The following is a 144,179-nucleotide window of genomic DNA, read 5'->3' as shown; positions in this document are numbered from 1 at the left end:
AATTTAATGATATTATTAAAAAAATAATAAAAAATAATAATGAAAAATTAAAAAAAAACTTTAAAAAAAATATAAAATTATACTTACCTTAAACATTTCCCCCCCCCCCCCCCTTTTTTTATTTTTTATGTTTGTGTTTGTGTACATGGTATACTTACCCTGGGTGAGATAGACAGCCTGAGGCTAAAATGACCTTGTCCACTGACCTTGTCCACTGGACACTCAGCCCTCTGTCTCTCTCCTGATTGGATGCCGCTTTAGGAGGGAGGCCAGCTGCACCTGTTAGTAGCTGCAGTGTTCCCACAGAGCTCACTCTGCCTCAGACCTCTGACAGAGCAATACCTCCAACTGTAGACCTGCAAAACATTAAAAAACACTGTTTATTATCTTTTTTTGTTTTAAATGTGTATCTTTAGCCTGATGAAGACCTGAAAAAGGGTTGAAACGTTGCAACTGAGATACACACTTGTTTAAATAGGATTTTTTTATTGTTTTTCTTGTTGTTCTTGTCTGTTTGTCTTCTTGTTTTTGTCTTTTTGTCTTTTTCTTTTGGGTTGTTGTATTGTCTGTTAGTTTGTCTAAAAAAATCAAAAAAAACCAAAAAAAATTTATAAAAAATTAAAAAAAACAAAAAAAAACATTTATTATTATATAACAAAGGCGACCTGAAAAAAATATTATTATTAGATAACAAAGGCGACCCGAAATTAAAAAAATACTTACCGTGATGGGTGAGTGGACTGTGGTCCATTACGGCAGGAGAGCCAGACCTCTCCACCAACGCAGCTGGGACAGGGGACCCGGGGGTCGAGCGTACGACCGGGGGATGGACCGTGCACCGCCCAATCCTCACAGAGGAGGGGCACACTTCCCCCATCCTAACCAGCCAGTGCCTCCCCACGGCTCAGAGCGAGCCCCCCGACCTCATAAACGCTCCTATGCAGCGGTGGTGCGTGATGGTAGGTACATACCTGCACGTAAAAGACAGAGATCAGTGACCTTTGACCTCAGACAGGGTGGAGGTAATAACCGAGATCCGACTGACCCGGTATTTGGAAAACTGGTACGCAAAATGTATCCGGTGATCAAACTGGTTCACCATCTCCAAAATGTGGCTCCTAAACCAGGAAAACCAGAACCACGCATGATCACAAAGATGGTTGAAAATTTAGGCTCCATGATAAAACCAGCATTTCCTACAGATACTACCATGAATCTGATTTATGGAAATGCTCAAAACTGGGGTTACAACACGCTGTTAATCCTAGAAAACCACTACAAAGACAGTCTGGAGACCATGTTGAAGGAGTTGGAGGTGGACTTACCTGCAAACTGGGGGCCGGCCTTTGAAGTTGCCACACGCTGGGCGTACAGAAACCTGCCACGCCTCAGCCAGGAGGTGGTGGAACATGCGGAGGCCCTGATAGCCGCCAGGGGGGTACCACAGCCTCCTCCAACACAAAGGGACCCTGTACAACAAACCCAGGGAACACAAGTGTCCACAAACACACAACAACACACACCAGTAACACAAAATGTGACACACAATGAACCCAGAAGGGAAACACACACAGTTTCTATGGGAACCATGACGGAGGAGATCCTCCAGACACATGTGGTCCAGCACTTACCTGTTGAACAGCCCAAAGAACAGAGGGAGCCTCGCATGGTAGGGGCCAACGATGGCTGTGTCATCTCTGCGGGTAGGGCTATTTTGCAGATAGAGGAAGAACACAGTCTGCAACAACCTGTGGAGACCTCCAGAGGCCCTAATGACTGGGAGGTTAACACAGAAAGACTTATTGAAACACTTCCTGACATTGACATCACGAGGCCAGCAGAGGGTGCTATTGCACATGTTCAAATTCACATTACAGACCAAAGCCTGAATAACTGCTTACTGGATGATGAGATGGGAGATGAGACAGTAAACCTTCCTATCATGACTCCAACTTACCACAGCAGTCCCGTTTCCATGGTGAGAGCATCTTCTCCACCACCACCAGTGAGGAGGCCCACACGACACCAGAGATCAGACAGGAAGATGATAGAGTGGGACCTGCCTGTAAACAAAAAATGGGTCATTATAGGGGATTCAAACGTAAGCAAAATTCCAGGATTCACCAACGACCACTTACAAATTGACAGTTATCCAGGGGCGAACTTCAGGCATGCCCAAGCTCTGATGGAGAAATCCCACAGCGACCTCACGGTGCTAAAATTGGTTTTATCCTTCGGGATTAACCATAAATCCCAGAATGCCAAAGTGACGTCCATCAAACAATTACAAGGAGCTATAAGAACAGCAAAAAAAATGTTCAAATACTCAGAAATCTGGATCCCAATCATTAACTTTTCTAAAAAGCTGCCATTGGAAGAACAAGCAAATCTGGAAATCCTAAATGATTATATTGAAAAAAACTTACCGTTCATCCCAGCACTGGATTACTCCAAATTCAGGACAACAGCTGATGATGTCCACTGGTCCAGTGAGACTGCAGAGGCCATGCTACAGCACTGGTCATCTTATTTAAACTTATAGTCCCCATAAGCCTCCCAGAGGAGGGGAATAATGAAATAACTTCCCTTATTTCAAAAAATGTTATTGTGTTAGCGGATAATTTTAAACTTTCAGCAGCACAGAGCAGCCTCCTCAATAAAGGACTTACCTTTGTCCCCACGATTGGGTTAAACAAAGATTTAAAAATCCAACTCCAATTAGACCTGCAAAACTACCATAGAAAAATTAAATTAGCAACCTATTTTGGAAAAGAAAAACAAAAAGAAACACCTAAATTCACACTTACCTCAGATTGGACTCCACCAGATGATAAATTACCCCCCGAGATCAATAATCTGATCAGGAAAGATAAAGGGGATCTAGAGCGACACTTCCTGTCCCAAAAGGAGAGAGAAAACCTCTCAAAGGAGGAAATGTTGGCCCTAAAAGAATTAATAAAAAATAAAAGCATAGTGATTAAAAAAGCTGATAAAGGCAGTGCGGTAGTGATTTTAAGTAGAGATCAATATGTGTATGAAGCAAACCGTCAATTGGAAGATACCACCTATTATAAAAAATTAAAAGAACCAATTTATTTAGAGACAATACCAAAAGTTAGCCAGATTGTTGATAGACTGTACAAAAAAAAGATAATTAATGGAAAACAAAAACTATATTTAAAGGGAAATGGAGAACCAAGAATGAGGAGATTTTATATCCTACCAAAAATTCATAAAGACCCTCTCAAATGGACCATTCCATCCAAAATTCCTCCAGGGAGACCAATCGTCTCAGATTGTAGTAGTGACACCTATGGGACGGCAGAATTTGTGGAACATTACTTAAATCCTCTCTCCATTAAACACCCCTCTTACACTAAAGATACTTACCACTTCATTAATATGGTGAGGAAACTAAATCCCCCCAAAAATTCCTTCTTCTTCACCATCGACATAGACAGCCTCTACACAAACATAGACACGGAATCAGGACTAAAAGCTGTGAAGAAGATATTCCAAAAATACCCACAAGAGGGCAGACCAGACCAGGAAATCTTAGAATTGCTGAAGATTAATTTAACAAGGAATGATTTTGAATTTGACCAAAAATATTACTTACAAGTGAAAGGTACAGCGATGGGGAAAAGGTTTGCTCCATCCTATGCAAATATTTTTATGGCTGATTGGGAAGAGATGGCCCTGGAAAAATGTAAATATAAACCACTACATTACTCAAGATATCTGGATGACATATTCGGAATTTGGACTCACACAAAAGAAGATTTTTTAAAATTTATACAAACCTTAAACACCCACGACCCATCAATTAAATTAAAATATGAAATCAACGACAAATCTATTGACTTTCTGGATACTACGGTATATAAGGGGGAGGATCTTGGACTTACCTGTACCTTAAATATTAAGGTGTTCTTTAAAGAAACAGACACGCATGCACTGCTTTATAAGTCAAGTTTCCATCCTAAACACACATATAAAGGGTTAATTAAATCACAGCTGATCAGATTTAGTAGAATTTGCACAAAACAAGAGGACTTTTGGGTGGCAGTTAAAATTTTATTTAAAACATTACAAACAAGAGGATATTCAAGAACATTTTTAAGACACTGCCTGAAAACATTTCAAAATAAAAAACCAGACTGTACAGAGAAACAAAAAATACCTTTAATCACCACATATTCTTCAATTGGAAAAATGATCAATCACAAAATTAAAAAGAACTATAGAAACATTATATCAGAACAAGGTCTCTTACAGAATCACGAAGTCATCTCGGCCTACAGGAGAAACAAAAGTCTGAATGATTATTTAGTTAAAGCAAAACTCCCAGACTTACAGAAACACATGAAGAAAAATATGTTCTCAGATCATTTTGTGAAACTTACCTTTGTCCAGAATAAGACAAATAAACAAATTTTTAAAATTCCTCAAAGTTTCAACGTACACACAGAGAACTGTGTATATTTAATATTTTGTTCAAACTGTGGAAAACAATATGTTGGAGAAACAGGGAAGTCAATTACAAACAGACTACACCAACACAGATATAATATAAAAAATAAAAAAAATACTCACCTTCCACTTGTCAAACACTTCCTTATCCATGGATGGCATTCCGTCAGGGTCTCTGGGATCCAGAAGAATCTCCTCTGGACGGATCCTGAAAGGAAAAAAACAGAAAGACAATGGATACATCGATTAGACACAAAGGGCGAGCAGGGTTTAAATATCACTCGCTACTAGGGATGTACAATAAAAACCTAAACTGAACTAACTGGATTCTAATCCTAAAACCTAATTATATCCTAAATTTAACTAATTTGATTCTAATCCTAAACCTAACCATGCCCTAAACCTAACTAATTTGATTCTAATCCTAAACCTAACCATGCCCTAAACCTAACTAATTTGATTCTAATCCTAAACCTAACCATGCCCTAAACCTAACTAATTTGATTCTAATCCTAAACCTAACCATACCCTAAACCTAACTAATTTGATTCTAATCCTAAACCTAACCATGCCCTAAACCTAACTAATTTGATTCTAATCCTAAACCTAACCATGCCCTAAACCTAACTAATTTGATTCTAATCCTAAACCTAACCATGCCCTAAACCTAACTAATTTGATTCTAATCCTAAACCTAACCATGCCCTAAACCTAACTAATTTGATTCTAATCCTAAACCTAACCATACCCTAAACCTAACTAATTTGATTCTAATCCTAAACCTAACCATGCCCTAAACCTAACTAATTTGATTCTAATCCTAAACCTAACCATGCCCTAAACCTAACTAATTTGATTCTAATCCTAAACCTAACCATGCCCTAAACCTAACTAATTTGATTCTAATCCTAAACCTAACCATGCCCTAAACCTAACTAATTTGATTCTAATCCTAAAATTAATTTAATGATATTATTAAAAAAATAATAAAAAATAATAATGAAAAATTAAAAAAGATTTTTTAAAAAAATAATTAAAAAAATATATATAATTATACTTACCTTAAACATTTCCCCCCCCCCCCCCTTTTTTTATTTTTTATGTTTGTGTTTGTGTACATGGTATACTTACCCTGGGTGAGATAGACAGCCTGAGGCTAAAATGACCTTGTCCACTGACCTTGTCCACTGGACACTCAGCCCTCTGTCTCTCTCCTGATTGGATGCCGCTTTAGGAGGGAGGCCAGCTGCACCTGTTAGTAGCTGCAGTGTTCCCACAGAGCTCACTCTGCCTCAGACCTCTGACAGAGCAATACCTCCAACTGTAGACCTGCAAAACATAGAAAAATTACTGTTTATTATCTTTTTTTGTTTTAAATGTGTATCTTTAGCCTGATGAAGACCTGAAAAAGGGTTGAAACGTTGCAACTGAGATACACACTTGTTTAAATAGGATTTTTTGTTGTTTTTCTTGTTGTTCTTGTCTGTTTGTCTTCTTGTTTTTGTCTTTTTGTCTTTTTCTTTTGGGTTGTTGTATTGTCTGTTAGTTTGTCTAAAAAAATCAAAAAAAACCAAAAAAAATTTATAAAAAATTAAAAAAAACAAAAAAAACATTTATTATTATATAACAAAGGCGACCTGAAAAAAATATTATTATTAGATAACAAAGGCGACCCGAAATTAAAAAAATACTTACCGTGATGGGTGAGTGGACTGTGGTCCATTACGGCAGGAGAGCCAGACCTCTCCACCAACGCAGCTGGGACAGGGGACCCGGGGGTCGAGCGTACGACCGGGGGATGGACCGTGCACCGCCCAATCCTCACAGAGGAGGGGCACACTTCCCCCATCCTAACCCTAACCCTAACCCTAACCCTAACCCTAACCCCTAACCCCTAACCCTAACCCTAACCCTAACCCTAACCCTAACCCTAACCCTCCCCGCCGACGTGGTTGGGATGAGGGGTCCGGGGGTCGTGCTTACAACCGGGGGATGGACCGTGCACCGCCCATTCCTCGCAGAGGAAGGGCACGCTTTCCCTCTCCTAACCCTAACCCTAACCCTAACCCTAACCCCCTAACCCTAACCCTAACCCTAACCCTAACCCTAACCCTAACCCTATCTCTCCTGTACCTAACCTTGACCATGGCCCTAATCCTAACCCTAACAATTTAGGGTAGGATTTTTTTTTGATTAAAGGAAAACCCCACCTAAAGCCAACATCAAAATAACAAAAGGGGATTTTTTTAATTGGGGGCCGAAAGGATGTCCTGAGCCCGTGCTATTTTTAATAACCCTAACCTAACCCTAACCCTAACCCTAACCCTAACCCTATCTCTCCTGTACCTAACCTTGACCATGGCCCTAATCCTAACCCTAACAATTTAAATCTGGCCCTAAACCTAAATCCTAACCCTAACAATCTACATCTGGCCCTAAACCTAAATCAGTGAACTCTGCCTGACCCTTAATCACTCACACCTGGCCCTAAACCTAATTGGACTTCTCCTGATCTAAAAAAGTTAAAAAAATGTAAAAAATTATAATGTTTAAAGCCTAATTGAGCACCTATGATTGAAACCTAAATTAAATAAATTCTGATCTAAATCTAAACTCTATAGCTACAGTTTTTTTTGATCCTGCTAAGTTTACCGAACCTAAACTGATGCTCATTTGTTTGTGTTTTCACTGTTGCACATATGAGACCCCCCTGTACCCCAAATAAACCCCAAGAGAGGATGGGACAGGACGCTGGTGGTATAGAGAGGAATGAAAAGTCCAAATAAAACTAATAAAATATGAGACCCCCCTGTACCCCAAATAAACCCCAAGAGAGGGAGGGACAGGACGCTGGAGGTACACGAAGTAAAAGAAATAAAAAATTAAAGAAAACATAAAACAGATGAAGCTAAAGGGAAGTAAAGGAAAAATTTAGTTAAGGAGAAGGATTGACCTCAAAGCAAAGGAGGATAGATAAAGGGAGGAATTTTGGAGGAGAAAAAAGGAATAAAATGAAGCAAGTGGAAAAAGACAAAAAGAAAAAAAGACAGAAAAAAGAATAAGAGAAAAAGAGAAAAGAGTGAAAAAGTTATAGAAAAAGAAACAGATTGGAAAGTGAAAACAAAGGGGAGGAGCTGAAGTTAAAAGAAAAATGTAACATCGAACGAACACGACAGAAATGAAAAGCTATAAATAGGAGCCACACAACACCAAGCCACAGACAAGGGGTAACATCTAAGGGAAGAACACATAGGAGGTTAACATCAGTGGGAGTGCTTATGGGACACAGTGTGATTGGAGGGCAAAATGTGCCACACACACTCATGGTCTCTGACGCCTGAGGAAGGCCAAGAAAGGCCGAAACGTTGCGCAAAATAGACCATCACAAGGCGAAATAGCCTAATTTTTTGAACCCCCATCACCTTTGGGTGGTGGGACTTTGAATGTGGGGGTTCCGGCCCTGGGCTCTTGATGGACCGTGCACTGCAGACCTCCACTGTTAGTGGGGGTTTGCACACTTACCTTTTCCTAACCAGCCAGTGCCTCGGAGCTCGGGGTCTGGGACCCCCTATTCTAAACCTAGAGCCCTATCTCTCCTGTACCTAACCTTGACCATGGCCCTAATCCTAACCCTAACAATTTAAATCTGGCCCTAAACCTAAATCCTAACCCTAACAATTTACATCTGGCCCTAAACCTAAATCAGTGACCTCTGCCTGACCCTTAATTACTCACACCTGGCCCTAAACCTAATTGGACTTCTCCTGATCTAAAAAAGTTAAAAAAATGTAAAAAATTATAATGTTTAAAGCCTAATTGAGCACCTATGATTGAAACCTAAATTAAATAAATTCTGATCTAAATCTAAACTCTATAGCTACAGTTTTTTTTGATCCTGCTAAGTTTACCTAACCTAAACTGATGCTCATTTGTTTGTGTTTTCACTGTTGCACATATGAGACCCCCCTGTACCCCAAATAAACCCCAAGAGAGGATGGGACAGGACGCTGGTGGTATAGAGAGGAATGAAAAGTCCAAATAAAACTAATAAAATATGAGACCCCCCTGTACCCCAAATAAACCCCAAGAGAGGGAGGGACAGGACGCTGGAGGTACACGAAGTAAAAGAAATAAAAAATTAAAGAAAACATAAAACAGATGAAGCTAAAGGGAAGTAAAGGAAAAATTTAGTTAAGGAGAAGGATTGACCTCAAAGCAAAAGAGGATAGATAAAGGGAGGAATTTTGGAGGAGAAAAAAGGAATAAAATGAAGCAAGTGGAAAAAGACAAAAAGAAAAAAAGACAGAAAAAAGAATAAGAGAAAAAGAGAAAAGAGTGAAAAAGTTATAGAAAAAGAAACAGATTGGAAAGTGAAAACAAAGGGGAGGAGCTGAAGTTAAAAGAAAAATGTAACATCGAACGAACACGACAGAAATGAAAAGCTATAAATAGGAGCCACACAACACCAAGCCACAGACAAGGGGTAACATCTAAGGGAAGAACACATAGGAGGTTAACATCAGTGGGAGTGCTTATGGGACATAGTGTGATTGGAGGGCAAAATGTGCCACACACACTCATGGTCTCTGACGCCTGAGGAAGGCCAAAAAAGGCCGAAACGTTGCGCAAAATAGACCATCACAAGGCGAAATAGCCTAATTTTTTGAACCCCCATCACCTTTGGGTGGTGGGACTTTGAATGTGGGGGTTCCGGCCCTGGGCTCTTGATGGACCGTGCACTGCAGACCTCCACTGTTAGTGGGGGTTTGCACACTTACCTTTTCCTAACCAGCCAGTGCCTCGGAGCTCGGGGTCTGGGACCCCCTATTCTAAACCTAGAGCCCTATCTCTCCTGTACCTAACCTTGACCATGGCCCTAATCCTAACCCTAACAATTTAAATCTGGCCCTAAACCTAAATCCTAACCCTAACAATTTACATCTGGCCCTAAACCTAAATCAGTGACCTCTGCCTGACCCTTAATTACTCACACCTGGCCCTAAACCTAATTGGACTTCTCCTGATCTAAAAAAGTTAAAAAAATGTAAAAAATTATAATGTTTAAAGCCTAATTGAGCACCTATGATTGAAACCTAAATTAAATAAATTCTGATCTAAATCTAAACTCTATAGCTCATTTGTTTGTGTTTTCACTGTTGCACATATGAGACCCCCCTGTACCCCAAATAAACCCCAAGAGAGGATGGGACAGGACGCTGGTGGTATAGAGAGGAATGAAAAGTCCAAATAAAACTAATAAAATATGAGACCCCCCTGTACCCCAAATAAACCCCAAGAGAGGGAGGGACAGGACGCTGGAGGTACACGAAGTAAAAGAAATTAAAAATTAAAGAAAACATAAAACAGATGAAGCTAAAGGGAAGTAAAGGAAAAATTTAGTTAAGGAGAAGGATTGACCTCAAAGCAAAAGAGGATAGATAAAGGGAGGAATTTTGGAGGAGAAAAAAGGAATAAAATGAAGCAAGTGGAAAAAGACAAAAAGAAAAAAAGACAGAAAAAAGAATAAGAGAAAAAGAGAAAAGAGTGAAAAAGTTATAGAAAAAGAAACAGATTGGAAAGTGAAAACAAAGGGGAGGAGCTGAAGTTAAAAGAAAAATGTAACATTGAACGAACACGACAGAAATGAAAAGCTATAAATAGGAGCCACACAACACCAAGCCACAGACAAGGGGTAACATCTAAGGGAAGAACACATAGGAGGTTAACATCAGTGGGAGTGCTTATGGGACATAGTGTGATTGGAGGGCAAAATGTGCCACACACACTCATGGTCTCTGACGCCTGAGGAAGGCCAAAAAAGGCCGAAACGTTGCGCAAAATAGACCATCACAAGGCGAAATAGCCTAATTTTTTGAACCCCCATCACCTTTGGGTGGTGGGACTTTGAATGTGGGGGTTCCGGCCCTGGGCTCTTGATGGACCGTGCACTGCAGACCTCCACTGTTAGTGGGGGTTTGCACACTTACCTTTTCCTAACCCTAACCCTAACCCTACTCTAACCCTAACCCTAACCCTAACCCTAACCCTGTACCGTAAAAAGTGGTTTTCTTGCCCTTAACCTAACCCTAACCCTAACCCTAACCCTAACCCTAACCCTAACCCTAACTCACGTAGATCGGCTCAAATTGACTTATGGGGGGCTGTTTCCAAGCTTTTGGCGCTACGACCTTCCCATCAAGAGTTATTGGCCAAAAACCACCAAAAATGTACCGTAAAAAGTGGTTTTCTTGCCCTTAACCTAACCCTAACCCTAACCCTAACCCTAACCCTAACCCTCTAACCCTAACCCTAACCCTAACCCTTGCTCGTTAGGGGGCGGAGCTATGAACCCAAAATTTTCTTGAAACGGGGCCTGGATCAAAGTTGCTCCAAATCGCCTGAAACGCGCTCTCCCAAAATATGGCAAAATTCCCATACAAAAAAACACTTAGTCAATTTTCGTCTGAACCCAGTCGAATGGAAAAACAAAATTGCCTATAACTTTTGATAGGAAGGTGCTAGAGGGATGGAACCAACGTTCGTCTGCCATAATTTGGGTACGGGCTTTCCAACGGTACCACCCACGAGTCTCTACGGGCTTCCCTTCAAAAGTTAGCATTTAGCTAAAATTTGAAAAACCGCGATATCACGGGAACCAAAAGGGCTAGAAACATCGGGGTAAAACCGCTAGAAAGGTACATGAGTTACCTATATGTGTACCAAGTTTCAAGTTTCTGCTTCATTTTTGTAGAAAGTTACAGCACTTTGAAGATTTAAAAACGCAAAAACGAGAAAATCTTGCTATGTCATATCTCGCCACTAGGAGGTCCCAGACACCCCATTTTTTTTTTACAGATAGCCCTTACCCGATTTAGTGGGGGTACATGTTGTCAAATTTGAATGCCACCCTTCACAGAATTTTTAAAAATTTAACCCCGAGCAAAAAATGTGCATTCATTTTGAGGTTTTTTTAGGCTAGCGGCTACATGCTAAGTGCTATCAGGTTGGTTCGTATATCAAACTGTCGGGTCAATCCGTGCACTTCTTTGGTACCTAATGCACATATATGATTTTTGTTCACAAAAAGAGTTATTCACAAAAAACCTCGATTTTTGCCGATTTCGGGGTGGTTTTTCCCCCTAGAACCTAACCTAACCCTAACCCTAACCCTAACCCTCAGCACACTTACCTTTTCCTAACCAGCCAGTGCCTCGGAGCTCGGGGTCTGGGACCCCCCCACTCTAAACCAGAGCCCAAAAACCTGTCCTAACCCTAACATACTTACCTGGCCCTAAACCTAAGATGGTGACTTTTGACCTAACCCTAAAATACTTACCTGGCCCTAAACCTAAAATTATGTACTTACCTGTTGCGCAATCACGCACACCTGGCCTAATCCTAACTTAATTGGCAGTTAACTTCTCCCTGTGAAAAAAAGTCAAAAAGAAAAAAATCTAAATAATTGTAGAGCTAAAAAATAAAGCCTATATAAACTTCAATAAAATAAAAATTATTCTGACCCTAAAATATTGTTCCTAAGTCTAAAGTGACATTTTGTTAATTTTTGTTCCTTTCAACTCACCTGAATTTTAAACCAAAACCTATCATCTATAGCCACAGCTCATTTCCGATCTTACTAAATGTATTTTAAACCAAAATAAAGCACATTGTTTATGTGGGTGACGGTCCGTGATTGTGAGACTCCCCTGTACCCCAAAAGTAACCCAAAAAGAGGTCGGGACAGGACGCTGGAAGTAAAGAATACGAGACAAAATACAAAACATAAAACAATGGAAGCTAAAGCAAAGAAGGGAAAACATTTAGTTAAAGAGAAGAAAGGATTTGTAAGCAAAAAGAGGATGGATAAGGAAAGAATTTTGGATAGGAAAAGGGAGGAAAGAGAAACAAAGTGGAAAAAGACAGAAGGGGAGGAGTTAAAGTAAAGAGGAACACTGACCGTACACGAAACACAATCAGAGGCTATAAAAGGAGCAACACAGAGTCAAAGCACAGACGAGGGGAAACATCAGAGGGGAACAGATGGATATAAAGGCAGATAGAGGGACACAGTGTGGAGAGATGGCTAAAGGAGCCACACACACACACATGGTCCAGTATGCCTGATGAAGGTTAAACAAGACCGAAACGTTGCAATAGTGACCATGACTGGCGATACAGCCGAATTTTTTGAACCCCCATCACCTTCGGGTGGTGGGATTTTGAATGTGGGGGTCCCGGCCCTGGGCTCTTGATGGACCGTGCACCGCGGGCCTCCACTCCAAGTGGGGGTCAGCACACTTACCTTTTCCTAACCCTAACCCTAACCCTAACCCCTAACCCTAACCCTAACCCTAACCCCTAACCCTAACCCTAACCCCAACCCTAAACACAATTAAACCCTTAATTAACCCTAAACCCCTTTAAATATTGTTCTACAACTGGACATGATCCCTTACACTAAACCTAACCTTAACCCTCCACTCCTTAGCCAAATTCAAGGGTCTATATCTAACCCTGACCCTAAACCTAAAAACCCTAATAATACCAAAATGGCTTCCGAAAACAAAATGGCCCCCGAAAGTAAAATGGCTAAACTAACCCGGGGGGTCTCATCAAGAAAACACATTACCCTACCTAACCTTACACTCTAACCCTACACTCTAACCATTAACTCTCTCATTCACTCCTATGGGCCATTTAGAGACTCCAATCAACCTTACAGTCATGTTTTTGGATTGTGGGAGGAAGCCGGAGTACCCGGAGGAAACCCACGCAGCACGGGGAGAACATGCAAACTCCACACAGAAAGGACCCAAGTCCATCCCAGGGCTTGAACCCAGGACCTTCTTGCTGTGAGGCGGACGTGCTAACCACTAATCCACCGAGCTCCCAGGTTAAATAACATTCAATATAATTTCTAGTCCATTTTATCTTGTATGCTAACATTGATGATAAACATGTCCTATTCTCTGATCAAGGTCTATTTTGTCTCATCTACTACAAATGGAGTCCCAGGTGTAACAGGAAATAGAATGATGTGAAAACACTCACGTGTTACACATCAAATCTTCTAATGGTGACACACACAGAGACTGATAAGTTTTTGTGTTTTTTGTTTTTAAGTCTATATTTTAGAGTCCAATGAGGAGCAAGTGTTTATTGGACATTGGACAGCAGCAGAACTCAGACTATGTGTAAAATGTAGAAGGAATCAACACGTGTTTGAGCTAGTAATCAGATTACTGCTCTAAACAACAATTCTGATATGACACACACAGCTACACATATGTGAAACACATGTGACACACACAGCTAGAAGATTGGTGAATAAATGATTGGAAAGAAAAAAATATTGCATGGATCATTTTTAAAACTTGATGAGAAGCCAATCGTTGGAAGATGAATTTAACTCCAGCCTCAATGTGGAAGACACACTGTGAAACTCCTAAAGCAGAAAAGTCTGCTTTGAAAACAATATTTTAGTCAGAAATGTGTTTTCACACATTGGATTGTAGGTTTGGATCATTGCCATATTCTGTGGATGCTACATTTCTCTGGGGTCTGTGACTTTGCAAGAGTTTCATACTTTGCCTGCACTGGGGCTATTTTCCCACAACCTTTCATCAGAGGTTAAATTATTTGACTGACAGTTTATCTAACCTGTTGGAGAGAACATCCTACATTTGACACTACACAGAGACGTCACTGACCAGTCAGCATTCCCATTCTTAAATTCTGCAAGGAAGAAGACTCCAGACATTTGGGCTGATTCTTTGTGACTTGAAGCTGGTGCTAAGAATACAGCCTGTATGTGTGGTGGAAACATAATCAGGTACTTTGAGCTGGACAGTAGAATGGAAGCTTGTTCAAGTAAGTCTAAACTTCCAGAAGAGAAACTCTTTAAATGCGTTAAAAATGTTTGTCTTCCTCTAGCAGAAGTCTGGGAGTTTCAGGGTTTTTCAGTATCTGAGCTGTTCCTAACACTGCACTTGTATTCACTGAGGCTTCAGATGTTGTTCCTGGAATCTGTTAAAGCACCAGTTCTCCTAGTTTAGGGCTCTTTTTCCCAAGTGCTCCTACTGTTATAACATTTAGATTCTAGAGGTTTAGTGTATCTAGCTAATGTGCTAACTTCTTTATGGTTGCTGTAAAAGACATGTAAGTTACAAGTCTAAAAAACACAATATTTTACAGTTCTGTTTTAAAACGCATATAGTTTTATACTACATAGAACCTTTTAAATGTGGTCATATTTTTCATTACAATGTTCAAGTTTAATAGAAAAAAATACAATGTTATAAAAGTATTCCCTAGTAAACTTCAGAAGTTATGAAATCATTGATAAATGATCTTCATTTCTTGCTATTTCACAGAAAATGTGCTACACCTAGCATTGTTAATGCTGCCAATGCTATTAATGGTGCAAATGACGGAGAGCTGTCCTGAAGAATGCAAATGCTCCAAGAAGTCTGGGCCAGAAAAATCTGAAGTCAACTGTCACAAGAGAGGTCTTCATATGTTTCCGTCCCAGCTGCCGTCTGATGCATGGATACTCAAACTAGGTTAGGCTTTTATTCTTAAGTGATTTTTAAAATGACATTGGATGTGTAATATATAACATTTAATATGGGTTAACTGTAGTAAAAGTTTTTTTTTTTACCTGTTGCCAAAAGGTGAGAATGGTATTACTGACTTAAAGGCCAACATTCTCAGATCAGTTCCAAAACTTGAAAGTATCAACCTAGAGAGAAATGCCATCAAGTCCATCCACCCTCAGGCGTTTGCTGGTGCGCAACAGCTCATGCTTCTCAATCTTTATGGAAACCACATCTCTAGTGTTCCACCAAGAGCATTCCAGGTAAATATTTAGTTAATTATTATGGTTACATATCCATACATTGACAGAGCAACATCATTCCGGTTACCTGTGTCTACAGGACCTCCTGAACCTTCGCTTTCTCATGCTGGGCCAGAACCAGATTGGCACACTCAAACCTGTGATGTTCAGTGGGATGAGAAACTTGTCAGATCTGGATCTTCCTCTTAATGCTTTAACTGTTCTCCCTGCAAATGCCTTCAAACCTTTGGTTGCTCTCAAAGTTCTGGACGTCTCTTTGAACCGCATCCACAAGATCACAGCCAAGGCTTTTGCTGGACTGGGGCAGCTCCTGTTCCTGAACTTAGACAATAACAGGTCAGAAAAGTTCATTTAGATTTAAAGATTCAACGTTCTACTTTAGCCTTATTAAGTTAGAAATGTGTATGTTTCTGCACATTTAAATACAGTATAAGGACAGTTCCTTCGGGAACATTTCGACCCCTTCGATCTCTGGAGATGCTGGTCCTTGACAACAACCTTCTATTCACATTAAGCATGTCTGTACTTGATGGCCTCAACAACTTACAGGTAACACAAAGTCCAAATAGGTGCAGTAAGGAGGGATGAAACAAATGAATATTTGATATGTTGTATGTATGTGTTATTATAATGCAGTCAGGTAGTTTGGTTGACTGTTGAAACAGGAGTTATACCTGAGGAATAATGAGCTGGAGAACCTTCCACCGGATGTTTTCAACAACTTGCCGAAGCTTTCTCAGCTGGCACTGAGTGGGAACCGCCTGAAGACTCTTGATGGAAACATGTTCACCCATATATCTGGTAAGACCACCAATCAGATAGTTTTAACTATGTAAAACAAGCAGAAAATCAAGTTTTTTCAGCAGTGCTGGTCATGCTGTAGGGTGGTTGTAATCATAAATGTTCTCTCTCCTTTCCCTCCTAGAGCTAAAGAAACTGTCCCTCCATGACAACCAATGGCAATGTGACTGCAACATCATCTCCCTCGTGCGCTGGATGGAACAAACCAAAGCTACTCTGTCACCCAGGGATTCCCTCAAGTGTGTGAGCCCAACGCAGCTCAGAAATAAGAGCCTTGTCAGCCTGAAAGAGGACACACTGCTCTGTAGTGCCTAACATGTAGCTGCCAACACAGAAATCCACAATCTCTTCATTAGATTTGATGTCTGTGAATGGATTTTACTGTGCAAGGTAATGGGAAGTAAACAACCTGAAAAATAGCATCAAAACAGGTTCTGAACCTTTTCTTTTATCGTCCGTATGGTAGAAATATAATGTTTAACTGACTCCTAATAATGAAAGTATCTAAGACCATGTTTCCTATAGTTATGTATTTTCTTTAGGTCCTTTCTGGTGCTTAATCCTTTATTAATTAATTAATGGTCTTTTGTTTTTATTCTAAATCTGATGATAGTTTTAATACATACTGCAATCAGCACCAGATCCAAGATATTCAGAAGTTCTCTAAATGTATGTTTCTTTCAACAATGATGTTACTTAGTTTGCTCTTTAAAACAATGTATTGTTATACATAACTGATTCAAATATATTTCTTTGTTTTTTTAAACCAATGACTGGAGTTGTTTGAATTCAAACTTAAGACCAGCACAAAGCATCTCTCTATCACTTTTGAAACATTATCTTATAACTCTTCCTATAATGATGTGCTTTGACTTTTCTTCTTGGTGTCATGCTTTGTTTTTTCTAAAGTAAACATCTATATAAATCTCTCCTTAACCAGCTTAACCCTAACAACTAACCGGGACACTCAGTGGGCCTTTAGAATCAGAATCAGAAATGTTTTATTTGCCAAGTACAGTTTTAAAAAAGCACGAGGAATTTCACTGGGTAGTTGGTGCATGGAACAAAACACAAATTAACAAGCCAGCAACATTAATAACAATAATAATAAGTATAAAGGATGAGGGATAAATAAAGGATAGATAGAGGATAAATGATAAATACTGTATATAAGATATTTAGTGTGACAAAGCAGCCTTTTCATGACTCAGAAAAGAAAAAAAAACTTTTGTCAGATAATGGCTTTATCATTAGGTTTCATACTTTATCATTGTGAGGCCAATCCAAAGCTTTGTTTATGAACGTAATAGGCTTGTTTCAATAACAAGAAAGTCCACCAAGGTCAGTTTTAGCAAAAGTAAGGATGCAGAAGTTGCGCTTGGCTGTAATTAAACTGATCAATGCATGGGTTCTTTTACCTGCTGCTTCTTACAGTATTAATAAAGGTTCAATGATTCTTGTGAACAATCTCTGCCTATTTTTGGTCTATTTCCAACACCAACCATAGCTGATCCAAATCAGATCATCATGGGCATTTCCTTCTGTCTGTCCTAATATTTGTACCAATAATAGAAAAAACAGGGATTGCAGGTACAAGCAAATGTATAAGATGTGCTGTTCTCTAACGTATCGAGACTATCACACAGTTACATATTCCATATGTATGGGAACTGATCCCACTGGGACAGTTGACGTGGATATTTCTCAGAATATGCAAATACGTGGCCCATGCGCGGGCTTAAAAGCCCCAGGTGTGCATGCAATCACCGAGTCATTGATTTCCACTCTGGCAGTAGGAGACGTGAGAGCATGACGTGTTAAGGGAGAATAGCGTAGATCCACTTACCGTTTGTGTGAGTAGAGAGTCGGTCTTCGGGCCCCTCTATGCACTGCCGTCTGCCTTTTATTCTTTGCAAGAAAAAAAAGAAAAAGAAAAGAAAATGGGGTTACTGTAAGACGTATTGCACGATCCGCTCTGGTAACGCGCCCAGGTATAGTCCACCACCGAAGCTGACCTGGTCAGCGGGCGTGGTGTGGCATCCCCCTCCGACCGGTAACGGCGGAGTAGCACGGGGTGTATTGCTAGGTGTCCGGCTTCCACACCTGCGTGTCCTTCTGGGCGTGTGTGTGCAGCAAGCACTGAATCACGTTTTTCTCTGTAGAAGTCGACCAAGTTGGTGGGAATAGAGGCTCGCTGCTGTGTCCACAAACAACCGCAGCAACAGTTAGCTGCGGCTGCTACAAACACAAACACAGGGTGGGAAGAACAGTTCCTGGTTTGGCCGTTGCGTCAGTATGGAAAGCGGGGAGGGACCTCCCTGCAGGGGCTGCAATACAAAAATGCCTGCAGAAGATGGCCATGATTCTGTATCTGCTTAGGCAGCGATCATGCACTCATGACAAGGGATGAGTGCATGATCACAACTCTTGCATAGTTGTTTTTGTTTGTCAGCGAGACTAAGGGAGGCCCACTGCCATGTGTTTAGGACACAGCCACCCATACTAGCTCATGTGCTCCAATTGGCTAAGTGCCCTAGGACTGTGGCTCAAACAGCACAGAGTCCAGCTGGCATATGCGGCCCCTCAATCTCCACTAGGGGGACTAAGGCAGTCGGGCATGAGGGATCTCATGGGCTACAAGCCTCAATTAGTGTACCTCCCGGTCCTAGATCCTCCACCATGTTATCAGTGGGGGCTGATAGGGGCTGGCAATCTGACTCGGAGTCAGATGCAGAGGTTGATATTATGGGCCTGGAACTCTCAGACAGTTATGTCTTCCCCCTTGGAAGGGGAGGCAGTCATAGCAGAACGGAAGGAGTCACCCCTTCTCTTTCATGATGAGGCAGGGGGCCGGTCCACACGCTTCCTGGTGCCTCTCCTCTTGGAATTTGAGGAGGTGCTCCGAAAACAGTTCCAGTCACCATCAGGTCACTGGTCTGGGCTCTGTAGACGCCTAGTGGCAGTTCACAACAGGGAGAAGATAGGCTATGGGCCTTTACCTCTGGTGGACCAGGTCTTAGCAGCTTTGGTGTCTCCATCTAAGTCAGTGCTTGGGAAAAGCGGCTGCCCCAGTAAAAACTGCATTTTGGTGAGCAGAGCGTCCATTATTCTGCATAGTGCTAGGTGATCCAGACCCAGTTGGCCAATATAGGGGCCATATTATCCCTGTACTAACGTCATCTGGCCCAACAGCTGGGGGAAGGGTGCAGTGACGACCTGCTGATGGAGCTGCAGCAGGTATCCTCACTTCTCTCTAAGCTAATGAAGGAGCAGGCTGAGGCAGCGGGAAAAGCCACGTCGGGCCTCTGGACTGTCAGACGCCACCTATGGTTGTTGCAGTGCATGCTACAGCCGGAGGAAAGATCTTGTCTACTCAAGCTGCCCGTAGAGCCATCAGCAATGTTCGGGTCAGATGCGGCTACCATGCTTCAGCAAACACAGGAAGCTCGTCATTGTGCTCGGGAGGTAGCAGGTTCCTTAAAGCGGAGCCAGGATGGGCGACGTCCCCAGCCACTGCAAAAGCCTCCTCAGCATGACTGGAGTCAAGGGGATCTGAGGGGCCGGCTAGGAGCGACCAGGCGAGGTAAGTATAAGAGGGGGATACGTGGCTGTGGTGGCCAGAGGCCACCCGAACCTTTACCTCAGTCCTGACGCTATGTTATCCCAAACTGGACCCTATCCTCAGGGGGTTCATGCAGCATGAGAAACTCTGAGGAGGATGGGCCGTGGTCCACAAAGGCAAGGGTGCCAGCGGGAGCTGGACTGGTGCCTGGATGGGCTAACATATCAATGTCCTGGATCTGAGAACCATTTACTTGGCACTTCAGCATTTTGCATTGAGCCTGCAGGGCCATCACGTACTCGTGAGAACAGACAACACTGCGGGGGGGCTTGGGCTCCCCAGGCCTTTGCAGCACACAGCTTGTGGACATGGGCAGGCACATGATTCCTGTCGCTCAGAGCTATGCATGTGCCCGGGCAGGTGAACCTGGGGGCGGATATGCTCTCCAGGGGTGGCCCGACCCCAGGGGAATGGCGACTGCACCCAGAAGTGGCCGAGGAAATCTGGCGCCAGTTCGGCAGGGCAGCCGCTGACCTGTTCGCATCTAGGAACAACACGCACTGCCCGCTATTCTTTTCCATGGGGAGGGATGCCCCCCCGCTGGATCATGGCACACCAATGCAGATGGTGGGGGGGGATGGGTCAGGGCCTTGAAGGTATACATAAAGCGGACAAGTGCTGTTAGAAAGACCGACCAGCTCTTTGTTTGCTCCCAGCCCCGGCACCTGGGTCAGCCGGTGTCAAAATCCAGGCTGTCTCAATGAATCGTGGAAATGATCCAACCGGCATACACAGACTCCAGTCCTCTGGCTCCCGGAGGAGTACGGGCGCACTCCACGAGAGGCGTAGCAACCTCCTGGGCATTTTGGCGGTGAGCCACCCTCTCTGAGGTATGTGTGGCTGCTATGTGGGCGAGTCCGTCCACCCTTGTAAGGTTCTATAACCTGAATGTGGCTGCCGGCACTTCCTTTGGGGAACTGGTCCTGGGTGCCAGTTCATGCTGACCTGACTTTTTAATATATGCCCCTGTGCTAGTGAGCCAGGGAGAAGTCCTGTTCCTTGTCAGTGAGCCTAGCGGAAAGGCAGGCCATCTGAGGGACCTCCATACATGAACACCTGATCCTTGTGTCTGGCGGGGTTGGCCATGCCTGTGGCTGCATCTGGCGCCTCGGCTGGACATGCAGCGTCTGGCGGTGTCCAGGGCCTGTGTATGTGTATTGTGTATATAGCATTTTCTGGGTGTTGGTTATTCACATGCACTGTTAGAGCACTCAGGTGGTGGTGATGTCTCATTCGATTACTAGGGTCAGAGACCAAGGGGTGAACATGAGGGGGTGTACTGCTCTGTCTCCTCAGTCTCGTTTTCGTGTAGAGTCCAAAATGGGCGTGCTGGAGGTCTTGGAAGGTCGGTGTTTTCCTCTACCAGGGGTAACCTCATTCGTTGGAATTACGAGCCGCCTTGAACACGGAGCATTTTATTTAGAACATAATCCGGATATTTTATTCTGTGTCTAGGCACTACTTTGTGTCCCGCACAGTTCCAGCATCCAGCAAAAATAGAAGGTCAGCGTATTTGCAGAAGAGGGCTCCAGCATGACTCAGCGGTTGCACAGCTATGATGGTCTAGATTCGGATGCGTTTAATGGAAATCTATCAGCTGTGGTGCGGTTTTGCAGCAGTTACAAAGCAGTCACGGATCCAGTGGAAATCCAGGGTTACTGTCCTCACAGCAGCGAGTGATACATGCTTTCATGTCTCTAAAACATGAGAAAACTATCCAATAGCACAAGATAAAGTTCCTACATTTGTTACTAGTCTTTATGTAGAAAACAGTCTCAAAGAATTCCACAGTGTGCGTGTGCACAGCAAGAGTTTTGTTCAGGAGGGGAGGGGGAGCGTGGAGTGTCTTGCAATTCTACAAACTGCAGCTTTACGGCCATAGTAAACAGATTTTTTTTTTTTAAATCACTAATCTATGATATTGACCAAACAACTAGGAAGATAATCAGAGTAATCAGAAACAATATTAAAAAATACTAATAATAAATGGCGACCTGAATAATTCCTGAGTAAAGCAATTTGGATAAAATTACAAAAAATCTACAGACTGTTCAAGAACATTTTCTCAACTCTAAAATGTCAATATTTTTACATTAATCAGTAAATGTACAGTAAAATTATGATCATTTGAAGTCCACAATGGTTGAGAAAAAGGGTAGAGTAGGGTGCGATGCTGCAGTGATTAGTCAGTGGTAAACTGATGACTGAGGCAGAGCATGTGTTCACTAATCAGCTGGATAAACCTAACCCTAAGACAACACCAATAACATTCAGATCTTATGAATCATGCCCTCATACACATATTAGTTATGCATTAGTGGCTCACACATGTTTCTCAAACTAAAATGTTACCAAACATACAAAACATTAGCCTTACTTATATTATCTCATTATATTAATGAGATCTAAGGCTTGTTGTGTAGTTTGGGTCTAAGTGATGTGAGTGATGAACCTAATGAACATTTACAGATAAATGAACATCTTTAAACAAAACACCAAGACAGTTCCTTTTTAGTGAGGAGAAAGAAAACTAATAGTATACTAAACAAACGGATGGTACTACTGTTCACATAATACACAGTGACTAAACAAAACTCACTGTGCTGAAAAACCCATAAACAAATTCACAGGAAAAGGAAAAGAGTCCTACAAGTACTTAGGCACTATAATCTACAACAAACATAGTAGGAATGTAGTAAATAAACATGTTTTATTGTTCTCATGTGATGAATAACTAGACATGTTTCTTAATTGATAGGGTTAGGGTTGGACAGTAGTGCGCTTGGTGTGGATGTCATAGATTTCCAGAATCTTATTTACTTCAATCAGAAAAAAACACATTCACACATTTAGTGGAAAAGCATCGCTGCAGATGGATTCCCACAGAATGCAACGCAAACATCATCACATAAAACGCTGGTGACTTCATCCAACACTAAAAAGAGTCTCAGCACCACTGAGTGGGTTGGTTTTCACATCAATGTATGAAACACTTACATCAACTGTGAGAAAGATTCTGAAGTCTCTCACATTCCCCGAGGTACTGAGTGTTCAACAGAAGACTATTCACAAGTTTTTCACCAGCTACTTAAGGAATGCTGATATACAACCTCAGTGTTGGTTCATGAGATTCTGCACAGGGTTCCTGGAGAACAAAACTAATTTTTTACTTTACCCAGAGGGAAGGTTTTCCTGTGGCCCATACATGCTGTGATAGAGTGGGACACTCTGAAGGGAATGATGCTGGGCTCCGGTCAGAGAGAAGGGCACGGAGAAGTTGTTACCAGCGTATTTATTGTTGTAGTTGGTAAACTGGCAGGGATGATGGTGAAGGTACAAATCTTTGTAGGTATGTGTGTGGTTCTCTAAAGGAAACAAGTAATAACAAACAATAACATAATTAATATCACCAATCATATACAAATGATAATATTAACACCATTAATATGTACAGATGTATAAAAATATGTTGTTTGAGAATAAACATTAAATCAAATCACCAAAATAGAATAAGTTGGTCAAACAACCCAAATAAACAGCAAAACAGCCAATGTGCAGACATGCAAAGGGTTCTAGATGGATTCAGTGGTCTTTGTCGCCCTCTAGTGGAGGTATGCGCAACTGCACCACATGGATCAATCACCTGGTGTATCTAATTAACTCTGACGTAACACAGAAGCTAAATGAAACCGAGCAGTACAAATAAACGATGTGTAAACCTCAATATAACACAGGAATACAATTTAAAGCTGGAATAAAGTTAGGTACACATTAACCCTAACCCTTTCACCACAGCTTCTAACACAGTCACGTGACATATCAAGGACTAAAATACACCCGGAAAGTGTTCCAATATGCACACAAGATGCAGGAAAGCAGAGCAAGTGGGAGTAAACAATGCTAAACAAGTCAGATAACGATATTGAAGACAATAAACTTACTTTAACTTAGTCACACACACAGAGGTCCCTCCCCCTTTAGAACACAGTGTTACTACTGAAGAAGGACGCGCTCAAAAGGGAAGTGACGTCACTACCAAGCAGCTTCAGAATAAAAGAACTGTAAACATAAAGACTCTCTGACACGTGCTGTAGCTGCTTTTTATATATTATTACAACAGCCTGCCTGACTTAAGTGTGTGTTGGAGTCCAATGTGTGTGTAATGGACATAATTTAATCTGGAGAATACAGTATGTGTGCTTAAAATAGAAAAGTCAATGTGGGTGTAAATATTGTTATCTCCTTGTAGGGTTAGGGTTAGAAAGGAGTGTAATGTCCAATGCTAAGATAAATGTTAGCATTACTTTTTGTTATGTTGTTTCTTGCCACTTTAAGTTTAAAGGACAGTTGATGTGTTTTCAAATGTTAGGGTTAGTCAATGTAACATGTAATTATCTTATCTAGACAAATCAGAGCTTATTTATCAGAAATATCCAGTTACAAAACCTTACCTTCATACACATTCCATGTACCAAATATTGTCATTTGTTGACACATCAAGGGACAAATGAGAATAATTGTGTGTGAGAAATATTAAACATACCAAATTCTTTCATGCTGTCACTATTCCTCCTGACGGACTGACTGGGTTTAAGTGTCGTTGCTTGTTTTGTTTGTGAGAAAGTGATATTTTACAATGTTGTATCTATTGTCATTACAACTGTTACCATATTTTATGCAGTCATATTTCTTTATTGAGAAAGTTTTGAAAAATGTATCAAAAAATGTACTGTTAAACTGTGGTGCACCAAGTAAAAAAAACAATAAATTTCAGGACTGTTCAAATGTGCTATTGAGTGGTGACTCAGGTGCTTTCAAATAGCAAATTATTATTCTATTATTATTTACATTTATACAGAACTGTAGCAGTGTGATTAATCAATGAATATACAGGTAAACAGGAAGTAATGATCAGCCATCATGTGCTATTTGCACCATTTTCTGAGTAATTCAGGAATGATTGATTTATTACATCACAATTCACAGACAGCTACGAGCTGATCATTAGATACTAGTTCATATTAGATGTAGTAAAATGTAATTAGATTAACTTTGACACACAAGTAAATTAATAGCATCATTTTATTTATGTTCACATTGCAAATGTTCATAGTAATTGCAGATTTTTATTATCATTTTTGTGGAAATTGGATATGTTTCATGATCATTGCCAATATGATTTACATTCAACCCTAAAGTGATGTATAAGAACAGAAGCAGTGACATCACCAATAGACCCTGAAAGGTACGAATGCATCAGCTTTGAAACCAGTAAGAATTGGGTTAAATTCCAGACCAGCAGTAAAGTAAAAGTAAAAAAAAATCATCCAATACATGACATTATGTATTTTTCACTAACTTGCATCATGTAGTGTGATTTGCTCCATTAACTTGAAAACAATTCCTGAGCATAAAGAGGCTCATTAGAATAGTTCATTAGCCTCTTGCTGTGCTGTTGTACAGCTCAGTTTCACTGTCATTTGATCTTGGCTTGAAAGTCTTACACTATGTTTGTGTTGTACAGTGTAAAAATAAGAAGAAATATCCATGTATTCCTGCTTGTTTTCCACTTCATGCCAGTCACATATGAAATTAAACATCTGGCAGCTTGTGGAAGATGTTACAGCAATTTAGCATTATTTCTCATTTTTGTGGCTCTGCTTTGTTTATGATTCCTTTCTTCTGTGTATATATATATACTGTATATATATTTCTCATCAATATCATTTTCTGACCTCAAATACACGTTTGGAAGAATTGTCCAAAAATGATCCATGAACACAGTCTTAAACCTTATGGAAGCTTTGGTAGAAACGCTGAAATGATAAATGATGTCACTCAGGGTTAGGGTTAGCATGCTGGTTGTGCAAAGGTATGTGTGTTCACACTTAATATCACTCTGTCACACTGTGTGTGACTATGTATGATTGTGCATGAGCACAATTATCTGTGCTTGAGCTGTAGGGCTTTGGGTGGAAGGTTATATTCACAATGTTTTAAAGCTGCAGTATGTTTTTTAAAATCCATCCTAACCTTTGATTATGTTGTAATACAAAGTGTTCTGAGAGGACCTTGACTTCTTCTATTCTCTGGATTCAAGCTTTAGAAAACAAGGATTGTGATCATTACTGCTTTATTCAATTCAATTTAATTCAACTTTATTTGTATTGTGCAATTTACAACAAAGTAATCTCAATAGTCTTATCAAAATATAAAATTAATGATAAGAAATAAAAACCCAACAAGATTCACATGAACAAGCATTTAGTGACAAGAAACGACTCCCTTTTAACAGGAATAAATCTCCGTTGGAACCAGGTTCAGAGGTGGCAGCCATCTGCGTCGACTGGTTGGGGTTCGTTGATAGAAGGACCAACAGAACAGGATAGGGAGATAGAACATCAGAGTGTCCCAGACTAGTTGAGCCGTGAACCACAAATCAGGAAGTGACATCATCAGCTTCACGACACCTGAAACAGAGCAGAGAGAGAAGAACGAGGAGAAGACACTGACTGCAGAAAAACATGATACATTATTATCAAGTCAGCCTGCCTTGGGTAGCAGCCTCCTGTACTAAGACTGGAAGCTGGTTCCAAAGGGGAGGAGCCTGATAGCTGAACGCTCTGCTTCTAGATACTTCAGGAACTTCCAGAAGACCATCAGACTGAGAGCAGAGTGATCTATCTGGACGGTAGGGCACTAACAGGTCTCTATAGATATACAGGAGCTAGATCATGTAGAGCTTTGTATGCTAACAGGAGGATTTTAAACTCTATTCTAGATTTTACAGGAAGTCAATGAAGAGAAGCCAATACTGTAGAAATATGTTCTCTCCTGTTAGTACCTGTTAGTATTCTAGCTGCAGCATTCTGAATTAACTGGAGACTCTTTAGTGACTTACTAGAACATCCTGACAGTATAGAGTTATAATAATCTAATCTAGATGTGTGTGGTGCTGGGTGACAGAGTAATGTCATCTAGAGACACTATTTACTCTGATAATTTATCTCTGAGGTGTTTTGGACCAAATACGGTGCATACGGAAAGTATTCACAGCGCTTCGCTTTTCCCACATTTCATCTTGTTACAGCCTTATTACAAAAGGGATTGAATTCACTTTTTTCCCTCAACATTCTACACATAATTCCCCAAATTATTACCCCAGAATCAGAATGATTCTGATTCTGATTCTGATTCTGATAATGACAACTTAAAAAAGTTTGTTTGAGATTTTTGGCAAATTTATTAAAAATAAAAAACAAAGAAATCACTTGTACATAAGTATCACAGCCTTTGAGATCAAGCTCAAAATGTATCTGAGGTTCATTCTGTTTCCACTGATCATCCTTGAGATGTTTCTACAGCCTAACTGGATGGAGTCCACCTGTGGTAAAATCAGTTGATTGGACATAATTTGGAAAGGCACACACCTATCTATCTATAGAAGGTCCCACAGTTAACAGTGTATGTCAGACCACAAAACAAGCATGAAGTCGAAGGAATTGTCTGTAGACCTCTGAGACAGGATTGTCTGAAGGCACAGGTCTGGAGAAGGGTACAGAAACATTTCTGCTACTTTAAAGGTCCCAATGAGCACAGTGACCTCCATCATCCATAAATGGAAGAAGTTTGGAACCACCAGGACTCTTCCTAGAGCTGGACGTACCTCTAAACTGAGTGATCGGGGAAGAAGGGCTTTAGTGAGGGAGGTGACTAACAACCCGATGGTCACTCTGACAGAGCTCCAGGGTTCCTCTGTGGAGAGAGGAGAACCTTCCAGCAGGACGACCATCACTGCAGCACTCCACCAATCAGGCCTGTATGGTAGAGTGGCCAGACGGAAGCCACTCCTTAGTAAAAGGCACATGGCAGCCCACCTGGAGTTTGCCAAACAACACCTGAAAGACTCTCAGACCATGAGAAACAAAGTTCTCTGGTCTGATGAGACAATGATTGAACTCTTTGGCGTGAATGCCAAGTGTTATGTTTGGAGGACACCAGGCACCGCTCATCACCTGGACAATACCATCCCTACAGTGAGAAAGATTGAGGGAAAAATGAATGCAGTAATGTATAGAAACATCCTGGAAGAAAACCTGGTCCAGAACGTTCTTGACCTCAGACTGGGGCGACGATTTATCTTTCAACAGAACAATGACCCTAAGCACACAGCCAACATATGGAAGGAGTGGCTTCAGGACAACTCTGTGAATGTTCTAGAGTGGCCCAGAGCCCAGAGCCCAGACGTGAATCCCATTGAACATCTCTGGAGGATCTGAAAATGTCTGTGCACCAACGCTCTCCATCCAACCTGATGGAGCTCTAGAGGTTCCGTAAAGAGGAATGGACCAAAGTGTCCACAGATAGATGTACCAAGCTTGTGGCTTCATATTCCTAAGACTTGAGGCCGTAATTGCTGCCAAAGGTACCACAACAAAGTACTGAGCAAAGGCTGTGAATACTTATGTACATGTTATATTTTCATTCCTTATTTCTAATAAATTTGCAAACATTTAAAAAAAATGTTTTTCATGTTGTCATCATGGAGTTTTATGTGTAGAACTTTGAGGGAAAAAAATGAATTGAATCCCTTTTGAAATAAAAGTGTAACATGATGAAATGTAGGAAAAGCGAAGCACTGTGAATACTTTCTGTATGAACTGTAAAATTCCTTTGGTTTTATCCTGGTTAAGAAGGAGAAAGTTACGACTCATCCAGGATGTGATGTCATTAAGACAAGCCTGGAGTTTTAATAACTGATGAGTTTCATCTGATTTCATTGAGAGATAAAGCTGTGTATCATCTGCATAGCAATAGAAATGTATATCATGTTCTCTGATAATGTTACCTAGTGGAAGCATATATAATATATTGGTCCTAAAACTGAACCTTGTGGAACTCCATGATTAACTCTGGCTGAGGACAGATTATTAACATGAACAAAGTGGTTCTGTCTGATAGGTAGGATTTAAACCCAAAAACACTTTCCAGTCTCTGCAGCAGTAGATGATGATCCACTGTATCAAAGGCTGCACTGAGATCTAAGATCACCAGAACTGAGACCAACCCTCTGTCTGAGGCTAAGAGGAGATCATTGGTTACTGTTACTAAGACAGTCTCTGTGCTGTGATTGGCTCTAAAGCCAGACTGAAAGCTCTCTATAAATTGTTCCTATGAAGGTGATCACATAGTTGACCTGTGATGACTTTTTCAATAATTTTGTAAACAAAAGGGAGATTAGATATTGGTCTATAATTGGACAAGTCACTTGGATCAATGATTGTTTTTAAGGAGAGGTTTGATTACAGTGGTTTTAAAGGCCTGTGATTCATAACCTGTTACTATAGATGTGTTAATATAGTTCATCATATTAGTGCTGATTAGTGGAAGAACATCTTTAAATAGTGGAGTTGGGATTGGATCTAAAAGACAGGTTGTTGGTTTAGAAGCACTAACTATTGAGGTCAGTTCAGACAGACCAATTGGAGTGAAACTATGTAAATAAAAGCTGCATGTTGAGGATATTTCAGGAGCTGCTTTGTTTAATAAAGTATTGATCACTCCTGCAGGGGGGACATTAGCTTTGTTTCTAATTGTTAGAATTTTATCAGTAAAGAAGTTGATGAAGTCATCACTGCTCAGGTTGACAGGAATAGAGGGTTCAACAGAGCTGTGGCTTTTGGTGGGCGTGGCTACAGTGTTGAATAGAAACTGAGGATTGTTTTTGTTTTCCTCTATTAAAGTTGAATAATAAAAAGTTCTAGCTTTGTGAAGAGCTTTTTATAAGTTAACAAACTTTCTCTCCAGGCAGTATGAACTTCTACCATGTTTGAGGAGAGACACTTCCTTTCTAATTTCCGCGTTGCCTGTTTAAAAAGACGCAGTTCAGATTTATGGCAGGGGGCAACCTTTTTTTATTAAATATCGTCTTCTTTTTAAGCGGAGCAACAGCATCTAGAGCTGTGTGCAGTGACAACATTGTACTGTTAATAAGATCATCTATTTTCTATGTTGTTAGACATTGATTTTGAGGATATATTGACAGGTGATCAATATCTAAACCATATGTTAGAACAAGGTCCAGGGCATGATTAAGATAATGAGTTGGTTTGTTTACATTTTGTGTAAAGCCGATTGAATCTAATAGTGAGGTAAATAATTTATTTAGGCTGTTGTTTTCATCATCAACATGAATGTTAAAGTCACCTACTATGATAGCTTTATCAGTGCTCAGCACCAGATCAGTGAGAAAATCAGAAAATTCAGAGAGAAACTCTGAATATGGACCAGGAGGATGGTAAACTATAACCAGTAAAGTGAGTTTTTCTATTTTGTTTTAGGGATTACAAATTTCAAAGGAGAGGCTTTCGAATTAATTTTGGTTGAGTTTGATTTTTGGGGTAACTGATAAGCTTGAGGGAAAAACTGCTGCCACTCCTCCTCCCTGACCACCCCTACAGGGAATATGGTGATTACCATAATTGGGAGGGTTGGCTTCATTAAGAGCAATAAAATCTTCATTTTTGAGCCAAGTCTCAGTGAGACATAATAAACCTAGCTGATGGTCAGTTATAAGATCACTCACTAAAAGAGATTTAGATGAAAGCGATTTGATTTTTAATAGTCCACATTTAATGTTTTTTCATTGTTTTGTGATCTGTTTGTAGTTTTAATTTTAATAAGATTTTTATGGTTAACTCCTCTATTGTGAGCTTTAGTTTGTATTGCATGTTGTTCTGTACTGCTCAGAACAGTGTTTATGGGGTATAACTGCTCTATTTTTTGAGTAAAGGACTTATCTATGAAAGTGTTTGTTGTAACTGCTGGTTTATTCTCATCTAGTCATGTGCATGTGGTGTTGTGAATCACAGACTGTAGATTTAATTTTAGCATTTGTGCTCCATGTAAATTTGGGTTGAAGCCGTATTTTTTTAATAGATCAGCACGTTTCCAAAAGAGGTCAAAGTTATCAATATATGTGAAATTATGGCGTTTGCAGCAGGATTGTAAGAAGTTGTGCTGCTGTAGTAGGCGACTAAATTGTTCTATATCCCTATTTAATGTAGGAAGAGGACCAGAAATGAATGTTGATTTCCCACATGTCTTTAGAACATTAAAGAGAAGGTTAAACTCGTTCATGGTCTGTATCAATTCACGTCGGGTGGTATCGTTCGTCCCTACGTGTAACACTATATTAGTGACAGTTGCTGGCAGCGTGGGTAACATTTGATTAAGATTATTTAAGATAGTTTGAACTGTAGCATCTGGAATACAGTGTGTGATGGCATTAAATAATCTATTATTCCTTGTTATTGAATCACCAATAATGAGTGTAGTTTGTGGTAAGAGAGTGTTAGGAGTGGGTGTGCGCCTGTTATACTGACCCGGAACATCCAGCGGGTGGATCACAGCCGTCTTTCTCTGACGGCAGGTGAGGAGCAGCATCTTCACCGTCTGTAGATGCGTTTGTAGATGCGGCCATCTTGCGGTACTCACGGAACGAAAGTGTTGTACAGAGGTTATAAAATTTACACAAGTAAAAAAATAAATGAGATAAAATAAATAAAAATGCAGAACCAAAAATGTCAGTTCTCAGTCCAGTTTAAAAGCCACAGCGTACTGTATAAAAGGGTAGCAGCTAGATGTTTACTAGAAGAGGTGGAGGAGGCATACATGTTTCATGTCCAATGTTCATCAGTGGAATTAGACAAGAGGTGATATAATAACCCAGGAACTAAATGGTCACTGTGAATGTACATATACATACAGTACATGGCCAGTAAAGATTATTGTGATTCTGATCAGAGCACTGAGTTGGTCCCTGACACCACCATAGGTCTTCCTTTGGATCTTTAAGTGGGTGGAGGGAGAAGAGCCTGAAAACCTGGAAGCACAAAAAGATGTGAGCTAACACCTATTGAAACTTGAAGTAGGAAGTTAAATTAAAACAGTGCTCAGTCAACTATGGGACGCTCACTACATGTTGGCGGGTGTGTGCCTTTACTATTTATTTTTAGTAAATGAAATCTAACACAGGCTGACACACTCAAGCTGTAGAAACATCTCAATGATGGTCACCATGGACTTGTCACCAGTAGGAAATGCTTTAGCGCATCCATTGAAAGACTACACTTGGACCTTCAGCAAAATGTGCAAATAAAAGATATTGAGAGAAGGTGAAACATCTTCAAGGTTTTTTAATCATCACCTGAAGAACCATCTCTTGAAAGGAATAGGAAATAGCCTGTTAAAAAAAAATATTTAATGCAGTTTCCCTGTCAAGAATCTTTGTTTCATTATGCAGTTAATTTGAATCTATTTCATGTCAAAAGTCAGTGACAGCTAAAAATTGAAATGTCTTATAGAACCTTAATTCAGAGGCAACTTTGCTTCAGGGCAAACAGGAAGATTGTGGATAGTTGGAGGTTGTGGATTGAAAGTTGCATGGACAGCATAGACAGATTCATCACATCATCCAAATGATAATGACATAGTGCAAGCTCAGCTGGTACATGTCGTGAGTCATAGCGTAGCGCAGTAACATCCGAGTTAAAGAAGGAGTGACGAATAGATGGCAATCAAAGGTGAAAATGAAACCCTAACCTGAAACAGAATTAATTATATTTTGTTTTAAACATATAAGGCTTATGGTGTATAATTAATACTTTAAAAAATATATTAGCTATACTTAAAAGTCTTCCAAAAGCAGTAAAAGGGAAGTTTGATGGGGATATTTCTCACATTTTCTGTGATTTACACCTCTTTGTTAATTTGTCAATTAGTGATATGAATTCAGAAATACTTAAATCTACCCCCCAGAAAATATGAGCAAAAGTGACTTTATGTATATACTGGTTCACATCATAGCTCACACACACAGAAGGTTTGCTTTGATTACAAAGCTAAACGTTAGCTATATTTGCAGTCAAAGCTACTGAATAATAGTTAGGAATTTTACAGACAACCTTACAAACATTGGGATTATAAAAACATTTATAACACTTGAAGTCAACTGACACTACTCCAGAGGGAAACGGATACACAATTTTAAAGGCAAGATGTATCCATAGTCACCCTACGACCAATCAAATGAAAAAGAAATGACCTGAACTATTGACAGTACAAGGGAACTTGATATTACATCCGCTGCTTTCAAGCTTGGATTCATTTTCCACATCTTCAACAATTCTTTATTATCACACACAAACTACATACATAACATCATGATGATTGGCTCTATATGGTAAACATACACTTTTGGATTTACCTTAGTAAGAGTATTTACACTTAATATCGTGTCTAGTTTCTCATTCAAAAATTCTAAAATACAAGTTGAGTTCTCCATCCATCCATTTCCTTTTTTTTCCTCTTGTCTGCACATGATGTCAGAGGTCAACACTACAAGAAGTGCAATCTTTTATAGACAGCAATGTATGTTTTGTTATTGAATTAAATAAATGAATTTATTTTATTGCATGATTGTGACCATCACCAGCCCTCCATAAGGAAGGGTAAGAAACACTTTATTAAAGGGAGGATATAAAAAGGGAGAGCAGTGTTACACCTGGGTGGGGGGTGGGGGGGAGAGGGGGAAGGGAACAGGGAGGAGAGACTTAAGGTTAAAAATGTAAAGGGTGGGGAAGAGTTGATTATTTTAAAGTGAGAGTGAGATGTGTAGTTGTAGTTGTGTATATTGTGTTGATTATGTTGTGTAATAAATCCAGTCTGGTGACCAGTGTGTAGCTTAGGTATAATGGTGGTGTCTGTGGACAGAAGGAAGGAGTGAGTGGTAATATCTAAAACAGGTATTTAGGATCAACCAGTTTCACCAGTTTTATCCACAGTCTAAGACATGCCAGTGCATCGTAGATCAATGTATGTATGTGCAAGAACCTCAACTGCAAACCCAAGCACTGCCCCGGAACCGAAGATGCAGCCAGGCCAGCAGAAAGAGCGGAGGCTGAGAGGCAGGCACCACCCCCCACATACACACCCGAGAAAGCCCGAATGAGCCGAGGACCCAGCGCAGTTTATCGATAGGCTGATATACAAACAAGATTAAGTTGTTTATTTCAGACTTTATCTGATTGTCCCTCTGTTCCTTTATGTGTTGATGGGGTGAAATTGACTAGCGTTGCTGCTTCCTGTTTCTGTCCTAAACTTGGCCTGGAGCCATTTAAACACAGTAGAATTTACCTGACTCATGTGTAACGTTTAGTCTGAAAAATAGATGGAGTTGTATTTTCATGTGAGTATGAATCATGTGAGTATTGCCTCTCTACAGTAGTAGAGTATGATTGTATAGAGTGTATCTATTGTATTGGTTCTGCTTCCATCAGATGCTACAAAGCTGTGGTAAGGTTCATTTTAACTTTCTAATGAGGTAAGTAGATGATCTCTAAAATATTTTCAGATGTGTGGGGCTGGATTTCTTTTTCACTTCCTCTCAAAAATATTTTTCTTTCTGCATCTGTTCCATCCTCACAACCCATTTACTTTCCATTGCCCCCCATCCCTCTCACCTCTCTATACATCATTTAATGTAAGGTCAGCTATAATTGCAGCTCACACACAATGGCAGATCAATTTTTCTCTCCTCGGTATGAATGGAGCCTCTGAACTGAGGTAATTCATCACTTCCAAACAACTCGACCCAAAGCTATAACATCAGTGACCAGTTCTCTGTGGTCTTCCACTTCACTTTTGTTTTTTCTGACACTGCTGATATATTAAAATACACAGACATTGTTGTTATTATAGGGTTCCTCTTTAATATTCAGAGCTTTTGTAAATGGACCCAGGAATTATATCTCACGAGCCCCATTAATTGTATGGTTAATCCATTGTTTGGGAAAATGGGAAGGCCAATATAAGGGGCGGATAGTACTGAATAAATAACAGATGTGAGTACATGAATAGTGCAGTGACACTTGCATTGATAGAAGTTTATAAAAACTAATGCAGTGCCTGTAGGAAGTATACATATATTTATCACTGTAATATAGGCTAGCATACATCTGCAGCTTACTGAGTGAGAGAGAGAGAGAACTACAAATTAACTTTCTTCTGTTGATTTTTATTTTGCCATTGAAAGAGGCCATTAAGTCTCAAAATAACTTCACTAATCAATCAATAACTTCACTAATCAATCTATCTTTATTTACAATTCCAGAGAACTGTATTAAATGGTTTGTTGTCAGTGTGTTTACTGTGTCAGCACTTCTGAAAAAACGACATTGCTCTGGAACTGTAAATAAAGATTGATTTGTATGATTGGCTTTCATCATGTTAACATCCACAGATAGATGAACATAAAAAATACAAGATTCAGTTTAACATTAGCAAATTAAAATGATGTTTTGTTGAGAGTTGATGAATTTGTCTGCTGTCACTGATGTCTACGCTATGTGTAACTTTGCTTTTAAGAGGTAGGACTATTAGAACATAGGGACGACATCATCACTGCAGAGCTAGGACTGATGACATCATTACTGAATCTGTCGACTCAGGAGATGGGGTACGGGGGTGGGGCGTCCAAACAAATTCGACGTTACACACTCTTGAACCAAACAAATACAAATACACACAGATGATTATGAGTAGTTACACATCCAGTGGAAATCTGGCATCAGAGTGAAGGACAACAGCTAAAGTTGAACAGAAGTAATACAATAGTGAAAAGGCAGAGGCTGACACAGACAGAAATATATCAATTTGCCCCTGATTATTGATCAGAAACAGGTGATCAGGTAATCAGTGCTGGGGCTGTTTTAGGAAGAAAGAAAAGAACAGCTGGAAGAAAACAGTCACTGAATCTACATCATGTAGAGATGATATTTAGCTCTGACTCCATCATTATCAATGTGACAACATCAAATTCAAACAGGAGGATCTTAGTCTGAAACCAGTCAGTGATGGAAATTAGATGAACACAAAGTGTTTCTCTGTTTGCTCTCAAAGCTCAGCTCAACATGTTGGAGCCACACTGAGATGGTTTAACCCTGACCTAAAGATCTATGAAACACAGGAAATACACACTGGGATCCTGCTGACACACACACACACACACACACACGCACACACACACACACACACGCACACACACACACACACACACACACACACACACACACACACACACACACACACACACAGATAATCCCAGGGGAAGTTTCATAGTGTTACAGAAACATGAAGAGCTCTATGTCTCTATGTCTATGTCATATTGACATGAAATGCTTTGAAAACAACTGATCGATTGAAAAACTGAAGACAAACATTTATAGGACAACACATTGTGACACTTTGGCTGAAGGTTTTATGATTTTACTTTTGAGACCCGTCACGTTTGTGACGGTGAGGATTTGTGATCTGTGTGATGTGTTACAATTAATCAATAAAACATTTATAAAGGACCTTTCATACAAATTAAATTGTAGCTCAAAGGATTTTACTTGTGCTTGACAAAAAGTAAAATGATAAATAGGTTTAGAAACTAATGCCCAGGACGTGGGGCGGACCCTGAGCATAGTCACAGACATCCTCTTTGAGTCCACGGACCTCCATGGTTCCGTTCCTCCTCAGTATGTTTGTCCTTTATTCCATTTCCTGTGTAACGTTGTGTCTACCGCTGTGATGGAGACTTCTCCATGTATACATGAGTAAATGACTCCAGATAAACAGATATTCATCTCACAGGCTTCGGTGAAGAACATATATCTACGACAAAGAGAATTCAGACCCAGAACTGGAAACTCAAGGATGGAAATGATTCTCATCAAAGAAAGAAACACACACACAAAAAAGAAAAAGTAGTTTCAACACAACCAAGTGTGTGTGTGTGTGTGTGTGTGTGATCCAGTCTCTCATTGGCTGTGAAGGCTGATCACCATCTTGGATCTTATTTTGTTGAATCTGCTTTAACTCAACCAACGTTGCCCAGTTTCTCTTTCTTGATGGTTTTCAAAGTTATGTTGAGGTCTTATTTAATAAGCTAGCCAATAACTCATCTTTAGCTCACTAAGTAGGCTATAAAGTCCATATTCACACTGTCTCCATCATTTTATTCCAGTCTTTTCTTCTTAGTTTGGGTTCTTTCCACCAATGAAACAGTATCAACCACCATAATTCTCTCCTCTTGAACATTAACTTCCTTCCTTTGCATTGTGTGTTGGAGTTGCTGCCCAGCAAAAGCTTCATGCTCTTTGTTTTTGTAAGATCACCTGAGATTCAAGGCTCAGATGTTAGACAGAATGGTGTGTGTGGTGTGAGATTATCGGAGGACACCGCAGTGTCTGTGACGGACAAAAACCTCCTCAGATTTAGAAAATCCTCAAATTTAAATAACTGAAAAATGTCTGTTCACTTATTGATGACCTTATCATGCATGATTTCTTTATTATTTATTTTATTTTTAATTTTCTGTATTTAAAGCGATTTTGAGACCCCAAAAAAGCGCTATATAAAATGGATGTATTATTGTTTTGTACAGATTAAACTGAAAATGCAGCAGCAAGGGTTCGGGTTATCCTAGCACATCAGGCCTGTGAAGGGTTAGGGGTTAGGGTTAGGCCTGTGTGGCCCTCCCCCTCGCTACACACAGCCCAGACAGAGAATGGGGCTTCCCCCAGGAAACACTGCCTCGTCTAACCCTCCAAGAACTTTCCTGAGAGTATGGAGACTCCCCAACACAGCAGCCTTGTGCATTACCCAGATTGTGAGAAGAGCTGCATTCCCTGTAGAGAACCTAGGCACTCTCCTGACCGAAGACAGAAGGTCAGGAGGTACCAAACTGAGAAGAATAATGGGGAGTTGGACAACTTCGTACTTTGGAGGCAAGCAAGACATTTCGTAGACGAGGTTCGCTTACTTGGTATGTTTTTCCTGAGTCTTGTCAATCACGTTACTGTCAAAAGGGACAGAAAATTCAAGAATGTAAATAACTTCATTGGATTTATCAAAGAGGACAAGATCAGGTTTGTTTGCTTTGATTACCCTCAGGTTGTATATGGGCGTGTTCCAGAGCAGTTTAAAATGATCATTTTTCATGACGCCCTGAACATATTGTGGATCGTACCATATATGGACCTCATCGTCAAAGCCACATGCATGCCGGAGTCGATAGCAGAAGGTTCAGGCTACTCCGTCATGCCGTTTCAAATAAGCAGTCTGTGCCAAAGCAGGACATCCACTCACTAGATGCTGGATGTTTCACCACAATGGTTGCAGAGCCTACACCTATCGGAAACACCCTTCTTCAAAAAACAAGCCGAACGGTTTCAGGTTAGAAGTGACTGATCTTGAGCCGCAAAGAGGAAACCCTCCGTCTCACTCTCCAGACCAGCTGATTTCATCCAGACAAAGGAGTCATAAGAATTGCTCTTCTGTTCCACACACCGCACATAAACACTGTGCAGTAGCTTCCCAGAAAGCTGATCCTTGAAATATTGACCCTGGCTTGACTTGATGTGCCTCTTTGCCTGGTTCACTCCCATCTCTACACCGTCGACGAGTACAGAGGGGCCCTCAAAATGAACATTTTCCCCCAGTATGTGTCCAACACCCTCTGCACGCTTGAAGTACCTATGGAATGTTCTGCTTTGGTCGTGAGTCTTGACATATTTGACCAGCGGATCATCTGACAGATAAATGTGTACAAAAGTACAAAATAAAATTCTGTCATGCAGAGCTTCCAAATTAATCAGACCTCGTCCTCCAGAATTGATTGGCATATAGAGTCTATTGACGGAGGAACATGGATGGTGGCATCTGTTGTCAGACATGATCCAATGATCAAGACCCTCGAGCTTTTGTTTGGTCCATTCGACAACTCCAAAAGAATAGGAGGCGACTAGGACTGCATAGGTGTTTGTAGAATTCACCTTGTTTTGAGCATTGAGCTCTTCTTGAGTCTCGATTTATATTCTGACCAGGCCTTATCTTTGATGCAGGTATTCTGGAGCTTGTCTCTCACTTGCATTCCCAAGTATGTGAATGACCCGCCTTCAATGAGATGCTCTATTACTCCTCCCCCTTCCGGGTGAACAGACTCACCATCTTGAACTTTGCCACTCTTAAAATGAAGTGTACTATTATTATTATTATTATTATTATTATTATTATTATTGTTATTATTATTATTATTATTATTATTATTATTATTATTATTATTATTATTATTATTATTGTTATTGTTGTTATTGTTAGCGCACTCATGCCTTCAGCTCAGCTGCTGTTACATCACAAAGCAACATCTGATGCATTTTTAATCATGTTCCTCAGGCTTTTTCTGTGAATTTTGTTATTTATTTTGTCTATTTTAGTCACAGCCTCTAGTAAACACCATTAAATCCAAAGCAGATCTTGTGAATATCTAGATGGTGATATGAGGGTCCCTACAAAAATCTTAGAGCCTCAGATGATGAATTCAAATCACTGATGATAGTGTGATAATACCTTTAGGACGATGGGCCACTTTTTGCAGCTGAGGTAACCTGGGATGGGACTGGAGTTTTGTTTTCATTTATTCACCTTTATTTAACCAGGAAGTTCTGGTGAGATAGTAACAGTCTCTTTTTCAAGGGAGACCAGAAAGGCAGCAACAAACATACAATTAGTTACAACAGAACACGTGGACTAAACAACAATAAATAAATTCAAATTTAAGCAGTTTTAAGAAAATAAGACTTCCTCAAGTCCTCTTTGGAATTAAGAGTTTAATAAAAGTTTCCTGTCAATTTCTAGTCATTTTGGAGAAAATTCTACGAGTTCAGTCCAGTTCAGTGTGAACAAATTGAAATGTGAACAAGAAGTAAATATGAATACTTCTGTCAAGAAGAAGGATATGATGAATGCAGGCAGTAGTCCCAGTACTGTACACAATGTGGTGAATGTTTGTGCAAGTAGGAGTAAGATTATATCCTGTATGTTACACAGTGAACCTGCAGAGCCATGTATATGAAATAAAACAAAGTCCTTTCTTTACATCTGGGTTCAAAGATTCATTGATCATTAATTGTTCTACTGAGTAAAATACACAAACATTTCAACAACGAGAACAACAAATATGTCACATACATTGTATTGCATTTTAGTATTTGGTATTTAGTTTCTTGGTTTCAACTGCTCTGGATGTTTAATTTCACCCTCAGATTCTCTAAAATAAAGGATTGTTTTGATCTAATGTTTTATTAACATTAGGTATTCACAGCAAACACAGAGAGGTTCAGGAATACTTCTAAAAATACCACCATAAATAACAGGATGTATAAAGTGCAGCCAATCAGGACTTCACTGGATGTAATGTGCACTGAGCACATTCTGTCATAAGATTCAACACCAAGGAGAAGCACTTTGTACTTGGCTAATATACATTTCTAACCATCACTGTTACATGAGTGAATAAGTCTATAAATAAAAAGGATTCTTCTGATGAAGAGATGAAGTTTCCTGAAGGTTCCAAAGAGATGAATAGGGAAGGATGGGTTGATAAGTGACCATGAAAGAGAGATCTGTAATTAAGTAGCCCAAAAGTCAAAGGATTTAATTATCCCTCTTTTGATCACATTTCCTGATTTCCACATGATGCTACGAGCCCTCTCACATTTGGTAGGCTGTGATTTCCAAGGAGAGAATGTGAATAAAAGTTCTTTGAGTCTTAATACTAAGACAATCCTGCTCCTTGAATAATTTAGTGGTAATAATGGTCGTATAAATGACAACGGAACATTCGTCTATAACCAGTCCAAGGTATTTGTGGATGGAGACTGGCCTCATTCTTCTCCTCGGGTCCATAATTAGCTCCTTTCTGTTTGAATAGTAAAATCCACAGCAAATTCTTGTGGGGTGTCATTTACAGTAGCTCAGATGAAGAGAAAGGCAGGTGTGGGCCGTTCACAGTGGAATTAATCCTATTATTCCCATATTTTGCAGTGGGCCATCAGAACCAACGCTGGGGTTAATTCAACCCTGTCTCCATCCAGGGGCTCAGTGTGGACATTGTGGATGATACAAATACCTGGGACTTTGGGACTAGTCTGTTGCTTCTTCACGACGCTCTTCCATTTCTCCTCTTGCTTTGTGTGTAACCGTTGTGACTAAATGAGAGTAGTGCTGATTGATTTCCCTACATCCTGCAAGATGGCCGCCCTGTAGACAGTGCCGTGTGCTGCTGCCCTCCTCCGCGATTTTCAGAGAAACAACCTTTACCACAGGCAATGTGATAGTTAGCTGTTGTTATAGTTAGCTACTGTTATAGTAAATAAATTCCCACCGGCCAAAACCCTCCTCTGTTGCCCGTTAAAACCTCCTCAAAGCTGCAGTCCAGAGACATGCTACTGCAGCACCGCTTTAATGCCAGCTGATGACGGAGGATCAGCCACAGACATCAGCAACCCCCGCGCCGTTAAAAGCAAAGCCGCTTTACTCCACACGTGCATGACTAGCTGAGAATAAACAGGCAGGCACAATAAAAACTTCCATAGATAAGCACTTTACACAAAATATAGAGCGATTATACCCCATAAACATTGTGCTGACCTGTACTAACCCTAACAAGTGCAATACAAACTAAAGCCCACAATAGAGGAGTTATATATATATCTGTGCCTTCTCCTCGCCCTTCGCTTTCTTTTCTGTTTCATGTGTCTTGATGCTGGAGCTGGCAGTTCCTGATCAATGGCTCACGGCTCAACTAGTCTGGGATGAACTCTGTGAATCAGAGGGTTGGACGGTGGTGTGGACCAGACCAACAAACTAAATCTGTTCTTCAACAGATTTGATACTGTAGCTACTGGACCCCCTACTGTCACCCCTAGTCACACCTCTGCTGGCTGCACTGAAACACAATCATCCTCCTCCTCTTAACCTTTCACACCTCTGTGTGAACCATCATCTCATCTCCTCCTCTGGCTCCCTGAACACCCACACACCTTTAGACTGTACTGACCCCCCCACACACACACTGCCTGCTCCCCCCACAATAAACATCACAGCTGACCAGGTGAAAAGACAACTGGTGAAACTTCACGCTGGAAAAGCTGCAGGACCTGATGGAGTCTGTCCCAGAGTACTGAGTCTGCAGAGGGTCCCTGTGCTGTGGAAGACCTCCTGCCTGGTTCCTGTTCTAAAGACATCACGTCCCAGCAGCTCCAAGGATTACAGACCTGTTGTGTTGACCTCCCACATCATGAAGACCCTGGAGAGACTTATCCTGGTGCAGCTCTGACCATCTATCAGACCACACCTGGACCTACTACAGTTTGTCAACCAGCCCAAGGTTGGCGTCGAGGGCACCATCACCTTCATATTCAACCGTGTCTCCTCTCACCTGGACGTGGTGGTGAGCACTGTGAGAGTCATGTTCTTTAACACCATACGTCTGGTTCTACTGGGTGAGAAGCTGACAGAGATGCAGGTGGACTCCTCCATTGTGTCCTGGATTGTGGACTACTTAACTGGCAGACCACAGTATGTACGTCTGAGACACTGTGTGTCTGATATAATGGTCAACAACACCGGGGCGTGGCCCCTCAAGGGACTGTCCTATCTCCTTCCTCTTCACCACCTACACCATGGACTTCATCTACTGCACTGACACCTGTCATCTCCAGAAGTTCTCTGATGACTCTGCAGTGGTTGGATGTATCAGGGAGGAGGATGAGGTGGAGAACAGGGCTGCTGTGGACAGCTTTGTCACATGGAGTGAGCTGAACCATCTACAGCTCAATGTGACAAAGACCAAGGAGCTGATTGTGGACCTGAGGAGAACCAGGAGGTCAGTCAGTCCTGTCTCCATCCAGGAGGTCAGTGTGGACATTGTGGAGGAGAACAAATACCTGGGAGTGGTGATTGATAATAAACAGGACTGGAGGAGGAACACTGACTCCCTCTGACACCTCTATTTTCTGAGACAACTGAGGATGTTCAATGAGTCAGTGGTGGTGAGTGTGATCATCTACGCTGTTGTTTCCTGGAGGAACAGACTGAGGGTCACAGACACCTACAGACTCTACAGACTCATCCACAAGGTCAGTGACGTTGTGGATTAAACTGGACTCTCAGAGAGGAGGAGCCTGTCTAAGGTGAAGACCATCTTGGTCAATGAGTCCCACACACTCCATGATGTGCTGGTCAGTCACAGAAGAACCTTTAGAACCTTCAGCACCTTTAGAACCTTCAGCACCTTTAGAACCTTCAGCACCAGGCTGATCTAACCACGGTGCTCCACAGAACACCTCAGTAAATCATTCCTGCCTGTGAAGATCAAACTGTATAATTCATCACTGTAACTTCACAGCTTGATTGTTGTAAATATCTGTATCATATTTGTACATTTGTATTAATATTATTGTTATTATTATTATTATTATTATTATTATTATTATTATTATTATTATTAGTAATATTATTATTATTATTATTATTATTATTATTAGTAATATTATTATTATTATTATTATTATTAGTAATATTATTATTATTATTATTATTATTATTATTAGTAGTAGTAGTAATATTATTATTATTATTAGTAATATTATTATTATTATTATTATTATTATTAGTAATATTATTATTATTATTATTATTATTATTAGTAATATTATTATTATTATTATTATTAGTAATATTATTATTATTATTAGTAGTAATATTATTATCTATCCTACTTTATTTTCTACTACTGTAATGTGTGTGTATCTGATCCTCATTTTTAACAGATTTTTACTTTATTATACACTTATTTAATGTTTATTCTTTCTTTTGTCTTTGTTAATGTTTTTATTCTTTTATTTATGTTTTGTGGCTGTAACATAAGAAATTTCCCCCTGGGAATAATGAAGGAATTCTGATTCTGTTTAAATTAAAACCCCTTTCCTCTCACAATGGTCTGAACCCATTATTAAGGAAAGTTAAAAGTGATTAGAAAAAATAAAAACCAGGATTAGAACAGAATGATGAACCAGGGCATCATTAGTTAGTCTTGGTAACATTGGAGACTGAGCCCAGAATGGCTTTAGAAAACACACTGTTATTCTATCTTAGATGATAAAGGTTCATTACAGTGACAGACAAAGTAATGGGATTAACAAAGCTTCATATGGAGGTTGATCCTAATAGTACGTAATGAAATATACATATAATATACAGTTATTTTAATCACAATTCATTAAAATTGCTAGTTGGATTGGATTCTATAATTATCACCCCATGAACAAACATTAATATATGTACACTTTACACACACACACACACACACACACAGAGATGCCATTGTTAATTAATCATGGTAAATCTAATATTAGACGTGTATGAGCCAGAAGCAGTTGTTACTCTGTAATGTTCATATTTTTTTGCTTTGCTCTGATTAATTGAAACCAATTTTTGCATAAAATGCTGCCGGTGATAATACGTTAATCTCTAAGTCATCGTGATTTCAGATTTGTTGCTTGGCAACATTGCATGAAATAAAACTGAATAATGTTTTTCTGTGATTAGAACTCAATGAAAACAGTGAACCTTAGCGTTCTCTACCTCAACTAGACACTTTACTGTCTGTACTAATGAGAACATGTTAGATCATACAGGAAGGAACCAGACGTTACGTTATACATTTCAAAACAACAGATGTTGACCAAAGCGTTCAATTCAATTCAATTGTATTTATATAGCGTAAAATACAACAAAATCATCTCAAAGCACTGAACCAAAAATATAAAGTCCATAGTGAAAAAGAAAGAACTCAACAAGATCCACATGAACAAACATTTAGCGACAGTGGGAAGAAAAAACTCCCTCTTTTATAGGAATAAATCTCCATTAGAACCAGGTCCAGAGGTGGAGAACATCTGGTTCCACTGGTTATTGTTAGTGAACAGAAGGACAAACAGAATAGAATAGAAGGATAGACCATCAGAATGTTCTAGACTAGTTGAACCATTGATCAGTCCATCCGAGTGTCAGAATCAGAATTCTTTTATTAATCTCAGGGGGAAAATGCTTTTGTTACAGCCACTTATGAAAAATAAAAGAATAAAATATTTAACAAAGATGAAAAAATGAATAAACAATAAATAAGTGAATGATTCATTAAAAGACTGTTAAAAAAATAAGGATCAGATACACACACATTAGAAAATAAAGTAAAATAGATAATACTAGTACTACTACTACTAATAATAATAATACAAATATACAAATTATTTACAAATATGATACAGATATTTACAACAATCAAGCTGTGAAGTTACAGTGATGAATTATACAGTTTGATCTTCACAGGCAGGAATGATTTCCTGAGGTGTTCTGTGGAGCACCGTGGTTAGATCAGCCTGGTGCTGAAGGTTCTAAAGGTTCTAAAGGTGCTGAAGGTTCTAAAGGTTTTAAAGGTGCTGAAGGTTCTTCTGTGACTGACCAGCACATCATGGAGTGGGTGGGACTCATTGACCAAGATAGTCTTCACCTTGAACAGGCTCCTCCTCTCTGAGAGTCCAGTTTAATCCACGTCACTGACCTTGTGGATGAGTCTGTAGAGTCTGTAGGTGTCTGTGACCCTCAGTCTGTTCCTCCAGGAAATGGTCATTTAACACACAGCTGGATGATGTGATATAAAACACCTTTCTTGGAGAAGAGTCTGATTTCTGATCCCTAAAGGCAGTGCACGTTGCCCTTTGACCTCTCCATAGACGTAATAAACTCTTTCTCATTTACTCCCCCTGGCAACCAATCCTAAAATAAGCAACAGAATTGATGGACAACCATTCAAAGCAATGGGTATTGGTTCTTGGTATCAGCAAACATCAACAGTAGGGGTGGCAGGTATCGGTATCTGAGCTCTTTCTACCTCTGAGTGTTTACAATGATTCTGTTCTATTTGAGATTCTCTGTATGAACCCTTCATTGGGAACATCTTGGGTTCCATTGCCTCCTCAAAGACATTTTACCTGGACAAACATAGCCTGGTGTTGATCCACCTTTACATTATAAAACATACTAAAGCTTTTTACATTGAAAGACATGTTCACAGATTTAGCAGCAGAGTAGTGAAACGCTTCAATTCAATTCAACTTTATTTGTATAGCGCAATTTACAACAAAGGCATCGCAATGCACTTATTAAAATATAAAATTCATAATAAGAAAGAAAAAACCCAACAAGATCCACATGAACAAGTATTTAGTGACAGTGAGAAGAAACAACTCCCTTTTAACAGGAATAAATCTCTGTCAGAACCAGGTTCAGAGGTGGCAGCCATCTGCGTGGACTGGTTGTGGTTAGTAGACAGAAGGACCAACAGAACAGGATAGAGAGATAGAACATCAGAGTGTTCCAGACTAGAACCACAGATCAGGAAGTGACATCATCACCTTCACCTGAAACAGAGCAGAGAGAGAAGAACGAGGAGAAGACACTGACTGCAGAAAAACATGATACATTATTATCAGGTCATCATGTGTTGGCCTTAGACCTCACTCCTAGTGCCTAGTCAGCACTTATAAAACCGTTTAGAGACGAGCCCATGTCCGTTCTCGTGGTTAAGTTATGATTCAGTGGTTCAACCCTGTGTTTGATCTGATCCATGGTTTATAGTCGGTGCAAAAGTCAACAAGAGGCCAATGGACCAGGAATATATTCATCTTATATAGTTTTTATTACATTATTGTTAATATAGTTGCTTTATGTTTGTTTTAAAGGTCATTTATGAATATTCAGATAGCTCTGGATGGGTTGAGGCCAGCTTTCAAAAACAGTGTCAGGTTCTGTTAAGTTTAGTTGTCTGTAGTTGTCCTGTTTTTGTTCTGTTTGGTTTCTTCTCTACTTTCTAGTTCTAGTTTCATGCGTTAACTCTTCCTGCTTGTGGCTCGTTGCTAATCAAGTCTCTGGACACAGAATGATTACTGGTTCATTGTGAATGTCCACCTCCTTGTGTCCTGCTGGTTTTACACTTTGCTTCCTGGTTTTCCTTCCTTCCTTTTCTTTTGGATTTTTTCATTAAAATGGACATTTTTGAACATTACACCCTGCCTGCTGCCTAATTCTGTCTCTACGCTTGAGTCCTCCTCATCCACAACTCTGACATATGACAGTAAGTGCCTAAAAACCATTAGCAGTAAAAAGTCAATCAAAGTAAAAGTACAAGTAGTTTTTAATTGTATTACCTTTTTAACAGTTTGTTTCCTGTGTAGTAATATTAGTTAATTAAGGTGAAATGGGCATTTTCCTTTTGTCGTCTGTCATGTGACTCCATAAATTCCATCTGAATGGCCATGAGCTGTGTTTACTGCTAAAATATTAAAGTCAGAAATATTTTTCATTTTACATTTTTCAACATCAATTGCTCGTGGTGTAACAATACATCGATTCATCAATTAATTAATTAACGATACAATTACATTGATGCACAATGAAAACATTGATCAACATCGTCATCTTTAAGATACGCCATTTCCTGCTCGGGGATGGTAGCATAACGTAGCAAATGCTACACAACAACAAAACCTTGCAACCCCTGCCGGCCCCCCAATTTGTACAGGCACTATGCAGCCACCAACCAGTACGCGCTGCTGCTTCCTGAATATGGAGTCAACCGCTATAAAACACCAACAAAGAAGACATAAGGGTTAGGGTTAGACAAAACCCTAACCCTTAATAAAACTACTAGATACTTTTTAATCACTCACAATTCAAATTCTAACACTTTGTTAAATGTTACAGAATAGTGTTTATACTGTTTATTTAATGCCTGATACCAGAAAGAACTTAGAAATAAAATGGTCAAATCATATTTCAGTTGTTTTTTGGGAGTTGATTTACATGTAAATGATTGTGTGAGATGGGAATATGATATCACATCATATCGATTGCAGGCTTGTCAATCGAATCGAAATCGTTAATACTGTAAAAAGTTATTCAAAGTAGGGGTACAAGTAGTTTATTGTATTTCCTTTTTAACAGTGAGTTGCCTGTAGTAATATTAGTTAACAAAAAAAAAAAAAAGTATGACTTCAAACATTAAAGACATGTTGGTGGTTCTAACACTAGGTGGAGCTGCTATGACAGAGGTAGGTTATCAACAAATAAAACCATTAAACCAATGATGTTCTGATTGGGACTCGGTGGCCAGGGAACCAAATCCAAACAGAACAGAAGGTTGGACCTTATCTGAGACTAATTATTTATATATTATAATGTATTATTATAACTACAGATATACAGCCTAGTGGACCAGCCATTTAAATGAAAAAAAGTTTGAACTCCCCAGATCTAGATGTTGTCTACATGTGTGTAACATGTTTATTGTTGTTGAACATTCACCAAACCACACTAAACAAAGTGTGTTTCTGCCTCAACAACAGGGGGCATCTAGGGGGCTGCTCGATGTGGGGAGGTGACCTGGGGCTCCTTGGCCCCCACTCTTTCTGCTGGCCTGGCTGCATCTGTGGGCCCGGGGCGGCTCCTGGGTTTGCAGTAGCGGTTTTTGCACATACACATCTCACTCTCCCTGTAAAATAATCTATTCTTCCCCATCCTTTCTATTTCTTGCCTTGAGTCTCTCCTCCCTGCTCCCTTCCCCCTCCCCCTCTCCCTAGGTGTAACACTGCTCTCCCTTTTTGCATCCTCTTTATAATAAAATGTTTCTTACCCCTCCTTAGGGAGGGCGGGTGATGGTAACAATTAAGCAATAAAATAAATTATTTCATCGCAATAACAAAACATAATGATTGCACTTCTTGTGCAGCACATGTAGACAAGTGGAAAAAAATATACATATAACTGCATTGAATGTTTGTCTTTCATTGACATTTTCTTATGTATGAAATATTTGAAAGTATAAATGATCAATAAATGAGGCTTTTGTGCAGTATAGATAAGCAGAATCAAGGTGCTAGTATAGAAAACATCTGTTTAGTGTGTTGTGGGAATCTTTTGTCAACTCATCCAAGTGGTTCATTAGTGAGTTTTCTAATTTATCTTACATTTTACTCATTAGCAATAGCAGTTTCAAAAAAAAAAGAAATACAGACTGACTGAATGTAGAAGCAAAGGTAAACGGTTCGTCTGTGATTGTTTTTTTTAGATGTAATAAAGAAGCTCATCTGTGAAACAAGTGGGTTAAAAAATGAGGATTTTACATTTTAAAATACTTTATTTCATAAACAATATCTAAATCATTTTTCATTCTTTGATTAAATACGTACACGGAATAGAAAATGTTCAAGTTGGAGCAAGAGAAAGTAAGAAAAATGGGGCATTTCTATCGGCTCCTGGAGTGTAACAATGACTGGTGTTCAAACAGTGGTTCATAAATATGTGCTACACAGATGCAGCTTCATGCTCCACTAATGCTGAAACATCAACTTCATCAAACATCTGATCAAACTTTTCTTTTGCTACAGTTGGATTTCACTGGATGTTGGGAGAGAAAATGGCAATAACATATTTGATAAAGTTACACAATGAGATATTAAACACAAACAAAATCCTCCATTTAAATACACAGGTAAATAAATAAAAATGTGACAACATTTTGGTCCATGGTTTAAAAATAGCTAGAAAAGAAAAGATTCACATTGTTTCCCCATTTGACAAATGAGGTCGGGCAGTTCTTTACACGCTTGGAAGACCTTCCCCTATATGTAGTACGACTATCATTGGGTATCTTAGTTTTAGCCAAATATTGCAATTTCTGTGCAACATCAAAGACTCGACTTGTGCAAAGAACGTGTGCTTCGTCTACTTAAAGAGCTTCAATGGAGAAACGTTTCCCACAAGAGAACATCACTAAGACGACACGAAGGACGACTATAGAATACTTGTTGGAACCCAAGAAAAAAGCCTTTTGTTCAAAGAATTCACGCAAATGCACACGTTACAAAAGCATTTACGTAAAGTTAGAAATAAAATCCCACAGAACGTCAGTGTGTGCGTCATTGTTTTAGGGCTAGAGGGTCACGGGATGAAGAACACCTCCTCTTCCTCCTTTATGTACAGTGTTATCCATCCATTCATCCATCCATCCATCCATCCATCCATTCATACATCCATCCATTCATCCATCCATCATCCATCCATCCATCCATCCATCCATCCATTCATCCATCATCCATCCATCCATTCATCCATCCATCCATCCATCCATCCATTCATCCATCCATTCATACATCCATCCATCCATCCATCCATCCATCCATCCATCCATCCATCCATTCATCCATCCATTCATACATCCATCCATTCATCCATCCATCCATCCATCCATCCATCCATCCATCCATCCATTCATCCATCCATCCATCCATTCATCCATCCATCCATCCATCCATTCATACATCCATCCATCCATCCATCCATCCATCCATCCATCCATCCATCCATTCATCCATCCATTCATACATCCATCCATCCATCCATCCATCCATCCATCCATCCATCCATCCATCCATACTCACCAGTGAAGCTACGGTTTGGTGAGGTATCGAGGAGGGGGGGCTGAGGGGGGCTGGACAGTGGTTCACCTGGTTTAGCCTGAGACGAACTGTGTAAACGCTACCGTGATCCTGGTCCTCTTCACTGTGGCCCCTGGTATACTGGTATATCAGTGTACCAGTGTACCAGTATACCAGTATACTGATATACTGGTATACTGATATACTGGTATACTAGTATATCAGTATACTAGTATACTGATATACTGGTACACTGGTATACCAGTATACCAGTACTGGTATACCGGTGTACCAGTATATCAGTATATCAGTGTACCAGTATATCAGTATACTGGTATATCAGTATACTGGTATACTGATATACTGGTACACTGGTATACCAGTACTGGTATACCAGTGTACCAGTATATCAGTATACTGATATACTGGTACACTGGTATACTGGTGCACTGGTACACTGGTGTGGCACTGCTAGTGCGGTCACTTGCTCCCCAGAGGACAGTGTGAGTGTTGTTGTCGTGTGTGTGCGTACATGTTTGTGCGTAAACACGTCAGCCAGGCAGTGAATAACTGGGGTCTTACAATGATCAGTAAAACTGTAAACAGTAGATTCCGTTTATATTTACATTTAAAGTTAAAACAAGTCCTTTCTTCTTTCCGTGGGAAGAAACACAAAAAGCTTTGAGCCCAGTTTAGGTCCTTGTTTGGCTTCAAAGAAAAGAAGAAGAAGAAGAAGAAGAAGAAGAGTTTTCCTTTTCAATTCACTGTCTTTCATTCCAAACGTCAACAAATCTACCAGGAGACGTCGTTTGTTGTGGTTTGCTGATAAATCAGTTGTTATGAGGTAACCAAGGAGTAGATCATACTGAAACAAATGAAAGAGAAACAGAACATTTGTAGTGAGTCACTGAGATGAAAGGTGTGTAACTCAGATAAATCATGAATAAACTCCTCAAACTTTTTGATTTTTATTGTCTTGGTGATTCGTCTCTAATATGAACAACTCAAAGACTGTGTTGTAAATGTTCCACTAATGTACTAAACACTAAATACTGTCTACTATAGACTATAGTATATACTATAGTATATACTGTCTACTATAGACTATAGTATATACTGTCTACTATAGACTATAGTATATACTGTCTACTATAGACTATAGTATATACTATAGACTATAGTATATACTGTCTACTATAGACTATAGTATATACTGTCTACTATAGACTATAGTATATAATGTCTACTATAGACTATAGTATATATACTGTCTACTATAGACTATAGTATATATACTGTCTACTATAGACTATAGTATATACTGTCTACTATAGACTATAGTATATAATGTCTACTATAGACTATAGTATATACTGTCTACTATAGACTATAGTATATAATGTCTACTATAGACTATAGTATATACTATAGACTATAGTATATACTATAGACTATAGTATATACTGTCTACTATAGACTATAGTATATACTGTCTACTATAGACTATAGTATATAATGTCTACTATAGACTATAGTATATATACTGTCTACTATAGACTATAGTATATATACTGTCTACTATAGACTATAGTATATACTGTCTACTATAGACTATAGTATATACTGTCTACTATAGACTATAGTATATAATGTCTACTATAGACTATAGTATATACTGTCTACTATAGACTATAGTATATAATGTCTACTATAGACTATAGTATATATACTGTCTACTATAGACTATAGTATATATACTGTCTACTATAGACTATAGTATATACTGTCTACTATAGACTATGGTATATACTGTCTACTATAGACTATGGTATATACTGTCTACTATAGACTATAGTATATAATGTCTACTATAGACTATAGTATATATACTGTCTACTATAGACTATAGTATATATACTGTCTACTATAGACTATAGTATATACTGTCTACTATAGACTATGGTATATACTGTCTACTATAGACTATAGTATATACTGTCTACTATAGACTATAGTATATACTGTCTACTATAGTATATACTGTCTACTATAGACTATAGTATATACTGTCTACTATAGACTATAGTATATACTGTCTACTATAGACTATAGTATATACTGTCTACTATAGACTATAGTATATACTGTCTACTATAGACTATAGTATATACTGTCTACTATAGACTATAGTATATAATGTCTACTATATACTATAGTATATACTGTCTACTATAGACTATAGTATATAATGTCTACTATATACTATAGTATATACTGTCTACTATATACTATAGTATATAATGTCTACTATATACTATAGTATATACTGTCTACTATAGACTATAGTATATACTGTCTACTATAGACTATAGTATATAATGTCTACTATATACTATAGTATATACTGTCTACTATAGACTATAGTATATAATGTCTACTATATACTATAGTATATACTGTCTACTATATACTATAGTATATAATGTCTACTATATACTATAGTATATAATGTCTACTATATACTATAGTATATACTGTCTACTATAGACTATAGTATATACTGTCTACTATAGACTATAGTATATACTGTCTACTATAGACTATAGTATATAATGTCTACTATAGACTATAGTATATAATGTCTACTATAGACTATAGTATATACTGTCTACTATATACTATAGTATATACTGTCTACTATAGACTATAGTATATACTGTCTACTATAGACTATAGTATATACTGTCTACTATAGACTATAGTATATACTGTCTACTATAGACTATAGTATATACTGTCTACTATAGACTATAGTATATAATGTCTACTATATACTATAGTATACACTGTCTACTATAGACTATAGTATACACTGTCTACTATAGACTATAGTATACACTGTCTACTATAGACTATAGTATATACTGTCTACTATATACTATAGTATATACTGTCTACTATAGACTATAGTATATACTGTCTACTATAGACTATAGTATATACTGTCTACTATATACTATAGTATATACTGTCTACTATAGACTATAGTATATACTGTCTACTATAGACTATAGTATAATGTCTACTATATACTATAGTATACACTGTCTACTATAGACTATAGTATACACTGTCTACTATAGACTATAGTATACACTGTCTACTATAGACTATAGTATACACTGTCTACTATAGACTATAGTATACACTGTCTACTATAGACTATAGTATATAATGTCTACTATAGACTATAGTATACACTGTCTACTATAGACTATAGTATACACTGTCTACTATAGACTATAGTATACACTGTCTACTATAGACTATAGTATACACTGTCTACTATAGACTATAGTATACACTGTCTACTATAGACTATAGTATACACTGTCTACTATATACTATAGTATATACTGTCTACTATAGACTATAGTATATAATGTCTACTATAGACTATAGTATGATAAGGATGATGAGCGTTCCCACATCTGGAACCTCCAGTGTTAAAAACTTTGTTCACACTGAGACTAAATATCTCTGTTGATTCTCTACCTTTATTTTGAAAGTTCTGAAAAAGTGAGAAAGTGACCAAGTAGAAAATCGACATTTGATCCATAAAACTCACGTAGACACATTTTCAGAGATCCTCCTTTGGTCTACTGACTCCACTTCCTGTTCACTTCAAAACAAGAGCCCCATTTACAAAACAGTTAAAAAACTAATAAACAAGAAGAGATGCTTTTATTTTGAAAAAGGGATGACATTTACAACACAGCCAATGATATAATATGTGTATCTGCTTTAACATTATGAACAGTCTCTTAACTTCTTATTGTCTGACATATTTCAGTGTTGGAAAGCAGATGAATTAAAGAGTTCTATAACTTACTTTAACCTATTTAACTTATTGTAAACACCCTTTGAAAAGTGATTTATGTTTGAAACATAGCAAATAATAGGACTATTTACTGATCAATGTGTTTTTAATGATTACTGATACATTGACTGAATCCCTAATGGAGTAAATGTTACCAACATACAATACATTAGAAATAGGGAAATAAGCATATTTATTTACCAACTATATTTAAACCTCTAAGTGTTTCATTGTTATTGAGTAAACTTTTCATGAGCTTCATTCATTTTCACATTTTTAGGAATTTTCCCGTGTCCTTCCTGGAAGGTTTTGTCTTTAATTTATTTTAGGGCCGGAGAAAAAAATGCAACCGTTCACAACATAAAAAAGCCAAAGCTGATGATCGTCATGTCAAACATGTAAAACATGTCAAACATGTAAAACATATAAAACATGTAAAACATGTAAAACATGTAAAACATGTAAAACATATAAAACATGTAAAACATGTCAAACATGTAAAACATGTAAAACATGTCAAACATGTAAAACATGTAAAACATGTCAAACATGTAAAATAAAACAGGTTTGTAACAAACAACGTCACCATTGAAACCTTGTTTTCTTTGAATTGTTGAAGAAATAAACGTAGAGAAACTAAAGCAGCCGTGACAACACAGACAGATTGGAACGTTGACACGTCTCAGTGTGAAGAACACATCGACACGTCAGTAACACAAAGTGTGTGTGTGTGTGTGTGTGTGTGTGTGTGTGTTCTCTGTAACTCACTCTGTCATGAGGAAGAATATCTTTCACTTTCATTTCATGCCTTTAACAGATGATTTTATTACTAAACTTGAGGCTTTTTCACATCCTAAATGTTTAAATAAGTGAGAGGGAGAAAAAAGAGGAAACTCTGCTAAAAACTCAGGTTTATTTTATCCTTAGTCTTAAATCAAGGACAGGAAATATGTGTTTTATTTTTATACATAATATTAACAGAAGTAGACATATTTAAACCACTAATAACTGATAGGGTTTCTTTGTTGAATGAGATCAATTACTGTAAAAACATATTTGTCCTTTTTAGAAACCATTTACGGACTTAAAAGTACCAGAAACAATGAGAGATGAAAATGTTTTGATACCCAAACACAAACCAATAAGTGTTCAATAAATCATTTAATCATTTAATCCTGTCCCACTGTTAATGAAATCATTCATCACAGACAGTTTGTTATTTAAAGACACGTTTGAGATGTTGTACGGAATGAAAACAGAAAATGGGCCTGAATACAATGGAGATCCAGACTCTTCATGGCTGAAGGCTTCTTCTCCTCCAGGGATCACTTCTGTACGCTTGTTAAAGATGGTGCTACGTAGGAAGAACAGGCTGCTTTGTTATGTAAACATAAGCTCACTACGTGTCCTGGTCACATGTCGTACTCTAACCATAGACACGCACACACATCCTCCTCATTGATCCCATGACTCACATCCACTCACCTTTCCCCACTGCAGGATGAATAAAGAATCTATCTATCTATCTATCTATCTATCTATCTATCTATCTATCTATATCTATATCTATCAATGTCTTTGCTGTAATTCATCCATTTTTTTTTAGCTTCCTCTACTAAAGCCTTTAATTCTGCTGCTTCAAATTATTTCTTTCACTTCCACACACTCAGCTCTACATTACAAGTGTTGAGAAAACGCCATGTTCCGTGATTTCTAGACAGCCCAAAAAATGACATCACCGCCTCCTTTCCTTAAGCCCGCCTTCATTCACAGACCACGCCCTTTTTGGCTCCTTACACGTGGTGGGCGTGTCAGCAACCTGGACCGGATAATACGCGTAGAAGACGGGAGAATAGAGTCCTTAGTGAAACTGTGTCACCAAAGGATTTAGGGAAACAACTGGTTTATCAGCCTTTATTTCAGATATTAAGAGAAATCTTCATCCTCATCATCTGATTATTACAGTTTATTTAGCAGGAAAAACTACATACAGTAGCTGAGCTAATGCTAGTGAGATCTGGAAAACAAATGTTTAATTTGATTAACCAAGAGTTAAGAAGTTTCTCTGCCTAAAAACATCTGTTGATTTTATAGTAAATAAGATCAGGACTGTGTTAAAAATATTAACTACTAAAATAAAGAGATTAGAGTTTTTATCTATCTATCTCATTACATGTTATGTAATGATAATAAAAGGCTATTTTATTCTATTTTTAGGATCAATATTTAGAGTTTGTGTTTTCTTTGTTATTCCAGAGCCTTAAATATTTTCCTTCTTTTCACTTTAATAAACAATGTTTGATACGTTGAACTTGTTCCTCAATTTCTCTTTTTTCTCTGACACTTCCTCATGTATGGATCATTAAGTGTTATTTAACTTTTACTTGTGTGTGTGTGTGTGTGTGTGTGTGTGTGTGTGTGTGTGTGTGTGTGTGCGTGTGTGTGCGTGTGTGTGTGTGTGTGTGTGTGTGTGTGTGTGTGTGTGTGTGTGTGTGTGTGTGTGTGTGTGTGTGTGTGTGTGTGTGTGTGCGTGTGTGTGCGTGTGTGTGTGTGTGTGTGTGTGTGTGTGTGTGTGTGTGTGTGTATAGAACAGGGTCAAAGGGAAAAACATCAGGTTTTAAGACTGGAACTCATTCTATGGTCAGAGGGAAAAGACTTAATGCGTTTCTGTGAGTGGTAAAGTAGGGGTGTGTGTGTGTGGGGGGGGGGGGGGGGGGTCAGCTCAATGCAACAGAGTCAGGTGAGTCCTCATGTGGGGGTGGGGGTGTTGGGGGGGTGTGAGTGGACACATGGAGGAGAGTCGAGGACAAAATAAGTGTTGATCAAAAAACCTGAAAGAAAAACTCACTTTTAATTCAACCACATTTAAAGCTGATGCAGAAAGATTTGCTGGTGTTATTTCTACACATTATTTCAGTAAAAGATCAGACTTTGAATCAAATGTAAAACTGTAAAAAGTTTTTTTCAGGTGGTGGAATTGAAAGTGAGTTGAACATCCTGATGTTCAGAATACCTGGTTCTGCCTGTAGACCTAGAAAGAACAGAGTAGGAACATGATGTTAAATTACCATAAAACAAACGCACAATGTTCAAGTTTTAAAGATATTCTCCTTGTGACAGAAACACAGACCAGAGGTTGGAACTAAAGGTGAATTCACTCAAGGTTTATTGGTATTAAAATATGTTCAAACGTCACTAATAAGGTCTACAAACCCCAGGAAATCAGGATCGTGTTCACTAACGATGCGGTGCTAATAGATGACGTGTAGACGTGGTTGAGACCACGCCCCTATTTAAGGGTTCTATTCTCCCGTCTGGACTTAAGCACTTTTTTGCGCGCCTGCAGTTACGCACTTCTCTCCATCGCGTATTCTCTGGTCCAGGCTGTTGACACGCCCACTGCGTGTAAGGAGCCAAGAAGCGCGTATGTGTGAAAGAAGGCGGGGCTGAAGGAAAGGAGGCGGTGATGTCATTTTTTGGGCTGTCTAGAAATCATGGAATATGGAGTTTTACCAACGCTTGTAAATGTTATTGAAATCTGTGAAAATGATAAAGTTCACTTTTAATTTGAAACTCTTTCATTGATAAACAAAGTAACAGGTTGATTTGATCAGATTATTGATCAGATCATTGATCAGATTATTGCAGTGTGACTGAGGATCGGCCGCATTCTGTCCGAGTCACAGTTAAAATCTCTTTCCTTGATCATCATCATCATCATCATCATCACTGTAAAGCGTGACAGAGTTATATGATGTAGATATGATGAAATAGATCATCCTGCTTTAATACAGAGGGATGTTTACAGTGAAACACAACTATTAACTTCTATAATACACAGTTTTAAATATAAATAGTTTAAAGTGACCTGAGCTGAGCCTCATTAAAATATGTGTGGGAACAGTTTGTGTTCCATCCTCATCTGCATATGACAGCATGTTTCACTTTACGTTGGACATAGTATGAAAATAGTTGAATCACTGTGACCAACGTGGACAGAAGTCTGTGTCTGTCACAGTTTTAATTAATCACACAGCAGCAGCTGAGTGATCACAGCTGCTGCTGCACGACGCACGAGTCTGTGTGGCTTCAAATGTAACTACGTCCATATTTCTAGTGTAGTATAATGTTTCACCTTATGGGGGCGCTGCACTTATTCCAGGGTTAGAAGAACGTAAGAGGAAAAGGACTTACGCACACCGGAGACTGCGCGTAAAGTCAGATTTGAATGGGAACGCCCACATTTCAGGGAGGCTCCACCCACAGTGCGTAACTGTGATGAAGGCGCACAATGACTGACTTAAGTACAGGAGGAGAATAGCATACAGACAGAAACAGCACCACTGAGCGGCTTTTTGGACTTATGTACAGTACATGGGAGAATAGAGTCCTTAGTGAACATTTTACTGGTTCTACGTGGAGAGGTGAGTGTACAGAAGCACTAAATGACATTTGAAGAAAATTGGAGGCAGGTAGACTTCTCTGTATGCTGCACAAACATGTAATAATGTAGAAAACTAAATAAACATAAAAACTTTAAATCCTAATGTACATTTTTTCCGCTTCTGCTCCGTTAGGACACAAACTATGGAGAGCTGCCATTTAAAGCAGGAAATGACACGCTTTAAATAACTGGTGCATTGTTCGAGGTAGCATCAGCATCACAATTAGCCTAACGCACAGAGCTGTGGTTAGTAGCGGAAACGAGCCATGGCTGAGTAGTTAGGTGTTGGAAGTGCACAAATATGGTTAGAAACATTAGCTTAGCCCACAGATCCCTCTCATACCACCCAATGTGGTGTGAATGTAAACGTTTGTATCCCGTATCAATATTATGGAGCCAACGTCTGGATAACTCTGACTTAGTGTCATTATTTGGCTCAGAGACACTAAACAAATGTTTCTGTTGTCATAGCAACCATTAGCTTTACACTCAAAATAGTTTATGTCCCAAGGTATAAAATCGTTCTAATAAGTCATTAAATGTGTGTGTTTTTTTTCAATATATAAAAAAGTGCACATATTTTGTTTATTTATACATGTACATTAAAAGTATCCTTTAAAAAGTGTTTCTCTATTGTAAACACACATTTTAACTAATTGTTACTGGTTAAGCATTAAAACTCAAGACTTAAAGAAACCTGAATTAATTTAGCCTCTAATGGAGCAAATGTAACTTAAACATTATACTTCATGCTATTGAATGAAGTCTAAGCTCTACAAGTTTTTAATGCACATAACATGTATAAATGAAGAATGAAAGCACTGCTGTGAAAATGAATGACATACATGAGGAAAAGCTTTGCCTAGTTTTTAAAACTCCCATCTTAAGCATCCCAGGAGAAAGCATTGCATCATCTCATCATGACTTTTCTTCTCAGAACATTTTTCTGTTCAATTTACAGCTGGACTGGCTCAATGCTAATATGCTAAAGCTAATTGAAGAACAGCCCAGCTGAAAATGTGCTGAATATATAAGGTTATGTGTTGATTAAACTCTTCATCCTGTAGCACATTGTTGTGATGTACTTTATACGCTAAAACGTTTCAAAGGTGTAGGAAGTTCCACGTACACATTAAAGAATAATTTCATTCTAAAGCTGAACTTCTGCTGATGGAATCTTCATTTGTTTGATCAAAGAACAACATGAATGTTTGACGTTAGAATGATGTGGACAGTATGAGGATTGTACCTTTAAGTGTTTCCATTGATAAGCTCTATTAGAGGGATATATCCAGGTTCCACACACTGCAGCACCACATGACACATGGAACAAGAATCCAGTGATTAAAAACTGCTCTGACACACAAAAACATGCAAATCGAATCATTCGTTAATAAAACAGCAAATATTATCACATTTGTAATCATGTAATCTTATGAACTCAGAAAGAATCAGATTCTGCCAACGTCACATGCATTAGCATCCTATGCTAACAACCTGCAGCACGTGAAGGTTTTGCATGTGACTGAACTGGTGACTTTATTCATTTAAACTAACGGAGCATCACCTGCATATTAGAATCAGATAATCTGATGTCAATGAGTTGAACAGTAGTTAAAACTAAGCTAACACAACAACTTTGATTTGAGGTTTCATTAGTGGCGACTTAAAGAAAAATGAAAGCCATGGTTTCTCACCAGTAGAGATAGTAGAAAAAGGAGAGGACGAAGAAGGACAGCTTGCACCACGCCTCCTTCATGCAGAACTTGAGCGTGTCTCCATTCATCACCGACGCCGGGTCGTAGAGCAGCTCCTTGGTGTCGGTCGGAGAGTGAAAGTACCTGCCACAGACGCAAAGACCACACCACGGGTAGTTGACCCATTCCACAGCACAGAGCCAGGACCAGATGGAGAAGGAAATGATATAAGAGATGATCTATGAGTGATAGACCTTCATGTCCAGGAGACGTGACGCTATGACTGATGTAGACAAAGGTTTAACATGGTTTATGGTGATAATTATCTCACAACCTGGAAAGGTTAGCAAGTTATCTATCATAATCTTATTAGAAAAGACTTTAAAGCACAATGCTAACGCTAACGTGAGATGGTTTTTAATTAGCAGCCATGGATGAATATTAAATAAATTACAAGTTTCTTACATGTTGTGCTTTTAAAAACATTTTTACCCTTTTTTATTTTGACTTTTATTTCGCGTTTTTTTTTTTTTTTTTTCCAACTCATCTGTATTTATCTTTGTGAGTTTGAATCGCATCATATTTTAGACAAAGTTAATTGGTGACTCGTGCTGTTAGAACAGGTCACATGGTCCATGAGGGCTCCCTGCTGCCTGCACACAATGTGTTGATGACCCCTGATCTAAAACATTTTGAATCAGGTAATGGACACATCATGGTGAAATAATTATGACGTATCTTTTTTTCCAAGAAACTGAATTTATAAACAGGAAAAACAAGACATGGTTCAATATTTGAATAAATATTTCAATATATTCTGTCTTTGAGATGTTTGATGTATCAGAACTGGAGATAAAACGTTCTCCCCTAAATATTAAAGACTATCAACAAGTTATTATACCTTTGGTCAAAACATTTTTAATAAGAGATAAAACAAAGTGAAATGTAAAATAAGGATGAAATGTGGAAGAAAAAAATGAAGAGAAGTTTATTCACCAACACACACTTAATTGGCTGTTTTATTGTAATTAGATTACCTCTAATCCCGCCCACAGCTGATAAACTACTGTATCACTGGGATTAGTGCATTAAATGAAATATAGAAGCTGTATTATGTATATAACAATAAATGTTATCAGGGGGTTTATGGGTAATGTAGTCCATTAGTAACAGATGTTAAGGTACAGCATGTTTCTACTGCATGTAAATGTAAATTTACATGCACATTGATTATTCACAGCATTTAAATACAGTAAATGTATAAATAATTTATGATGAACATTCACTGCATCACATCTTCTTTGGTTCACTCATGCATGTTTATATAAATATATATAAAACAATCTGCTTTGAAATTAAAATGCACGTTCTGTGGTTTCTTCATGAGTAGAAACAGATAAAAAGATTAACAAGCGACCGTGGCTCAATGGTAAAGTGGGTCGCCCCGTAAACAAAGGTTAGGGGTTCGAATTCCACTTTATTGTCGTTGTGTCCTTGGGCAAGGCACTTTACTAACATTGCCTTGTATGAATGGGTATGAATTGTGCATACATGGCAGCCACGCCTCTGTCAATCTGCCCCAGGGCAGCTGTGGCTACATTGTAGCTTACCGCCGGTATGAGGGACTGGTGTGAATGAATAATGGTTTCTGTTACGCGCTTTGAGTCTCCTCGAAAAAAGCGCTATATACAGTAAATCCAAGCCATTGTTATTAGTGTAAAACAACATAGTTTAATTACACACACACACACACACACACACACACACACACACACACACACACACACACACACACACACACACACACACACACACACACACACACACACACACACACACACACACACACACACACACACACACACACACACACACACACACACGTACGCACACACACGTTTATGGGTAACCCTTATTCCCACTCATCTAATGTGCTGTTTGTGCTCCATTCATCTCTGTGTTCTTCATCATCATCATCTTCATCATCTCTGAGCTGCTGCAGCGTCTGTAGCCAGTGGGCGTTTGGCACCGTTTCAACTTAATGAGACACCAACATGTTTACCTCCTCTACTGTATGTGAGCACATGATGGTATCTCAACCCAATCAGGCTAATATATCAATACTACTGTATATATCTAATATACATACTATTTATCTAATATAAATATTATATATATATACTTTATAATCAGTGCCAGTTACTGAAAAAAAGTAACTAGTTACCATTACTAGTTACTTCATTAACAAAGTAACTCAGTTACTATTTTGATTACTTAACCAAAAAGTAATGCGTTACTGTAAAAAGTAACTTTTGAGTTACTTAGAAGTAAAGAATGTATTATTTATTTTGGGTCATTTGTGTCCATACAGCTTCATATCAGTGCTGTAATAATATAATAATCCACTGTTGATCAACTGCTATAAAACAACCATAAATGATGTTCATATAAAGCACAAAACAGCTGCTCCAAAATTAAAACAGTAATTTTTCAGCCTTAGCACAGTAATGTAAAGTAAGCTGTGCATATTCCAGGTGTACATTCTGCTGTTGAAAATGCTTATAAAAATAAATGTGGAAAAAGAAATTGCCGCACGTGATGTAAACAGAAACACGCTGACAATGCTTCTTCTTCTACTGTTTTACTGTGTTTGGCACGGCATCCCTCAAAAAAATGTAGCGCCACTGTAAACAGGAAGTACACTGCAGCTAGCAAAGTAACGGACAAACGCACCGTATTGTAACGGTAACGGCGTTATTTCTATAGAAAAATATTGCGTTACAGTACTAGTTACTGTCAAAAGTGACCTTGGCGTTCCAGTACTTTTAGAGGGGACTCTATATACTATATATCTAATATATGTAATATATATACAATATGTCTAATGTATCTAATATGTATACTATGTATCTACTGTATATATATATGTATATACATTGTCAGGTTTTGTTTAGTTTTAATGATAGTTCTAGTTTCATGTGTTAAATCTTGTCTTTGTGTTCCAGGTATTCCTGCTCGTGGCTCCTCCTCCCAGTAATGTCAGTGTGTTTGGGTTGTGAATGATTAGCTGCCTCATGTTTCCACCCAGGTGTGGCCCATTCCCAATCAGGCCCCTCCCTCACTATTTATCTGAGTGTTTGGACACAGAAGAAGTGCTGGACCTCCTCGTGTCCTGCTCCCTGTTTTATAAATACAGTTTATACATGCACATCAAACATATACTGTATACATATGTACACATGGATGTACATAAAATCAGTAATTTAACATTTATTACACAAATTTCAATACATTTTTAAATACAAATTACGTGTTTAAATTAATAACATTCTCAATCACAATATATACATTGTATTATGTTTATTATGCACATTACAGCTGAATGACGGGACATTGTAGTGAACTTATCTAAATAAACACTTGAAATAACAAATATACAGTAGCTGCCTAAATGAACTAATTCTTTAAATATATTTATTAACTCACAGTGTGATATTTACCTCCAGGTGTTGTAGAAGAGCAGGGGAACGTTGAGGCCAACCGTCAGCCACTCCTGAGCACACAGGAACATGATACAGAACAGTCCATGGATGGAGTATTCTGGTAGCACCAACTACAACAAATAAAGATGTGTTTAAATACGTGACCTAAATCATGTTCTATTAACAGACACCAGAGGATCAAACCCAGCTTAAGTTAAGTCCAGGTTTAACCTGAGAGTCTGGCTCCGTTAAACCTGGTTCTAACTGGAACAGGTTTCATTAACGAGAAAACACCTTGGTTACCATAGTAACATAGTCCATGGCTCAAACCTGCTCCTGACCAGGTTTAATCTGCTGAGTCACTCATGAAACCACGTCATCTTTATTAAAGAAGTCATTTCGTGATGTTTTAAAATACTCCATAAAAATCTACAAAAGAGTCAAAAAGACTCTGTTATACAATATTTTAAAAGTAAATTAAACAGAATATGATGTAAATGTTTTAATATGATTTTAAATCCATACAAATGATGATATAATCATTATTCCATGTTTAATGTGTAGCGTATTATTAATATTGATATCACAGTGTGTTTAAACCATCAGTAATAATATATAATATATACGTGTGTATCATCACCTCTGTTTATCACACGTATAAATGTGTTTATTTATTGATCAGAGATTAATAATGAGAAAGCTGTGGGAGGGGCTTCAGGGACAGGGCGGAGCACTAAGGCTCCCAATGACAAAGATACACTATCACTTTAAGAGATGTGCGCGTAGTGTCTGCAATGTTGAACGTGACATCTAACGTCACACACCGTTGAGCTGCTCCTTCTGTTCATTTGAATTTAATGTTTAATGCTGAGGTCATCATTTCTTTTATTAAACGCTGACAATGTTCAAACCACAGAAACTCTTTAAGTGTCCGTCCTTTATTTTCACTGACAATGATGTCACTTCCTGTTGGTCTCAGCAATGGTTTCTATTGGCTGTTTATTTATGCTAAAAGCTGCAGCGCATGCGCCCTCACATCTCTAATTGTTAAATCTATGATTGATCTTGTGGGTCTGATGAAGATCTATATTTAATCTTAACACTGTCAGCTGATTGGCTGAGCTGGAGAGCTCCAAGCTGAGAAGAGGTTAATGGAAAAGCCTTGGTTTCACCACCGCCTCCTTTGCTTCAGCCCGCCTTCATTCACAGACTACACGGTTTTGCTCTACTTATGCACAGTGGGCGTGTCAGCAGCCTGGACCGGATAATACGCTTAGGAGAGAAGTGCGTAACTGCAGGCGCGTAAAAAAAGGGCTTAAGTCCAGACGGAAAAATAGAACCCTAAGATTGCAGCAATGGTTAGCATGCGTGCAGAAGTGGTGCAGACCACCCTATTTAAATGAGCGTTTTGCTCATTCAATGTGGAGACGTGAGTTAGCAGAAGCACACAATGACATTTGAGGAAGTTAAATTGGAGGCAGATGGACTTCTCTATCTGCTGCACAAACATTTAATAATGTAGAAAACTCTATAAACAAATACATTTATTTACACACACACACACACACTTTACTCTGTATTTTCTTTTTCAGTGGCTATTAATATTGACTATTGTTTTATTGAAATTATTTTCTTATACTTTAAAGGTTAACATTTATTTTTTCATTTTCGCTGTTTATTCAGTGCAGATATGATCTGTGTGTGAGTTTCCATCTGCTTGTCAGTCGTACTATTTTCCGCGCATAAAACAATCACCGCAAACAGTTTCTAGTTTGATGAATTGCTTTCTGCTCACTGCATTCATTTATTTGCATTCCCTCCTCCCATTTTTTGCACGCCTTGTGAGCTCCACCTACTTTACATATTCATTAGAAAGAAACACGCTAAATGGGTTAAGGACGCATTGCGATGTGCAGCAGCCACGCACTCCTGATTGCCAAGGTTTGTACGGCTTGGCGCGTTGAGTTTAACGTTATTTACTCTGTAGCGTGAGCAAACTGTGGCTTTATGTTGTACACAGTGTTAAAATAGTTTAATCAGTCTGACTTCTGTCAGAGTTTGTAATGAGTAGCAACACACACACACACACACACACACACACACACACACACACACACACACACACACACACACACACACACACACACACACACACACACACACACACACACACACACACGGGTAAAATGTAACATTTTGTCCCGTCTAGAACTGGTAAATGTGAATATATTAGAAACGCTGAGGGTTAATCCTTTGACGTGCTTGTGTGACTCCTCCCACCCCCGTGACAGCTTGTCAGTGTTGCTTTCGATCGATTCTTTCTGGGAATCTCTTCTGTAATATTATGAGTCTGTGTGGCTTCAAATGTAACTACGTCCATATTTCTAGTGCAATATAATGTTTCACCTCATGGGGGCGCTGCACTTATTCCAGGGTTAGAAGAACGTAAGAGGAAAAGGACTTACGCACACCGGAGACTGCGCGTAAAGTCAGATTTGAATGGGAACGCCCACTTTTCAGGGCTGCTCCACCCACAGTGTGTAACTGTGATGAAGGCGCACAATGACTGACTTAAGTACAGGAGGAGAATAGCATACAGACAGAAACAGCACCACTGAGCGGCTTTTTGGACTTATGTACAGTACATGGGAGAATAGAGTCCTTAGTGAATCATCATCATCATCATCATCATCATCAAACCTGGTGGTATTGAACAATGTGAGAATGTTATAGAACCTTTATCTCAGCACAATGCAGTGAGCCGAGCTGAAAACTGCTGAATTCACACTTGTCCATGGTTTTCCAGACTGAAGGACGTGTTCATTACTCACAGAGGTTTTATCTCCACAAACGAGCTTTAATTAAAAATAATTGGCTGACCTTCTGTCCTGCAGGACCCTGTTCAGCATTTTGAAGACATCTCCCTGATCTAACACCTAAAACTAATAGCTCTGCACAAACCGCAGTGATGAGAACCTTTTTACAACCAGGGGAGGTGCACTGCAAAAATATATAATAACATAAATATATAAAATGCCTTAAATCTAGTGAAATTATCTGTCCACACAGCTGTGAACCATGTAGACTATGTAGACCATGTGAACCATGTAGACCATGTAGACCATGTGAACCATGTGAACCATGTAGACCATGTGAACCATGTAGACCATGTAGACCATGTGAACCATGTAGACCATGTAGACCATGTAGACCATGTGAACCATGTAGACCATGTGGACCATGTGGACCATGTAGACCATGTGGACCATGTAGACCATGTGAACCATGTAGACCATGTGAACCATGTAGACCATGTGAACCATGTAGACCATGTAGACCATGTAGACCATGTGAACCATGTAGACCATGTAGACCATGTGGACCATGTAGACCATGTGAACCATGTAGACCATGTAGACCATGTGGACCATGTGAACCATGTAGACCATGTGAACCATGTGAACCATGTGAACCATGTGAACCATGTAGACCATGTAGACCATGTGAACCATGTAGACCATGTAGACCATGTAGACCATGTGAACCATGTAGACCATGTGAACCATGTAGACCATGTGAACCATGTAGACCATGTGAACCATGTAGACCATGTGAACCATGTGAACCATGTAGACCATGTAGACCATGTAGACCATGTGAACCATGTGAACCATGTAGACCATGTAGACCATGTGAACCATGTGAACCATGTAGACCATGTGAACCATGTGAACCATGTAGACCATGTGAACCATGTGAACCATGTAGACCATGTAGACCATGTGAACCATGTGAACCATGTAGACCATGTAGACCATGTGAACCATGTGAACCATGTAGACCATGTGAACCATGTAGATCATGTACACCATGTAGACCATGTAGACCATGTAGACCATGTGAACCATGTAGACCATGTGAACCATGTAGATCATGTGAACCATGTACACCATGTAGACCATGTGAACCATGTGAACCATGTACACCATGTGGACCATGTGAACCATGTGGACCATGTAGACCATGTAGACCATGTGAACCATGTAGACCATGTGAACCATGTGAACCATGTACACCATGTAGACGATGTAGACCATGTGGACCATGTGGACCACGTGGAACAGGTTGGTCCCTCTAAGACTGGGACCAACCTTTAGAAGCACATTCAGTAGGGATGTAACGATTCACTCAACTCCCGATACGATTCGATTCACGATACTGGGTTCACGATACGATTTTCTCACAATTTATTTTACAAAATGGGAATGTTGACAAATGACTGAAAAATATTCCTTTAGTTTTTTGGGGAAAATACTGTATTATTTACCTTTTATTTTTCATTGTCAAAAGAATCCCTTGATAAACTATTCAAAATGATGCAATTTAACTAAAAATAAATCTTGAATGAAATAAATAAAGGAATAATACAAATGAAGAAGAAGCCTATTAATTTAAATTCTGTTTCTATAATAAACAATTCAAAACTACATAATAGTTCTTTTTCTTTTTAAAAGTGCAACTGAAAATGTATTTTGTGCCTTAACAATTGGACTTATAAAAAAAAAAAAAAGTCATTTTACTGTATTTACGTCATATTTGTTTAGACCAGCAGAGGGCGCTGGTAACCCAGTGGTCGGTTGGCATGCAGTTATTCCACCAGTGAAGAAGAGAAGCTATGCTAGCAGACAGAGCTAATAGAAAAACGTGACTTTTACAGATATTCACATAATATTACAGATATTCTTTCAGTGCTAAAGGAGTAAAGAATCATTTATGAACATGTTTAACAGTAAATGGTGGCCAGAAAGAAAATAGTAGCAGATTCCGCCCAGCACGTCCGCTTCTGGAATGATTAATATATAGCGCCCTCTGCTGTTTAAAAAAGTACTGCGATTCAATTTTCAGAGCATCGAGTGAACCGTGGTACCTATGAATCGATTTTTAACTGCCTTACGATTAATCGTTACATCCCTAACATTCAGTATTGATGAGTAGGTTTGTTTTACATTCACACGTGTCGATTATGCTTGTTCATGTGGATTTGTTGGGTTTTTTCCTTTTTAGTAAGAAATTACTTTTGTTGTAATTGGCGCCATATAAATAAAGCTGAATTGAATGTTCTAATAATCACTTTAGATCACATTATACACGTGAATAATAATAACAATGTTACAGCATCAAATGACTGAGGTTTCCATTATTCTGTGAACACCTGAATGCTCTGATTCTACTACGTTAACTTTGAGTTGTTGTTCTTAATGCATTCCACAGAGAAGCGACTTCACTGCTCATCTATATTTAATGTTACGGAGCCGCTCTGAACGGCCTGGCTCTAACATTAGTGCACACGCTGCCATAAAAAGCTGTTCACCATGTATAATTCACAAAGTTACACTCATTCAACACCAGAAACCAGAAAACTGCAGTTGAGACAAAACCTAAATATATCCCTTTGTTTTCGCATATAGCGTTAAAGTGGCACGTTCTAAAGCAGCGAGAACGAGAACACAGAGACTTTTACTCTTAATTCATGTTTGTTTAGTTACAGAAAATAAAATAAATAAATAAATGTGTTTTTAGCTGCAGTTACACTCATCATGGTCCTTAACGTGTTTCCAGTGAACCTGTCGACTACTCTACAGTAAATGTTTGATGGTTCTGTGAACATCTGGAAGGCCAAAACTCTTACAGTTAGTAAATCCTATTTCTGTTCCTTTGTGTTATATTTGGAAAACATCCTATTGTCAAACCGTGAGGGGTTTCTCTGCTTAGGCCACGCCCTCCCTGATTACACAAATGCAAATAACCTGGTATGTCTAGATCCAGGGCCGGAAGTCCAGCAACACGATAACAGCAATACGCCAACCAGTGCAATATGCTGCACTTTAGAGATTCAAATCATGCTAATTGTAGTAATGCACAGCCACCAAAAACACTTTAACGTATTCCGTTAAAGTGTTGAACGTTTTTTTGGTCAAGACCACTGAGGATTAATCAAAATTTAGGCGGACAACTGTGGAGTACACTGCAGCTAACTCTGCTATCAGCTGTTTTGCGGCTAACAACTGTTGCCGGGTAACTGCCGACGGGCGGACAACATCTGTGGGGATTGAGAAGGAGGCTTCTAACCCATCGCTGCAGGTGAATAGACAGTGGAAATGCCACACAGGAGGACCAATCAGAAGCCGGAGGAGGAGTATGCCAGCAACGGGCATCTTTCAAGTCTTTTTGTAAAGTTGATTTTCCAAACAAGGATGGATGGGCTTACAAAGGACTTGCTGAGCATTAAATTAAGCTTGACATACATGCAAAAAGAAGTTGACGATATCAAGGCTAACATAGCTAAGCACACAAAAAATGACGCTCTGCAGTCCGATGTATACAAAGTGTGCGAGAGCCTGCTGACTGTCACTGATAAGATGGAGTATCTAGAACAGTCAAGAAGAAATAACATTGTCAGTGATGGAAGAAAGTAATCGCCAACGGAAACTTGGTCCGAGACAGAAGAGAAGGTGACAAAAATGCTGGTGGAAAAGTTGGAATTGCAGCAAATCAAGCTGGAACGGGCGTATCGCACGGAGAAACCTGGAGGTGACAGGCGAGGACTACACTGATACTGTGGGAAAGAAAAGGAAGGAGTTGATGCCTGAACTCAAAGCCACGAGACAGAGAGGAAACATCACCTAGTCAGCTGATCACCTATCCACGGTCGGGTACACCAAAGGCACCCAGAGACAAGGAATAGATGCTAATGTATTCACAGGAAAATTAAAGTAATTCTTAAAAAAGTACATCGAGCTTTTCAATGACAATGCTAAACATAGCTCATAAACATTTGTAATACAAGAAATAAGCTGTGTGAAGTTGAAAACATTGTTAAAACTACACAATTTGCAAGTACTAGCAGTTTCTGAAACTCACTTTGACTCATCTTTTGAAGACAGTGCAGTAACAATAGAAGGTTACAACATATTTTGCAAAGATAGAAATGAATATTGAGGTGGAGTTGCAATCTATGCTTAGATTCATCTACCGGTGAAAATAAAGCAGGATCTCATGCTGCATTCTATTGAATTTATCTGTATTTAAGTGTATTTAAAATAATGAAAGCAGATACTGATTGGGTGCTGTTATAGGCCACCAAAAGCTTGCAATGATTACCTTGAAAATGTCTGTAAAATGATGGATTTAGTCAGAAATACACATTTTGAAGTATATTTATTGGGTGACATGAACATTGATTGGAGCTCAAACTGTGCAGTGAAATCTAAACTGCTGACTGTGTCCTTTGTATATGGTTTATCTCAAATGATAAATGAACCAATCAGAACTAGTGTCAGAGTAGACGGAACAAAAGCAGATATTGATCATGTGTTTACTAACATGTCTCATCTCTGTTATGAATCTTCATCTATTCCAGTAGGTTTCAGTGATCACAATGTTATTGCTATAAAAAGACAAACAAAGGTTCCTCGAATTGGACACAAATTTATTATAAAAACTGAATATGTGCATGAAGTGAAAAGTGGTGATTGGTCAAAAGTCCTGGAAGAAAAAGATGCTGAGGAAGTTTTTAAAAATGTTAATATCTTACTGACTAAAACTGTAAATAGATGTAAAAATATTACGGTACACAACTCTTACACTCCGTGGTTAGACTGAGATATAAGAAAGCAAATGCAGGAAAGAGATCAGCAATAGTATCAGGTCTTCAGTCAGACTAGATGTTATATCACAAACTTAGGAACTCAGTTGTAAAAAAACAAAACAAGAAGAAGAAGGAAACATATTATCAGGAGAAACTTGAAAAATCAAAAGAGCAAAGATTTGTGGAAGATCTTATATTCACATTTGAAAGGAAACTTACCAACTTCATCTTTCTTAGAGACAAAAGATGTATTTTTAACAAAACCACCAGACATCACCAATCATTAGAACAATTATTTTGTTAAAAAACTGAGACTCTACAAAATAAATTAAACATAAAAACAGAGTTTATCCTATGATTCAATTAATTAAATTATAGGAAGGAAAACCATAACCCTAGTCCAGGTGATGGGCTGATGCTAATGAGCTGGGGGGTGGGTGTGAAAACCTGCAGTAGAAACTATTCAGGTCTTCAGCCAGTCTATTGTTACCTGCAGGGTGGGGGGAGGGTTTCCTGTAGTTGGTGACCTCACGCAGGCCTTTCCACACTTCTGAAGGGACTTTGTTTGAGAAGCTTTGTTTTAGCTTCTCAGTGTAGCACCTCTTGTCTACTCTGATCTCCTTGGTTAGTGTGTACTTAGTCTGCTTAAACAGGACCCAGTCCCCACTCCTGTAGGCTTCCTCCTTAGCCTGACTCAGCATCCTGAGTTGAGGTGTGAACCAGGGTTTGTTGTTGTTGTATGTGCAGAAGGTCCTGGTCTGCACACACATGTCCTCACAGAAGCTGATGTAAGATGTCACAGTATCAGTCAGTTCATCTAGGTCTGATGCAGCTTCAAAAACCCTCCAATCAGAGCAGTCAAAGCAGTCCTGTAACTCCTCCCCCTCTGTCCACCTCTTTACAGTCCTTACTACAGGTTTAGCAGATTTAAACTTCTGCCTGTAGGTCAGGATGAGGTGAATCAGACAGTGATCAGAGAGCCCCAAAGCTGCACGGGGAACAGAGTGATATGAATCCTTTATTGCAGTGTAGCAGTGGTCCAGTGTGTTAGCCCCCCTGGTGGGACACTTTATATGTTGTCTGTATTTAGGGAGTTCATGGGTTAGATTTGCTCTGTTAAAATCCTCTAGAATGATTAGCAAAGAGTCTGGATGTTGTTTCTCCACGTCTGTTATCTGGTCGACCAGGTGCTGTAACGCCTCTGTTACACAAGCCTGAGGTGGGATGTAAACACCGACCATAACAAACGAGGAGAATAAAACGGTTTACAGTTTATGAAAAAACTCTCCAGATTAGGGCTACACGCCTGCTTCAACACTGTGACATCTGTACACCAACCTTGGTTAATGTAAAAGCATATTCCACCTCCCCTCGTCTTCCCACAGCTCTTTTACGTGGTCCGCTCTGAGGAGCTGAAAGTCCGGTAGATGTAAAGAGCTGTCCAGGATGAGTTCACTGAGCCAGGTTTCAGTAAAACACAGGGTGGCGGATCTGCAAAAGTCTGTGTTTCTGGTGTTTAGGAGCAGCAGTTCATCCATTTTATTTACCAGAGAGCCTGACATTCACCAGGTGAATGGATGGAAGCGCAGTGCGTAATCACCACCGCCTCAGATTGACGAGCGCGCCTGCTCGTTTACCCCGTCTGCGTCTGCGGCGTCTCCTGCAAATTCCATAGAGAGCTGCTGCTCCTCTGGTGAGAATCTCCGCATAACTTTCTGGTTCAATGAGAACCGGTGAAAAAAGATCAGCAGAGGACTGTCCAACATTTATTAGTTCTTCTCTGGTGAAAGAGACCAGAGAAGGGGAGCAATAAACTACAAAAAAGAAGAAAAACGCAACAACTAAGAGAGAGCGCAGTACCGAGGCAACCATCCGTGGCGCCATTATCATAAAGTTATGTTCAAACTCTGAGTATGTTCAGGCTCAAATGATGAAACTCTGAGTAACTCATTCCTAAATGTGAGGTATGTTCTTGTCTGAGTATGTTACCATGGCAACATTGTCCGTGAACTAAATCTGGTCACTGGCAGGTTTAATCAAAGAAGGAGAGCTGGGATTATAGTGTTGAAAGCAGAGCTGAAGTCCACTAACAGGATCCTGGCGTAGGAGCCTGGGGAGTCCAGGTGCTGGAGGATGAAGTGGAGAGCCAGGTTTACAGCATCGTCTACGGACCTGTTGGATCTATAGGCAAACTGCAGGGGGTCCAGGTGGGGGTCGGTGATGTCCTTGATGTGGGAGAGCATGAGGCGTTCAAAGGACTTCATGACCACAGATGTCAGAGCGATGGGTCTGTAGTCATTAAGTCCTGTGATCCTCAGCTTTTTAGGGACAGGAACGATGGTGGAGGCCTTAAAACAGGCTGGTACGGTGCATGTCTCCAGTGAGGTGTTAAAAATGTCTGTGAACACTGGAGACAGCTGATCAGCACAGTGCTTTAAGGTGGAGGGAGAGACAGAGTCAGGTCCACAAACCTTAGGTGTGTACCCTAACCCGGTACACACACAGAGTTGAGTGCATTCCAAGTTATCACAGAGTACCCCCCCCCCCCCCCCCCCCCCAAGTCTGTCTCTTCTAAACACCCTGTAATTTGGGAAGTTGGCACCAGAATCTGGGGATGATTTTGATTGCTACGTTAGGGTTAGGGTTCCATTGCTGAGTCCGGGATGGTGTGTCCCTGACCCACCGTCTGCTCCAGCGATGAGATCTGGGCCAATATTGCATCTTGCTAAACCAGGAGCCACTGAGACAAAGCTCCAAGTGTGCACATCGATCCCAGGCATGAAAGGTTTATGGGCCACGTTCACCTCCGGAGCGTGGCAATTCATGCCAGGGCTCCCTCTGTAATCAGGAACGGGTACCGAGTATTCCAAAACAACAAACACCAAAGCCGGTGAACTTGAAGATCGCTGAGGTGAGTGAGCCAAGTTGCATGGGCTGTCATATTGGGTAGCTTTCAGAGAAAAGTCTCCCAGGTGAGTTGAAGTAGGAACCAGAGAGCGTGGACCAGGATTTAGCTTTATATCACCCGCAAGCAGCGTACAAAAACAAGTTGCAGTAATCTTGCGTTCGGCTTGTTTGTCAGCGGTTCTCCATGGGTACTGTTAGCAATCTTAGCACTCCCATTGAGAAGTAGTTGGGAGTAGATGATAGAGTAATGCCGACCAATTTTATTGAGTTTGTTTGTTGCGTGGTGAGCACGCAGCCGCACAGGCCACCGCCATCTTGGATATCCAGATCATTGATGTGTAGTTTAGTGCAGCTCTCAGTCAACGTCTGAGACACCTCCAAAAACCTTTTCAGCCCACGACCCCTAAAATAAAGGTCCCAGAGAGCGGGGACCCCTACTGTAACTGAAGGTGGTTGAACACAGGCATGGACATTGAAGAACAGTCATGTGGAGACAGGACCATCTATAAGACTTTTGGGAGTCAATACTGAATCAACGCTTGAGAACCTGAAGCCAGATACCTAATTTCCACACCGGGCCCACTTGTTGGGGCCTCGCCGGTAAGTACAGCTGCTGTTCACTCTGTCCTGTGCTCACCTTGAGAGGCAACTTTATCTCAACGCTCCGGTTAGGAAGCCCACAGCGTTGGACTTCCTAACGTTGTGTGCTTAGGAAGCCTGCTCTGCTAGCAGTCATTATTTGTCACGGCATGCCCGCCATTTCACCACACACGCTCATCATCCTAACCATACCATAGTATATAGTAGACAGTATATACTCATTAAGTTTGTCGTGGATAGTTCGTTAGTGGGACATTTATAACGGTGTATAAAGCACAGAGATGCAACTGTGAATTTATTCAGACCTAATCCTTCATTTCCAGTGTTTCTCTATCTTTGTCTTTTTTGTTTAATTATCATTCTTTCAAGTTGAAAGTTCAGCAGTTATTTCTCTCTCCAGAGAAAAGGTCATCTAATTATATACAATGATGACTATGATTATTCTGACACAATGAATGAACACGTTCCACCTCCACACACAGACTCCTGGTCCGATTAATGAGACCACCTGCTGTTAAGTGTTAAAACCTTCAAGGAACACGAGGTAAAGAACATGGGGTCACAGTGACACCTTTAGATAATGAAGGCAAATTAATGCAAGACACAGAAGACAACATATGATACTGAGATATGTTTTACTGACTCGTGTCTTTTTAGTAGCAGCAGGTTTGAACTTACATTACAATACACAGGGTTTTAGAATAATGTTACAGTGGAGGTCCTCATCTATTTGGTTCTCTAATAGAGTAGAGGTTCAGATGACTCAGCCATTGTTGGCTGTGTGTCTGAGGGGGAGGGGCTGGAGTACAGGTCAGAGTCTGAACAGCAGTAAGAAGAAGGAGATGGTGATCGACTTCCACAGAAGGTCTTTACCACACACACCGGTGAACATCCAGAGCTTTAAGTACCTGGTGTTCACCTCAACAATAAACTGGACTGGTCTCACGACACTGCCGCCATGTACAGGAAGGGTTAGGGTCTCCTCCACCTCCTGAGGAGACTGAGGTTGTTTGGGGTCAGCAGACCGCTCCTTTGGACTTTCTATGACTCTGTGGAAGTCTCTACCATCCACTACGCTATGGTCTGCTGGGACCGGGACAGGAAGAGACTGAACAAGCTGGTCAGTGATGTCCTGGGCTTCTCCCTGAACCCACTGGAGGAGGTGGGTGAGAGGAGGATGGTAGCAAAGCTCCCTACATCAGACTGTGGAGGGTCTGAGCAGCTCCTTCAGTGGTAGACTCAAACACCCACAGTGTAGGACTGAGTAGGTCATTTATTCCCACCGCTGTACAACTGGACAATAAAACAGTCTGAGGCCTTGTACTGTCTGTAAATATGTATATATATATTTCCTTGCCAGCGCCTGTTAATATGTATATATCTGTATTCTTTCTATTCCTGTTTATGTATAGCTTTTATTATTGTATTTTTAATTTCATTTTCTTTTCATTGCACTATTTTTCGGGTGTTTCTGTGTGTTGTCTTTTTATTGAGCTGTCATGGCAGTAAATGTTCCCACTGTGTCCAAAAACCCCATCTTTGTTTTTCTTCATCTCAGCTGTGAGGATGATGATTTTAATTTCTGAAACATTTATTTCCTTTCCAGTGTTTATTTGAACTCAGTGGGCGGGGCCTCTGAACCATGAGATATTTCATCAAACTTAGCTCAGGGTTAAGTCCAGGTTTAACCTGAGAGTCTGATATCTTAGCTAGCAGCTAAAAGGTTTAAAGTAGCCTGGCTCTTCCTTTCATACTGGCACCAAATGGTTTGAGAACCTGCAACTTGCTGCATACACATAACGGTTGCATTATGGAACCTGAGACATCATCAGTTATATTCAGTGAAAACTGACTCCACAAAAGTAACTTCAAAGTGTGATTGCCTTGATGATAGCAGCCATGTTTTCAGTAGCTAACAGGAATATTGACATTCTGAAGATGTGAGAAAGTGTGATGAAAGACTTTCATTGATCAGCTGCTGCTGAGACTAACTTTCCCTGGAGCCTGAACATCAAAGGAAAGGGAGCCTGAACATCAAAGGAAAGGGAGCTCCATCCAGCTTACATAACCAAGCTCACTCCACTATACTACACTATCTGTGCTCATGCCCTTTTACCCCCAGGGCGCCATGATAGCCGTGAAATTGGAAGTCATCTTTTTGCAATTGAGTTGATGAAACTCAAAGTGGGTGAAAGCAGTCGCTCCAGGACACAATAAGTCCCACAGCTCTGGTACGCAGAGTATGGAGACATAGGGGGAGGGATTACCTTCAGCTGGGCTGGACTGAGGCACATGTAAAAAAAAGATCAGATGTATTTTATCATCAAAGCACTTTATTTGAATACCTTGAAAAAAGAGTTTAAACAATATTTTACATATGATCATAACATTCGTAACAACCCAAAGAATCTACAGGTTAACAATTACAAAATAACTTCAAAGTTACAAATTAGCAACTAATGCCTTTAGACTCAGAACGCTTTAATGTGTCCTTACAGTAAGTCTACCTTTTTAGATCAAATCACTTTCATCAGAACAAAAACACGTAGAGCAAATAAAATAAAAAAAACAAATCCTCCTGTATTTCTAGATGAACAATGATGTCACAGTGGCCACGTTTACATGGGAGGGAACGTTTTCTATTTACACCAGACACACCCTCACCAGGAAGTTATTGTGTTGAAAGCTACACAATTCTTTGCAGCGCGTGTGTGCGTGTGTGTGTGTGTGTGTGTGTGTGTGTGTGTGTGTGAGAACCAACAGAGGTGATTAGAGTCTCAGGTAGAGAGTCTCACACACACACACACACACGCACACACGCACGCACACACACACGTTGATCAGCTGTGCTTCACTATTGATCACCGTCTACGTGACATGTGTGCAGGTATGTGAGTGTATAACAGACCACCTTATTAAACACGGTAAACAGAACAGTCTGTGTGTGTTTAATAAGTCAGTGTGTGTTTAATAAGTCAGTGTGTGTTTAATAAGTCTGTGTGTGTTTAATAAGTCTACATATTTATGTCTCTGTCCATTCACTCTTTTCATTATATTCATGTATTTTAGGGCTTTATTACATAATATCAGCTGTAGTCCAGGCCGCCGCCATCTTGGATTATGTCGTCACCAGTGTGTCATCACCACAGAGTTACACTATCACAGAATGAGTCAAATAACTGTAAAGAGGTTTAATATTAGTCTAATTTATTTATAAAGTGGTGTTTTTTTGTGTCTTTAGACTCTAATTACATTTATGTCTATAATATGTTCTCTACAATATAAACAGGTTCATAATATAATTATTTTTATAGTTTCTGTTTCCACTGTATCCAGAATAATAATAATAATTCTCAACAATAACTATTGATTGATTTGTCACATGACTGTTCCAGGGTTTGTTTTATTTAGTTTCACATCTACCTGTAGATCTATGTTTTTTACACTGATGACAACTTTTACAGTTACAGTTGGAAACCTTTGTTAATTGAATATCCTAATTATATTACAGTAACCAAATTAAACTGTATCAACTAAGTGAATTAATAAAAATAACCTGTTAAAGGCTTTTTAAACTAAAAAAATATCTTGTGAAATCTGTGACGTGTTAAACCTGAACAACTCAAAGAATCAGGACCAGAATAATTATTTTTTGGCAGAAATAATAACACTTGCTGTACATTCAGCTGACATAAAAATATTGTTTTCAAATATGTAGAATAATTGTGAATTTATCAGTAGTAGTTTTAATATTTTAGTTAATTTTTTGCAGGCACCTTTTTTGTCCGTCAAATGTATTTAAAATAAACTAAAATTAAAGAGAGATGTTATTTAACTGTTGAACCTTGTCATAATTTTATTTATTTATATATTTTTTAAATTGAAAAAAAAAAATGTTTATGGTCTTGGTCTCGGTTTGTCTCGGTCTTGGTCTTGACTCGGTCTCGGCTCCCGAAAGTCTTGGTCTTGTCTTGGTCTCGGGCAAGTCTTGGTCTCGGATAGTGTGGTGTTGAACACAACACTATAAACTACAATTGAAATAAATATGAAAACAGTTCTAATGTGGCGTTCTGTGTTATAGCTGACAATAATAAAAGGTTTGTTGTGTTTTTTCTGATAGACGTGATGCGTCACGTTCTCCCCCGTCCAATCAGAGCCTTCCCAGAGTGTTAATCTGCTGAGTCACTTTCTCCTCCTCTGCTTCTAACTAAAGGAATTTTCCATTTAAGGTGATAATCATTTGTTTTCTCCAACCGCTGCGTCGCATGGTGTCACAAATATGTCAGATCAGCGATACGAGGCGATTGAACAGGTTCACCAATGTATCAAACCACAGAGCGGAGTACACCTCCACATAAACAAATAGTGCTAACGCTATAGTGTACGTTCACTGTGGAGGCGTGGCACCAGAAGCAGGAAAGTTCTGTATTTAGTTTAAACGGTAGCCATCACTCCTTCACTAGCGAGAAAAACAATGACGGACTTTCGCAAAAGTTTTAATCAGGTTGGGGGTGGAGTCGATGGGTGGAGTTACCAGTGGAGGGGAGGGTATTTTCTTTCTCGATTTCATTTGTGATGTCACAAATGTGTAAAATTTGAAACGGAACAATTTCCTCTGTTAGTAGATTTACAAGGACAACAAACAAAGCACTGGATGGACTTATTTCATATTTTATGTGTCAGTGGACACTCAAGTTACCTCATATGTAATGTGTAATATGCAAAAGTGGATTTTTCATAATACGTTCACTTTAATCTTTTTTAAAGTTGAGCTAAACTTTGAACCTTTGAAAAGTCATTTTGAATTTTGTCGTTAGGCTTTACTAATTTACTTATTTGGGTAAAACATTAACAGTAAATTGAATTAGGGAACCATGATTTAGTCTCAATAATATTGTCTTCAACAGTTCCTCTACCTGCAGAGAGCTTAAAAACAGCCTCAAACATCCATCCATCCATCCATCCATTCATCCATCCATTTATCCATCCATCCATCCATCCATCCATCCATCCATTCATCCATCCATCCATCCATCCATTTATCCATCCATTCATCCATCCATCCATCCATCAGAACCACGTTATAAATCAATGTGTGTGAAAAATTCAGATTTATTTATTTAACCAACACACACTTTCCCCTTTATAAGTCACAGCCCAACTTGAAGGTTGAGCATGTGACCTCACTTCCTGTCCCGCCCTAGACACGCCCACATTCATCTTAAAGAGCTGCTGACCAATGATATTTAGGCTCCATCATGGCAGGAAAGACAAGGAACTAAACTCAACCACACTTGTGTGTAATCCATTAATCAGGTTAAATACATAATAAATAATAACATGTAAACTTAGATCCTATCACTGAATGACTGATGGTCAGTGGCCTGAGGCTAATAATACAGACCATAACATTAAAGCTAACAATGAGCTTATATAGAGTCAGAAATAACTACATGAATAATATGAATGAGTCAAACCTGAAAATATGAAGCAGTTGAACAAGGACTGAAAAAATATTTTAAAACAAATACAGAAAAGTACATTATTTATTAATTAAGACCTACATAAGTATTTTCTTTATGCTAAATATTAATAATTTTAGAGTCACAACCTCTGAAAAGTGGTAGTTGGTTATGATTGACTGGATACACACACACACACACACACACACACACACACAAACACTAGTTAGAGGTTTAATATTATTAGTTTAATTAGGTTTATTATTATTTATTATCAGATGTTTAATATTCTAATGATTTGTGCAGCTCCTGCTTTTAACACGTTTTTTTGTTGCACTGACATCATTAAAAATATCCCTATGGATGGATATTATTGAGGCTCCACAATTAGCCAATCACCAGCTGAGAGTGATTGCCATGGTGATTGCTACCCCTCCGAAGAGGAAGAGGAAGAGGAAGAGGAAGAGGAAGAGGAAGAGGAGATGACTGAGGCTGAAAAATCAATAGGACTGAAATCAATGTGTTTAAATGTGTGAATCTATAACAATCACATATTATAATTATTATTAGCACTTAATCACATATTGTGAATGTATTTAGGACTCATTGAATGTTTAAGTTATTGAACAGAAATTGTTTATTATGAAACGTGTTTATTTATCTGTGAACATTTTAACTAAAAATATAATTCACATGGACTCAGAAACAGGTGATTAGATTTAGGAAATGATCCAGTTTAATATATTGATTCTGGATCAGTTTTAAAGATGATGAATGTTCAGCTTCTCTATAATGTGTACATTACATTATTCCACTACAAAGTATTTCATGTGTGAATGATGACAAAAACATGATCAGGTTTCTGTTTATACCAAAAATAATAATTAAAAAAATAACCTTTATTGAGAAGAATCTAAGGTAGATTTAGCAAACAACTCATTTATGAACATAAATAGCAATAATTTAGTTACTGAGTAACACGTTAATGTAATATGATCACGTTATATAATTATAAGATGTGTAGATTATATAAATATATTATACATGTACAGTATATTATATGAATATATTCCATTCATTTTCACCCGCTTATCCGTTGCCTGTTGCGAGGGCAGAATCCTCAGCAGGGAGACCCAAACTTCTCGTTACCCAGCCACTTCTTCCAGCTCCTTCGGGGGATCCCGAGACATTCCTAAAGAGGTACACGAATGTGTACGATCAATGGCAGGGACTACAGAAGTGTGGTCGGATGGTGACTAAGAGAGAGAAGGTGGTCCACACAGAAGAAGGAACAATAGCAGACACTCAGAATCCCACAAGCAAATGGCAACCTCAACGAGATGACCAGGAAAGCAGCTACGGCCAAATACCTAATACCACCGATGTTAAGACACCCTGAGACTGTAGAGGAACATCTGTGCAGAGTATGGGCTGGAAACCCCAAGGTCAAAGTGGGAAACACCTCCAAAGGTGGTAGAGAATGACCGAGATAAGATCCTGTGGGACTTCCAGATACAGACGGACAGAATGGTAATGGAGAACCAACCAGACATTGTGGTGGTGGACAAAGAGCAGAGGAAAGCCGTTGTGGTTGTCATAGCAACACCTAGTGACTGCAACATCAGGAAAAAGGAACATGAGAAACTAGAGAAATACCAGGGGCTCAGAGAAGAGTTGGAGAAGGTCTGGAGGGTGAAGACATCAGTGGTGCCCGTGGTCATTGGGGCAGTGACCCCCAAACTGGAGGAGGGGCTACAGCAGATCCCAGGAAATACATCAGACATCTCAGTCCAGAAAAGTACAGTGTTAGGAACAGTAAAGAGACCACCCACAGTGGGTGAGGAAGAGTTTATATATATATAATAATATAATAAACCACTGAGTGAAATAATAGGAGGAAACAGTTTGAAACTTTTGTGACTTTTTGCTTCAAGCAAAGACAAAAAGAAACAAAAGTTACTTCAAGCTGTTCTTTATGTTGATACTGAATCAACCAAATATGAACTATTCTAAACATTAATTCTGCTTCTGTGTCTAACCTTTCATTCTTTACATCAGGGGTTCTCAACCTTGGTTACTGAGCTAAAAACAACATTCATTCATTCATCATGTGACCCACTTGTTTCTGTTCAGGGTCAGTGAATGAGGGCCAGATGTTTCACAGCAGATGTGTGTGTGTGTGTGTGTGTGTGTGTGTGTGTGTGTGCGTGTGTGTGTGTGTGAAGACTCAACAATTAGTCACTGAGCCAAGAAGAATTATAATTATATTATAATTAACAACCACTGACACAGCATAGCAGTGCTGTGATAAAAGTTATCATCCAACAAATCATATTATTATTAATCATTTTATTTTTCCAATACAAATCACCAAAAAGGTCATTAAAGGGACAGTGTCTTCCTTACACACCGATAGAACAGCCTGAGGGTTCAACATCAGCTGTTTAATGGACACACACACACACACACACACACACACACACACGCACACAGTGAAGCGTTCCCTCATCCCTGCGTGAGCCCTGCAGGCAGGAGGAGCAGCAGCTTCAGCTTCTCAGATTTCTTTAGAACATGATTATGATCAACTACAGCTGAGCATCACAGTGAACTTAGAGCCTGGTTTCACCACGATTGTTGTGCACGTTGATACATGACATACACTCTGTGTGTGTGTGTGACTTTGATAGTTAGTAGATCACTACACACATTGTTACACACACAAACCTTCACTTACTTTTCTAAGCAAGTTGCAAATTCTCTCAATGTTCCTCAGCCTCTCCCTCTGCAAGACAAAAACATTAGAAAACGTTACATGTTTTTAATTTTGTACTGTGAAGAATTAAGATGAATATAAAGCATATTTAGTCAAATCAATACCTTGGAGTTGTGCTCTCTGTTTGGGTTTATGAAGATATGAGAAGTGACATTAAGATTATTCATTTATGTATTTATTCAGTGCACAGTAAAGCAAAGAACAACATTAAAGGTGCACGGACAGAACAAGAATACACTTTAAATAAAAATACTGGATGAAAAACTAAAGCCCAGTTCAGCAAAGACCACTTTAGTCAAAATAAATGATTTATTAACAATGATAATGCATTAGTTTTTTATATAACACCTGCAAGCACTTTACAATGATGTGCATGTAATCTCGTATTTGGCCTTGCCCTTTTTTAATTATTTATGTTAACATGTATCAGCTAGCACCTAAATGCTAACATGTATCAGCTAGCACCTCAATGCTAACATGTATCAGCTAGCACCTAAATGCTAACATGTATCAGCTAGCACCTCAATGCTAACATGTATCAGCTAGCACCTAAATGCTAACATGTATCAGCTAGCACCTCAATGCTAACATGTATCAGCTAGCACCTAAATGCTAACATGTATCAGCTAGCACCTCAATGCTAACATGTAACAGCTAGCACCTCAGTGCTAACATGTATCAGCTAGCACCTCAATGCTAACATGTAACAGCTAGTACCTCAGTGCTAACATGTAACAGCTAGCATCTCAATGCTAACATGTAACAGCTAGCGCCTCAATGCGAACATGTAACAGCTAGCGCCTCAATGCTAACATGTAACAGCTAGCACCTCAATGCTAACATGTAACAGCTAGCACCTCAATGCTAACAGGTAACAGCTAGCACCTCAATACTAAACATGTAACAGCTAGCACCTCAATGCTAAACGTGTAGCAGCTTTTACCTCAATGCTAACATGTAGTAACTAGCACCTCAATGCTAAACATGTATCAGCTAGCACCTCAATGCTAAACATGTAACAGCTAGCACCTCATTGCTAACATGTAGTAACAAGCACCTCAATGCTAAACATGTATCAGCTAGCACCTCAATGCATGTAGCAGCTACTACCTCATTGCTAAACATGTAACAGCTAGTATCTCAATGCTAACATGTAACAGCTAGCACCTCATTGCTAACATGTATCAACTAGCACCTAAATGCTAACATGTATCAGCTAGCACCTCAATGCTAAAATGTAACAGCTAGCACCTCAGTGCTAACATGTAGCAGCTAGCACCTCAATACTAAACATGTAGCAGCTATTACCTCAATGCTAACATGTAGTAACAAGCACCTCAATGCTAAACATGTATCAGCTAGCACCTCAATGCATGTAGCAGCTACTACCTCATTGCTAAACATGTAACAGCTAGTGTCTCAATGCGAACATGTAACAGCTAGCACCTCAATGCTAAACATGTAACAGCTAGCACCTCAATGCTAAATATGTAACAGCTAGCACCTTAATGCCAACATGTAACAGCTAGCACCTCAATGCTAACATGTAGCAGCTAACACCTCAATACAAACATATAACAGCTAGCACCTTAATGCTAACATGTAACAGCTAGCACCTCATTGCTAACATGTATCAGCTAGCACCTAAATACAAACATGTAACAGCTAGCACCTCAATGCTAAACATGTAACAGCTAGCACTTAATGCTAACATGTAGCAGCTAGCACCTCAATACTAACATATAACAGCTAGCACCTTAATGTTAAACGTGTAGCAGCTAGTACCTCAATGCTAACATGTAGCAGCTTGCACCTCAATGCTAGCATGTAGCAGATAGCACCTCAATGCTAAACATGTAACAGCGAGCACCTCAATGGCAACATGTAGCAGCTAGCACCTCAATGCTAAACATGTATCAGCTAGCACCTCAATGCTAAACATGTAACAGCTAGCACCTCATTGCGAACATGTAGTAACAAGCACCTCAATGCTAAACATGTAACAGCTAGCACCTCAGTGCTAACATGTAGCAGCTAGCACCTCAATACTAAACATGTAGCAGCTATTACCTCAATGCTAACATGTAGTAACAAGCACCTCAATGCTAAACATGTATCAGCTAGCACCTCAATGCATGTAGCAGCTACTACCTCATTGCTAAACATGTAACAGCTAGTGTCTCAATGCGAACATGTAACAGCTAGCACCTCAATGCTAAACATGTAACAGCTAGCACCTCAATGCTAAATATGTAACAGCTAGCACCTTAATGCCAACATGTAACAGCTAGCACCTCAATGCTAACATGTAGCAGCTAACACCTCAATACAAACATATAACAGCTAGCACCTTAATGCTAACATGTAACAGCTAGCACCTCATTGCTAACATGTATCAGCTAGCACCTAAATACAAACATGTAACAGCTAGCACCTCAATGCTAAACATGTAACAGCTAGCACTTAATGCTAACATGTAGCAGCTAGCACCTCAATACTAACATATAACAGCTAGCACCTTAATGTTAAACGTGTAGCAGCTAGTACCTCAATGCTAACATGTAGCAGCTTGCACCTCAATGCTAGCATGTAGCAGATAGCACCTCAATGCTAAACATGTAACAGCGAGCACCTCAATGGCAACATGTAGCAGCTAGCACCTCAATGCTAAACATGTATCAGCTAGCACCTCAATGCTAAACATGTAACAGCTAGCACCTCATTGCGAACATGTAGTAACAAGCACCTCAATGCTAAACATGTATCAGCTAGCACCTCAATGCATGTAGCAGCTACTACCTCATTGCTAAACATGTAACAGCTAGTATCTCAATGCTAACATGTAACAGCTAGCACCTCATTGCTAACATGTATCAGCTAGCACCTAAATGCTAACATGTATCAGCTAGCACCTCAATGCTAACATGTAACAGCTAGCACCTCAGTGCCAACATGTAGCAGCTAGCACCTCAGTGCTAACATGTAGCAGCTAGCACCTCAATACTAAACATGTAGCAGCTATTACCTCAATGCTAACATGTAGTAACAAGCACTTCAATGCTAAACATGTATCAGCTAGCACCTCAATGCATGTAGCAGCTAATACCTCATTGCTAAACATGTAACAGCTAGTGTCTCAATGCGAACATGTAACAGCTAGCACCTCAATGCTAAACATGTAACAGCTAGCACCTCAATGCTAAATATGTAACAGCTAGCATCTTAATGCCAACATGTAACAGCTAGCGCCTCAATACTAACATATAACAGCTAGCACCTTAATGTTAAACGTGTAGCAGCTAGTACCTCAATGCTAACATGTAGCAGCTAGCACCTCAATGCTAGCATGTAGCAGATAGCACCTCAATGCTAAACATGTAACAGCGAGCACCTCAATGGCAACATGTAGCAGCTAGCACCTCATTGATAAACATGTAGCAGCTAGCACCTTAATGCTAACATGTAGCAGCTAGCACCTCAATGCTAAACATGTAGCAGCTAACACCTCAATACTAACATATAACAGCTAGCACCTTAATGTAACATGTAGCAGCTAACACCTCAATGCTAACATGTAGCAGCTAACACCTCAATGCTAGCATGTAGAAGCTAGCACCTCAATGCTAACATGTAGCAGCTAGCACCTCAATGCTAACATGTAGCAGCTAGCACCTCAATGCTAACATATAGCAGCTAACACCTCAATGCTAACATGTAGCAGCTAGCATCTCAATGTTAAACATGTAGCAGCTAGCACCTCAATGCTAAATATGTAACAGCTAGCACCTTAATGCCAACATGTAACAGCTAGCACCTCAATGCTAACATGTAGCAGCTAGTGTCTCAATGCGAACATGTAACAGCTAGCACCTCAATGCTAAACATGTAACAGCTAGCACCTCAATGCTAAATATGTAACAGCTAGCATCTTAATGCCAACATGTAACAGCTAGCACCTCACAAGCTAACATGTAGCAGCTAGCACCTCAATACTAACATATAACAGCTAGCACCTTATTGCTAACATGTAACAGCTAGCACCTCATTGCTAACATGTATCAGCTAGCACCTAAATGCAAACATGTAACAGCTAGCACCTCAATGCTAAACATGTAACAGCTAGTACTTTAATTCTAACATGTAGCAGCTAGCACCTCAATACTAACATATAACAGCTAGCACCTTAATGTTAAACGTGTAGCAGCTAGTACCTCAATGCTAACATGTAGCAGCTAGCACCTCAATGCTAGCATGTAGCAGATAGCACCTCAATGCTAAACATGTAACAGCGAGCACCTCAATGGCAACATGTAGCAGCTAGCACCTCATTGATAAACATGTAGCAGCTAACACCTCAATACTAACATATAACAGCTAGCACCTTAATGTAACATGTAGCAGCTAACACCTCAATGCTAACATGTAGCAGCTAACACCTCAATGCTAGCATGTAGAAGCTAGCACCTCAATGCTAACATGTAGCAGCTAGCACCTCAATGCAAACATGTAGCAGCTAGCACCTCAATGCTAACATATAGCAGCTAACACCTCAATGCTAACATGTAGCAGCTAGCATCTCAATGTTAAACATGTAACAGCTAGCACCTCAATGCTAAATATGTAACAGCTAGCACCTTAATGCCAACATGTAACAGCTAGCACCTCAATGCTAACATGTAGCAGCTAGCACCTCAATACAAACATATAACAGCTAGCACCTTAATGCTAACATGTAACAGCTAGCACCTCATTGCTAACATGTATCAGCTAGCACCTAAATGCAAACATGTAACAGCTAGCACCTCAATGCTAAACATGTAACAGCTAGCACTTTAATGCTAACATGTAGCAGCTAGCACCTCAATACTAACATATAACAGCTAGCACCTTAATGTTAAACGTGTAGCAGCTAGTACCTCAATGCTAACATGTAGCAGCTAGCACCTCAATGCTAGCATGTAGCAGATAGCACCTCAATGCTAAACATGTAACAGCGAGCACCTCAATGGCAACATGTAGCAGCTAGCACCTCAATGCTAAACATGTATCAGCTAGCACCTCAATGCTAAACATGTAACAGCTAGCACCTCATTGCGAACATGTAGTAACAAGCACCTCAATGCTAAACATGTATCAGCTAGCACCTCAATGCATGTAGCAGCTACTACCTCATTGCTAAACATGTAACAGCTAGTATCTCAATGCTAACATGTAACAGCTAGCACCTCATGGCTAACATGTATCAGCTAGCACCTAAATGCTAACATGTATCAGCTAGCACCTCAATGCTAACATGTAACAGCTAGCACCTCAGTGCTAACATGTAGCAGCTAGCACCTCAGTGCTAACATGTAGCAGCTAGCACCTCAATACTAAACATGTAGCAGCTATTACCTCAATTCTAACATGTAGTATCAAGCACTTCAATGCTAAACATGTATCAGCTAGCACCTCAATGCATGTAGTAGCTAATACCTCATTGCTAAACATGTAACAGCTAGTGTCTCAATGCGAACATGTAACAGCTAGCACCTCAATGCTAAACATGTAACAGCTAGCACCTCAATGCTAAATATGTAACAGCTAGCATCTTAATGCCAACATGTAACAGCTAGCACCTCAATGCTAACATGTAGCAGCTAGCACCTCAATACTAACATATAACAGCTAGCACCTTATTGCTAACATGTAACAGCTAGCACCTCATTGCTAACATGTATCAGCTAGCACCTAAATGCAAACATGTAACAGCTAGCACCTCAATGCTAAACATGTAACAGCTAGCACTTTAATTCTAACATCTAGCAGCTAGCACCTCAATACTAACATACAACAGCTAGCACCTTAATGTTAAACGTGTAGCAGCTAGTACCTCAATGCTAACATGTAGCAGCTAGCACCTCAATGCTAGCATGTAGCAGATAGCACCTCAATGCTAAACATGTAACAGCGAGCACCTCAATGGCAACATGTAGCAGCTAGCACCTCATTGATAAACATGTAGCAGCTAGCACCTTAATGCTAACATGTAGCAGCTAGCACCTCAATGCTAAACATGTAACAGCTAGCACCTCATTGCGAACATGTAGTAACAAGCACCTCAATGCTAAACATGTATCAGCTAGCACCTCAATGCATGTAGCAGCTACTACCTCATTGCTAAACATGTAACAGCTAGTATCTCAATGCTAACATGTAACAGCTAGCACCTCATTGCTAACATGTATCAGCTAGCACCTAAATGCTAACATGTATCAGCTAGCACCTCAATGCTAACATGTAACAGCTAGCACCTCAGTGCTAACATGTAGCAGCTAGCACCTCAGTGCTAACATGTAGCAGCTAGCACCTCAATACTAAACATGTAGCAGCTATTACCTCAATTCTAACATGTAGTAACAAGCACTTCAATGCTAAACATGTATCAGCTAGCACCTCAATGCATGTAGCAGCTAATACCTCATTGCTAAACATGTAACAGCTAGTGTCTCAATGCGAACATGTAACAGCTAGCACCTCAATGCTAAACATGTAACAGCTAGCACCTCAATGCTAAATATGTAACAGCTAGCATCTTAATGCCAACATGTAACAGCTAGCACCTCAATGCTAACATGTAGCAGCTAGCACCTCAATACTAACATGTAGCAGCTAGCACCTCAATACTAACATATAACAGCTAGCACCTTATTGCTAACATGTAACAGCTAGCACCTCATTGCTAACATGTATCAGCTAGCACCTAAATGCAAACATGTAACAGCTAGCACCTCAATGCTAACATGTAACAGCTAGCACTTTAATTCTAACATCTAGCAGCTAGCACCTCAATACTAACATATAACAGCTAGCACCTTAATGTTAAACGTGTAGCAGCTAGTACCTCAATGCTAACATGTAGCAGCTAGCACCTCAATGCTAGCATGTAGCAGATAGCACCTCAATGCTAAACATGTAACAGCGAGCACCTCAATGGCAACATGTAGCAGCTAGCACCTCATTGATAAACATGTAGCAGCTAGCACCTTAATGCTAACATGTAGCAGCTAGCACCTCAATGCTAAACATGTAGCAGCTAACACCTCAATACTAACATATAACAGCTAGCACCTTAATGTAACATGTAGCAGCTAACACCTCAATGCTAACATGTAGCAGCTAACACCTCAATGCTAGCATGTAGAAGCTAGCACCTTAATGCTAACATGTAGCAGCTAGCACCTCAATGCTAACATGTAGCAGCTAACACCTCAATGCTAACATGTAGCAGCTAACATCTCAATGTTAAACATGTAGCAGCTAGCACCTCAATGCTAGCATGTAGAAGCTAGCACCTCAATGCTAACATGTAGCAGCTAGCACCTCAATGCTAACATATAGCAGCTAACACCTCAATGCTAACATGTAGCAGCTAGCATCTCAATGTTAAACATGTAGCAGCTAGCACATCAATGCTAACATGTAACAGGTAGAACCTCAATGCTAACATGTAACAGCTAACACCTCAATGCTAACATGTAGCAGCTAGCACCTCAATGCTAACATGTAGCGGCTAGCACCTCAATGCTAACATGTAGCACATCAATGCTAACATGTAGCAGCTAACATCAATGCTAACATGTAGCAGCTAACATCAATGCTAACATGTAGCAGCTAGCATCAATGCTAACATGTAGCAGCTAACACCTAAATGCTAACATGTAGCAGCTAACACCTCAATGCTAACATGTAGCAGCTAACATCAATGCTAACATGTAGCAGCTAACATCAATGCTAACATGTAGCAGCTAGCATCAATGCTAACATGTAGCAGCTAACACCTAAATGCTAACATGTAGCAGCTAACACCTCAATGCTAACATGTAGCAGCTAACACCTAAATGCTAACATGTAGCAGCTAACACCTCAATGCTAACATGTAGCAGCTAACACCTCAATGCTAACATGTAGCAGCTAGCAGGGACAATGGTCCTAGTAGAGCAGACAGTGTCTCCAATCCACACTGACACTCAGACAGGGTTCAGAACCAATAATAAATACATGAGTGACAAATGAACAAAGTCAGTGATAAATGATTGTAGTGACAGTTTATTTTTATTATTATTATTATTATTATTATTATTAGTCGACCACTCTGTGGTAGAGGATGTGGGCGGGGCTAGTAGCGCTGCTACAGATAGCATCGTCTGAACCAACTTATCAACTTATGTAGAAAAACTATTTCAAACTAAATTCATCATCTTCATCAGTTGTTCTGTTTATTTCATGATATCCACAGGATATTATAAATATTTTACACTGTTTAGTTATATTTCTCTGGAATGTTCTGATATTTTTTATTTTAATACAAAAAACACATTTGTTTTATAAAGTTTACTAACATTAAGACAAGCATGAAATATCTTAGTTAAGTATAAGTTAGTGATTTGTGAACATTATAATCATAATATTATTTTCTGAATATTAGACATTTTCTTGTAGTGTAGATATGAAGCTCAAAGACAATATTACAATAATTCAGATCAGGAAATAAAAAGCTGTATAAAGTTAAATGAGCAGAGGAATTAATTAAAGAACACACTTTTCATAATAAACTAGTTAATTTTGTAAGGTCTGATATACATTTAGTGGTATTTACTCTATTAATGCATTATTTTGCTTCCTCTGGGAGAACATTTGTTTATATTGCAAAAGATCACAAAGTTTAATTTAATTATGTTAAGTTTTAATTTATTGAGTTGGAACCATTTAGAGATCAAAGATAGTTCATCATTTATATATAAGTGATTAAAGTGTTAAAGTGAGTTATTATAAAAGTGTCATCAGTACATAATACAGGACGAACATATTTGCAAGATGTGGTCATTTATATATTTTAGAAATAATATTAGACAACTTTACCACAGCCATTGAATCAATGCTGTATTTATTCCACCATTTCATTAAAATACTAACCCTGTGTTAAAAATGTTTGTTCCACCAGTGAAATAAACAGTCACTAAATATGCTGAATCAGCACACAACACAATGCTCACTCATCATCGAGCAGAGCTTTTAACATTCAGTCATTAAATATGAACTATTTCTTATAAACGATGCATCAAAGTAGGATTTATTTTATTATCAACATGTTTGTGTGATGTTATCATATGATTATTTTCATAGAACTAAATCAGTGTTTATAAAAGCACTTTACCTATGGTTACCTATGGTTACCTATTGTTACCTTGGTTACTGTGACGGAGTAGCCCCATCAGCTAGTGGGGGGGGGGGGGGCCACGACGATAACGCACACATATACATTCACACTCACTCAGACCAGCTTTTTCTTACCGCTTCATCCGTTTACTACGGTCCTCAGGGTTCTTGTCATCAGCCGCCATGGGTGCCATGGGTGCCATGGGTGCACACTTGGCCGCTGCTCAACTCCTTTCATATCCATAGTTTCTCCAAGTTGCAAACATTTCACCGGTTTACGCCACTCATTCATACACTCACCAGCCAACCTGAGTGAATACGTCTTCCGCATTATATTGCGTCATATGCAGGGCGCGCATGAGTGACGTCACGGGACGTCAGGTGACTTTACGGTTTCAGTAAAGAATTATTTTATTTTCTCTTTTGGGGAATTTTTGAGCCGTTAGTAAATATATTATTGTGGTTAGTTTTTTTGTAGTTTGTTAAAAATACTTATCTTGTGATTTGGTTTCTGTGTGTAGAGAGACTGTTGGTTTCTTTATTTTCATTGTGTTGGGGGCGGGGCCTCAGGCTATATAAAGGGCCTTCAGCACTACAGGAGGGTGTGTGTGCTTGAAGGGGAGCTGAGTACATGGAAGGTACCAATTCTTGGCAAGGACGAAGCAGGCTGTAAATATTGTAATTATTATTAGTGATGGCAATATGAAGCCTCATGAAGCATTGAGGGATCACAGCCTATTACTCAGCACATGGTTCGAAGGGTCGCAGTGATACATGCTCCACTACGCCATCATGTGGACAAAAAAATGTAATACATGCCAAGGGCCTATAACAAATGGTGGGATCTGAACTATGGTCTGAAAGAATACAGCCAATAATGTGGAGAAAGTTGTGATGTAAAATGAGCTTGTGTGACTTTGTTCATGTATGTGCTTATGCAACTATTGACAGAGTTTAATAAAAACAAAAATACATTTATTCATTTTTATTTAAAAATAATAATTTTTCGAGAGTATTTGGACTTAGGCGATTTCTTTTTTGCACAGGATTTCACCCGCCTTTGAAAAAACCCGTTCACAGGGCACAGATGATGCAGGTGTACATAGATATGTAATGGCAAGTTTGTACAGATTTGGAAATGTAGATTTATGTTTTTCCCAATATTGAAGGGGACTTTCAAGTCGAGCAATATTTGGTTCACCCTGGTTGGAATCCACACTGCCATGCAGTAGTGCCTTAGCATAGCTGAGGTGTTATTATTATAACCCAGTTGTTTAGAGCACAACAGACACTTCACCTACAATTAAAAAAACTATTATTCAAACCTATTTAGAAAAGACAAATGTGAGCAAGAGAAACTATATGTTGTCATATTTGTGTAATCTATTATTACATAATTATTGCTATGCCTTACCTTATTAGGTGAGATCTGTTCAAAGTGCTCCCAAACTGGAGAAAATCTTCTCTTTCTTGCTGGTTCCATCGCAAAAGAAGAAGCTCAAATAGGATGCCAAAAGAAGCGCAATAACCCAAAAAGTGAGGGGGAATCCATTGCGTCGACTCATCTGTTTTATTTTGAATCGCGCTCCAAACCAGCGAATCATTTCCGGATTCAGTCACGTGGTACGGCCGCTTCGCGAGGCTTCGAACGTCACCACATACGTCACCAACACGCGCCTCGACCCACGCTTCAAAAAAATCTCCCTTAGATTATTCGGTACACGCTTTGAAGACTCGGCACGCTCAGCACATCACTAATTATTATAGAAAGAAGTGCACTTGGATCTGGTTTTGGCAAAGTCATTTTTTTTTTGTTTGCACTTTTGGGCGGACCTGCACAATAAATTCACCAGAACACGAATCTGACTAAGCCATATCATTTTCTTGTATCGAACCCACTACAATTGGTGTCAGAAGTGGGATATGGCTAGTCGAAGGAGGCGTAAAGGTCAACTCCGGAAACAGGAGGAGGAGGAAGAAATTGGGTCACTGGAAAGGGAAGATGAAGCTTCTGCCAAAAAACCCATCGCTGAGCTGGTATCGATAATGAAGGCATTCCTGGATGGACAAGAGAGGAGAGAGGAGGGCCTGCTGGGGGAGCTTCGTGGGCTGAGGGCGGCCATTCCAGACCAGCGCACGTCACCGCCACAGCTACCACCGCAGAGGTCTCCGCCGCCACGACGGCTGTCCCAGGCATCTGCTGTAACGGAGATATCCAGTAGTCCTCCTATGAGGGGGCTACCAACCCCTGGTGGCACGAGAGTGGTAGTGCAGCCTGGCTACTACCTGGGGAAAGAGCCAGAAGCTACTTCATTCAACGACAACTGTGAGGGGCAAGGTGGACAAAGACCAGACTGGAGGCAGTTTAATGATCCTAAGATTCCACCCTATCATCGCGACGAAGACATTGAAATTTATCTGTTACGATTCGAGCGTATCGCAAAAACTTGGAGATGGCCAGAGTCAGAATGGGCATGCCGGCTGGTCCCACTTCTCGCTGGGAAAGCGCTCGAGGCATATTCTGCCATGGATGATGAGGAAGCACATAGCTATACCTGCCTAAAGAACGCACTGCTCACCAAGTTTGACATTTCTCCAGAGACGTACCGCCAGCAGTTCCGGGTAGCCACGGTGCCATATGGGGAGACACCTACGGAGACGTATCATCGGCTTAAAGGGCTCTACCGGGGTTGGATTTGTCCAGATCAACTGTCCAAAGACGCGATTGGGGAGCTGATCATCATGGAGCAGCTGCTTGGGGTTCTACCGACGGAAGTCAGGACCTGGGTGAAGGAGCATGAACCTGAGGATGGTATCACCACTGCAAGATTGGCCCTGCAATACCAGAATGCCCATCGAGGTCCCAACCGCTTCGTCAGTTCCGGCCATCGTCCAGCTCCACCGCCTGGATCACCACAACATCGCCAAGGTGAATTCAGCCAGGATGCTAGAGGTACTGCCAACTCTACCCCGTATCAGCCAGGACCGGGTAAGACCTTAATTTGTTTTTACTGCCAGCAGCTGGGACATAAGGCGTCAGTGTGTCCAATGCGTAAAACTAAACTTACGGGAGCGTGTTATGCTCCTCGTGTTGAGAATGAGCAAGGGGGAAGTCAACTTACACTAAGAACTGAGAGACTGGTTTTTGTGAACGGTCAGCAGGCTATAGCACTGCTTGACAGTGGGAGCTTCACCTCCCTGATCAAAAGGAGTTTGGTTCCTGTCAGCAATATAGACTATCATTCCAAGACAGACATTGTTTGTGTTCACGGGGATTGTCATGTTTACCCCAAAACAGAGGTCTCTGTTGAGATCGAGGGGCAACAGTATCTCATGACTGTGGCAGTAGTCGACAATCTGCCAAAGGACTTAATCCTGGGAACGGATTTCCCTCTGCTAATGGACCTCTTGCCGGGGCCCGGAAGTGACTCTAGGGGGGTGGTCATGGGGAATGTGGTGTGCCCTGTCGTTACCCGGACTCAAGCCAAAGTTGCTGGTCTCCAACCTCTGCCTGACTTGGATGGTAGTCTGTGCGAGGGAGGGACCAAGGGACTACGCAAATCCCGGCGGCAGAGGCGTTTTGAGAAAGGGTTGGGGTGTACTGTGCATGATACCAAGGACTTAACTGTTGATGGGCTGTGGGAAGTACCTGATAATATTGCCAATTTGCAGAGACAGGATGTTTCACTAAAATGTTTATTTGAGAAGGTGGTGACCAGCACACACCCTTCCTTTTCGGGTAAAGAACAGTTTGTGATCGAAAATGATGTTCTGTATGCTTGTAATGATGGTTGCAAACGTTTAGTTATTCCCGCTAGTTGCCGACAGTTAGTGATGCGACTTGCGCACTCACCTGAATTAACAGCATGAAGGACCACAACAGTAGGCTGACAAGGTGGTATCTGTCCTTACAGCCTTTCAAGTTCGAGGTCCGTCATCGCAAGGGCATAAACAACGTTGTGGCGGACTACCTTTCCAGGTTGCCCAACCTTGGCAACCTTGGGGAGAGGGAGGAAGGTGTGACGGAGTAGCCCCATCAGCTAGTGGGGGGGGGGGGCCACGGCGATAACGCACACATATACATTCACACTCACTCAGACCAGCTTTTCCTTACCGCTTCATCCGTTTACCACGGTCCTCAGGGTTCTTGTCATCAGCCACCGCAGCCGCCATGGGTGCCATGGGTGCCATGGGTGCACACTTGGCCGCTGCTCAACTCCTTTCATATCCATAGTTTCTCCAAGTTGCAAACATTTCACCGGTTTACGCCACTCATTCATACACTCACCCAGCCAACCTGAGTGAATACGTCTTCCGCATTATATTGCGTCATATGCAGGGCGCGCATGAGTGACGTCACGGGACGTCAGGTGACTTTACGGTTTCAGTAAAGAATTATTTTATTTTCTCTTTTGGGGAATTTTTGAGCCGTTAGTAAATATATTATTGTGGTTAGTTTTTTTGTAGTTTGTTAAAAATACTTATCTTGTGATTTGGTTTCTGTGTGTAGAGAGACTGTTGGTTTCTTTATTTTCATTGTGTTGGGGCGGGGCCTCAGGCTATATAAAGGGCCTTCAACACGACAGGAGGGTGGTGTGTGCTTGAAGGGGAGCTGAGTACATGGAAGGTACCAATTCTTGGCAAGGACGAAGCAGGCTGTAAATATTGTAATTATTATAGAAAGAAGTACACTTGGATCTGGTTTTGGCAAAGTCATTTTTTTTTGTTTGCACTTTTGGGCGGACCTGCACAATAAATTCACCAGAACACGAATCTGACTAAGCCATATCATTTTCTTGTATCGAACCCACTACAGTTACCTATGGTTACCTATGGTTACCCAGTGCTTATTTACTCCAGAAACATAGCGTCATCTTGCTTTTGCCATCACATCAATGTCATAATGGATATTATTTAACATCATTAAATAACACATGTATGTATATACATTGTGTCTATAGTGGTACTAAATAAAATGTATCCAATGTGAAAGCTAAAAGCACATATATTAATTCTTAAAATAAGCAGTGATGGAAAAGCAAAGCAAACATTAATATTTGATGACTAATATGAAGTAGTACAAAGTGCCAGATACCACAAAGGTTCTCATAGGAAATGATTTTTTAATGCCTGGCTTTAAATAATGAAACGAACAATTCTAACAGATCTAACAATGACATCACATCCATCAGTGTGCTCTGCCCTCCCTCAATCACCTCACCTGTGTCATCTACACACCTGCTCATCATCACCTTCTGCAGTATAAAGAGCCAGTGAACCACTGCATCAGATGCCAGGGTTATGGTTGGATGGGTTGGATGCCAGTCAACCCGTTCTTGAATTAATTTTGTTTTACTTCTCCTGTGCTCTGTCTGCCCTCCATCCAGCCACACTAGCTCCGCCCCCACCTGAGCTCCTCTGTCCCCCGTCATCTGTGCCTTCTTTTGGAATGACAATAAATCACATGTATCAGATCAATCACATGTATGTGACGTGTCTATAGACGCTGACTTTTATCAGGGTAATCAGTCACTATAGCAATTTTTTTGCTATCCACACATTGTTGTTTTTAGCCAAAAAACTGCACATCTATCTATAAAAGCAAAGAAGGTCTGCGTGTGTGTGTGTGGAGCAAATATCTCCCAGACGTGGTATGAGTTAGACCTGAAACTTAGTCAACGGCTTCCAAATACCCCGAGTGTGTACATCCATTATTTTGGAATAATTTGGTAATTTTCAAATGTTTATTTTAATTTTATTTCACTTCTGAACGGCCCAGAAATGAAACCTATTCAGCTTTTGACCTCAGAATGTGAGGGGGCGCTAGCGCACCATCTATATCTATTTCACTGCACAGCTCTTCACCTGAGCAAGAGTCACGTGTGCAGCCAGAGCCAATCACTGCACACATTCATCATATTCATGTCTCATAGAATTAAACCAGATAAATCACACACACTATTTTACTTTACACCCACAGAGTGTGTACACCTATGTACATACAACCTTCAAACACACTCTTTAGGTCATAATTGACAACTGGACTTATGCTCCTCCCACTATATGAATATATACCTCTGATGGGCATGTACTAGTCCATCTATAAAGCAAGGAATCTTTGTCTGTGTGTGTTCCTCAAATATCTTTGTGAATCAGGCTGAGACAAAGCTGAGACTTTCAACATGGCTGCTGCTTGGTTGAAAGGTGTGTAATGTTGGATTTGTTTGGACTGCAATGATACCGTTAATTATTTCATAAAATTGTCCATCGGGAGCAGACAAATTGATCAAATTGTAGGACTGATGACATCATCACTGTGGATTGAGCCTTTGCTAGCTTGGATCATATGACACAGTTAGCCGGGTTAGAGGCAGGCTGTGGGCGCACCAGAACCCTTCACTCTGTGGACAGAGGGCCGGGAGCGCCGTCCGCATGTGAGGCGTGTGTGTGTGGTGTGTGTGTGTGTAATTCAGAATTAAATTTACATTAGGAATGAAGTGTTTACAAGGTCAGTTTAAAGATAATTTATTTATTTTATTCTGATTTAAAGAGGAATTAAAGCTCCCATGTAAACTATCCTTGAAAAACCTCCCACTGTTTTACAGCAACACATACTAGTTACAGTGAAACACATGGATATTTAAGCGGCAAATGTGATTGTGAGTCCGACAAAAGTTGTGTGTTTATCACAGCAGCAGCAGAATCAGTCAAACACTCACCAGAGCTGCTACGTCACTTTGTCCTCCTCGTCTCTATTAACCACAGGAATAGTGCATTTAAGCTAATAATCATTTGTTTTGTTCAAATGCTGCATCGCATTGGCGACCGTGGCTCAGGTGGTAGAGGGTCGTCTTCTGATAGAGAGGTTGGGGGTTCGATCCCAGTACCTGACTATGTGTCGAAGTGTCCTTGGGCAAGACACTGAACCCTAAGTTGCTCCCAGTGGTCGACTAGTGCCTTGCATGGCAGTCCTGTCCCACTGGTGAATGAGCTGATATGTAAAGCTTTGGGACTGTTTCAGTGGTGATAAAGCTCTATATAAATCATGTACATTTACCATTGTGTCACAAACACGTCAGATCAAGTCAAAGGGATACGAAGTGGTATAATGGATACTAAAAATTAGGGATGTAACGATTAATCGTAAGGCAGTTAAAAATCGATTCATAGGTACCACGGTTCATGTCGATGCTCTGAAAAATTGAATCGCAGAGGGCGCTATATATTAATCATTCTAGAAGCGGACGTGACGGGCGGAATCTGCTACTATTTTCTTTCTGGCCACCATTTACTGTTAAACATGTTCATAAATGATTCTTTACTCCTTTAGCACCGAAAGAATATCTGTAATATTACTTGAATATCTGTAAAAGTCAGGTTTTTCTATTAGCTCTGTCTGCTAGCATAGCTTCTCTTCTTCACTGGTGGAATAACTGCATGCCAACCGACCACTGGGTTACCAGCGCCCTCTGCTGGTCAAAACAAATATCTGATGTAAATACAGTAAAATGACTGTTTTTTTTTTTTTTTTTAAAGTCCAATTGTTAAGGCACAAAATACATTTTCAGTTGCACTTTTAAAAAGAAAAATAACTATTATGCAGTTTTGAATTGTTTATTATAGAACCAGAATGTAAATTAATAGGCTTCTTCATTTGTATTATTCCTTTATTTATTTCATTCAAGATTTATTTTTAGTTAAATTGCATCATTTTGAATAGTTTATCAAGGGATTCTTTTGACAATGAAAAATAAAAGGTAAATAATACAGTATTTTCCCCAAAAAATAAAGGAATATATTTCAGTCATTTGTCTACAGTCCCATTTTGTAAAATAAATTGTGAGAAAATCGTATCGTAAACCCAGTATCGTGAATCGAATCGTATCAGGAGTTGAGTGAATCGTTACATCCCTACTAAAAATGGAACTGCTACTCCATGGCTGCCCACTGCTGATCAGGGAGGGGTTAAATGCAGATAACACCTTTAGTGTATGGAGCTTTATATATGACAATAAATTATAATATATATTCTATATTAAACTACAGTGTTTGTTTTACCTGTGAGGTAGTTTGAGAGGGAGGAGCTCACACTCTTATATGGCAGGAGGAGCCAGTATTGTCAGGAGTTTCTACAATGTGATGTCACAATGCGAGAAAAATCCAACTGTCCCGTTAAAGCTGACTTTTTACAAAATATGTAATAACAAGGGAGGAGGCTCTGACTGAGGCTAAAGGATGTTCATCACTGTAGATAAACCATCACAAAGTCATTTATTCATAATTCTTTTTAAAACGTCATCGTACTAACAGCCATGGAGGAGAAAACTGTTATAAAGTTATGAAGTGCAAGAAACTTTCTCAGTGCGACACATAGTCCTACACTGGACGCCTCATATTTACTAACATACGTATCACATACTGTACGTGTGAATTCAGGGTCACATTCTGTTCAGACTATGTATCATTATTGTTATTATTATTTAATATGTAATATGAACAATCACACAAAAAACATTACAACCTGCAGTGTGAACATAGTGTGTGGGCCCTCCCCCTCCCTCCCTCTGTCTTGTCTCCACCCAGGTGTTCTCACTCATCTGAGTGTTTGCTGGTTCAATGTGTATCTTGTTATCCAAACAACGTTTAGCATTTAGCAACGTGCTACACAGTCTGATGTTTTCTTTCCTTCAGGAAGTTTGACATTCATCAACATTTCAGTGGAAGTTTAAAAGCTCCCTTTGCTCATATTTCTACTGTATATCTGAGCTGTACAGCTGCAAACAGCTGTACACTGTATTATGGGATGTGTGATCATTAGGGCCACATACCGCATGTAGAGGATTACCCTGATCGATTGGCACTTTGAAGTCAGCCTGGAGTTCATCAAAAGCTGTGATCTGTCAAAGAGAGAAACATGTAGAAAGAGTGAGTCGTTATATTATTATATCACATTAATAAATGAATAATTATATCACATCCAGCTGTACGTTATGAGATATCGACATCTGCAATAGACACGAGATTTTAATCAATAAAGGTGAATTATCTACTGTGATAAACTAAATTAACTGTTCCCAGTGTTTAGACTTATGTAAAGTTCATTGTTAGTGATTTCTGTAAAGCAGTAGTTTCCAAACAAGGGTACGTGTACCCCCTAGGGGTACAGGAGCACATTGCAGGGGGTACTTGGAAATATTTAACACTTTTATACATATTCACCACAAACTAACAGAAGTATTGTTTTTATATATTGTGATGTAATTTATTGAAACGGGTTATTTTATGGAGGACATTTTATCACTTCTGACAATAATTAGCTACATTTTACAAAAAGACCATATTTATTTACTGTTGAAGTAATCACATAAAAATTGCATGATAATTAAAAAGCTAAATTTACTTTTAATTCTACTCATTGTTTTGAGTTTGTAGATTAATTTAGGAACCAATGTTTCCATAAATGTATATGATTATGAAGAGTAATAACCGTACTAATGATATGATTCCACAACAAAAATGCAAAAAAAAACACGGGACAAAAATGTTGGGAACCAGTGCTTTAAATAACACTAAAGCTTATTTATATTAATTATAGAATAAGTTTGTTCATCATCTGCAGCTCAAAGTAGAAAAAATAGTTGTGATTGAGGCATAATAATGAGTTATTATCCTAATAAGACATTAGATCATCTATTATAGAATAAACTCTATTTTAAACATTATAAACAAATGTGATTCATAGAGTGGATGAGCCTCAGGAGAGCGCACGTACGTGTGCACGAGGAAACAGACAGAAGTGTGTGTGTGTGTGTGTGTACACAGATCTTTATTTCCCAGTGGTGATAGTGGCTCATTGGCACACACACACACACACACACACACACACACACACGTTTAATATCATCAGTAAATAGTTTAATGATAAACTTCTTTAACTGTCAGTTTCATCACTAGGTGGCGCTACTGCGTTTGGATTTGTTTCCACTGAAAACAGAATCAGTTTTGTCGCTAAAATGTTTGAACAAAAGACATTTTGTGATAAAATAATGATTGTTTAGATGAAGCTTGTTCTTAAACGTCACTACACAGGTTTATTCCATAAAGCAGTACTCTGAGTATGTTCAGGTTTAAATGATGAAACTCTGAGTATCTCATTCATAAACATGAGGTATGTTTATCTCTGAGTATGTTACCATGGTAACATTGTCCATGAACTAAACCTGGTCACTGACAGGTTTTATCAAAGAAACCCTGGGTTTCTACCTGGCTCCGCCCACCTGAACACTTTAATGAACCTTAACACTTTTCTCTGAAACACATTAGTGACATCACACACCACAGACGTGTTCACATCATTACTAATGTTATGCTGCTTTATGTTTTTGTGATAACGGTAGTTTTCTTTCTAACGTAGATGTAGATCATTTAGTGAAACACACTGAGAGGTTGATCTACATTAAAACATCTACTGACGTCTGTAGTAAAGTTCACTGAATACAAACCTGTAGATAATATAAAGGAGGAGATGATCATTTAAATTAATACACTTTTATTGTTTTATATTGTTATACAGTTAAATCTGTAGATCACGTATCTATAAAGCTATGATGTCACAGTGAATTGTGACGCTGCTCTTGGACGTGATGGGTCACAGGTTCACGTCCCACTTCAGTGTTTTTTATGACATATTTTATGACGTTGAGATGAATCTGGTGATAATATTACATTAAAATCAATATAAATGATTAGATATGAAGCATCAGTCACTGTGTTTATATCCAGTGTAACAGGAGGACTCTCTATACAGACATCCTATGATGCTGACACGTCTCCTCAGACACATTTTATTATTATTATTATTCACCACTCGTCACGTCACTGAAGAAATAAAGTGATGAAGTGATCATAAAGTGTTATTAATTACAGGTGATTTAATCACTGAAGACTGAACACACCTTTAGAACAGGATCATATTCATCAAACACCAGCTTATTTCACCATCAGGGTGAATAAATCACTATATTCCGTTTGGTTGCCATGGTAGTTTGAGTAATCTCTGATCCATTGATGATGGCTTTTTATCACGTGCACGTCAGTAACCTAAGGTTTACATACTCAGGGTTGATTGATCCACTTCATATCAGCTGTAATGAATCAGATACACAGAGTTTACCATGGAGGGTATGTTGACCTAGAGTTTATGGATAGACTCAGAGTGTGTTAAACCTCCTTTATGGAACACACCTCAGATGTTCTTCATCATCATCATCATCATGTTCTGAGTCTAATGACATGTTGTACTTTACCTACTAATTATCATTAGAAAAACCGCATCTATTATGAACATGAAATATACAGTGTAATTATAATGTACTTTGTAATGTGTAAACACTTCATTCTGATCTGATCGACAGTTTGATGAGGATCCATAATGTTTTTATTAATTTACTCATAGCAGCACATTGTTCAGAGTGACCATTGTCTAAGAAAAGAACGTTAGCTTAAAGGCTAACGGGTCTGTGGAGTAAAATCATTAGGGAAATAATTTAGTTTAGTTATTAGTTAGTTATTTAGGAACAGAGACATTTCCTAAACGTTCTAATAATGAAGTTTGATTCATAAAAGAAAAACATTGCTTTTGAAAGGTTTCTGATAACAGTAAACACAGCTGTGTTAATAATGTAGAATTCTCAATAATTTATATATTATTATTAAATTATCCATCAAACAAAGTCTCACCCATAACCAGGAAGTAGCAGCTGCAAGAATAAGGTGTGTATGAATGTTCCTTTAGGGAATTAAAATTGTTATTCAGATAATATTTATAATAAATTCCAACCTAGTATACTTTAGTGGTTTATTAATTCTAAACCTTCATTGTAATAGTGAATGTACTGATATCACATCTTTATTAGATTTAAGTTCATAAAAATCTGTTATTAGATTAAATTATTTCTGTTTCAGGTGTTTTGATGCTGGAGCTGGTGGTTCCTGATCAACTAGTCTAGAACATTCTGATGGTCTATCCTTCTATTCTATTCTGTTTGTCCTTCTGTTCACTAACCACAACCAGTGGAACCAGATGTTCTCCACCTCTGGACCTGGTTCTAAAGATTTATTATTATAAAAAAGGACTTTTTTCTTCCACTGTCACTAAATGTTTGTTCATGTGGATGTTGTTGAGTTCGTTCTGTCTTATTATAGACTTTATATTTTGTTAAGCGCACTAAGATGACTTTGTTATTTGAGATACATAAAAAAAGTTAAATTGAATTTGTTGTTAATATAATAAAAATCTGTTTTATTAGATGTAAAGTATAAAGATATTTTCTGTTCTGTGCGTTTATTAAACAACTCACATCAGTCGTTTATTGTTAACATTAAATCTTCATCATATGTCTATGAATATTTGCTTTAAATCACCATTTTGAATTTGCCTCTGTTTCAGAGGCGGCTGTAGCTAACCGCTAGCTATCACCACATTAGCGTCTGTGGAAAAGAACATAAAACATGTGGTGCAGTTAGATTTGTTCAGTTTCTGAACATTGATTCAGATTTACAGGAATTCAAATTAAAAGCACATTTTCAATCACATGGAGCTTATTCAGTCTTTATTAAATATCTCATTGATCACAGAACATTTAATAACAGTTTAACATAACAGTCCAAGCTAAATGCTGTTAGCATGCATGCTATCAGAAACCTGACCATTAGCGTATCCACAAAGCTGTATAATATTAGTCGCTAGCTAACATGGTTTAATGTGTAGGGAAGAACATCTATAGACTTACAAGAGTATAAAAAGGGATTAGAACCGACATCCAGAACAAGAATCTTTAAAATCATTCAATTTCATCCACAAATCCTCAGTGTTTGCAATAAAAATGATGTGAGATTATTTAAAGTAACAGTGTATGTGTAAAGATGATAATCTCAGGTTTTCAGACCTTCTGTAAACCACTGAGCTGTGGAACAATAACAAATGTATTTGTAAATCATATTTCATACACAAGGCAACTCAATGTGCTTCACATGATCAACAGAAAACATTCAGCAGCTTAAAATCAATAAGAACATTTAAAATCATCAGTAAAATCATTTAAAATCATCATCATGACCATAAATCTCCCTGTCAATCATACACAGTAGATAAAAATAGTTCCTTTAACTTTGATTTAAAAATGTTCACATGTGATGCTGACTTCAGCTCTGCTGCAGTTTGTTCCACTTCTTTGCGGCATAACAACTAAACACAGCATCACCATGGTTACTGTGAGCTCTGGGCTCCACTATCTGACCTGTGTCCATAGATCTCAGAGACCTGCTGGGTTCATACCTGACTAACATCTCACTGATGTATTCTGGACCAAACCCATTCACACATTTATAACCAGCAGCAGAACTTTACAGTCTCCTCTGAGGCTGACTGGGAGCCAGTGTAAAGACTTGAAAACTGGACTAATGTGCAATAGAGGAACAGCAGAGGTTATTGAACATCTGGATCAATTCTGTGAACTCAACACTAGCACATTAGCCTTCAGGGCTTTAGCTACCAGGGTTAGCTACCAGGGCTTTAGCTACCAGGGTTAGCTACCAGGGTTAGCTACCAGGGTTAGCTACCAGGGTTAGCTACCAGGGTTAGCTACCAGGGTTAGCTACCAGGGTTAGCTACCAGGGTTAGCTACCAGGGTTAGCTACCAGGGCTTTAGCTACCAGGGTTAGCTACCAGGGTTAGCTACCAGGGTTAGCTACCAGGGTTAGCTACCAGGGCTTTAGCTACCAGGGTTAGCTACCAGGGTTAGCTACCAGGGTTAGCTACCAGGGTTAGCTACCAGGGTTAGCTACCAGGAAGCTGTTGATGACTTTACTTCAAGATATGCAGTCAGATCTGTTGACTCAGCACACACACACACACACACACACACATTTATATATATGTATGAAACTCATATTATCTAGATGTAGAACTCAGGTTTTTCTGTCTGATTTTAATGTTAATAATAATGGTAATAATAATGTTAATAATAATGTTAATGATGTTAATGATGTTAATAATGTTAATAATAATGTTAATAATAATGTCTCAGCCATCTTACAGTAAAACAGCAGCTTCTTAATCTTCCTGAAAACGTTCACGTTTGTACGACAGATCTTAATCCTATTATTTAACACTTTCTTTGATCTGTCAGGACGTCGAGTTTCACATTTTCTTCTGATTATTTTACCATCAAACCATCGTTTAACAGAAAAACTTGGTTCCATCCTCTCTTGCTGTCTTTAATCTGTCCTCCTGCAGACAGGGCCTAATCCCTTTATCATCCACTACCTGTCCTCCGCTTTGACCCGTGCATCCTCTGCAGAGTCAAACTCAAGCTTCAATGATTTTAGCCTTTTGGGTTTGGAAGATAAATCAAATACTCAACACATCAAAGGAAAAGCTCAGAAACACTGGCACAGTTTGATTTTTATTATTTTTGAATACAGAAAAATAACACATTTAATACAACTAATAATAATAATAATAATGTGAGTCTAATGTAACTATGAATGTAACTACTAATGCAAACAATCCCTGCCATTCCTGCACAACCACATAATTATGTCCAGTCACTGAGGACGTTGGGCGTGTTCCTGAATCCTGTATTTACTGTAAATGTAATGTATGTAGTAGTAAATATCACCATCACCCCCACGTGCTTCAGAAGCACCTCTCTCTCCATTCTGGTTCTTTTTTCTTTTCAATGAGAAGCTTAAGATGTTTAAATGAAAACAACAAGAGGAGGAGGTGAGGGACACAAAGCCTGTGAGATGTAGATGTTGCTGAGGCTAACGCTGAGTGGAGCTCAGCAGCACTGAGACCTTTAACGTGCACTATGATGTCACGGCCGTGTCTGAACAGACTGAGCAGATGTTTCCATGCAAACAAACAATGAAAATGTGTTTTTCTAAATAAAGCTCGTGTTTCATTATAAAGATGTTTCTGATCACATGACAGCGTTAGCAACGCGTTGGGATCAATAAACACAACCAGGGCTATTTTTTCTGATCAGGATGAAAAACACTGTGTGGAGAGAGATGGTGAAGCTGCTCAATGTGGGTCAGCAGAACATCAAAGGATCAAAGGACAGTGAGAGGGTTCTGCCAATCAGAGCCTCAGGTGTGCTCCTCATCTACATCTACTGCATCACACACAGGTCAGTACTTACGTGCCATATAGCGAAGAAGATGAGGGACACACAGAGGACCAGGGACAGCATGTAGCAGAACGCAGCAAACGTGAACATGGTGCAGAGGGGGAGAGGAGGAGAGATTCCCACGGAAACACGAGCCCAACATCTAAGAAAAGGAGGACGATGTGAAGGGAGGAGAGAACACCGAGGAGAAGGAGACGGTCCACCAGGATCAGCTCAGATCAAACTTGTTCCCACGCTGCCATGGAAACCATCAGGATGGCAGCAGCAGACGAGTGAACGGTCTGTGTGTCCGCAGTGAGAGAGAGGAGCGTCGTCATAGAAACGTGGCGGGGTTTCACCATGAGAGGGATCTGATTGTTGGTTACACACACACACACACACACACAGACACACACACCAGGGGAGCAGAGGGAGATCCATCCGGGGGGGGGGGGGGGGTACAGCTGCTTCACACACACATCTCTCTCTGTTGCGTGCACACAGATCTGTGTTGGTCACATGATCACGTTTTGGTTTTAACCATAAATATTATTATTGAACAGATTCAATCTTTATTTCCCTTAAACACTGATGATAAATACAAACGTAGACTATCGTGTTTAACAGATGAAACCAAATATATTTTAAGGCTCATTAATAAATATACACATAATTAAATGTTTTAGAGTTTTGTCTAAAAACACAAATACAGTCTGATGGTTTATCTTTGACTGGAGCGCCCCCTGGTGGAAATGTGTTAGACTCACAGACTTGAATTATAGCTACAGCAGTAAAGATGTATTATATGAACATAATCACGATTGAATAAAGACAGAATCTACATAGATTTAGAATCTAATCTAGTCGTTAAAGTCAATGAAATCACATGACTTCTTCTTATTATAACATCTAATCTAATGAACTACAGGGTTGTTGATGTCTTTAGCACAATAAATAATATTTAGAAATCTACATATGTTGTCAGAGGAAAAATGATTTTTAATTAAACTGGTCTGGTCCTTATTTAATAGATTAGGTGATACATTTTCCAATAACCTTGGTAAATATCTTGTATTCAGATGACAGGAGAGAAATAGGTCTATAGGCTATGATCAGGACCTGTTCTAATGTTTTGGGTCACTGGTTAATCTCAATTGCATGTCTGAACATGCCTGTTAATAGTGTAATGAGATCAGATCCAGAAACTTTGTAGAAACCATCTGGTCCCATTGATTTACCGTCTGAAAGCTTTCCTGATTAGTGATCTCCACCTCCAGATCCTCCCATGTCTACTCAGCCACTCCCAGCATCCAAATTCCCTCCAAAAAATTATCAATTTTACAACTATCCACACCCTGAGAGGAGTATAACTCCACATAGAAGTTTCTAAAGGCCTCATTAATTCATTTAGGTCCATGGACTATAGTGGTTCCTGCCTTGGTCTTAACTGAAGGGAAACATGCTAACAGTTCATCACATTTGTCCCCATGTTGTAATACTGTCGTCTCGTTCTGGTCATAGCGTTTTCAACCATGCATGTTGTTAGCATGTCATATTCCATCTTTTTGTTTTTTAGAGTGTTGAAGGTCTCCTCACTTTGATTTTGAACATGTTCCCTCTCAAGAATCTTCATCTCTAATTCAAGCGTGTTGGTTTTTAACAGATGCTGCTTGTTTTTCTATGATGCGTAGCTTATAGTTTCACCCCACATTTAAGCCTTTAAGGATTCCCACACAATGGACAGTGAGGCAGTCCCATTATTAGTGCTGAGAAAGCTGCCAATATTATTCTTGATTCATTTGACATCGTCTACATCATTTAGTAGGTGTGTGTTAAACCCCTTGTGATGTTCCTATGAGCTTCATGGATCATAAGAGGAGTGTGATGTCATAGATATTCACATCAATCTACAAGGTGAATAAGAAAAACATCAATTCTGGAATAATTATTGAGCATGTGAGTAGAATGAATATTCACGTAGTGTTTTATTCAGTTCCCTCCAAATGTCTACCAGTTTGAGGTCGACCATTTCTTTCTTAAGTGTCTTCACTGCTTGGGTTGGAGTTTTGGGATTAGAAGATGATTGGTCCTTTGCTAGGTCCAGAACTAGATTAAAATCCCCACTTATGACAATGTCATTTGAGGTTCATGTAAGCGTGAGAAACAATTTTTGAAAGAATTGTGTTAGGATTAGTGGCGCTATAATGGGTGATGTGTGTACTCTGCTATATACAGTATATCCTGTAAATTTCACAGCCCTCAACATAATAGTTCAGCTGAAATAAAGGTTTGTTGTTTATGTCGCAATAAGCCACGCCCACTTTGACCAATTAAAATTAACTTCAAGGTACGGCCTCAGGAGCGACCCAATGTCAAACCCACTAAATTTGGTAAAAAACAATTGTGCCATTTAAGGGATATAAATTTGCCATGTTTGCAGCGCCCCCTAGTGGCCTCAATTATAACATTTTTGCTCACAACCCCACAGTAACATGCCAACCAAGGATCTCAGATTTTATATACAACAGTTTTTATAGCTAGCCAGAAATAGTTATTCGTTAATAATTTGCACATATTTTCACCAAACACAATTCTTTTATCAACTTTAGATCAGGTCCAACTGAAGACTCTATATATAAATATCCCTTATTTTAAGGAACAGCTCTTTCAAAGACCATTATTGCTTTAACTGTAATTCCTGTCTCCAGAAGCAAGATGGCGCCAGCATGTACCAGCTGCGTCTGCCCACTCTGCTGGACCTTTTGTTTGTAGCCGCACTGATCGGTATTCTGTGCCAAAACATCACTGCGCTGATAGCACTTATTGATCTTCATCGTTCACATGAGGAACATCTGGGCTTCAAATTTGAGGATCAAGCAGGGTCAGGTTATCTTTTTACTTTGACAGATCCGGGGGGTTCGCCTTGTTTCTGCAAGTTTTCCCAGTCCTTTTTCCATCTGTAGTAATCCCTACTGAAGACAGGACAGGAGTCAGTGGTGCTTTGTTTCCATCATTATTGGCACCTGAAGTTTGATCAGCAATTCATCTTGCAGTATGGAACTCTGCCTCTCTTAGTTCCAACTTCTTCTTCAGTTTGTATTCCTTTGATTCTGTTATTGAGTGTTCTTCTCTCCAAGAACGCTTGGTGTCGTTGACTTCTTTGAGCCTTTTCCCAATAAGTCCATGTAAACACCATAACTTTCAAAATTAGTGACATGGTAAATCTTGTGCTTGTTGTCCAATCTCTTTGGCCACTACAATGGTTTCCATTACTTCTTGTTTGTCCACAAAGTCTCAACATATTCTTCACGAGCTTGAATCTTTTCTCAGCTTCTTTGGCTGTTTCTTCGATTTCGTTCTGATGCTCTAGAACTTGCATTTCTTCCTCCTCCTTTATCATGTCTGACAAATGCCCTTCATTGAGTCAGTCAGACAATTTATTGAATTCGTCCAATAATTCTTGTTGAGCCATGCAATGATTGGCTTGACAAGTAAAAAGGCTCTTGGAGGTTGTCCACTCCTTAATTGACTTGTCTTCAGCCATTGCCCTCGCGACCACAATTGGATTTTAAAAGCCTTTTATCTTTTATTCTTCATGGTCCACGAGTGGTTTTCAACTGTCAAGCTTATTTTCTACGATGCTTGTCCAGCTTGAAGGAACATGTTTCAGCTCAAGGGTTAAGGTCAACCCTAACCCTGGGTGGAGATGAGATAGAGATACATCATTGTTTTCATCACATGAGAAGAAGGGATGAGAAACGAACAAAGCACAATAAACACAGAAGGTTCAAAGCTTTAGTAAAAATGTATATAACAAAAAATATGTTTCATGTATTACCAATAAACAAAATCTGTGCCTCTTAAAAAATAAAAATTGTTTTGGGGCAAAAACTACGAGACATTTTGTACAGGATGTGACACAGATTAATGATTAATGGGTTGATTGTTTATTTATTTACTTGTAGGATTTCCAAAATAAACACAAAGTATTACTCAACAAAACTGAATCTTCTCACATACGTAGAACTTCATATTAGAGAACAATATGTACAGATATCTACTGTAATCTGATTGGTTGAGTGTCTCCTACTGTCTTCATCATTTCTTTCTTTATCCTCACTGTCATCATCAATTACTAGAGATGAAAATTGTTATCACACATTATAGAGGAGCTGCTGACACATCAACAGCAATTTCATCACATCTTTCCACTAGAACCAACACTTCCATAACACCACAGGATTTAAATACATATATATATACAGTATATACAGAATCAGACTCAGGTATGTTTTACTCCTAAACCAGTAAAATATTTAATATTCACCAGTGATGAAATAATTACTTTGGGTCCAAAATCAAAATGAAGAAGTAGTTTTATATCCCAATAAAGTAACATTAATATATAAATTAAAACAGATCAGATCTTTTCTAACATTCTCACATGTAATTATGGACCAATGAGAAAAAAGTATATGTTCATATTTCCAGATTGTGTGAGTCTAGAACCAATGTATATCTGTGACTAATCATTAGTGATGTGAACAGTCTATGTTCATAGCTCTAAGCTGATCACATTACAGGGAGCTGAGACATATGCTAAGTAGTTTACTGAACATGTTCCAGACCCAAACACACACTGACTATTTAGAGGAGCTGACATGTCCACCAGATATGATGTATAGCAGATCTATTTCTGTAGGAGGAGAGAAGGTGGAGAGGTGGCTCGACAGAGGAATGTCAACACACCCACTGCTGCCAGCATGGAGAGATGTTTGGAGGCTGGTTGTCCTGGTTCCTGCTGAAGACCAACGGGGTGAGATAAGTCCTCGGGGGCAACTGAGTGATCCAAGGACAAACCTACACTCAGCTGGAATTGACAGGCAGCGAGAAGTGGAAGGAGCTCCAAGCAACTGTTTGAACCAGACAGACAAAGAAAGCCAACAGAAGACCATCCATCCAGTCTGAAGGCAGAGGAGCATCTTGGCAGTCATCAAGACCAAGCGTGAAGGTCGAGGGCCAGACAGATCCAGGAGCACATGATCCATTGGTAACGTAGGAAGCACTAGTAATAAGTGTGATGAAGCATTTATCCTGTTTCAGGTTTATCACCTATGGTCCACCACTGTGTCTGCTGTGGTCCATAAAGTTCATGTAAGAACCAACAAAGACAAACACGAGTTGTGAACCTGGCCTAGCGTTTTCAAAGATCTGAACAGTTAGAAACCAATGGATCTTGTGTCCCTGAATTAAAGGTCTTGTCCTTGTCTTCTCTTAGGAGGTTCAGAGGTCACAGGGGGTGGGGCTGGGGGGGCATTGTCCAGTGTTCTGGTGGTTCTTTTATCCTGGCGTTTGGAACATAGTGACATCACAGAGGTGATGTCACTGACCCTGAGTATGGTTCCACCCATCAGTTCTCTCCATCCCCAACCTGATCAACAATCAACATCATCAATTATTAACTTTCCTGGTTTTTCCTCATTCCATGTTGGGACATTGAGCTGGGATTGAACACACTTTGAACGCTAACACGCTGTGTTTCTGTGGTTGAACAGCTGAGTTTTCCTTTCACAGGCTTAGACCTGCTGTGTAGAATTTGCAGGTTCTCCTTGTTCTGGGTGAGTTAGTCTGAGAGATATCTATGTATATATTATATATTAGTTACATTAGAAACTATAATGCTATGTATGTGTGTACAAAAATAAAATAAAATAAAACAAGCACGGGAATCTAGAATGTAGAGGAAAACACTACAGAACAAACAAATAAGCAAACATTCAGATAAACAGTGAGGGTAGGTCACACCTGAGTGGAAACAGGAGGGAGATAATCACTTAAAGCTGCAGTATGTAGAATCCTGATACGTTTTCTTCTTCCATCCTGGTAAATGCTCCATCTGTGGAGCTCTGAGAGACTAGAGACACATATAGGGACTTCATCTGGTTATGGTTAGGGACAGTGAGAGGTGACTAGCTACAAGTGACTAGCTACTAGCGACTTCCAGATGCATGGAGACATACTGGCCATGGATACACGATGTTCTTAATAAATTCATTATTCGGAATTAAAGATCTACTTCCGGCAGCTGAGCTGACAGCAGCTAAAGAGCAGAGCGGAGCTCACAGAGGAATTTATTTACTAAACATGAACTTTTTCTTCTGGGAAATGATTCGATACCTCAACATCAAACTCTATCATTTACCATCTGACTCTGGCTCTGAGGTAATCATCTACTGCTTTTTTTATTTGCTGGCTCAACTGGAAAGCTAAGTAGCAAGCTAGCTAGCTACAAGTAGCAAGCTAGCTAGCTACAAGTAGCAAGCTAGCTAGCAGAAGTATGGCTCTTTCCACAACAGAATACAGCAGTCTTCTCCAAAAGATTACTGAACTGGAGACCACAGTGCGAGGAATACAAGTAAACATTGAGGTTAATGGACACTGTGGATATGATAATGATACGACTGTGGATAAAGCTAACTCGCTACCAGCCCGTGCTAACAAAGCTATCAGGCCTAGGGAGGATCCTGTTCCCGTTGATAAGCCAACAGGTGTGAGTCCTCCCTGGAATACTCTGGGAGCTAAGCCTAAGAAAAAGTCATATCCACTTCAAAGGGTAACGGGCCGAGCAAAGCGCCCTGATATCAATAATGAAACGGACTGGCCTGCACTCCCTTCTCAGACTGCAGCCTCAACATCAACTCCCTTGTCTGCCCAGGCACAAAAGTGGACATCTGCTAAAGGCAGGATTATCACCAAGTCACAAACCCAGTTTCATGTAGAACTGGGTAATCGATTCGCCCCACTGCTGAATGACCTAGGATCTGCTCTAATGAGGTCAACACACAACCTTCTGGAACTGTGAAGACTGAAAGTGCTTCAGGAAAACAAAAGTGACATGGTAGGCCAAAGCAACAACCTCACACACTGATAGTGGGAGACGTTTCTGTTAAAGATGCTCAGAAGATGTTTAGCAGCAACGTGAAAGTGATCTGTTTACCTAATGACACAGTATCAGACCTGGCTGACAAAATCTTGCATATTGTTGCAGATTACCCACATTTGAAAAATGTTGTGATTCATTTTGGGTTAAATGATTTAGCCAAGGAGGAGTCTGAGGTGTTAAAGCAGGATTTCACCCATCTGCTAAAAACTGTGAGCTGTTTACAGCCTAAAGTGTTCATCAGTGGCCAGATACCTCCAGTCCACAAAGGAGATCTGAAATTCTCAAGGATTTACTCTTTGAATACATTTCTGTCTTCAGCTTGTGCTGCCCTTTCACTAAAATTTATAGAAAATTTTACTATTTTTTTGGAACGTGGTCATCTTTTTAGAGCAGATGGACTGTGTCTAAACAAGGCTGGAGTAAAACTCTTCACATCCAACTTATTTAACTTCACCAGTCACACTGCTATCAGTTCTGATAAAGACAGAGGACAACATGTACCGACACACACTCAAGGTCACACTTTGGATCTGGTTATCTCTAAAGGTGTTGATATCTCTGCTGTTGATGTAAGAGACTTTGCTCTATCTGATCATTTCTGTGTCTTTTTTGACCTAGAGACTGTAACATCTGTTCCCCCTAGTTATGTGTGTTTAAAGAAAAGGTACATAAATGACAACACAAGTGTACAGTTTATGGAAACCATAGCAATGACACCAACATTGAGTGCTGAGACAGTTGATGATCTTCTGGATGAGTTTAATACTAAAGTCTATGATGTCATAGATGTGGTGGCTCCAATCAAAACTAAGAGAAAACCAAACACACAGAAAACACCTTGGAGGAGGACTGAGATAATGCAGAATTTGAAATCTGACTGTAGAAGAGCTGAGCGTAAATGAAGATCAACAAAACTCCAAATTCATCTAGAACTATACAAACTAAGTCTATGTAAATTCAATGATGGTTTGTTCAAAGCAAGGCAGCAATACTTTTCTGAAATTATTGCTAAAAATGTCAACAACTCTTGCACGTTGTTTTCTGTAATTGAAAAGCTCACAACCCCCCAGATCAGATAGCCCCTGAATTACTGTCAGCTGGAAAATGCAATGAATTTGCTGTAAATTTCAATGAAAAAATACAATCAATAAGATCAAACATCAGAACAAAGCAGCAAAATAACAAAAAGCTCAAACAGCTTCAACCACTGAGGGATGAGTCAATTACAATGTTAGAGTTTATTACAGTGAACCCAAAAACAATAGAGGAAACTGTTGTAAACTAAATTATCACTGATTAGTATCAGATAATTAACTGATCATTCCAATCAGGCACCGTACCAAAATCCCTGAAAGTAGCTGCTGTTAAACCTCTGTTAAAAAGAGAACACTGGATGTCTCTATACTGGCTAACTATAGACCAATCAGAACCTTCCATTCATGGCCAAGATCATTGAGAAGGTGGTCTTCAACCAACTGAGTCAATTCTTAACATTCAACAAAATATTTGATAAATTTCAGTCAGGTTTTCATTCTCATCACATCACAAAAACTGATCTGATCAAAGTGATCTGGGGCGCATCGCGCGGGCGGCATCAAGGAAAGGTGATTTGGCGCGCTCTGGGGTGCCTGGTCGGTGCGCCTGGGGGCAGCTTGCAGCATCCCCTTGGTGCCCTCGGCGACTATGGGCGTGGTTGTCGTCCCTGGGGGCGCTGCTCTCGGTGCTGCTTCCGTTCCGGTCCTTCTGGCCTGGGGTCCGGACCCTGCTGGCTCTGGGCCTACCGGCGGGCGCCCGCCAGCTGCCTGTTCCGCGCGGCTCTGGCCGTCTGCTGGGCGGGGGCCTTGGCTCCTCTGCTGGGGTCTTGGGCGGGGGGCTCTCTGGGCCCTTCCCTCGGGGGGTTGGGTGCTCAGGTGTGGGTGGGTGGGGGGGCTGGATGCTGGCAGGGGGGCCTTGGGGTTGGGGGTTGGCCTTAGACACGTTAATCCCAAATACCTGCTTTAGGTACTACCATTCACTCATTCCCTCTGTTCACAGCCACCACCATTATAGCTAAACTTCACACTTGTCACTATACTGGCTGGATAACACAACATAAGCACAATTTATTCTACAACCTCACATCTCACCCTCACTGTAAAACAGTCTATTCTTCCCCACCTTTTCTATTTCCTGCCTTAAGTTTCTCCTCCCTGCTCCCTTCCCCCTCCCCCTCCACTTAGGTGTAACACTGCTCTCCCGTTTTATATCCTCCCTATAATAAAAGATTTCTTACCCTTCCTTAGGGAGGGCTGGTGATGGTCACAATTAAGCAATAAAATAAATCAATGTATTTTATTGCAATAACAAAATATGCATTGCTGTCTCATAATGATTGAACTTCCTGTGGTGTTGACCTTTGACATCATGTGCAGACAAGTAAAAAAAAAAAAAAAAAGAAGATAAAGACCAAGTCAAAAACCTTGGTGTTCTGATTGACTCAGATCTGACATTCAGCATCAGATCAAATCTATCACAAAAACATCTTCTACCACCTAAAGAACATCTCCAGAGTGAAAGGTTTAATGACTCAGAAAGATCAGGAGAAACTGGTCCATGCTTTTATCTCCAGCAGACTGGACTATTGTAATGGTCTTCATCAAACATCTACAGCTGGTTCAGAACGCTGCAGCTCAGGTCTGAACCAGAACAAAGAGGTCAGAACACATTACACTGGCTCCCAGTCAGCCTCAGAGGAGACTGTAAAGTTCTGCTGCTGGTTATAAATGTGTGAATGGGTTTGGTCCAGAATACATCAGTGAGATGTTAGTCAGGTATGAACCCAGCAGGTCTCTGAGATCTATGGACACAGGTCAGATAGTGGAGCCCAGAGCTCACAGTAACCATGGTGATGCTGTGTTTAGTTGTTATGCTGCAAAGAAGTGGAACAAACTGCAGCAGAGCTGAAGTCAGCATCACATGTGAACATTTTTAAATCAAAGTTAAAGGAACTTTTTTTCTCTACTGTATATGATTGAGAGAGATTTATGGTCATGTTGATGATGTCATGATGATTTTACTGATGATTTTAATTGATTTTACTGATGATTTTAATTGATTTTACTGATGATTTTAAATGCTCTTATTGATTTTAAACAATTGAATGTTTTATCATGTAAAGCACATTGAGTTGCCTTGTGTATGAAATGCACTATACAAATAAATTTGCCTTGCCTTACTAGCTACTAGCTACTAGCGACTAGCTACTAGCTACTAGTTAATAGCGACTAGTTAATAGCGACTAGCTACTAGCGACTAGCTACCAGCTAACTTGGTGCTAGAGAACACTGGAGAACAAGCACCATCAGCATGTGGTTAATGGTTAATATAGATTTCTTGCAGTAATGGTTAGATTTAACACAATGAACATGAACACGTCATGTGTTGTTATAAAATAGAGTTTTCTCTCTTATAGGATGAGGTGAACTATTGATTAGAAGCTCCCAGAAGGAGGATATAATGCTGAATGAGCAGCACCCAGGGGTGGTTCAGTGTTAATGGGATGAACTATTGCACATTTATTAGAGTCTATGGGGAACGATAGGATAGAGTTTAACTCATAATACACTGTTATAAAACACGTGTTCAAGTTTAGGATCAATTAGTGGCAGAAAGAGAATAAAATTAACACAAAAAGGAGATTTCTACACTTTGTGTTTGACATAATTGGGATGTGTGTGTGTGTGTGTGTGTGTGTGTGGGGGGGGGTCACATTCCTACAGTTTATTTAGGGACTCAAACACCTCTGAAGTGATTGAGGCTATTTTTAGACGTGCAGGTGACATCATCACCACATGACTGATACTGTGTGAGTCACAAAGATAGATTGGTTGATCAATACTGACACACACACACACACACACACACACACATCCAGATGAACAAGGAACCTGCAAACAGGAAGTCTACGTTACCATGGCAACCACTGGAGGTCTTTAACCTGATCAAAGCAGTGTGAGTTAGTGACTTGAGGTGTATTTACTGCTTCACGTGTAGGAAATTAAATCATCTAAGTTGAACTTTGACTCTAGCCTCAGCATTGAGGTCAGAAGGTCTGTCTCCCTCTGTGAAGTGCAAATGTGGACCAAGGGGGGGGGGGGGGGGGGGGCTTTCCCCTTCCTGGCCAAGCAAAGGAACAGTAGAATCAAAGAACAGGTTCGTTCCTGTTATCACCTCTTTGTTACATTATGATCAAAAATAAACAATCAATCAATGTTTCAAACTCTGGGCTCCGACCCCCTGCGGAGCCCAGAGGATTTAATGATCCCCACAGGTCACTCAGGATGTTGGAAGAATACCAGCTGTTTGTTTCCACCTCAAAATGAGATCATCATGTGAGGGTCTTATCACCTAAATGGACAAATGTTGCTTCCTTTCTTTGTGTCCCAGAAAAGGGTCGTTAAGTAATCATGTGACATCTGAGAACTTTGTGAAAGATATAAGCTTCTCTCCTGTTCTTGCTTCAGAGTAAATCTGACCTCAGCTGCTCTCACAGGGTTTAGTCTTTCCCCTGTTCTTCTGATTCTGCTTGTGTTAATAAACTTTGTGTTATTATGCAAGTTAGTTTCATTACCATCCTTATTCATCCTCCACATCATCACCCGGGGAAACACAACACACTAAATCATTACGTCACACTTTGTCTACGTTACGTTCAGTGATTTTAACTTTACGTCTGTTTAAACTGAGCGTATCAGCACAAACGTCACATTTTAAATGGATTCATTTTTTTAAAGGTTTAGTTTAATTTGATGTTTCTGACAAAGTGAAAAAGTCTTTTTTTGAAACGCACCAATATTTCATCCTTCAGTCATTTCCAGTTGCAGAGCAGCTACTTCCTGGTTGGTGACCGCTCACAGCCAATCAGAAGGCAGGAAAGCCTTGGTAAGATTTCTCTCAATCTGATTGGTTAAAGCAACAGTTCCTAAACCCAAGGATTCTATCCAGTAAAATGATTCTTTGATATTTGTTACCCTGGCAACAGATGAAACCTCAAACATGATTGGATGAAAAATAAAATTATCCTGTAAAAAAGCAGGAAAAACAAGATCAAAGCTTGTTTAGGAATAAAAAACATTTGTAATGATTTCATAATGTGTTTATGTCATCAGAGGAAACTTTAACAGTGTGTGAGAGACAGATGGACTGGAACCATGTGTAGGGTGTGCAGTGGGTAACCACAGCCTGGATCAGGAGCACAAGGTTCATGTGATACAAACTCATCATAAATACATTTACAATGTTACATAAGAAGCTCAGAGATGATTAGGAAAGAAAATGTGACAAACTCAAGGCCTGGGGGCCAAATACGGCCCTTTAGAACATCCCAATTTGGCCTTAACAACCTACTCAGTTGTAAATATCTCCAAAATAATAAACAAATTTAATAAAACGCCACAATATTATCAGAGCTCAGTTTTCACCTCATGATTATACCACGTGATGGAATAAAAATAATAATAATAATAATAATAATAATAATAATAATAATAATAATAACAATGTAACCTTAAGTCATTTTTAGTCTCATATAACCGAATTATTCAAATAACTGTTAGTTTAAAAATAATAATAATAATAATAATAATAATAATAATAATAATAATAATAATAATAATAATAATAATAATAATAATAATCCTGCAGTATAATATAAATATAAAGTGCAGATTTGTACATATTATATCATGTATTTATATGTGAAACACAAACGACTATTACACCTATGGAGCCAAAATAATTCATTATAATAAAATAAAATAACTGAATAAATGAGATAATAATAATACTGTCTTGAAATTGTATTGTGACTTAATGATAAATAACTAATAAATATGATGTGTGTGTGTGTGCGTGTGTGTGTGTGTGTGTGTGTGTGTGTGTGTGTGTGTGTGTGTGTGTGTGTGTGTGTGTGTGTGTGTGTGTGTTATTCTAGGTAACAAAGCACTGTATGAAGCATCACAGGCTGGGAATTCCCCATTCATGAACCAAACACTAAGTCCTGCACACACACACACACACACACACACACACACGGTTAAATAAGCCCCTCCCCCTCCCTCCACAGAGCAGAGGAGCGGTGAGGAGGAGAACATGTTCACTGCGCTGCTGCTCACACCAGGAGGATGGATGGTGTGAGTGTGTGAGCTCCATCCAGTGTGTGTGTGTGTGTGTGTGTGTGTGTGTGTGTGTGCCGCTGGTTGCTGCAGTGCTGCTCCTGCGTGTGCGTGTCTCTGAGCGGGTAGGGGAGGGGGAGGGGAGGGTACCGGGTACCGGTGGAGATGCTGCGGCAGGTGATCCACAGAGGGCTGAAGGCGTCCTTCTACTGGCTGGGTCTGTTCGTGTCCAGACACCCGGTGTTCTTCCTCACCGTGCCCGCCGTCCTCACCATCATCTTCGGTTCCACGGTGCTGAGCCGCTTCCAACCGGAGCCGGACCTGGAGCTCCTGGTGGCTCCGACCCACAGCCTGGCGAAGATCGAGCGGAGCCTGGCGAACAGCCTGTTCTCTCCGGACCAGTCCAAGAACAAGCTCTACTCAGACCTTCACACCCCGGGCCGCTACGGACGCCTCCTGCTGGTGGCCCGGGCCGGGGGCAACATCCTGGAGCTGGCCCAGCAGGTTCTAAGGGTCCACCAGGAGGTTCTGGACCTCAGGGTCCACTACAAGGGCTTCAACTACTCCTTCTCCCACCTGTGTGTCCTGGGCCCCCGGGACAAGCGCTGCCTTCTGGATGATATCATCTCCATCCTGGAGGAGCTCCGGGGGGCCACACTGGCCAACACCTCCCTGCACAAGGTGCCCCTGGGGTACCCCAACACCACCCTGAAGGTAGGACACACTCACACACACATACGTCATTAGAACCTCATCTATCAGACGGAAGGGACCCCCCCCCCCCCCCCCCCCCCATGTTGGTGCAGGTGAATTGATTGGCTTCATGTATTATTGCTGCTGCTGTAAATACACACATAAGGAGGGTTTAGGGAGATCCTGTGTCCCTGTACACACACACACACACACACACACACACACACACACACACACACACACACTGAAATATATATAAATCTAGTTAAAATAAAATATAGTATAAAAATATCTGACTCAACAGAAATCTGATGTAATCATGGGTTCACGACCCAAAAAAGGTTTAGAACCACAGCTGTAAAACATATATAATATAAACATAGTGTGTGTGTGTGTGTGAGGTGAAGTCCACTGATAACATCAGGAGTAATAAATATAAACAATAGTGAATAAAAAAGAGAAAAGCAATGAACTGATGATGATAAACATTGTGAACAAACATGGCTGTCAGTCAAACTGAGTATATACTGTGTATTATATCATAATCATAAATAACTGTATTTATCCCCATGGAGTTAATAGAAAGGTAAAGAGCAGCACACAGAGAAAATTAAAGAAACAATATTAATAATAGTAATAATAATAATAATAATAAATGAAAACAATAATAATAATAATAATTATAATTATAATTATAATTATACACACCCACGCAGAAAACTAGGAGGTTGTAAAGTAATAACAAGGTGCAAATGTAAAAAATCAAAATGATAATAATGAATAAAATAAAGTATATATACATGAGTAAACATATCTGTATTTTTACTCTGAGTAGAGGTAAATATTTTTGGGGCTGATGCTGATTATGGATGTTAATTCAAAGGCTGATACTGATTAATTGGTAGATAATCAATAAATAGGCTAATATATGAAATGAGAACATTAAATACATACTATACATGAACACAAATGATTTTAATATATTATTAAGAAGCAGAACTACCAACATAAGAACTCTAGTTACTCTTTAATCTGTTTAAACATTGTCCTGCTGATAATCAAACTTGGTACACTCCATAAACATGGTCAGTAAAAGCTGTTTCACGTTTGATGCATCCGAGAGGTCCGCACGGCTCCGTGCGTACAAATGATGTAACTTTTGCAGCCACGCCCCCCTGCGTGGGCACTTTATGTGGAAACATTTCCACGTATAGCACCTCCACATTTTTATAACTACGCAGAAGAGCCGCACGGAAAATCATGGTTCTGCCTTCAGCTTCTTCATACGTGGAACCTCAATCTCCTCATGTGTGGAACCTCAATCTCCTACTGTTAGTGGTGGTAAGTGTTTTATTTTTCCCTTAATGAACTCTAGTCATGTTTATGTTGTTCTTTACTTATATCAGAGCAACTTTTATCACAGCGTAACCACAAAAATGTGTTTGATCAGAGGGTCACATGTTCAATATTAATGTCAGCATTTAGAATAATGAGCATTAATACAGGAAAGAACAGTTTTATAGTTATTTTGTGTGTTTTTATTGTCTTGCTCATTAGGAGGCATTTTGTGCATTTCTGTTTTTTTGTGTATTTTTCCTGTAAAATATGTTTTTCAGAGTCATATTGTGTATTTGTGATGTCATGTGTTTTTCTGTTGTCTTGTTTTTTTGTTAGTGCTGTGGGTTTGCTGAGTTTTTTCTTGTCTTTTTGTGTACTTTGTTTTCATTTGATGTAATTTTGTATATTTTTCTGAGTAATTTTGTGTATTACTGTTGTTTTGTTCATTTTTCTATTAGTTTTGTGTGTTTTGGACTATTTTCTGTGTTTCTCTGGTCTTTTACTGTATTTTCCTGTAATGTTGTAATTTATTTATTTTTTATTTATTCTTGATCATATTTTGTGTATTTTTCTATCATTTTGTACATTTACTTTGGGGGCCGCAATAAATTAAACCGAGGGCCGCAAGTGGCCTGACTTATAGACTTGTTTTCTGCATGTGTGTCTATTATTTGGATAACATCACTATATATAATTATCATTATTGTTTATTTATATGCTGCTCAGTACCTTCCTAATTACCGCTCTGTGATAAATAAAGTTTTTTCTGATTCTGATCACTTCTGTGTACTATTCAGGTAAAATCAAGGAGCGTCTCCAGGACCAGAGCTGAAGAATAGAGATGCTGACCTGCTGTAACATAGATGAGTAGATATTGAGAAAGTGAGATCCACCGTTAAGGACACACACACACACACACACACACACACACACACACACACTGTGTTGTTGCTGACATGATGGAATCATCCCAGCACACAAAGCTGTCAGTCAAACATACAATCTACCAAGTGCTGTATGAGAATATAGAATACAGGTCACAGAACGTGTAATTCTTTTCTAGTATATTTTATTTCTTTTGTTACAGTGTGTTACAATAAAAACAGTTTGTATTTCTAAATCACTACAGTCCTGTATTTTCTGATTACGTTCTCCTGCCAGGGAACAAGTCTCTGTGGTGTCAGGAACAATGACCTGAGATCATTTGGAGCTCAGAGTGCAGCTCGTGCTTTGCTGAGACGGCTAATGTCCAACAAGTTGTTGTGGCCTGCTACCACTGCCCTCCACTCACAGGACCACCCCCGTGTGTGTAGAGGAGTCTGTGAACCTGGGAGGGATGGAACTGGTTGCTGGGGAGTTGGCAGCGTCTGTGCTGCTTTGATAAATGTGCAGGCCTACACAGGCCTTCACAACCTTCACAGTTTTCTGTGGGTGGAATTCCATCGGTCGTCCCAGGGTTCCCCATCGTGGTGAAGATGTTCTCTATCACCTGTGGTGGTAGTTGTAGATTTTTTCTGTTAATACAGTGAGATGAGGATGAGATGATATGTCCTTTGTTTATCACACAACAGTGAATTTGCAGAGTTTCAGCAGCAGAAAAATAGAAATATATACATATATCATACCTGTCAAGTATCCTGTTTTGGCCGTGAAACTCCCGTATTTTACACCTCTTTCCCACCATCGTCACGTATTAGTATTTTCCCGTAAATATCCCGTATTTTAATGTAAATAGTCCAGCGCCCGTCGGAAGTATGCATTCATGTCGGAGCATAAGGGGTATATTTGCGGGTGCAATTTTCCTGGTTTAATTCTATAGGACATGTGCATGACTTCATCACTTTTATATTTTTTTGTATGTTGTATTTTTGGTCATTTTGGAGTCATTTGTATTTGTGTATCTTTTTGTTGTCTTTTTGTGCATAAATGTTTGCTGTTTTTTATTTTAATTTCTTTGTAATGTATGTTTTTTTGGAGTCATGTGTATTTTTGTATAATTATTGTTTTTGTTTTGCTATTGTAGTGTGATTCAGGGGTAATTTTGTGTATTTTTTTGTTTAAATATTCAGTTTTGTGTATTTTGAGTCATGTTCATATTTTTGTTGTCGTTTGTTGTGGGGGGGGGGGGGGGGGGGTGAATCCATTCTAAATGTATGTCACCAGTCCATCCACGTGTACCTGTCTAACGTTCACTAAACGTAGTCAGATGTAGAGGCAGGTGTGACGTTAGAGAAGCTGCAGTGATCAGGTGACCTTCACTATGTAACATGTAAACACTTAGATCTGACTGTAACACTACAGTCACTACCACCCTATGGACGGGTGTAGTGACACAGACTGTAACCAGACTAAATGGTGGTCTGTTATACTCTATCACACACACACACACACACAGACAGACTTGCTTTTATAGGTAGATAATTAGGGATGTAACGATGTACTCAACTCCAGATACAAATCGGTTCACGATACGATTCTCTCATGATTTATTTTACAAAATGGGACTGTAGACAAATAATGACTGGAAAATATTCCTTTATTTTTTTGGGGGAAAATACTATATTATTTTCCTTTTATTTTTCATTGTCAAAAGAATCCCTTGATAAACGTTTCAAAACAATGCAATTTAACTAAAAATAAATCCTGGGATGCAGATATTCTTGCAGTGAAGAAGAGAAGCTATGCTAGCAGACAGAGCTAATAGAAAAATGTGACTTTTACAAATATTCACGTAATGTTACAGATATTCTTTCACTGCTAAAGGGGTAAGGAATCATTTATGAACACGTTTAAGAGTAGAAGGCGGCCAGAAAGAAAGTAGTAGCAGTACTGCAATTCAATTTTCAGAAAAACGATATGAACCGTGATACCTATGAATCGATTTTTAACTGCCTTACGATTAATTGTTACATTCCTATTAATAATAATTAAAAAATGTCTCACCAAACTGAACGTCGTCACTAACCTCGCGAGAACTTCCACCTGAAATGGTCTGAGTGACAGTTCTCATTAGATTAGTGCTGACATCAGCAACAAACCCAGAAACAACAGAACAGAGATGATAATGAAGACGTTCTGGTGATAAAAACTAAGAACTGGTGTAAATATGTTATAAAATATAACATAGAGTTTATCTTCATAAAGACCATCAGGATGTGACACAGTTACACGTTCTGTTAGATTAATAACTGATATTTTAACGTCTACCACAGCAGAAGGAACCACGTAAGTCACCATGAAAAATCATCCAATCACAAGCTCCACAAATATACACTGTTTATAAAGTGTTAAATAATGTAAAGTCTGTAATAAATGTGTCTAATAAGTCATTAGTGAATATCAGAGAACCATATGAGTGAGTATGAGAAATTATAATAAAATATATAATAAAATAAAATGTTAATGTTTAACTTAAAGACAATGTGAAATTAACAGTAAATATACAACATGTTGACTTATTATTTATATTTATATCATTTATATATTAAATAAACATGTGCTTCATATATACATTTATGTTTTTATTTAGGCTGTTTTATAATTTAGGAATTAGGGCTGGACGATATATCGAGATTCAAGATGTATCGAGTTTTATATTTTGGTGATATAGAAAACTACAACATTTCATATATATTTATATTATTGCTTATGCATCAAAATACTAGTTTTAGGGGTCACTAATTTTACTGAGATCAACATGTAAAGCTCAGTTAAATGATTAATAAGTGTCACATATTGATCAGCTGTTTATTAATAAATGAGTCTGTGTAACATTTTTCATCAGCAAATTAAACCCAAAATTGTTTTTCTGGTCAGACTTTATTTAATAAAATTATCTACATTTATATCATATTTCACCATTTAGATAAAATATATTAGATATGAGTTTTGGTTCATATCACCAGCCCTAGTCGGAATGTTTACAGTATTTTAATATGAATAAAGGTTAACCTGTCAGATTATAATCACGTCATTGTATTTAGTGGTTGATAAGTGGATATTTTACATTTATTGTACATCTATATTAAAATATAAGGAGGGGGGGGGGATCGTAGTGGGCACCAGAAAATTTCCCTTATTTTCAAATCCAAAACTTGACATATATTCTGTTTTGTTTACAGACCCATATACGTCATATCTAAGTATACAACTCTAATAAAATAATGTTTAGTCAATGTTCAGGTTATACACTGTACAGATAGAAAAACATGATCACCACTAGATATAGATATATGTATATAGTTGATGCTTAAACCACTGAGGTACAAATCTGACTTCTTTTTTTATTTCTGTTTATTGTTGTAAAATGTTTCACTTTTTCTGCTGCTGTAATCATCTGTTTCCATATAGAAAGCTAACCATTAGCTGCCTTTAGCTAGCTAGTTTAGCTAGCATGCTAACCTTCACATAGGTCAGATAGACATAATCTAACATTGGTTATAACACACACACACACACACACACACACAGAGCATCCAACAGCGTCCATCAGCACTCAACATCCGACCAATCAGAGGCGAGCACTGACAGACACTTAAAGAGCTGCAGCACGTGGATGGTTTTCAACATGTGGTCCTCACTTATGTGTGAGCGAGAAGAAGAAAGACAAAGTGGTTTGTCTCCAGAAATGACTCAGCAGTTATCATACGATGACCTCATTGATGACTCTGCATTCAGAAAGTGCTGAGTGTGCATCTGTAGAAGAGGTGGATATTTACTCATTTATTTACTTTAGTTTAAATATTCATTTCAGGTTATTTTTATTCTAATAAAGACTTTTTATTTCATATTTATGATACTTTTAGGAGGCTTAATATTGGCAACAAACCACTTTACTTGATTACTGTGGTTAATTATTGATACTTAGTCTGATTGTCAGCGATCGATTGACTCACAGATCAATCTGTTCTAAAGCTACGACGTCTGTTGGTCCAAGAAACACTTAATGATTGTGGACGTTATTGATTTATATTTAAATATATAATCCATCTCTGTCGTTATTCTTCACTTGTTGTAAAACCTGCTTTGATGGTAACAGCTCCACCTAGTGTTAGTTTTTAGTAAAAACATGTTTAATGTTTATACTGGTTATAAAATAACACATTTATTATGTATTATATCTGTTATCATAACTACAAAGTTACTCATTGTTCATCAGAACATGTGATCTTCTCCTTGTTTCTGAAACTATTGATCTATTAATCTATTAATCTATTGATCCACACAGAAGTGTACTCTCATCCGACGCTAACGGCTATGCTAACGGCAGTTCGGCATGACTAGATCGCTGCTTCCAACTATGGATCAGAAACGTGTCCTTTTCCCTTTAGCTGGTGATGGACACAGAACCTTCTCATGGACCTTTAGGAGGATTCAGAGAAGATAAAGATGTCTCAGAATGTGTAACGCTTCACTTCAGGGTCACGTACTTGAAAAACAAGACGTTTTCCGTTTTTTCATTTTGGTTTTGGAAACAAATCAAATAATGAGTGTTTTTTTTGTTTTTAATGTTTTTGTTACATAATGAAAAACAAATGACACACAGATTCATTCTGTAACATTCTACAGTCAAATTTCTTGATTTTATTTTGATAGTTTCCAAATCAGAAAACTTAATTTTTGCTTAATGATCCGAGGTTGTTCCTGTGTTCAATGTTCTAACTATATTGTCTTTATTATCGTAATCGTTTGCTTTGGTCATTTGTTATTAAGTATTATTATTATATAAGTATTATTATTCATTAAAATTGAGCTTTATTTGGCTGGAGCACATTAAATATATGAGATAAAAATAACTGCTCCATTTCAACATGACATTTATCCTGAAGTTAATGTTGTCTTTGACACTATTGAGTTTTGTAGAGGCTGGAGAAGCAGAACTATAGATTATATTATAATACAAGTATTTATAGAGCAAAGGTCAAGGTTTGTTCTAATGGAGCTCATTCAGCAGCGGCGCTATGCTAATGCTAACACTGCTATCAACCAATGGGAAAAGCAGTGATGAAACACTGATATTGATACTACTGTTGAACTTAACACAGTGATACTCATTCAATCTGTTAATCATTTGTTCATGTCTTTATTTTTGCATTTTGTGATTTTTTGACAAAAAAATTACTTAAAAAAAAAACATTCATAAATCATCATTTATCCATATCAGAGACCAGTTATCATCACACATCATCACACATGCACCAACATTAACTCAGTATTAACAGGAGTTTCAACTGTTTAGGATTTGGATGATGGAGGACGAACTTTAATGACTGGTTTGTTTGTTTGTTTGTATCTATATTTAAAAAATAGCATTCTGACATATTTTTGTAAGTATTTATTTCAGGTCAAAGTTTATTAATACACTTGATGTAAACAGATTATCATTTACTGGATGTTGGTGTTTCACAAAGGGTTACTGTGTGTGTGTGTGTGTGTGTGTGTGTGTGTGTGTGTGTGTGTGTGTGTGTGTGTGTGTGTGTGTGTGTGTGTGTGTGTGTGTGTGAGTGAATCTTCCACAGGATGGCCGTGTGTCATTCATTGGACACCAGCTGGGGGGCGTGTCCTTCTCCTCCAACAGTCGTGAGCAGCAGGTGAAGTTTGCCCGTGCGGTGCAGATCACCTACTACCTCCGTAACCATGGACCCCTGGTGCAGGACGCCATCGCTGAGCGCTGGGAGAATGAGTTCTGTGCTCTGATTAAACGCCTGTCGTCTACTGACGGGTCACACCCACCTGATGGGTCACACCCACCTGATGGGTACCACCCATCAGAGCAGCTCCACATTCAGTCTCTGACGTCCTTCAGCCTGTGGAGGGACTTCCACCGTACAGGTGTTCTTGCGAAGGGAGAGGTTCTGGTTAGCCTGGTGCTAGTTCTGCTAGCTGCTACTATCTCCAGCTCCATGAGGGACTGCCTGAGGGGGAAGCCCTTCCTGGGCCTCCTGGGGGTTCTCACCATCTGCATCGCCAACGTGACCGCTGCAGGGATCTTTTTCATATCAGATGGAAAGTTTAACTCAACACTGCTGGGGATTCCTTTCTTTGCCATGGGTGAGTAGGGGTGTGTGTTGTGTTTCTACATCCTGGTACTCTACATTCGGGGTGTCTCGATCCAATATTGATATCAGATATCGGTCCGATATCAGCCAGAAAACAAATAACGGATTTTATCAGACTGCATCTAAAATCTCTGATATATATATTTTATTTATTCAATTGTAGAATACTGTAGATATTACGTTGAAGGTTAAAATGTATGTAACCAAGTAGTTAATAATAAATGGGTCAGTTTTTCTCATCCCTACTGTTAATTATTGTTTTCTGTCTGATTAACATTTCACACTACAAAATAAGTCATAAAAGTATGTATGATTCGTACCGGATCGATATCGGCCAATACTCAAGGCTGCAATATCGATTGTATCGAAAGTGAAAAAGTTGTATCGGGACATCCCTACTCTACATACAGGTACTCTACGTTCTAGTACTCTACGTTTGTTCAATGTTCTGATATTTTCTCATCACATGAAGCCTAGACAGACGATAGATAGACACTGACACATAACGAGAACCTGTTACTATAAGTGGAACCAACTAATGATCGATCTGAGCACGCTATTGTGTTATTGGGTAAAGTGGATGGATGGATGGATGGATGGATGGATGGATGGATGGATGGATGGATGGATGACAGCCTCTGGGTTGTTTTTAATGTGAAATCCTTGGACAGGTTCAAACATAAATTACTGAAGCGTTCAAAGATTGATTTTTGAAGTGAAAATGCATAAATGACAATAAAGCATTTACCATTCCAAGGTTCACTGGGAAGCTGTTATATTTTATATATTATCCTGATATCAATAAACTTTTACCCTTTTCATACATTTTCTGCTCGTGTTCTCAAATCTCAAATGAAAATTATACTTTGTTCTATAAGAAGATAATGTAAAAGAAGTGGGTGATATGGACCAATAATACACTTATATAGTTGTTTATTACACACTTTATAATCTATGTTTGCTGCTGTTCTAGATTGTAGATAAGGAAGAAGCTGTGTTCTTTGTTGATAAGGCCACTGGGGGCAGGTTTCCCATACAGCGACATCCGTTTGGACTCTCCATGGTGGTTCTTCAGATTCAGATTCAGAATACTTTATTAATCCCTGAGGTGCAATTCAGTTTCAGTTACATCCCGTTCAAGAAACATAAAAAGACAATCACATATAACATGGGAGGACCGGAGCGGGAGAACCGTGGGTCGCCACAAGGGCAGCGCCCGCTATTTAGATGAAAAATGGGAGAACAAAAAAAGGAGAGGTAAGGGGAAAAAGCAGGTCCTAAACTGAGTTCCCTATTGTGGAGGAAAATATAAAACGAGGAAAAAGAGTGGAGAAAAGGAAAGGATTGCTCGCTGAAATCCTTTCACAGAGCGTCTTTCCACACAAACACCTTGGTGAATCCAACTTATCCAAGTTGGATTCAATTCCACGTAAACATTCCAAAGCAGTCTCCTGCTAGTTTTTGAGTTCATTCATCACATGAGTATTAAAAGTTCTGCTCCATCCATCACAGATGACTGGCAGCCTTCCCAAAACAGCTGTCGACGTAATACGGACTTTTCAATAGGTCAGAAAGCTGCCAGCTCCAATCAGCTGCATGCCTACTACCATAATTCCAATAATATAGATGTCTTCCTGACGGGCTCTGCCTGTTCTTTTTGTCGTAAAAATGTGGTCAACCATTGAGAGACCAACTGATTCAACCGGGGTCTCCGGTTGTGCTGCTCGGCGCGTCCCTGGGGCCCGCAGTGCCACGTGCCTGTCTGCGCCATCTATCCTCTCCGGTGGCCCGCCATGTGGATGGGCCGGGCTCCTACCAGACAGGCCTCCTACATGGGCACTCCACATCACACTTGTTGCACCACACTCACATACCCAACCCTTGGGGGGCTGGATGGTGGGGCTGGGGGTGGAGGGGGCCGCCGCCTGTGCTACTAAGTAGTGGCACAGGGGCGGCACTCCCACCCCAGCTGCCCTACTAATCCCTCCAATTTTAATTACACCTCAACACACCACCACCCGGAGGGTGGGACAACCATTTCCACCCTCCGGAGCTATTGCACCACATACACATATATACACATAGGCTGGATGGGGAGCACCGCTCCCCTCCATCCACCCTTTTTAATAGCACTTCATACATTCACTAAACATATACATTCACTCAGGGGATAGGGAAGTGCCTCTCCATTCCCCAATGTGTGGGGCTTGGTGCTTGTCTCGTCTCCTGGTTGCCTTGGGGGCGCGCCTCGCGGCGTGTGGGTCTGCGGGGTGCTGGCCTCTGCGCCGGGGTTGGGGCGGGGTTGCTTGGCACTCCGGGATGGTGCTCTTTGCTGGGGGCGGCTCTAGCTGTTCCGGTGGTTGAGGTCGTTATCGGCCGCTTGGTAGGTCTGTCCTGCTATCTGCGGGCTGGCAGGTGGGTGGGTTCTGCGCCTTTGGCGGGGGGCTGCTGCTCCGCATCGGTTGTGTGCCGTTGGAGTGCCTCGCTCCCACCGTGGCGGCCGCCGGTCGCCCTTGCGCCGTGGCTTGCGCTGTCCGGTTGGGGGCGGGGCCTGGGCTGCTGTTCTTCCACCGCCTGGGGCTGTGCAGTCTTGCTGGGTTGTGGCCTGTTCGTGGGCTGGGATGGGGGGGCGCGCCCCACGGGGGTTTGGCCCGGGGGCTCGCCCTTGGGGGTTCCCTGTCCTGCGGTGGTGCCCTTGGGGTCCGACGGGCCTGGCCGGCTGGCAGTGCCTGTCTTGGGGTCTTCTGGGGCGGGTGGTGCGGGCCGTGCCCTACCATGCCTGTGGGTGCAGCGCCGGGTGCGCCGGCTTGGGCAGCGCCCTGTGAGTCGGGCTCTGCGGTGTGACTGGGCCCTTTGGCAGGGGGGGTGCTTTCTAGGGCTCATCGCTCGGGCGGCATCGAGGAAAGGCGATCTGGCGCGCTCTGGGGTGCCTGATCGGTGTGCCTGGGGGCCGGCGGAGCAACTTGCAGCATCCCCTTGGTGCCCTCAGCAACTATGGGTATGGTCGCTATCCCTGGGGGCACTGATCTTGGTGCTGCTTCCGTTCCGGGTCCTTCTGGCCTGGGGTCTGATCCCTGCTGGGCGTGGGCCTTGGCTCCGCTGCTGAGGTCTTGGGCGGGGGGCTCTCTGGGCCCTCCCGTCGGGGGTTGGGTGCTTGGATGTGGGGGGCGGGATGCTGGCGGGGGGCCTTGGGGTTGGGGGTTGGGGTCGGTGGCGGGATGCGCTGGGTGCTCGGCTGCTTGGGGCTTCCTCGGATGTGTGTGTGGGGGGCGGTGGCTGCCTCTCAGCCTGGGATCTTGGGGGCGTCTGGGGGGTTGCTCAGCCATGGGGGGGTGGCCTGGGGCTCCCTGGCCCCCACTCTTTCTGCTGGCCTGGCTGCATCTGCGATCCCGGGGCAGTTCCTGGGTTTGCGGTAGCATTTTTTGCACATGTACTGGTATACGATGCACTGGCACACCTTGGGATGTGGGATAAAACTCATACTGGGCTTAACTTTAGACACGTTAATCCCATTTAGGTACTACCATTCACTCATTCCCCCTGTTCACAGACACCACCATTATAGCTAAGCTTCACACTTGTCACTATACTGACTTGATTACACAACATAATAAGCACAATTTATTCTACAACTTCACATCTCACCCTCACTGTAAAACAATCTATTCTTCCCCACCTTTTCTATTTCCTACCTTGAGTTTCTCCTCCCTGCTCCATTTCCCCTCCCCCTCCCCCTCCACTTAGGTGTAACACTGCTCTCCCTTTTTATATCCTCCCTCTAATAAAAGATTTCTTACCCTTCCTTAGGGAGGGCTGGTGATGGTCACAATTAAGCAATAAAATAAATCAATTTATTTTATTGCAATAACAAAACATGCATTGCTGTCTCATAATGATTGCACTTCTTGTAGTGTTGACCTTTGACAGCATGTGCATACAAGTAAAAAAAAAAAAAGAGAGACCAACTGATTTATTCCATAATTTTGGTTTTTGGATGTAGAGAGAGGCTCCTATTAGATTCACAAGACCAGAAAAACAAGCAGCAGCAAGGACAGCTATGGGTGGGAGAGGGAGCAGAGAAAGTGCAGGAAGAAGTGGTTCTTCTCTAAGGTTCTATAATTTATACGTTAACAGAATCAATAAAAACTGAATCCACTGTTAAACACGGAAAGTAACATAATGTGATTGAAACACCATCATCAGGTATTGATCTGGATGTGACGATATATTTCAACTCCTGGGGTTCGTCTTCTGTTCTCTATGATCACCTGATCACCTGATTGGCTCCTCTGTGATATCCACGTTATGACACGCAGACATGCTCTGGACATGTGATAGATGTGATATACTCTATGTTGCACCAGCTGCAGGTGTTTGATTCTCCTTCTTAGAATAAATAGTCAAAGCAATGGAAATCTCACCCTGAGATCAACAGTTAACTGACTGTAGCAGGGGGCGTGGCCTTATCTCTCAGACATCACAGTATTGCTGTGGTTCGGGGCGTAAGATCTCATTGACCTTGATATCTGTGGTCATGAAGTCCTTTGAACGCCTCATGCTCTCCCACATCAAGGACATCACTGACCCCCACCTGGACCCCCTGCAGTTTGCCTATAGATCCAACAGGTCTGTAGATGATGCTGTAAACCTGGCTCTCCACTTCATCCTCCAGCACCTGGACTCCCCAGGCTCCTACACCAGGATCCTGTTTGTGGACTTCAGCTCTGCTTTAAATACAATAATACCAGCTCTCCTTCAGGACAAGCTTTCCCAGCTGAACGTGCCAGACTCCACCTGCAGGTGGATCACAGACTTCCTGTCTGACAGGAAGCAGCACGTGAAGCTGGGAAAAACCATCTCTGCTCCAGGACCATCAGCACTGGATCTCCTCAGGGCTGTGTTCTTTCTCCTCTGCTCTTCTCCCTGTTCACCAACAGCTGCACCTCCTCTCACCAGTCGGTCAAACTCCTGAAGTTTGCAGACGACACGACCATCATCGGTCTCATCGCTGATGGAGACGAGTCTGACTACAGGTGGAGACAGACCGGCTGGTGTCCTGGTGCAGCCAGAACAACCTGGAGCTCAATGCTTTAAAGACAGTGGAGATGATAGCAGACTTCAGGAAGAACCCAGCCCCCCTCACCCCCCTCACCCTGGGAGACTCTACAGTGAGCTCTGTGGAGAACTTCTGCTTCCTGGGGACCATCATCACTCAGGACCTCAAGTGGAGCTGAACATCAGCTCCCTTATCAAAAAAGCTCAGCAGAGGATGTACTTCCTGTAGCAGCTGAAGAAGTTCAGTCTGCCAACAAAGATGATGGTGAACTTCTACAGCTCCATCATCCAGTCCATCCTCTGCTCCTCCATCACCATCTGGTACCTGCAGCTACGGCCAAGGACAAGGCCAGACTGCAGCGTATCATCCACTCTGCAGAGAAGGTCATCGGCTGCAATCTGCCCTCCCTCCAGGACCTGAACCCCTCCAGGATTTTGAGGCTGAGCCCTATATATATGTATATATATATATATATATATATATATATGTATATATATATATATATATATATATATATATATATATATATATATATATATATATACATATATATGGGTTAGGGTTACATATATATATATATGTATATATATATATATGTATGTATATATATATGTATATATATATATATATGTATATATATATATATATATATATGTGTGTATTATCATATGTATCCTTTATTTATCCCTCATCCTTTATATCTAACATTATTATTATTATTATTATTATTATTATTATTATTATTACAGTCTTAAAAACTGTCCTTGGCAAATAAAACATTTCTGATTCTGATTACAGCTCATATTTAATCCTATACGTTAGAGTCTCTTATCATTTTTGGAAGATAATTAATTATGTTTAACATGTAGTTTTTAAAGTGTACTCACCGTGGGCCCTAATCAGTGTTTACTGATGTGTGTTTGTTGTTCTTATGATATAACAATATAACATATATGTATATTGTTATATGCAGCCATAATATCAGATTATAACTGACATAAAACAAAGCACTAAAAGAGACATCTTTATGTTTTATTCAAAATATTTCATTGAGCGAGGAATGCTTTGTGTGGTTTTACATGTGTACGTTATGTAGGACAATGTCTAACTACTGTATTTAATAAAATCCTACTTATTATTGGATTAATGTGTATTAGTGAGTGTGATCAACCATGTTCTGTTTGTGTGGAACTCAACAGTGTTTACATTAATTAAGACGTGTTATGTCCATAGTAAATGATCACATTTCATTTCTTCATATCTGTGTATTTGCACATGAAGCTAAATTCATTCACGTCTATTAATAAACCGATAAATAAATGCATTTGTGTTACTTTAGAACCTGTTTTAATGATGCTGCAAAAACTATGATTTCATGACCAACTGTAAATGTACTGGAATATCAGAGTTATTAGAGTCATGTGACTATAACTTATAAAACTTACTGGATTTTATAGTTCATTAATTTTCTGTCTGAGTCAAACAAGCCAACATTTATACTATATATAACATATCTTTCAGTTATACATAGATGTTCTTTAATTCTGATAAAAGTAATACTTTAAACTGTTTATGTTCCTTCAACAGCATCAGATAAACCATTGATAACTGAACTATTTATACAGTAGAGCAGTTATTGACCCTAACTCTAAGTTAGAGTGGAAGTTAAACTACCGTTGTTTTCAGAATAATAGCACAATCGTGATCTTGAAAATAAAAGGAAATGTGAGTTAATTAATTAATGCTGCTGCTCTACCTTAATGACTTTATCTAATCCATTCAAAGTCATATTCTATATTCATATTTCTCTTAGGCTCCATGTGGAACAACTTGGATAAGCAGTTAGATAATTGGTTGTTTTATGTCTTTGTTTATTTGCGTAGGTCATGGAACCAAAGGAGTGTTTGAGCTGCTGGCAGGTTGGCGGAGAACCAGGGAAAACCTGCCTTTCAAAGAACGTGTGGCCGATGCGTTTGCTGACGTCATGGTTTGCTACACCATGACCAGCTCACTCTACATCATCACCTTCGGAATGGGGGCCAGTCCTTTCACCAACATCGAGTCTGTAAAGATATTTTGCCAGAGCATGTGCGTGGCCATACTGGTCAACTACTTCTACGTCTTCTCTTTCTACGGCTCGTGTCTGGTGTTTGCCGGACAACTGGAGCAGAACCGCTACCACAGTGTGTTCTGCTGTAAAATCCCTTCAGTGGAGTACCTGGACCGCCAGCCCACATGGTTTAAAACCATGATGAGTGACGGACACGAGCTTTCAACGCACCACGACAGCGTGCCGTACCAGAACCACTTCATTCAGCACTTCCTTCGAGAGCACTACACAGAGTGGATTACTAACACTTATGTCAAGCCGTTTGTGGTTATTCTGTATTTAATCTATGCCTCGTTCTCTTTCATGGGATGTTTACAAATCAGTGATGGATCTAATATTGTGAACCTGCTAGCTAGTAACTCCCCCAGTGTTTCCTATGCTCTCACCCAGCAGAAGTACTTCAGTAACTACAGTCCTGTGATCGGGTTCTACATTTATGAGCCCATTGAGTACTGGAACTCCACAGTGCAGGAGCACCTGAAAACCCTCAGTCATGGCTTCAACAAAATATCGTGGATGGACAACTTTTTCCATTATCTGCGGGTGGTGAACATAAGTGCATCCACTAAAAACGACTTCATCAGCATCCTCAGGGGGTCCTTCCTGCGAAGTCCAGAGTACCAGCATTTCACTGAGGACATCATATTCTCTAAGAACCGTGAGACTGATGAATATGACATCATTGCATCCAGGATGTATTTGGTAGCACGGACAACGGAGAAGAAGCGTGAGGAGGTGGTGGAGCTTCTAGAGAAGCTTCGTCCATTGATGCTGATCAACAGCATCAAATTCATTGCCTTTAATCCCACCTTTGTGTTCATGGACCGCTACAGTTCCTCTGTCATCTCACCCATTCTGACCTCAGGCTTCAGTGTACTCACCATCGTCATCCTCACTTTCTTCCTGGTCATCAACCCTTTGGGGAACTTCTGGCTCATCCTCACAGTTACGTCCGTGGAGCTAGGTGTGTTAGGTCTGATGACTTTATGGAATGTTGGTATGGACAACATCTCCATCCTGTGCCTTATCTATACGTTAAACTTTGCCATGGATCACTGTGCACCACACTTGTACACATTTGTGCTCGCCACGGAGCACACCAGGACGCAGTGCATCAAGTTGGCCCTGGAGGAGCATGGAGCCGCGATCCTACAGAACACGTCGTGCTTTGTAATCGGGATCATGCCCCTGTTGTTTGTGCCTTCCAACCTGACCTACACACTGTTCAAGTGCTTGCTCCTCACCGCCGGCTGCACTGTTCTGCACTGCTTTGTCATCCTGCCCGTCTTCCTCACCTTCTTCCCACCGTCCAAAAAGAGACATAAAAAAAAGAAACGAGCCAAGCGTAAAGAGCGTGAAAGAGAACGGGAACGGGAAAGGGAACGAGAGAGGGAGGAGATAGAATGCATAGAAGTCAGGGAGAATCCCGATCATGTGACAAATGTTTGATTAGTGTTGTCAGGTCGAGATGTTCACCAGTAGTGTCCCTTCTCTAGGACCAGGAGGGAGCGTGAGATGTCCCCCCCCAGGGAAGGCACGAGTCGATCTGAACCATGAACAAATGAGTTGGTCAGAGTTCAGTAAAGAACCGACTCTGTAGTAAAGAACCACTGGGTGGTCGTTCAGTTCATTAGTCATGACACTGTTTCTCATTTGCACAAACGGCAACACAGTCACGGTCATACAACTCCCTGTCCTTTGAGGATTCAAACATTTGGGTAGTGAAAGAGTCTGGATGTCTGAGTAGGTTCTGGTCTACTGATAGAGTAGTGGTCTATTAAGCCAAGGATATTCCAAGTTCATGTGTACAAACTAAAACATTGTCAGGATACTGGCTCTATAACATCCATGCAAGGGTTACAGCAAACACAAAAAGTTGTTGTTTGGAAGGAAAAAGACAGATTACGGTAAATAATCTTTGTATGCTTTGCTCCAAACCATAAAAAACCTCTAATCAGATCAAATAAAACAAACCAACATTATTTGTATTGCTTTGAAGAGGCGTGAGAACAGGGTAAAGAAGTGTTTAGTTAGAACCAGTTCTTCTTTACGGAACTACCTGGACTGAGCAGCATGTTCTAGATGTTTCTGTTCCATATCACATTACGTGTGAGGACAGAGCAGAAAACCATTGGAAACATCAGGGACAGAAACGAGCATGTAAAGAAAAAGAAAAGTCAGAATAAAATGCTAATGTTTGATGAGACTTGAAGGTCTTTGTGAATGTTTCTGTGATTTACTCTGTGGTTATTAACAGAAATCTAAATACAACGATTGTCCAAAATATTTTACACATCATTTTATTTATTATAAATACTAACCTGCTAAATTATTACCTGAACATGGAAGTGATTTCTCTGGATGTCACTTCTTAGAATTAATACCATCACGAGTACCTATGGATGCAAATACAGCTGCTACGATTCTTTATGAGTCATTTTATTCATTTATTTCAGTTAAACATATTTAACTCACAGATTAATCTCTAACCTGCATGAGACGCATGTTTACCTTTATTTAGGACATAAACACGTGTAAATACAACATCATATTATTCAGGTTGTTGAGGCAACAATTATGTTTGCAGCGTTTTTCACACGTCACTACAAAAAAAATGTTTTCTGTGAAATTAGTAAGAACTTCTTCAGACGAAAAGAATAATGTTGAAATATGATAAACAATCTTTATTAAAACATTTATTGTGTATTAAATAACAGTTAACTTTATTTTAAACTACTTTGTAATACTTGACATAATAATACAGTTCCATTTAAATATTACTGCGACACCTGATGCTATAATCAAAACTAATATTGATCGTCATGGACTCAAAAATAAAAAGGAATTTATTAATAGCCCCGACTGTCACTGTTGGCCCCGCCCCCTCCTATAAAAGATGGAGGAAGGACTGGTTTCCTCAGTGAGCATTGATTGGCAGCTCCATGTGGAACTGTGCATCGCTGTGGGGGCGGGGCTGTGTGACTGGGTGTGTCTTAACTACTCGAGGAGCTACGCCCAGTAAAGGCTTAATTTAAAGCGCCCCCCAGTGGCAGGTCAGAGAAAACCTGGGAACACTTTAATAAGACTGAATTAAAGTGAAACGTTTGATTGCCTTTAAAAACAAGTCAACATAGTTCAGCCTAAATGTTTGAAATCATTTCTGATAAAGTATTTTATTTCCATTTTTCTTCAATGAAAAGCTGACTTTTAAAAAGGTATTTGAGCGTTTTTAAGCTTAATGACCTCCCATACTCACACACTAACATCACAGTCGTTCACTTGTCACATGAAGGTCAAGGTCATTATCTTCTAGCTTTCAAATCAAACACGCTGAAGGTCGTCCTCAGTGGGCGGGCTCTGACCTCACGGTGATGTATGTGATGATTACACCCGTTTGTATCGCTGTTGAGTTTGATTTAAAAAAAAAAAAAAGAATCCCTCATTAAAAGTGAACCAGACGTCAAGGACAAAGAGGTCGTAGTGGAGATATTTTATTATTATATAACAAACTAGTGCATCTATGTATGTTTAGCACGAGTATTTAAAGCATTATAACACTATAAATACATCGGCTTGGATTGTATTATTAAGTGTAAAAGACACTTTTTTCTGTCTTGAATGTTCCTTTATTTCAAAGTTTATTTAATGGACCCTCCACTGTTTAATGTTTTAAATGTTTATTCGTAGAACTATGTTTAGATCAGCAGATTGTTCAGTCATAATAACAACTCGTGTTGCTTTTGGTTGCTCTAAAAAAACAGGAAAAGTTAAAGATGTGGATGTAAACCTCTTTTATTTACAAAGGATAAAAACAGCTGAAGAACTTCCACCCAGTAGTTCTTCTATCCTCAGGGTTTGTGTCTACAACAGTCCATGATTTACTCTCTAACTTCATCCACCAGAAAGGTCTCTTAGGAGAGCTCTTCTTCTCTGCTTCATTGTCTACTACCAAACCTCAGATTTGGAACTGTCGCCCCCTGTGGTCACAAGTTGTCATTTTGACTGAAAAATCTACTAAATGATCTAAAAATCTACTAAATGATCTATAAATCAGGCTGAATGTTTCATTCCAACAGAAAACTATGTGGGGCCGTGTGACATCATCAGTCACATGATTTAAACATGGAGGAACACAGGCTCTAAAACTTAAAGTAGTCCTATTTTTCAAAGGTAATTAAATGAATATAGTGCATAATAATGTGTTATGTTAGACATAGATCTACTAATAAGGACATTTAGAAGAGTTTAGGACATTTGTAAAAACAGTGGAGGATCTATTTAAGAAAAGTTAGGTTTAGTTAGTTTCTATGTCCTGCACTGTCCAACACATGTTAAAGCCATAATATGTATCTATAAAGAGAAGGCATGAAGTGTTTAACATGACAAATACAAATTCTGAATAATTGACTATTGCCATAAATGAACTGCATGGCACTGTCTGTATGTACGCATGTTTTTAGTTTCCCTCGTATGAAGTCAACAGATTTCCCTTCTTGTTATTTTTGCTTCAGTTTCTTATTGATGAACATTCTGTAAAACCACGAGCTGCAAAAGATCAAACAGTCATATCTGTTTCAAAACATAAAGCCAGAAAATATGTATTGTGTAAAATTACTGTAAATGAGCCTTTTCTACATTTTCTAAGAAAACATAATGCAAAGATTTTTAATGACTGAGCTTTTATAGAAAATTTTAAAAATGGCAAAAAGTTGAACACAGTAGGCAGTAATAAATGTTTTCGGTAAGAACTAAATCTAACCACTGGTGATGATTTATAACTTAAGAGAGAAACTGTGGCTAACATTTCAATTTCATTGTCTCTGTATTTTTATTCTTATTTTGAACATCACATCTACAGATAAAACTATGTTATCTAATGAAGTGACTTAAAGGTGCAGTCCGCAACACTCAGATCTCTCTCTCCCCCTCCCTCCCCGCTGCTCTCTTGCCCTGCCTCCAAACTTTCCAAAGTCCCTCCCTCAGAGGAGCTAACGAGCTAACGTTAGTCCGACAGCAACATCACAGTAATGTAACATGCTCTGTTAAAAGCATATTACTGCATGTAAAGCTGTCCTACATAGTGACAGCTTTAGCAAATATGACAAAAAGTCACTTGTTGCAGACTGCACCTTTAAAGAAGGCGCTTCTTTGTAAACATTCAGACATGCTAGTCCTTCTATTCACCATATACACTATGTTTCTGTTCATACATAAATGTAATTGTGTGTGTTTGCTGTATGGAGCGAACCATTATGTTATGACCATGTCTTTAATCACCTTTTGCAGGATGCTAACTGGTTTAGCTAGCTACGTCACTCACTGTAGCCAACTTAGCTACGTGCTACTAGCAACAAATCAAGTTACTTTTTCTGGTGACCAGTTACTCTTCTGAACACCAGGATATTTACTTTACATCTGTAACTGTATCTTTGCACCATTTACATTAATATGTCCAGAGGAAATGATTGAATATGAATAACTAATGTAAACATAAGAAGGTGTATTAACACTAATAAAGACTGTTGTATTCGACCCACACAGATGTGGGTCAAGATTAGCTTTATTTGCTAACAGGCTTTTGAAATGCTAACATGAATTAGTCTTTAATTATTAGTTGAAGGCTTTGATTTTTAAGTGTCATAATAAAGAATGTTGTTCTACATTATTCTCCTTTTCTTCTGTTTAACTTATTGGCTTTTTATTGATGAATTCAGTTTGTTATGAAGTTAGAACAACTTTAAACAAAGGCCATAAATAAGACATGAGATTAACCCAGTAATAAATCATGTATTTTCTTTTATTGTTTGAACTTTGTGTTGCTATGAATCTGTTTTATGTTTTTAGCCATTTTTCCTGTTTTGTTCTAGGTGTTCTATATACGCTGATATACAATGAATAATTCATTCATTCTCTCAATAAATATGTTAGGATGACATGATTTTCTGCCAAAGTTTGATTCTTTTTAAATGTGGCTTGAAATCCAATGTTGGCAAATATTATTAGCCTATACGTTAGCATAACTTTGATTTATTCTGTAATAAACATAAGAAATAAAGAGTGGGATTATAAAGATAAACGGTGACTAGCTAACAAAGCTAACAAATTACAGTGACAAAAGAATTTGGCTTTGAAGTTGCTTTTTTATTTGTACTTAATCTTTTAGGCACATGAAAGCATTTGTTGGTATTGCTAATAAAAACTAAGGTTTATTTATTCTAAATTCCTACAATTTTCAAAAACAGCCTCGTTTTGATTCCAGTTTTTAATTATTAACTGTATTTTGCTCCTTTATTGTAATTGTTCCTTTCCAGGGAGAAACAATCCTCCGCTGTAGTCATGGTGATAGGGAACGAGAAACAAAGGAAGTGTGTGCTTTTATTTTGTATTATTTGCATGTGATCAAAGGGAAATGTTTTTTTTTCAGATCCCAAACATTTGTACAAATATGTCCATCAAATCCATCCAAAACGTAAACATCTTGTGTGATTCTGATGAATGTATCAGTGTGTTTCCTTTATGCTTTTATTGTGAAATATTAGCATTAGCTTCTTTTCTAATCTTTCTATTAAACATTTCTTTGTGCTGTGTGAGGATGGATGGAGGATGGATGGAGGATGGATGGAGGATGGATGCTGCTGTGTCGTCTGTTGCACCATGAATGCACCAAACCGCCACATCAGGGATATTTTTGGCTCCACCTTGTTTTAATCCTGTCGTGATGTATTATTTATTCATCATTTCATCCACAGTTTATTTTTATCTTTATCTTTTCCTTCTCTGCTGTTAACATCCAACCATCATCTTTATATATATGAATATCTTTATATATACTGTATACATACTGTATCTCTGTTATCAAAGTCATATCCTTACAACCAATCAATCACTTCTTTAATCTAATGGATTATACTGTACATACATTAATGTATGTTTCCAGTGGTTTATATAAAACACATTCAGGCCTTTTTGTTCATCTCTGTGTTTGGTTTATATTGTAATTTAGAATTTAATTTAGAATTATATAACGTGGATGAATTTAAACATCATAAACTCGTGTTCACCCACAGCACGTGTAACTGCTATAAATCACTACTGTATGTAGATTTAATTCAGTCATCTTTAAAATGATTAAAGATTACATTATTAATGCCTAATTCAGAATAAAAATGTTAATTCTGAATTAAACTTAAGTCTGAAATAAGAAAACCCTTCCTGGTCTTAAATGTGTTTTTCATGTAAAGCTCAGTTATTATTTTATTTTATTATGTAACCATTGTGACCTAGATTCAAACGTTGACTATAGATTTTATATAATATAGATTCAATTTGAATATCAAAGCTCTAAGAAGCATTATTGCTAGCGGC

General features: G+C 39.5%; 3 protein-coding genes across 6 annotated transcripts; 2 read left to right on the top strand and 1 right to left on the bottom strand.

Annotated features, from left to right (window-relative positions):
* Positions 1-14,214: 14,214 nt before the first annotated feature.
* LOC114457944 (leucine-rich repeat-containing protein 15) lies at positions 14,215-16,612 on the top strand. Its single transcript, XM_028440117.1, has 7 exons — positions 14,215-14,343; positions 14,847-15,035; positions 15,147-15,331; positions 15,411-15,667; positions 15,760-15,880; positions 15,997-16,132; positions 16,257-16,612. The coding sequence occupies exons 1-7, from the start codon at positions 14,283-14,285 to the stop codon at positions 16,445-16,447; spliced, it is 1,140 nt and encodes a 379-aa protein (XP_028295918.1). The 5' UTR covers positions 14,215-14,282; the 3' UTR covers positions 16,448-16,612.
* Positions 16,613-50,098: 33,486 nt separating this feature from the next.
* On the bottom strand, positions 50,099-107,885 carry cnih3 (cornichon family AMPA receptor auxiliary protein 3). Of its 4 annotated transcripts, XR_003672968.1 has the most exons (8): positions 107,498-107,885; positions 101,120-101,188; positions 83,055-83,102; positions 63,722-63,834; positions 60,222-60,368; positions 59,774-59,829; positions 53,829-53,882; positions 50,099-51,065 (listed from the first exon to the last, which is right to left on the bottom strand). XR_003672968.1 is itself a non-coding variant. In XM_028440062.1 (7 exons), the coding sequence occupies exons 1-6, from the start codon at positions 107,573-107,575 to the stop codon at positions 59,802-59,804; spliced, it is 483 nt and encodes a 160-aa protein (XP_028295863.1). In that variant the 5' UTR covers positions 107,576-107,885; the 3' UTR covers positions 50,099-51,065; positions 59,774-59,801. The 4 variants fall into 4 exon arrangements, 3 of the variants coding, with proteins under 3 accessions (XP_028295863.1, XP_028295865.1, XP_028295864.1); XM_028440062.1 differs by lacking the exon at positions 53,829-53,882; XM_028440064.1 differs by lacking the exon at positions 53,829-53,882 and having other exon boundaries at positions 60,222-60,365.
* A 12,795-nt stretch (positions 107,886-120,680) lies between these two features.
* Positions 120,681-140,777, top strand: ptchd4 (patched domain containing 4). The gene is made up of 3 exons (XM_028440352.1): positions 120,681-121,273; positions 129,109-129,640; positions 136,588-140,777. Exons 1-3 carry the CDS (start codon positions 120,725-120,727, stop codon positions 138,261-138,263), a joined length of 2,757 nt encoding a protein of 918 aa, XP_028296153.1. The 5' UTR covers positions 120,681-120,724; the 3' UTR covers positions 138,264-140,777.
* The last annotated feature ends 3,402 nt before the right edge of the window (positions 140,778-144,179 follow it).

This window comes from Gouania willdenowi, chromosome 24 (genome assembly GCF_900634775.1).
Source record: "Gouania willdenowi chromosome 24, fGouWil2.1, whole genome shotgun sequence".
NCBI lineage: Eukaryota > Metazoa > Chordata > Actinopteri > Blenniiformes > Gobiesocidae > Gouania > Gouania willdenowi.
The sequence above is the reverse complement of the archived record's forward strand: the minus strand, read 5'-3'. Positions and strand labels throughout refer to the sequence as shown.

Excerpts from the sequence above, each read along its gene's own strand:
- LOC114457944 (XM_028440117.1), top strand. The coding sequence starts at position 14,283 with ATGTGTGGTGGAAACATAATCAGGTACTTTGAGCTGGACAGTAGAATG. Across the intron at positions 14,344-14,846 it reads TAGAATGGAAGCTTGTTCAA|AAAATGTGCTACACCTAGCA; the intron begins GTAAGTCTAAAC and ends GCTATTTCACAG. Across the intron at positions 16,133-16,256 it reads CATGTTCACCCATATATCTG|AGCTAAAGAAACTGTCCCTC; the intron begins GTAAGACCACCA and ends TTTCCCTCCTAG.
- cnih3 (XM_028440062.1), bottom strand. The coding sequence starts at position 107,575 with ATGTTCACGTTTGCTGCGTTCTGCTACATGCTGTCCCTGGTCCTCTGT. Across the intron at positions 101,189-107,497 it reads TCTTCTTCGCTATATGGCAC|ATCACAGCTTTTGATGAACT; the intron begins GTAAGTACTGAC and ends TCTCTTTGACAG. Across the intron at positions 83,103-101,119 it reads AGGGTAATCCTCTACATGCG|AGGGAGAGGCTGAGGAACAT; the intron begins GTATGTGGCCCT and ends TTTGTCTTGCAG.
- ptchd4 (XM_028440352.1), top strand. The coding sequence starts at position 120,725 with ATGCTGCGGCAGGTGATCCACAGAGGGCTGAAGGCGTCCTTCTACTGG. Across the intron at positions 121,274-129,108 it reads ACCCCAACACCACCCTGAAG|GATGGCCGTGTGTCATTCAT; the intron begins GTAGGACACACT and ends AATCTTCCACAG. Across the intron at positions 129,641-136,587 it reads GATTCCTTTCTTTGCCATGG|GTCATGGAACCAAAGGAGTG; the intron begins GTGAGTAGGGGT and ends TTATTTGCGTAG.